The sequence below is a fragment of the Neolamprologus brichardi genome, chromosome 12 (genome assembly GCF_056152115.1).
Source record: "Neolamprologus brichardi isolate AB-2024 chromosome 12, ASM5615211v1, whole genome shotgun sequence".
NCBI lineage: Eukaryota > Metazoa > Chordata > Actinopteri > Cichliformes > Cichlidae > Neolamprologus > Neolamprologus brichardi.
Window position 1 is genome coordinate 10,800,182 of NC_142115.1, and position 144,179 is coordinate 10,944,360.

The window sequence follows — 144,179 nt, forward strand, 5'->3', positions numbered from 1 at the left end:
TATTAGAAAAGCTGTTAAAATCATAAAAGTTTGCAGAATTATAATAAATGATCGATATGAATTACTGGTCTGTGATAGTGTATTAATTCATAAGGAAAAAAACATGTTGACCAAGGTGGGGCTGAACCCACGACCTTTGGCTTGTAGACCTGTGTCACTACCAACTGCGCCACTGGGGAAGAGAGCGGGCGCCTGGAAAAAATGGTCATGAGCAGTCAGAATTAGATCGCGGTGAGAGGCAAAAGTCGCCGTTTTTTGGAGTTACAAAACGTTATGTAACTCAAAAACTAGGTGGACTAGAAGCATAATTCTTGTACTGGGTGAATCAGCGGACTTTGGTGTACTTTGACTGCGATTTTCATTGCTCTTTGTACATCCGTCGCTGAGATATGACAAGAGAAGAAACGGCAGACCTCAGATATGATTGCTTGGCTTACAAGCCGTGAAGGCCCCAATATGCAAATTTGAATGCCTGAGCCCTCAGATATGATTGGCCGGCTGGGAAGCCGTGCAGGCTCTGATTTGTAAATTTGAATGTCACAGTCCAAACAGAGGATTGGCTGCCTGGGGACCTGGCAGTAATATATTGAAATAGTATGATTAAGCATAAATACTACATTTAGTAGAAATACTATGTTTTAGCACAAATACTATAAAAAGCAGAAATACTATAATTTAGCAGAAATACTATATTAAGCACAAATACTATATTAAGCACAAATACTATATTAAGCAGAAATATTATATTAAGCAGAAATACTATATTAAGCAGAAATACTATATTAAGCACAAATCCTATAAAAAGAAGAAATACTATAATCTAGCAGAAATACTATATTAAGCACAAATACTATAAAAAGCAGAAATACTATAATTTAGCAGAAATCCTATGTTAAGCAGAAATAGTACAAAAAGCAGAAATAGTACAAAAAGCAGAAATACTATAAAAAGCAGAAATACTATAATTTAGCAGAAATACTATATTAAGCACAAATACTATAAAAAGCAGAAATACTATAAAAAGCAGAAATACTGGAATTTAGCAGAAATACTATATTAAGCACAAATCCTATAAAAAGCAGAAATACTATATTAAGCACAAATACTATAAAAAGCAGAAATACTGTACTATGATTTGGTAGAAAAACTATAATTAAAAAGAAATGCTATATTTTGCAGAAATACTATATTAAGCACAAATCCTATAAAAAGCAGAAATACTATATTAAGCAGAAATCCTATAAAAAGCAGAAATACTATATTAAGCACAAATCCTATAAAAAGTAGAAACACTATATTAAGCACAAGTCCTATTAAAAGCAGAAATACTATATTAAGCTCAAATACTATATTAAGCACAAATACTATATTAAGCACAAATCCTATAAAAAGCAGAAATACTATAAAAAGCAGAAATACTATAAAAAGCAGAAATACTATTATTTAGAAATACTATAACACACACAGAAAGAGAGAGAAGCAAGTTTGTAGGTCAGTCAAGCAGCCTGGGAGCTGCTAAATTTGAATCCACCAATCAGAGAGGCTGTGTACTTTTTCCCGCCAAAACAGGTGCAGCCGTTTTTACACACACGCAGCAGAGAGGCAGGATTTTTGCAGTCTATTTCTCATAGTGAGGACTAAACTCAAACAAATGACCATAATTTTCTAACCGTAGGGGCTAGAACGGTCATTCTTACACCGTTTTGTTCAGCAGAGATGGGGGAATCTTCAAGTGTTGACAATTTATCATTAAACTATGAATTATTAAAGATATTTGACTTGTAATGCACCATAACTGAGTAGAGGCTAAGGGAAAACTGCCTTGACTTGCCCTCAAACAACGCTTTCTAACTCTAAATCTATTTGGAGTATCGATATCATTCTTTCACCGTAAGAGACAGCAGGCTTTGGTGAACAACCATGGAAATTTTCAGGTCTCTGGGGAAATCCAAAAAAAAGATATGACGAGAGAAAAAAGTGGTTCATTTCCAGAGTTTGAAAGCTGAAGAAATCTGAGCGAAGGACGAATTTCCTACCCTCAAACAAGTCTAACTCATCTCAGAACGGTAATAGGTGAGAAAATAATTCTTGAATTGTGAGCATCAGGAATGTCTGAAGATATACTGGGACAAGCCTCATGTTTTAACTTCGCTTCGTTGGGGAGATATGACAATTCGAATATGCCTCTCATTACAGAAATCAAGCGGTGATTTTGAACAAACTCTCCATTGACTTTCTATGGAGAGTTTTGAGACTTTGTGTTGGTCTGAGGAGATTTGGCAAAATTCTATAAATCCCACAACAATGATAGTGACATTTTCTGAAAGCCAGCAAAAATACCTGCGTTTTGATGTATAATTTGTGGAAGTTGAGTGAAAATTGAGCAAGTAGCAAGAAGTTGTTCGGACATGAAGAGAAGACTGCGAAACCTACAGTGTCTCACTTAGAACCAAGTGCATAGCAACCATAACAATGCATGTATTTTGTGAAAAATCACAATTTTGCAACTCAATACTTTAAGAGGGATAAAGATAAAATGGTAAAAGATTTGAAAAAGCTGATTTATACCTGAATAGCCCAAGAATTTGAGAACATTTTAAAGTTTGAATGGTTGTTCTACGTGAAAATATGAGGAAGTAGTTAAGTTTCAAAAACAAGCAAATTTTAGCAGAATTGCGGAAGTTTCCCATTCATTTCAATGGGACAAATTAAAGGAAAAAAGCTTAATATTTTAAAAAGTATAATAGCAAAAAATACCAAAAGATATAGCCGGAAAGAGCAAAAATAGCAGAATAGTTTAAAATTTGAATGGTGAAAATAGCACAAAAATTGTGGAAGTAGTTAAGTGCCAAAAAGTGTACGGAAGCAACTAGAACTAGAAAAATTTGCATTTCCTGCGAAAATGCAGTGTGGATGCTTTAAAGCTGAAGCTGTCTGCAAAAACTAGCTGAAAAAGCTGAAAAGTTGCAGAAATTGTAAAAGGAACTTTGCTAAAATGTAATAACTTGGCAGAACTGCAATATCTTAGAGGAAACATAATACTTGGCAGAAATACAATAGCAAAGCAGAACTTGGCAGAAATACTGTAACTTACCAGAAATATGATAACTTCTCAAAAATACAAAAATTTAGGAGAAATAGTATAAGATAACAGAAAGAATATATTTAGCCGAAAATACTTAAACATTACAGAAACACTATGATTTAGAAAAATAGTACAACATAGCAGAAATACTGTGTTTTACCAGAGACACTGTGATGAACTATGAATATTGTAATTTTAAATTAATACTATGTTTTAGCACAAATACTATAAAAAGCGGAAATACTATAAAAAGCAGAAATACTATAATTTAGCAGAAATACTATATTAAGCACAAATACTATATTAAGCACAAATCCTATAAAAAGCAGAAATACTATAAAAAGCGGAAATACTATAAAAAGCAGAAATACTATAATTTAGCAGAAATACTATATTAAGCAGAAATACTATATTAAGCAGAAATCCTATAAAAAGTAGAAATAGTATAAAAAGCAGAAATACTATAAAAAGCACAAATATTATAACATAGCAGAAATACAATTATATAGCAGAAATGCTATATTTAGAAAGAAAAATATAATATAGTAGAAATAATATGATTTAGTAGAAATACTGTAATTAGCACATATACTGTAACATGACAGAAATTCCTCCACTTAGTAGTAATACTATAACATAACACAAATGTTATGATTTGGCACAAAAACCATGATTTGGCAAAAATACTATGATTGAGCAGAAGTACTAAGATGTAGTAAAAGTACTTTGATTTAACAGAAATACAATTATGGAGGAGTAGTACTTTAAAATGGGAGAAATATTGATACACACACACATACACAGAGCCTAAAGGGAACAGTATTTGTGCCATGGAGTGTTAACAAGAATCTGAGGTCCATATTAGGAAAGCTGGTAAAATGATAAAAGTTTGCAGAATTGTAATAAATAAACAATATGAATTACTGGTCTGTGATAGTGTATTAATTTGTAGGGAGAAAAACTTGTCGATCAAGGTGGAATCGAACCCACGACCTTTTGGTTGCAGACCCCTGTCATTACCAACTGCGCCACTGGGAAAGAGAACAGGTGCCTGGAAAACAGGGTCATGAGCAGTTAGAATTAGATCGCGGTGAGAGGCGAAAAACAGCGTTTTTTGGAGTTACAAAAAGTCGCGTAACCCAAAAACTAGGTGGACTAGAAGTATAATTATTGTACTGGGTGAATCAGCGGACTTTGGTGTACCTTGACTGTGATTTTCATTGCTCTTTGTACAACCGTCGCGGAGATATGATGAGAGAAGAAACGGAACACCTCAGATATGATTGGCTGGCTGGGAAGCCGTGCAGGCCCTGATTTGTAAATTTGAATGTCTGAGTCGTCACAGAGGATTGGCTGCTTGGGGACTTGGCAGTAATATATAGAAATAGTATGATTAAGCATAAATACTACATTTAGTAGAAATACTATGTTTTAGCACGAATACTATAAAAAGCAGAAATACTATATTAAGCAGAAATACTATAATTTAGCACAAATACTATAAAAAGCAGAAATACTATAATTTAGCAGAAATACTATATTAAGCAGAAATACTATAAAAAGCAGAAATACTATAATTTAGCAGAAATACTATATTAAGCAGAAATACTATAAAAAGCAGAAATACTATAATTTAGCAGAAATACTATATTAAGCAGAAATACTATAAAAAGCAGAAATACTATAATTTAGCAGAAATACCATAATTTAGTAGAAATACTATATTAAGCAGAAATACTATAAAAAGCAGAAATACTATAATTTAGCAGAAATACTATATTAAGCAGAAATACTATAAAAAGCAGAAATACTATATTAAGCACAAATATTATAATAAGCACACAACCTATAAAAAGCAGAAATACTATAATTTAGCAGAAATACTATATTAAGCAGAAATACTATAAAAAGCAGAAATACTATAATTTAGCAGAAATACTATATTAAGCAGAAATACTATAAAAAGCAGAAATACTATAATTTAGCAGAAATACCATAATTTAGTAGAAATACTATATTAAGCAGAAATACTATAAAAAGCAGAAATACTATAATTGAGCAGAAATACTATAATTGAGCAGAAATCCTATATCAAGCAGAAACACTATATTAAGCAGAAATCCTATATTAAGCACAAATCCTATAAAAAGCAGAAATACTATATTAAGCAGAAATCCTATAAAAAAGTAGAAATACTATAAAAAGCAGAAATACTATAAAAAGCAGAAATAATATAAAAAGCAGAAATAGTATAATTTAGCAGAAATACTATATTGTCACGGGGGTGTGGGGAAGGAGGACCCAGGCGCAGTGCTCTGTGTATAAACAGTGCGTTTATTTACAGTGTGTGGAAATAACAACAAATTCCCGTGCTTTCCCCAGACTCCCGTGTTGTGTCTTCTCCCACTGTTTGTGCTCTCCGCTCCCGTGTCTCAGCACTCCCCGTGCTGGCTGCTGTCTGGCACTCCACCCCTCTCCTCTGGACACAATAGAAGCAGCTGTCAGGACACATACAATCGCGGGCATACACACACACTAACCAAGCACAACTGGATGATGACGTGGAGTCTCACGCAATGATCCCGCGTCGGTGGGAGCTCCAAGACTCTCTTAAGTAGCCAGAACCAAAACAAGCAAAAACAACAAACAACAAACCCTCCCAGGTCACAGTCCCAAAGTCAGACCGCGCATCCCGCAGCGGCGCATCCCGCTCGGCGATCTCCCCCGGCTGCGGCGCGGGCTCCTCCCGCTCGCCGAGGTCCCCCGGCTGCGGCGCGGGCTCCACTCGTTCGCCGAGCTCCGGCGCGGGCTCCACCTGCTCGCCGAGCTCCGGCGCGGGCTCCACCTGCTCGCCGAGCTCCGGCGCGGGCTCCTTTGGCAGCGGCGCTGGCTTCTCCTGCTCGCCGGGCAGCGGCGCTGGCTCCACCGGCTCGCCGAGCTCCTGCTCGGGCAGTGCGAGCTCCACCGGCTCGCCGAGCTCCTGCTCGGGCAATGCGAGCTCCACCGGCTCGCCGAGCTCCTGCTCGGGCAGGGCAGGTCCGGGTGGCGACATAGCAGCCGGTGAAGAAGATGGCAGAAGGGTGACTGCAGGCGGATGAGATGACGGCGGTGCCACAGCACTGCTGAAAAGAGTTCAATGAGCCGTATTTCTGCTGAAAAGAGTTAAAAGAAGTTTAACTGTTAACTGAAAGAAATGTTGCCATAAGCGGGATTTGAACCTGGGCCTCCCAGTCTGAGAATGGATGCTCATCTCACTGAGCTAAAACTCAGCTCAACCCGGCAAGGAAAATCAGTGACGCCACTGATGAGATGGCAGAAATGGGCAAAAAATATTGCAAAAAAAAATTCAATATCTCAAAAAGTATAGAAGTTATGAGCACCAAAAGTCATAGCCGGCATTAGCAGAAAGAGCAGAATTTTTTAAGATTTGAACGGTGCAAATAGCACAAAAACTGAGGGAGGGCTCAAAGGAGTTTTCTCTGAAAACAGCTGAGATTTGTGCTGAAAAGAAGTGAAAATTCTGCTGAAAAGAGTTCAATCAGCAGAATTTCTGCTGAAAAAAGCTGAATGAGCAGAATTTTGCTAAACAGAGGTTTTTGCTTAAAACAGCTGAAAAAGCTGGGATTTGTGCTGATAAGAGGTGAAAAGTCTGAAAACTTGGCAGAAAAGAGGTGAATCAGAAGAATTTCTGCTCAAAAGAGATGAATCAGCAGAATTTGTGCTCAAAAGAGTTTTTTCTGAAAACAGCTGAGATTTGTGCTGATAAGAGGTGAAAAGGTTGAAAATTTTGCTGAAAAGAGTTGAATGAGCAGAATTCCTGCAGAAAGGATGGAAAGAAGCAGAAAGTTGCGCTGAAAAGAGATGAATCAGCAGAATTTCTGCTCAAAAGAGTTTTTTCTGAAAACAGCTGAGATTTGTGCTGATAGGAGGTGAAAATGCTGAACCAATCAGAGGTACTGCTTCTGTCTGCTTCATCAGGCTGTGTACTTGTATGTATTTCTGCCATGGAGTGTTAACAAGAATCTGAGGTCAATATTAGAAAAGCTGCTAAAATCATAAAAGTTTGCAGAATTGTAATAAATTATCAATATGAATTACTGGTCTGTGATAGTGTATTAATTTGTAGGGAAAAAAACATGTTGACCAAGGTGGAATCGAACCAACGACCTTTGGCTTGCCGACCCATGTCACTACCACCTGCGCCACTTTGAAAGAGACCGGGAGTCTGGAAAACAGGTTGATGAGCAGTCAGAATTAGATTGTGGTGAGAGGCGAAAAACGCCGTTTTTTGGAGTTACAAAACGTCGTGTAACTCAAAAACTAGGTGGACTAGAAACATAATTCTTGTACTGGGTGAATCAGCGGACTTTGGTGTACTTTGACTGCGATTTTCATTGCTCTTTGTACAACCGTTGCTGAGATATGACGAGAGAAGAAACGGCACACCTCAGATATAATTGGCTGGCTGGGAAGCCATGCAGGCCCTGATATGTAAATTTCAGGGCTAAATGTCTCAGTCCACAGAGGATTGGCTGCCTGGGGACCTGGCAGTAATATATAGAAATAGTATGATTAAGCATAAATACTACATTTAGTAGAAATACTATAATTTAGCAGAAATACTATATTAAGCACAAATACTAAATGAAGCACAAATACTATAAAAAGCAGAAATACTACAATTTAGCAGAAATACTATATTAAGCAGAAATAGTACAAAAAGCAGTAATACTATAAAAATAGAATAGAATAGAATAGAATTCAACTTTATTGTCATTGCCCATGCACAGGTACAGGGCAACGAAATGCAGTTTGCATCCATCCAGAAGTGCTTTAGTGATATAGATATATTACAATATATATTAGCAATAATATAGATATGTAAGTATGTTACAGAAATGGGTCTATTATGGTATGTTATAATGTACACGGTATGAAGTATGTTATGAATATTCTATAACTATAAGTATGTACAGGCTGTAGTGAGCACAAGCTATGTACAGGCTATGAACAGGATATAAATATGAAATAAAAAAAACTATACAGAAATCTGAGATATACAGTTATACAGAAATGTGAACTATGCAAGTTATAAACAGTTGTAGGATTAAAAATATCGTATGATTATTTACACAGAACTATATAGTAGTGCAGTTAAGATAAGTGAGATATGTGGATAATTTCTACAGAGGTATATAAAGTGCTAGTGATTGTGAATGGTGGTTCAGTCCATGTTATTATTGTGTGTTTGAGGGTACGGTTGTCCATTGTGTGTGTGTGTAGGTGGTTGTGGGTGTGTGTATGTCCAGTCCATGAGTTTAACGTGGGTCAGATGTCAGGAGGCAGAGTTCAGGAGTCTGACAGCTGTGGGGAAGAAGCTGTTCCGGTACCTGGTGGTCTTAGTCCGGAGGCTCCTGTAGCGCCTCCTAGAGGGCAGGAGGGTGAAGAGTCTATGTGATGGGTGACTGGGGTCTTTGATGATTTTCCCAGCCCTTTTCAGACACTGCTTCCTGTATATGTCTTTTATGGCAGGAAGTGGTGCTCCGGCGATGCGCTGGGCAGTTTTCACGACCCTCTGCAACGCCTTCCGGTCCGAGGCAGAGCAGTTCCCATACCAGACTGTTATACAGTTAGTCAGGATGCTCTCGATGGTACAGCGATAGAAGTTCACCAGGATGTCTGAGGACAGGTGGTTTTTCCTCAGAGTCCTCAAGAAGAAGAGGCGCTGGTGAGCCTTCTTGACCAGCTTGGAGCAGTTGGTCGTCCAGATGAGATCCTCGGAGATGTGGACTCCCAGGAACTTGAAGCTGCTCACACACTCCACAGCCGTCCCCTTAATGTGGATGGGTGGATGTGGGTCAGCATTCCTCCTGTAGTCCACGATGAGCTCCTTGGTCTTCTCTGTGTTAAGCAGCAGGTTGTTTCTGTCGCACCACTCAGCCAGACGATCCACCTCCTCCCTGTAGGCAGCCTCATCGTTGTCACTGATGAGGCCAATCACCGTGGTGTCATCTGCAAACTTAATGATGGTGTTGGAACCATCAGCAGGTCTGCAGTCGTGGGTGAAGAGGGAGTAGAGGAAAGGGCTCATCACACAGCCTTGTGGTACACCGGTGTTCATTGTGATTGTAGATGAGCAGTGGTTATCCAGCCGGACATGTTGGGGGCGGTTGGTCAGGAAGTCCAGTAACCATTTGCAGATGAGGGAACTGATGCCCAGGTCTGTTAGTTTTCTGATGAGTTGTGAGGGGTGGATTGTATTGAATGCTGAACTGAAGTCTATAAACAGCATTCTGGCGTATGTGTTGTTGTTGTCCAGGTGTGAGAGGACAGAGTGCAGTGCGATGGAGACTGCATCCTCTGTGCTCCTGTTCTGGCGGTATGCGAATTGGTGGGGGTCCAGGGTGGGGGGTAGACAGGATTTGAAGTGTGCTAGGACCAGATGCTCTAAGCACTTAGTGATGATGGGGGTGAGTGCTACTGGGCGGTAGTCGCAGAAATACTATAATTTAGCAGAAATACTATAAAAAGCAGAAATACTATAATTTAGCAGAAATACTATATTAAGCAGAAATAGTACAAAAAGCAGTAATACTATAAAAAGCAGAAATACTATAATTTAGCAGAAATACTACAAAAAGCAGAAATACTATAATTTAGCAGAAATACTATATTAAGCAGAAATAGTACAAAAAGCAGTAATACTATAAAAAGCAGAAATACTATAATTTAGCAGAAACACTATATTAAGCACAAATACTATAAAAAGCAGAAATACTATAATGTAGCAGAAATACTATAAAAAGCAAAAATACTATATTAAGCACAAATCCTATAAAAAGCAGAAATACTATATTGAGCACAAATCTTATAAAAAGCAGAACTACTATATTAAGCACAAATACTATAAAAAGCAGAAATACTATATTAAGCACAAATCCTATTAAAAGCAGAAATACTATAATTTAGCAGGAATGCTATAAAAAGCAGAAATACTATAATTTAGAAATACTATAACACACACAGAAAGAGAGAGAAGCAACTTTGTAGATCAGTCAAGCAGCCTGGGAGCTGCTGGATTTGAATCAACCAATCAGAGATGCTGTGTACTTTTTCCCGCCAAAACAGGTGCAGCCGTTTTTACACAGACAGCAGAGAGACAGGATTTTTGCAGTCTATTTCTCATAGTGAGGACTACCCTCCAAACAAATGGCCATAATTTCCTAACCGTAGGGGCTAGAACGGTCATTCTTACACCGTTTTGTTCAGAAGAGATGGGGGAATCTTCAAGTGTTGACAATTTATCATTAAAATATGAATTATTAAAGATATTTGACTTGTAATGCACCTTAACTGAGTAGAGGCGAAGCGAAAACTGCCTTGACTTGCCCTCAAACAACGCTTTCTAACTCTAAATCTATTTGGAGTATCGATATCATTCTTTCACCGTAAGAGACAGCAGGCTTTGGTGAACAGGCATGGAAATTTTCAGGTCTCTGTGGAAATCTATCAAAAAGATATGACGAGAGAAAAAAGTGGTTCATTTCCAGAGTTTGAAAGCTGAAGAAATCTGAGCGAAGGACGAATTTCCTACCCTCAAACAAGTCTAACTCATCTCAGAACGGTAATAGGTGAGAAAAAAATTCTTAAATTGTGAGCATCAGGAATGTCTGAAGATATACTGGGACAAGCCTCATGTTTTAACTTCGCTTCATTGGGGAGATATGACGATTCGAATATGCCTCTCATTACAGAAATCAAGCGGTGATTTTGAACAAACTCTCCATTGACTTTCTATGGAGAGTTTTGAGACTTTGTGTTGGTCTGAGGAGATTTGCCAAAATTCCATAAATCTCACAACAATGATGGTGACATTTTCTGAAAGCCAGCAAAAATACCTACGTTTTGATGTATAATTTGTGGAGGTTGAGTGAAAATTGAGCAAGTAGCAAGAAGTTGTTCGGACATGAAGAGAAGACTGCGAAACTTACAGTGCCTCACTTAGAACCAACTGCATAGCAACCATAACAACCCATGTATTTTGTGAAAAATCACAAAGATGAAACTCAAAACTTAAAGAGGGATAAGATGAAAACGGTAACAGATATGAAAAATCTGAATCATAAATCAATAGCCCAATAATTTGTGAACATTTTAAAGTTTGAATGGAGTTTCTATGTGAAAGTATGAGGAAGTAGTTAAGTTTGAAAAACGAGCAAGTTTTAGCAGAATTGCAGAAGTTTCCCATTCATTTCAATGGGACAAATTAAAGGAAAAAAGCTTAATATTTTAAAAAGTATAATAGTTATAAATAGCAAAAATCATAGCAGGAATTAGCAAAAATAGCAGAATAGTTTAAAGTTTGAATGGTGAAAAATTGAAAAAGAAAATTGTGGAAGTAGTTAAACGGCGAAAAACGTACGGAACGCAACTAGAATAATAACTAGAAAAATTTGCATTTCCTGCGAAAATGCAGTGTGGATGCTTTAAAGCTGAAGCTGTCTGCAAAAACTAGCTGAAAAAGCTGAAAAGTTGCAGAAATGGTAAAAACTTTGCAGAAGCAAAGGAACTTTGCTAAAAAGTAATAACTTAGCAGAACTGCAATATCTTAGAGGAAACATAATACTTGGCAGAAATACAATAGCATAGCAGAACTTGGCAGAAATATTGTAACTTAGCAGAAACATGATAACTTCTCAAATATACAAGAATTTAGGAGAAATAATTTAAGATAACAGAAAGAATATATTTAGACAAAAATACTTAAACATTACAGAAACACTATGATTTACAAAAATAGTACAACATAGCAGAAATACTGTGATTTACCAGAGACACTGTGATGAACTATGAATATTGTAATTTTAAATTAATACTATGTTTTAGCACAAATACTATAATTTGACAGAAATACTATCATTTGGCACAAATACTCTGGTTTAGCACAAATATTATAACATAGCAGGAATACAATTATATAGCAGAAATGCTATATTTAGAAAGAGAAATATAATATAGTAGAAATAATATGATTTAGCAGAAATACTGTAATCAGCATATATACTGTAACATGGCAGAAATTCCTCCACTTAGTAGTAATACTATAACATAACACAAATGTTATGATTTGGCACAAAAACCATGATTTGGCAAAAATACTATGATTTAGCAGAAATACTATGATTGAGCAGAAGTACTAAGATGTAGTAAAAGTACTTTGATTTAACAGAAATACAATTATGGAGGAGTAATACTTTAAAATGGGAGAAATATTGATATACACACACATACACAGAGCCTAAAGGGAACAGTATTTGTGCCATGGAGTGTTAACAAGAATGTGAGGTCCATATTAGAAAAGCTGGTAAAATGATAAAAGTTTGCAGAATTATAATAAATGATCAATATGAATTACTGGTCTGTTATAGTGTATTAATTTATAAGGAAAAAAACATGTTGACCAAGGTGGGATTGAACCCACGACCTTTGGGTTACAGACCCGTGTCACTACCAACTGCACCACTGGAGAAGAGAGCAAGCGCGTGGAAAACAGGGTCATGAGCAGTCAGAATTAGATCGCGGTGAGAGGCAAAAATCGCCGTTTTTTGGAGTTACAAAACGTCATGTAACTCAAAAGCTAGGTGGACTAGAAGCAGAATTCTTCTACTGGGTGAATCAGTGGACTTTGGTGTACTTTGACTGCGATTTTCATTGCTCTTTGTACATCAGTCGCTGAGATATGACGAGAGAAGAAATGGCAGACCTCAGATATGATTGGCGGGCTTACAAGCCGTGAAGGCCCCAATATGCAAATTTGAATGCCTGAGCCCTTAGATATGATTGGCTGGCTGGGAAGCCGTGCAGGCTCTGATTTATAAATTTGAATGAGTCAGTCCTCACAGACGATTGGCTGCCTTGGGACCTGGCAGTAATATATAGAAATAGTATGATTAAGCATAAATAATTCAATTCAATTCAATTCAATTTTATTTATATAGCGCCAAATCACAACAAATGTCGCCTCAAGGCGCTTCATAGATACAGAGAAAAGCCCAACAATCATATGACCCCCTATGAGCAAGCACTTTGGCGACAGTGGGAAGGAAAAACTCCCTTTTAACAGGAAGAAACCTCCGGCAGAACCAGGCTCAGGGAGGGGCGGCCATCTGCTGCGACCGGTTGGGGTGAGAGAAGGAAGACAGGATAAAAGACATGCTGTGGAAGAGAGACAGAGGTTAATAACAGATAAGATTCAATACAGAGAGGTCTATTAACACAGAGTGAGTGAGAAAGGTGACTGGAAAGGAAAAACTCAATGCATCATGGGAATCCCCCGGCAGCCTACATCTATTGCAGCATAACTAAGGGAGGATTTTAAGCCTAATCTTAAAAGTAGAGATAGTGTCTGTCTCCCGAATCCAAACTGGAAGCTGGTTCCACAGAAGAGGGGCCTGAAAACTGAAGGCTCTCCCTCCCATTCTACTTTTAAATACTCTAGGAACAACAAGTAGGCCTGCAGAGTGGGAGCGAAGTGCTCTAATAGGGTAATATGGTACTACAAGGTCATTAAGATAAGATGGGGCCTGATTATTTAAGACCTTGTATGTGAGGAGCAGGATTTTGAATTCAATTCTGGATTGAACAGGAAGCCAATGAAGGGAAGCCAAAACAGGAGAAATATGCTCTCTCTTTCTAGTCCCTGTCAGTACTCTTGCTGCAGCATTTTGGATTAACTGAAGGCTTTTCAGTGAGTTTTTTGGACATCCTGATAATAATGAATTGCAGTAGTCCAGCCTGGAAGTAATAAATGCATGAACTAGTCATCAGTCAGAATTAGATCGCGGTAAGAGACGAAAAACGCAGTTTTTTGGAGTTACAAAACGTCGTGTAACTAAAAAACTGGGTGGACTAGAAGCACAATTCTTGTACTGGGTGAATCAGCGGACTTTGGTGTACTTTGACTGCGATTTTCATTGCTCTTTGTACAACCGTCGCTGAGATATGACGAGAGAAGAAACGGCAGACCTCAGATATGATTGGATGGCTTACAAGCCGTGAAGGCCCCAACATGCAAATTTGAATGCCTGAGCCCTCAGATATGATTGGCCGGCTGGGAAGCCGTGCAGGCTCTGATTTGTAAATTTGAATGTCACAGTCCTCACAGAGGATTGGCTGCATGGGGACCTGGCAGTAATATATAGAAATAGTATGATTAAGCATAAATACTACATTTAGAAGAAATACTATGTTTTAGCACAAATACTATAAAAAGCAGAAATACTATAAAAAGCAGAAATACTGTAATTAAGCAGAAATACTATAAAAAGAAGAAATACTATAAAAAGCAGAAATACTATAATTTAGCAGAAATACTATATTAAGCACAAATACTATAAAAAGCAAAAATACTATAAAAAGCAAAAATACTGTAATTAAGCAGAAATACTATAAAAAGAAGAAATACTATAAAAAGCAGAAATCCTACAAAAAGCAGAAATACTATAATATAGCAGAAATACTATATTAAGCACAAATCCTATAAAAAGCAGAAATACTAAAAAAGCAGAAATACTATAAAAAGCAGAAATACTATAATTTAGCAGAAATACTATGATTGAGCAGAAGTACTAAGATGTAGTAAAAGTACTTTGATTTAACAGAAATACAATTATGGAGGAGTAATACTTTAAAATGGGAGAAATATTGATACACACACACATACACAGAGCCTAAAGGGAACAGTATTTGTCAAAAATATTATATTAAGCACAAATCCTATAAAAAGCAGAAATACTATATTAAGCTCAAATACTATAAAAAGCACAAATCCTATAAAAAGCAGAAATCCTATAAAAAGCAGAAATACTATAAAAAGCAGAAATACTATCATTAAGAAATACTATAATTTAGCAGAAATACTATAAAAAGCAGAAATACTACAATTTAGCAGAAATACTATATTAAGCACAAATCCTATAAAAAGCACAAATCCTATAAAAAGCACAAATCCTATAAAAAGCAGAAATACTATAAAAAGCAGAAATACTATCATTAAGAAATACTATAACACACACACACAGAAAGAGAGAGAAGCAAGTTTTTAGGTCAGTCAAGCAGCCTGGGAGCTGCTAAATTTGAATCCACCAATCAGAGAGGCGGTGTACTTTTTCCCGCCAAAACAGGTGCAGCCGTTTTTACACACGCAGCAGAGAGACAGGATTTTTGCAGTCTATTTCTCATAGTGAGGACTAAGCTCAAACAAATGACCATAATTTCCTAACCGTAGGGGCTAGAACGGTCATTCTTACACCGTTTTGTTCAGAAGAGATGGGGGAATCTTCAAGTGTTGACAATTTATCATTAAAATATGAATTATTAAAGATATTTGACTTGTAATGCACCATAACTGAGTAGAGGCAAGCGAAAACTGCCTTGACCTGCGCTCAAACAACGCTTTGTAACTCTAAATCTATTTGGAGTATCGATATCATTCTTTCACCGTAAGAGACAGCAGGCTTTAGTGAACAGTCATGGAAATTTTCAGGTCTCTGTGGAAATCCAAAAAAAAGATATGACGAGAGAAAAAATTGCCTCATTTCCAGAGTTTGAAATCTGAAGAAATCTGAGCGAAGGACGAATTTCCTACCCTCAAACAAGTCTAACTCATCTCAGAACGGTAATAGGTGAGAAAATAATTCTTGAATTGTGAGCGTCAGGAGTGTCTGAAGATATACTGGGACAAGCCTCATGTTTTAACTTTGCTTCGTTGGGGAGATATGACGATTCGAAAATGCCTCTCATTAGAGAAATCCAGCGGTGATTTTGAACAAATTCTCCATTGACTTTCTATGGAGAGTTTTTAGACTTTGTGTTGGTCTGAGGAGATTTGCCAAAATTCTATAAATCCCACAACAATGATAGTGACATTTTCTGAAAGCCAGCAAAAATACCTACGTTTTGATGTATAATTTGTGGAAGTTGAGTGAAAATTGAGCAAGTAGCAAGAAGTTGTTCGGACATGAAGAGAAGACTGCGAAACCTACAGTGTCTCACTTAGAACCAAGTGCATAGCAACCATAACAACGCATGTATTTTCTGAAAAATCCAAATTTTGCAACTCAAAACTTTAAGAGGGATAAAAATAAAATGGTAAAAGATTTGAAAAAGCTGATTTATAGCTTAATAGCCCAATAATTGGAGAACATTTTAAAGTTTGAATGGTTGTTCTAAGTGAAAATATGAGGAAGTAGTTAAGTTTCAAAAACAAGCAAATTTTTGCAGAATTGCGGAAGTTTCCCATTCATTTCAATGGGACAAATTAAAGGAAAAAAGTGTAATATTTTAAAAAGTATAATAGCAAAAAATACCAAAAGATATAGCATAAAAGAGCAAAAATAGCAGAATAGTTTAAAATTTGAACGGTGAAAATAGCACAAAAATTGTGGAAGTAGTTCAACGGCGAAAAGCGTACGGAAGTCCCAAGAATAATAATAATAATAACTAGAAAAATTTGCATTTCCTGCGAAAATGCAGTGTGGATGCTTTAAAGCTGAAGCTGTCTGCAAAAACTAGCTGAAAAAGCTGAAAAGTTGCAGAAATTGTAAAAACTTTGCAGAAGCAAAGGAACTTTGCTAAAAAGTAATAACTTAGCAGAACTGCAATATCTTAGAGGAAACATAATACTTGGCAGAAATACAATAGCATAGCAGAACTTGGCAGAAATATTGTAACTTACCAGAAACATGATAACTTCTCAAATATACAAGAATTTAGGAGAAATAGTATAAGATAACAGAAAGAATATATTTACCCCAAAATACTTTAACATTACAGAAACACTATGTTTTACAAAAATAGTACAACATAGCAGGAATACTGTGATTTACCAGAGACACTGTGATTAACTATGAATATTGTAATTTTAAATTAATACTATGTTTTAGCACAAATACTATAATTTGACAGAAATACTATCATTTGGCAGAAATACTATGTTTCAGCACAAATACTCTGGTTTAGCACAAATATTATAACATAGCAGAAATACAATTATATAGCAGAAATGCTATATTTAGAAAGAAAAATATAATATAGTAGAACTACTATGATTTAGCAGAAATACTGTAATCAGCACATATACTGTAACATGACAGAAATTCCTCCACTTAGTAGTAATACTATAACATAACACAAATGTTATGATTTGGCACAAAAACCATGATTTGGCAAAAATACTATGATTTAGCAGAAATACTATGATTGAGCAGAAGTACTAAGATGTAGTAAAAGTACTTTGATTTAACAGAAATACAATTATGGAGGAGTAATACTTTAAAATGGGAGAAATATTGATACACACACATACACAGAGCCTAAAGGGAACAGTATTTGTGCCATGGAGTGTTAACAAGAATGTGAGGTCCATATTAGAAAAGCTGGTAAAATGATAAAAGTTTGCAGAATTGTAATAAATGATGAATATGAATTACTGGTCTGTGATAGTGTATTAATTTGTAGGGAAAAAAAACATGTTGACCAAGGTAGGATTGAACCCACAACCTTTGGCTTGTAGACCCGTGTCACTACCAACTGCACCACTGGGGCAGAGAGCAGGTGACTGGAAAACAGGGTCATGAGCAGTCAGAACTAGATCGCGGTGAAAGGCAAAAAAACGCCGTTTTTTGGAGTTACAAAACGTCGTGTAACTCAAAAACTAGGTGGACTAGAAGCATAATTCTTTTACTGGGTCAATCAGCGGACTTTGGTGTACTTTGACTGCGATTTTCATTGCTCTTTGTACATCCGTTGCTGAGATATGACGAGAGAAGAAACGGCAGACCTCAGATATGATTGGCTGGCTTACAAGCCGTGAAGGCCCCAATATGCAAATTTGAATGCCTGAGCCCTCAGATATGATTGGCTGGCTGAGAAGCCGTTTAGGCTCTGATTTGTAAATTTGAATGTCTGTCCTCACAGAGGATTGGCTGCCTGGGGACCTGGCAGTAATATATAGAAATAGTATGATTAAGCATAAATACTACATTTAGTAGAAATACTATGTTATAGCACAAATACTATAAAAAGCAGAAATACTATAATTTAGAAGAAATACTATATTAAGCACAAATACTATAAAAAGCAGAAATACTATAAAAAGCAGAAATACAATATTAAGCACAAATCCTATAAAAAGCAGAAATACTATATTAAGCACAAATCCTATAAAAAGCAGAAATACTATAATTTAGCAGAAATACTATAAAAAGCAGAAATACTATAATTTAGCAGAAATACTATATTAAGCAGAAATCCTATAAAAAGCAGAAATCCTATAAAAAGCAGAAATACTATAAAAAGCAGAAATACTATATTAACCACAAATACTATAAAAAGCAGAAATACTATATTAAGCAGAAATACTATAAAAAGCAGAAATATTATAAAAAGCAGAAATACTATAACTTAGCAGAAATAATATAAAAAGCAGAAATACTATAATTTAGCAGAAATATTTTATTAAGCACAAATCCTATAAAAAGCAGAAATACTACAAAAAGCAGAAATACTATAATTTAGAAATACTATAACACAACACAGAAAGAGAGAGAAGCAAGTTTTTAGGCCATTCAAGCAGCCTGGGAGCTGCTAAATTTGAATCCACCAATCAGAGAGGCTGTGTACTTTTTCCCGCCAAAACAGGTGCAGCCGTTTTTACACATGCAGCAGAGAGACAGGATTTTTGCAGTCTATTTCTCATAGTGAGGACTAAACTCAAACAAATGGCCATAGTTTCCTAACCGTAGGGGCTAGAACGGTCATTCTTACACCGTTTTGTTCAGAAGAGATGGGGGAATCTTCAAGTGTTGACAATTTATCATTAAAATATGAATTATTAAAGATATTTGACTTGTAATGCACCATAACTGAGTAGAGGCTAAGCGAAAACTGCCTAAACTTGCCCTCAAACAACACTTTCTAACTCTAAATCTATTTGGAGTATCGATATCATTCTTTCACCGTAAGAGACAGCAGGCTTTGGTGAACAGGCATGGAAATTTTCAGGTCTCTGTGGAAATCTATCAAAAAGATATGACGAGAGAAAAAAGTGGTTCATTTCCAGAGTTTGAAATCTGAAGAAATCTGAGCGAAGGACGAATTTCCTACCCTCAAACAAACGTAATTCATGCCCAAATGGTAATAGGTGAGAAAAAAATTCTTGATTTGTGAGCGTCAGGAGTGTCTGAAGATATACTGGGACAAGCCTCATGTCTTAACAACGCTTCGTTAAGGAGATATGACGATTCGAATATGCCTCTCATTACAGAAATCAAGCGGTGATTTTGAACAAACTCTCCATTGACTTTCTATGGAGAGTTTTCCGACTTTGTGTTGGTCTGAGGAGATTTGCCAAAATTCTATAAATCCCACAACAATGATAGTAACATTTTCTGAAAGCCAGCAAAAATACCTACGTTTTGATGTATAATTTGTGGAAGTTGAGTGAAAATTGAGCAAGTAGCAAGAAGTTGTTCGGACATGAAGAGAAGACTGCGAAACTTACAGTGCCTCACTTAGAACCAAGTGCATAGCAACCATAACAACGCATGTATTTTGTGAAAAATCACAATTTTGCAACTCAAAACTTTAAGAGGGATAAAAATAAAACGGTAAAAGATTTGAAAAAGCTGATTTATAGCTGAATAGCCCAATAATTTGAGAACATTTTAAAGTTTGAATGGTTGTTCTAAGTGAAAATATGAAGAAGTAGTTAAGTTTCAAAAACGAGCAAATTTTAGCAGAATTGCGGAAGTTTCCCATTCATTTCAATGGGACAAATTAAAGGAAAAAAGCTTAATATTTTAAAAAGTATAATAGCAAAAAATACCAAAAGATATAGCATAAAAGAGCAAAAATAGCAGAATAGTTTAAAATTTGAACGGTGAAAATAGCACAAAAATTGTGGAAGTAGTTCAACGGCGAAAAATGTACGGAAGTCCCAAGAATAATAATAATAATAATAATAAAGAATAAAGAGAAACAGGAAAACAATAGTGTGGATGCCTTAAAGCATCCACACAACTAGAAAAATTTGCATTTCCTGCGAAAATGCAGTGTGGATGCTTTAAAGCTGAAGCTGTCTGCAAAAACTAGCTGAAAAAGCTGAAAAGTAGCAGAAATTGTAAAAACTTTGCAGAAGCAAAGGAACTTTGCTAAAATATAATAACTTAGCAGAACTGCAATATCTTAGAGGAAACATAATACTTGGCAGAAATACAATAGCATAGCAGAACTTGGCAGAAATATTGTAACTTAGCAGAAACATGATAACTTCTCAAATATACAAGAATTTAGGAGAAATAGTATAAGATAACAGAAAGAATATATTTAGCCAAAAATACTTAAACATTACAGAAACACTATGATTTAGAAAAATATATGATTTGGCGCAAAAACCATGATTTGGCAAAAATACTATGATTTAGCAGAAATACTATGATTGAGCAGAAGTACTAAGATGTAGTAAAAGTACTTTGATTTAACAGAAATACAATTATGGAGGACTAATACTTTAAAATGGGAGAAATATTGATACACACACACATACACAGAGCCTAAAGGGAACAGTATTTGTGCCATGGAGTGTTAACAAGAATGTGAGGTCCATATTAGAAAAGCTGGTAAAATGATAAAAGTTTGCAGAATCGTAATAAATGATGAATATGAATTACTGGTCTGTGATAGTGTATTAATTTGTAGGGGAAAAAAACATGTTGACCAAGGTGGAATCGAACCCACGATCTTTGGCTTGAAGACCCATGTCACTACCAACTGCGCCACTGGGAAAGAGAGCGGGCACCTGGAAAACAGGGTGATGAGCAGTCAGAATTAGATCGCGGTGAGAGGCGAAAAACGCAGTTTTTTGAGTTACAAAACGTCGTGTAACTCAAAAACTAGGTGGACTAGAAGCATAAATCTTGTACTGAATGAATCAGCGGACTTTGGTGTACTTTGACTGCGATTGTCATTGCTCTTTGTACAACCGTGGCTGAGATATGACGAGAGAAGAAACGGAAGACCTCAGATATGATTGGCTGGCGTTCAAGCCGTGAAGGCCCCAATATGCAAATTTGAATGCCTGAGCCCTCAGATATGATTGGCTGGCTGGGAAGCCGTGCAGGCTCTTATTTGTGAATTTGAATGTCTCAGTCGTCACAGAGGATTGGCTGCCTGGGGACCTGGCAGTAATATATAGAAATAGTATGATTAAGCATAAATACTACATTTAGTAGAAATACTATGTTTTAGCACAAATACTATAAAAAGCAGAAATACTATAAAAAGCAGAAATACTATAAGAAGCAGAAATACTATAATTTAGCAGAAATAGTATAAAAGGCAGAAATACTATATTAAGCACAAATACTATGAAAAGCAGAAATACTATAATTTAGCAGAAATACTATATTAAGCAGAAATACTATAAAAAGCAGAAATAATATAATTTAGCAGAAATAGTATAATTAAGCAGAAATACTATAATTAAGCACAAATACTATATTAAGCACAAATCCTATAAAAAGCAGAAATACTATAATTCAGCAGAAATACTATAATTTAGCAGAAATACTATAAAAAGCAGAAATACTATAAAAAGCAGAAATACACACACACACACACACACAGAGGGAGAGAGAAGCAACTTTGTTGGTCAATCAAGCAGCCTGGGAGCTGCTGAATTTGAATCCACCAATCAGAGAGGCTGTGTACTTTTTCCCGCCAAAACAGGTGCAGCCGTTTTTACACACACAGCAGAGAGACAGGATTTTTGCAGTCTATTTCTCATAGTGAGGACTACCCTCCAAACAAATGGCCATAATTTCCTAACCGTAGGGGCTAGAACGGTCATTCTTACACCGTTTTGTTCAGAAGAGATGGGGGAATCTTCAAGTGTTGACAATTTATCATTAAAATATGAATTATTAAAGATATTTGACTTGTAATGCACCATAACTGAGTAGAGTCAAGCGAAAACTGCCTTGACTTGCCATCAAACAACGCTTTCTAACTCTAAATCTATTTGGAGTATCGATATCATTCTTTCACCGTAAGAGACAGCAGGCTTTGGTGAACAGTCATGGAAATTTTCAGGTCTTTGTGGAAATCCATTAAAAAGATATGACGAGAGAAAAAAGTGGTTCATTTCCAGAGTTTGAAAGCTGAAGAAATCTGAGCCAAGGACGAATTTCCTACCCTCAAACAAACGTAATTCATGGCCAAATGGTAATACGTGACAAAAAGATTCTTGAATTGTGAGCGTCAGGAGTGTCTGAAGATATATCGGGACAAGCCTCATGTCTTAACTTTGCTTCGTTAAGGAGATATGACGATTCGAATATGCCTCTCATTAGAGAAATGCAGCTGTGATTTTGAACAAACTCTCCATTGACTTTCTATGGAGAGTTTTCCGACTTTGTGTTGGTCTGAGGAGATTTGCCAAAATTCTATAAATCCCACAACAATGACAGTGACATTTTCTGAAGGCCAGCAAAAATACCTACGTTTTGATGTATAATTTGTGGAAGTTGAGTGAAAATTGAGCAAGTAGCAAGAAGTTGTTCGGACATGAAGAGAAGACTGCGAAACCTACAGTGTCTCACTTAGAACCAAGTGCATAGCAACCATAACAACGCATGTATTTTCTGAAAAATCACAATTTTCCAACTCAAAACTTTAAGAGGGATAAAAGTAAAACGGTAAAAGATTTGAAAAAGCTGAATCATACATTAATAGCCCAATAATTTGTGAACATTTTAAAGTTTGAATGGTTGTTCTAGGCAAAAGTATGAGGAAGTAGTTAAGTTTCAAAAAAGAGCAAGTTTTAGCAGAATTTTTTAAATTTCCCATTCATTTCAATGGGACAAATTAAAGGAAAAAAGCTTAATATTTTAAAAAGTATAATAGCAAAAAATACCAAAAGATATAGCATAAAAGAGCAAAAATAGCAGAATAGTTTAAAATTTGAATGGTGAAAATAGCACAAAAATTGTGGAAGTAGTTCAACGGCGAAAAACGTACGGAAGTCCCAAGAATAATAATAATAATAAAGAATAAAGAGAAACAGGAAAACAATAGTGTGGATGCCTTAAAGCATCCACACAACTAGAAAAATTTGCATTTCCTGCGAAAATGCAGTGTGGATGCTTTAAAGCTGAAGCTGTCTGCAAAAACTAGCTGAAAAAGCTGAAAAGTTGCAGAAATTGTAAAAACTTTGCAGAAGCAAAGGAACTTTGCTAAAAAGTAATAACTTAGCAGAACTGCAATATCTTAGAGGAAACATAATACTTGGCAGAAATACAATAGCATAGCAGAACTTGGCAGAAATATTGTAACTTAGCAGAAACATGATAACTTCTCAAATATACAAGAATTTAGGAGAAATAGTATAAGATAACAGAAAGAATATATTTAGCCAAAAATACTTAAACATTACAGAAACATGTTTTAGAAAAGTAGTACAACATAGCAGAAATACTGTGATTTACCAGAGACACTGTGATGAACTATGAATATTGTAATTTTAAATTAATACTTTGTTTTAGCACACATACTATCATTTGGCAGAAATACTAGGTTTCAGCACAAATACTCTGGTTTAGCACAAATATTATAAGATAGCAGAAATACAATTATATAGCAGAAATGCTATGTTTAGAAAGAAAAATATGATATAGTAGAAATAATATGATTTAGCAAAAATACTGTAATCAGCACATATACTGTAACATGACAGAAATTCCTCCACTTAGTAGTAATACTATAACATAACACAAATGTTATGATTTGGCACAAAAACCATGATTTTGCAAAAATACTATGATTTAGTAGAAATACTATGATTGAGCAGAAGTACTAAGATGTAGTAAAAGTACTTTGATTTAACAGAAATACAATTATGGAGGAGTAATACTTTAAAATGGGAGAAATATTGATACACACACACACATACACAGAGCCTAAAGGGAACAGTATTTGTGCCATGGAGTGTTAACAAGAATGTGAGGTCCATATTAGAAAAGCTGGTAAAATGATAAAAGTTTGCAGAATTGTAATAAATGATGAATATGAATCACTGGTCTGTGATAGTGAATTAATTTGTAGGGAGAAAAACAACGACCTTTGGCTTGCAGACCCGTGTCACTACCAACTGTGCCACTGGGAAAGAGAGCAAACGCCTGGAAAAACAGGGTGATGAGCAGTCAGAATTAGATCGCGGTGAGAGGCAAAAAACGCCGTTTTTTGGAGTTACAAAACATCGTGTAACTCAAAAACTAGGTGGACTAGAAGCATAATTCTTGTACTGGGTGAATCAGCGGACTTTGGTGTACTTTGACTGCGATTTTCATTGCTCTTTGTACATCCGTCGCTGAGATATGACGAGAGAAGAAACAGCAGACCTCAGATATGATTGCTGGCTGGGAAGCCGTGCAGGCCCCAATATGCAAATTTGAATGCCTGAGCCCTCAGATATGATTGGCTGGCTTACAAGCCGTGAAGGCCCCAATATGCAAATTAGAATGCCTGAGCCCTCAGATATGATTGGCTGGCTGGGAAGCCGTGCAGGCTCTGATTTGTAAATTTGAATGTCACAGTCCTCACAGAGGATTGGCTGCATGGGGACCTGGCAGTAATATATAGAAATAGTATGATTAAGCATAAATACTACATTTAGAAGAAATACTATGTTTTAGCACAAATACTATAAAAAGCAGAAATACTATGATTTAGCAGAAATACTATATTAAGCACAAATACTATATTAAGCACAAATACTATAAAAAGCAGAAATACTATAAAAAGCAGAAATACTATAAAAAGCAGAAATACTATAAAAAGCAGAAATACTGTATTTAGCACAAGTACCGAAAAGTAGCAGAAATAATATGATTGAACAGAAGTACTAAGATGTAGTAAAAGTACTTTGATTTAACAGAAATACAATTATGGAGGAGTAATATTTTAAAATGGGAGAAATATTGATATACACACACATACACAGAGCCTAAAGGGAACAGTATTTGTGCCATGGAGTGTTAACAAGAATGTGAGGTCCATATTAGAAAAGCTGGTAAAATGATAAAAGTTTGTAGAATTGTAATAAATGATGAATATGAATTACTGGTCTGTGATAGTGAATTAATTTGTAGGGAAAAAAACATGTTGACCAAGGTTGAATCGAACCAACAACCTTTGGGTTGCAGACCCGTGTCACTACCAACTGCGCCACTGGCAAAGAGAGTGGGCGCCTGGAAAACAGGGTGGTGAGCAGTCAGAATTAGATCGCGGTAAGAGGCGAAAAACGCCGTTTTTTGGAGTTACAAAACGTCGTGTAACTCGAAAACTAGGTGGACTAGAAGCATAATTCTTGTACTGGGTGAATCAGCGGACTTTGGTGTACTTTGACTGCGATTTGCATTGCTCTTTGTACATCCGTCGCTGAGATATGACGAGAGAAGAAGCAGCAGACCTCAGATATGATTGGCTGGCTGGGAAGCCGTGCAGGCCCCAATATGCAAATTTGAATGCCTGAGCCCTCAGATATGATTGGCTGGCTTACAAGCCGTGAAGGCCCCAATATGCAAATTTGAATGCCTGAGCCCTCAGATATGATTGGCTGGCTGGGAAGCCGTGCAGGCTCTGATTTGTAAATTTGAATGTCACAGTCCTCACAGAGGATTGGCTGCATGGGGACCTGGCAGTAATATATAGAAATAGTATGATTAAGCATAAATACTACATTTAGAAGAAATACTATGTTTTAGCACAAATACTATAAAAAGCAGAAATACTATGATTTAGCAGAAATACTATATTAAGCACAAATACTATATTAAGCACAAATACTATAAAAAGCAGAAATACTATAAAAAGCAGAAATACTATATTAAGCAGAAATACTGTATTTAGCACAAGTACCGAAAAGTAGCAGAAATAATATGATTGAACAGAAGTACTAAGATGTAGTAAAAGTACTTTGATTTAACAGAAATACAATTATGGAGGAGTAATACTTTAAAATGGGAGAAATATTGATATACACACACATACACAGAGCCTAAAGGGAACAGTATTTGTGCCATGGAGTGTTAACAAGAATGTGAGGTCCATATTAGAAAAGCTGGTAAAATGATAAAAGTTTGCAGAATTGTAATAAATGATGAATATGAATCACTGGTCTGTGATAGTGAATTAATTTGTAGGGAGAAAAACAACGACCTTTGGCTTGCAGACCCGTGTCACTACCAACTGTGCCACTGGGAAAGAGAGCAAACGCCTGGAAAAACAGGGTGATGAGCAGTCAGAATTAGATCGCGGTGAGAGGCAAAAAACGCCGTTTTTTGGAGTTACAAAACATCGTGTAACTCAAAAACTAGGTGGACTAGAAGCATAATTCTTGTACTGGGTGAATCAGCGGACTTTGGTGTACTTTGACTGCGATTTTCATTGCTCTTTGTACATCCGTCGCTGAGATATGACGAGAGAAGAAACAGCAGACCTCAGATATGATTGCTGGCTGGGAAGCCGTGCAGGCCCCAATATGCAAATTTGAATGCCTGAGCCCTCAGATATGATTGGCTGGCTTACAAGCCGTGAAGGCCCCAATATGCAAATTAGAATGCCTGAGCCCTCAGATATGATTGGCTGGCTGGGAAGCCGTGCAGGCTCTGATTTGTAAATTTGAATGTCACAGTCCTCACAGAGGATTGGCTGCATGGGGACCTGGCAGTAATATATAGAAATAGTATGATTAAGCATAAATACTACATTTAGAAGAAATACTATGTTTTAGCACAAATACTATAAAAAGCAGAAATACTATGATTTAGCAGAAATACTATATTAAGCACAAATACTATATTAAGCACAAATACTATAAAAAGCAGAAATACTATAAAAAGCAGAAATACTATAAAAAGCAGAAATACTATAAAAAGCAGAAATACTGTATTTAGCACAAGTACCGAAAAGTAGCAGAAATAATATGATTGAACAGAAGTACTAAGATGTAGTAAAAGTACTTTGATTTAACAGAAATACAATTATGGAGGAGTAATATTTTAAAATGGGAGAAATATTGATATACACACACATACACAGAGCCTAAAGGGAACAGTATTTGTGCCATGGAGTGTTAACAAGAATGTGAGGTCCATATTAGAAAAGCTGGTAAAATGATAAAAGTTTGTAGAATTGTAATAAATGATGAATATGAATTACTGGTCTGTGATAGTGAATTAATTTGTAGGGAAAAAAACATGTTGACCAAGGTTGAATCGAACCAACAACCTTTGGGTTGCAGACCCGTGTCACTACCAACTGCGCCACTGGCAAAGAGAGTGGGCGCCTGGAAAACAGGGTGGTGAGCAGTCAGAATTAGATCGCGGTAAGAGGCGAAAAACGCCGTATTTTGGAGTTACAAAACGTCGTGTAACTCGAAAACTAGGTGGACTAGAAGCATAATTCTTGTACTGGGTGAATCAGCGGACTTTGGTGTACTTTGACTGCGATTTGCATTGCTCTTTGTACATCCGTCGCTGAGATATGACGAGAGAAGAAGCAGCAGACCTCAGATATGATTGGCTGGCTGGGAAGCCGTGCAGGCCCCAATATGCAAATTTGAATGCCTGAGCCCTCAGATATGATTGGCTGGCTTACAAGCCGTGAAGGCCCCAATATGCAAATTTGAATGCCTGAGCCCTCAGATATGATTGGCTGGCTGGGAAGCCGTGCAGGCTCTGATTTGTAAATTTGAATGTCACAGTCCTCACAGAGGATTGGCTGCATGGGGACCTGGCAGTAATATATAGAAATAGTATGATTAAGCATAAATACTACATTTAGAAGAAATACTATGTTTTAGCACAAATACTATAAAAAGCAGAAATACTATGATTTAGCAGAAATACTATATTAAGCACAAATACTATATTAAGCACAAATACTATAAAAAGCAGAAATACTATAAAAAGCAGAAATACTATATTAAGCAGAAATACTGTATTTAGCACAAGTACCGAAAAGTAGCAGAAATAATATGATTGAACAGAAGTACTAAGATGTAGTAAAAGTACTTTGATTTAACAGAAATACAATTATGGAGGAGTAATACTTTAAAATGGGAGAAATATTGATATACACACACATACACAGAGCCTAAAGGGAACAGTATTTGTGCCATGGAGTGTTAACAAGAATGTGAGGTCCATATTAGAAAAGCTGGTAAAATGATAAAAGTTTGTAGAATTGTGATAAATGATGAATATGAATTACTGGTCTGTGATAGTGAATTAATTTGTAGGGAAAAAAACATGTTGACCAAGGTTGAATCGAACCAACGACCTTTGGGTTGTAGACCCATGTCACTACCAACTGCGCCACTGGGAAAGAGAGCGGGCGCCTGGAAAACAGGGTGATGAGCAGTCAGAATTAGATCGCGGTAAGAGGCGAAAAACGCCGTTTTTTGGAGTTACAAAACGTTGTGTAACTCAAAAACTAGGTGGACTAGAAGCATAATTCTTGTACTGGGTGAATCAGCGGACTTTGGTGTACTTTGACTGCGATTTTCATTGCTCTTTGTACATCCGTCGCCGAGATATGACGAGAGAAGAAACGGCAGACCTCAGATATGATTGGCTGGCCTACAAGCCGTGAAGGCCCCAATATGCAAATTTGAATGCCTGAGCCCTCAGATATGATTGGCTGGCTGGGAAGCCGTGCAGGCTCTGATTTGTAAATTTGAATGTCTCAGTCGTCACAGAGGATTGGCTGCCTGGGGACCTGGCAGTAATATATAGAAATAGTATGATTAAGCATAAATACTACATTTAGTAGAAATACTATTTTTTAGCACAAATACTATAAAAAGTAGAAATACTATAATTTAGCAGAAATACTATAATTTAGCAGAAATACTATGATTTAGCAGAAATACTATAATTTAGCACAAATACTATATTAAGCACAAATCTTATAAAAAGCAGAAATACTATAAAAAGCAGAAATACTATATTAAGCACAAATACTATAAAAAGCAGAAATACTATAAAAAGCAGAAATACTATAAAAAGCAGAAATACTATAATTTAGCAGAAATACTATATTAAGCAGAAATACTGTATTTAGCACAAGTACCGAAAAGTAGCAGAAATAATATGATTGAACAGAAGTACTAAGATGTAGTAAAAGTACTTTGATTTAACAGAAATACAATTATGGAGGAGTAATACTTTAAAATGGGAGAAATATTGATATACACACACATACACAGAGCCTAAAGGGAACAGTATTTGTGCCATGGAGTGTTAACAAGAATGTGAGGTCCATATTAGAAAAGCTGGTAAAATGATAAAAGTTTGTAGAATTGTAATAAATGATGAATATGAATTACTGGTCTGTGATACTGTATTAATTTGTAGGGAAAAAAACATGTTGACCAAGGTTGACTTTGGTGTACTTTGACTGCGATTTTCATTGCTCTTTGTACATCCGTCGCTGAGATATGACGAGAGAAGAAGCAGCAGACCTCAGATATGATTGGCTGGCTGAGAAGCCGCGCAGGCTCTGATTTGTAAATTTGAATGTCTCAGGCCTCACAGAGGATTGGCTGCCTGGGGACCTGGCAGTAATATATAGAAATAGTATGATTAAGCATAAATACTACATTTAGTAGAAATACTATGTTTTAGCACAAATACTATAAAAAGCAGAAATACTATAATTCAGCAGAAATACTATATTAAGCAGAAATAGTACAAAAAGCAGTAATACTATAAAAAGCAGAAATACTATAATTTAGCAGAAATACTATATTAAACAGAAATAGTATAAAAAGCAGAAATATTATATTAAGCAGATATACTATAATTTAGCAGAAATACTGTAATTTTGCAGAAATAATATAAAGAGCAGAAATATTATAATTTAGCAGAAATACTATGAAAAGCAGAAATACTATATTAAGCACAAATACTATAAAAAGCAGAAGTACTATGAAAAGCAGAAATACTATATTAAGCACAAATCCTATTAAAAGCAGAAATACACACACACACACACACACACACAGAGGGAGAGAGAAGCAACTTTGCAGGTCAGTCAAGCAGCCTGGGAGCTGCTGAATTTGAATCCACCAATCAGAGATGCTGTGTACATTTTCCCGCCAAAACAGGTGCAGCCGTTTTTACACACACAGCAGAGAAACAGGATTTTTGCAGTCTATTTCTCATAGTGAGGACTACCCTCCAAACAAATGGCCATAATTTCCTAACCGTAGGGGCTAGAACGGTCATTCTTACACCGTTTTGTTCAGAAGAGATGGGGGAATCTTCAAGTGTTGACAATTTATCATTAAAATATGAATTATTAAAGATATTTGACTTGTAATGCACCATAACTGAGTAGAGGCAAGCGAAAACTGCCTTGACTTGCCATCAAACAACGCTTTCTAACTCTAAATCTATTTGGAGTATCGATATCATTCTTTCACCGTAAGAGACAGCAGGCTTTGGCGAACAACCATGGAAATTTTCAGGTCTCTGTGGAAATCCAAAAAAAAGATATGACGAGAGAAAAAAGTGGTTCATTTCCAGAGTTTGAAATCTGAAGAAATCTGAGCGAAGGACGAATTTCCTACCCTCAAACAAGTCTAACTCATCTCAGAACGGTAATAGGTGAGAAAATAATTCTTGAATTGTGAGCGTCAGGAGTGTCTGAAGATATACTGGGACAAGCCTCATGTTTTAACTTTGCTTCGTTGGGGAGATATGACGATTCGAAAATGCCTCTCATTAGAGAAATCCAGCGGTGATTTTGAACAAATTCTCCATTGACTTTCTATGGAGAGTTTTTAGACTTTGTGTTGGTCTGAGGAGATTTGCCAAAATTCTATAAATCCCACAACAATGATAGTGACATTTTCTGAAAGCCAGCAAAAATACCTACGTTTTGATGTATAATTTGTGGAAGTTGAGTGAAAATTGAGCAAGTAGCAAGAAGTTGTTCGGACATGAAGAGAAGACTGCGAAACCTACAGTGTCTCACTTAGAACCAAGTGCATAGCAACCATAACAACGCATGTATTTTGTGAAAAATCACAATTTTGCAACTCAAAACTTTAAGAGGGATAAAAATAAAACGGTAAAAGATTTGAAAAAGCTGATTTATACCTGAATAGCCCAATAATTTGAGAACATTTTAAAGTTTGAATGGTTGTTCTAAGTGAAAATATGAGGAAGTAGTTAAGTTTCAAAAACAAGCAAATTTTAGCAGAATTGCGGAAGTTTCCCATTCATTTCAATGGGACAAATTAAAGGAAAAAAGCTTAATATTTTAAAAAGTATAATAGCAAAAAATACCAAAAGATATAGCCTAAAAGAGCAAAAATAGCAGAATAGTTTAAAATTTGAACGGTGAAAATAGCACAAAAATTGTGGAAGTAGTTCAACGGCGAAAAGTGTACGGAAGTCCCAAGAATAATAATAATAATAATAAAGAATAAAGAGAAACAGGAAAACAATAGTGTGGATGCCTTAAAGCATCCACACAATAACTAGAAAAATTTGCATTTCCTGCGAAAATGCAGTGTGGATGCTTTAAAGCTGAAGCTGTCTGCAAAAACTAGCTGAAAAAGCTGAAAAGTTGCAGAAATTGTAAAAGGAACTTTGCTAAAATGTAATAACTTGGCAGAACTGCAATATCTTAGAGGAAACATAATACTTGGCAGAAATACAATAGCAAAGCAGAACTTGGCAGAAATACTGTAACTTACCAGAAACATGATAACTTCTCAAAAATACAAGAATTTAGGAGAAATAGTATAAGATAACAGAAAGAATATATTTAGCCGAAAATACTTAAACATTACAGAAACACTATGATTTAGAAAAATAGTACAACATAGCAGAAATACTGTGTTTTACCAGAGACACTATGATAAACTATGAGTATTGTAATTTTAAATTAATACTATGTTTTAGCACAAATACTATAAAAAGCAGAAATACTATAAAAAGCAGAAATACTATATTAAGCACAAATACTATATTAAGCACAAATCCTATAAAAGGCAGAAATACTATAAAAAGCAGAAATACTATAAAAAGCAGAAATACTATAATTTAGCAGAAATACTATAAAAAGCAGAAATACTATAATTTAGCAGAAATACTATATTAAGCACAAATACTATATTAAGCACAAATCGTATAAAAAGCAGAAATACTATAAAAAGCACAAATACTATAATTAAGCAGAAATACTATCATTTGGCAGAAATACTATGTTTCAGCACAAATACTCTGGTTTAGCACAAATATCATAACATAGCAGAAATACAATTATATAGCAGAAATGCTATATTTAGAAAGAAAAATATAATATAGTAGAAATAATATGATTTAGTAGAAATACTGTAATCAGCACATATACTGTAACATGACAGAAATTCCTCCACTTAGTAGTAATACTATAACATAACACAAATGTTATGATTTGGCACAAAAACCATGATTTGGCAAAAATACTATGATTGAGCAGAAGTACTAAGATGTAGTAAAAGTACTTTGATTTAACAGAAATACAATTATGGAGGAGTAGTACTTTAAAATGGGAGAAATATTGATACACACACACATACACAGAGCCTAAAGGGAACAGTATTTGTGCCATGGAGTGTTAACAAGAATATGAGGTCCATATTAGAAAAGCTGGTAAAATGATAAAAGTTTGCAGAATTCTAATAAATAAACAATATGAATTACTGGTCTGTGATAGTGTATTAATTTGTAGGGAGAAAAACATGTTGATCAAGGTGGAATCGAACCCACGACCTTTTGGTTGCAGACCCCTGTCATTACCAACTGCGCCACTGGGAAAGAGAACAGGTGCCTGGAAAACAGGGTCATGAGCAGTCAGAATTAGATCGCGGTGAGAGGCGAAAAACGGCGTTTTTTGGAGTTACAAAATGTTGCGTAACTCAAAAACTAGGTGGACTAGAAGTATAATTATTGTACTGGGTGAATCAGCGGACTTTGGTGTACCTTGACTGCGATTTCCATTGCTCTTTGTACAACCGTCGCGGAGATATGATGAGAGAAGAAACGGAACACCTCAGATATGATTGGCTGGCTGGGAAGCCGTGCAGGCCCTGATTTGTAAATTTGAATGTCTCAGTCGTCACAGAGGATTGGCTGCTTGGGGACGTGGCAGTAATATATAGAAATAGTATGATTAAGCATAAATACTACATTTAGTAGAAATACTATGTTTTAGCACGAATAGTATAAAAAGCAGAAATACTATAATTTAGCAGAAATACTATATTAAGCAGAAATACTATAAAAAGCAGAAATACTATATTAAGCAGAAATACTATAATTTAGCAGAAGTACTATAAAAAGCAGAAATACTATAATTTAGCAGAAATACTATATTAAGCAGAAATACTATAAAAAGCAGAAATACAATAATTTAGCAGAAATACTATAATTAAGCAGAGATACTATATTAAGCACAAATACTATAATAAGCACAAAACCTATAAAAAGCAGAAATAGTATATTTTAGAAGAAATCCTATATTAAGCAGACTTATTATATTAAGCAGAAATCCTAAATTAAGCACAAATCCTATAAAAAGTAGAAATACTATAATTTAGCTGAAATACTATATTAAGCAGAAATACTATAAAAAGCAGAAATACTATAATTTAGCAGAAATACTATATTAAGCAGAAATACTATAAAAAGCAGGAATACTATAATTGAGCAGAAATACTATAATTCAGCAGAAATCCTATATTAAGCAGACATACTATATTAAGCAGAAATCCTATTTTAAGCACAAATCCTATAAAAAGCAGAAATAGTATAATTTAGCAGAAATCCTATATTAAGCAGACTTATTATATTAAGCAGAAATCCTATATTAAGCACAAATCCTATAAAAAGCAGAAATACTATAATTTAGCAGAAATACTATATTAAGCAGAAATACTATAAAAAGCAGAAATACTATAATTAGCAGAAATACTATAATTGAGCAGAAATCCTATATTAAGCACAAATCCTATAAAAAGCAGAAATAGTATAATTTAGCAGAAATCCTATATTAAACAGACTTATTATATTAAGCAGAAATCCTATAAAAAGCAGAAATACTATAATTTAGCAGAAATACTATATTAAGCAGAAATACTATAAAAAGCAGAAATACTATAATTTAGCAGAAATACTATATTAAGCAGAAATACTATAAAAAGCAGAAATACTATAATTTAGCAGAAATACTATAATTTAGTAGAAATACTATATTAAGCAGAAATACTATAAAAAGCAGAAATACTATAATTGAGCAGAAATACTATAATTGAGCAGAAATACTATATTAAGCAGAAATCCTATAAAAAGTAGAAATACTATAAAAAGCAGAAATACTATAAAAAGCAGAAATACTATAATTTAGCAGAAATACTATAAAAAGCAGAAATACACACACAAACACACACACAGAGGGAGAGAGAAGCAACTTTGTAGGTCAGTCAAGCAGCCTGGGAGCTGCTGAATTTGAATCTACCAATCAGAGAGGCTGTGTACTTTTTCCCGCCAAAACAGGTGCAGCCGTTTTTACACACACACAGCAGAGAGGCAGGAATTTTGCAGTCTATTTCTCATAGTGAGGACTAAACTCAAACAAATGACCATAATTTCCTAACCGTAGGGGCTAGAACGGCCATTCTTACACCGTTTTGTTCAGCAGAGATGGGGGAATCTTCAAGTGTTGACAATTTATCATTAAAATATGAATTATTAAAGATATTTGACTTGTAATGCACCATAACTGAATAGAGGCGAAGCGAAAACTGCCTTGACTTGCCCTCAAACAACGCTTTCTAACTCTAAATCTATTTGGAGTATTGATATCATTCTTTCACCGTAAGAGACAGCAGGCTTTGGTGAACAGGCATGGAAATTTTCAGGTCTCTGTGGAAATCTATCAAAAAGATATGACGAGAGAAAAAAGTGGTTCATTTCAAGAGTTTGAAAGCTGAAGAAATCTGAGCGAAGGACGGATTTCCTACCCTCAAACAAACGTAATTCATGGCCAAATGGTAATAGGTAAGAAAAAAATTCTTGATTTGTGAGCGTCAGGAGTGTCTGAAGATATATCGGGACAAGCCTCATGTCTTAACGTCGCTTCGTTAAGGAGATATGACGATTCGAATATGCCTCTCATTACAGAAATCAAGCGGTGATTTTGAACAAACTCTCCATTGACTTTCTATGGAGAGTTTTCCGACTTTGTGTTGGTCTGAGGAGATTTGCCAAAATTCTATAAAGTCCACAACAATGATAATGACATTTTCTGAAAGCCAGCAAAAATACCTACGTTTTGATGTATAATTTGTGGAAGTTGAGTGAAAATTGAGCAAGTAGCAAGAAGTTGTTCGGACATGAAGAGAAGACTGCGAAACTTACAGTGCCTCACTTAGAACCAACTGCATAGCAACCATAACAACCCATGTATTTTGTGGAAAATCACAAAGATGAAACTCAAAACTTTAAGTGGGATAAAAGTAAAACGGTAAAAGATTTGAAAAAGCTGATTTATAGCTGAATAGCCTAATAATTTGACAACATTTTAAAGTTTGAATGGTTGTTCTAAGTGAAAATATGAGGAAGTAGTTAAGTTTCAAAAACAAGCAAGTTTTAGCAGAATTGCGGAAGGTTCCCATTCATTTCAATGGGACAAATTAAAGGAAAAAAGCTTAATATTTTAAAAAGTATAATAGCAAAAAATACCAAAAGATATAGCACAAAAGAGCAAAAATAGCAGAATAGTTTAAAATTTGAACGGTGAAAATAGCACAAAAATTGTGGAAGTAGTTCAACGGCGAAAAGCGTACGGAAGTCCCAAGAATAATAATAATAACTAGAAAAATTTGCATTTCCTGCGAAAATGCTGTGTGGATGCCTTAACGCTGAAGATGTCTGGTGAAAAAAGCTGAAAAAGTTGAAAAGTTGCAAAAAGTTGCATGGCGGTGAAGAAATGTAAAATTCTGCTGAAAATAGGTGAAGAAGCAGAAAATTTTGTTGAAAAGTGGTGAAAAGCAAAAAATTCTACTGAAAGGGGTAAAGACGGAGAAATTTTTGCTGAAAAGTGGTGAAAAAAAAAAAAAAGGCTGCCGTGAGCAGGATTTGAACCTGGCCCTCCTGGTCTCAAAGCGGCTATTCATCTCACTGAGCCAAAGTCATTCTCGCAAAGAAGAGGTGGAGAAACTGTCACTTTTGCTGAAATGAGCAGAATGGCTGAGAATTGTGCTGATAAGAGGTGAAAAGGATGATTTTTTTTCAGAAAAGAGATGAATCAGCATAATTTCTGCTCAAAAGAGGTTTTTGCTGAAGACAGCTGAAAAAGCTGGGATTTGTGCTGAAAAGTGTTGAAAAAATTTAAAATTCTGCTGAAAAGAGGTGAATAACCAGAATTTCTGCTGAAAAGAGGTAAAGAAGCAGAAAGTTGCGCTGAAAAGAGATGAATCAGCAGAATTTCTGCTCAAAAGAGTTTTTTGTGAAAACAGCTGAGATTTGTGCTGAAAAGAGGTGAAAAGGCTGAAAATTTTGCAGAAGAGGTGAATAAGCAGAATTTGGGCTGAAAAGAGGTGAAAATTCTGCTGAAAAGAGGTGAATGAGCAGAATTCTGCTGAAATGAGGTTTTTGCTGAAAACAGCTGAAAGAGCTGGGATTTGTGCTGAAAAGTGGTGAAAAAATTTAAAATTCTGCTGAAAAGAGGTGAATCAGCAGAATTTCTGCTGAAAAGAAGTAAAGAAGCAGAAAGTTGCACTGAAAAGAGATGAATTAGCAGAATTTCTGCTCAAAAGAGTTTTTTGTGAAAACAACTGAGATTTGTGCTGATAAGAGGTGAAAAGGCTGAATGATGGCAATGAGGTGAATGCGCAGAATTTCTGCTCAAAAGAGATGAATCAGCAGAATTTGTGCTCAAAAGAGTTTTTTCTGAAAACAGCTGAGATTTGTGCTGATAAGAGGTGAAAAGGCTGAAAATTTTGCTGAAAAGAGTTGAATGAGCAGAATTTCTGCAGAAAGGATGGAAAGAAGCAGAAATTCTGCACTGAAAAGAGATGAATCAGCAGAATTTCTGCTCAAAAGAGTTTTTTCTGAAAACAGCTGAGATTTGTGCTGATAGGAGGTGAAAATGCTGAACCAATCAGAGGTATTTCTTCTGTCTGCTTTATCAGGCTGTGTACTTGTATGTATTTCTGCCATGGAGCGTTAACAAGAATCTGAGGTCCATATTAGGAAAGCTGCCAAAATCATAAAACTTTGCAGAATTGTAACAAATGATCAATATGAATTACTGGTCTGTGATAGTGTATTAATTTGTAGTGAAAAAAAAATGTGGATAAGGTGGAATTGAACACACGACCTTTGGGCTTCAAACCCGTGTCATTACCAACTGCGCCACTGGCAAAGAGAGCGGGAGCCTGGAAAACAGGTTGATGAGCAGTCAGAATTAGATCGCGGTAAGAGGCGAAAAACGCCGTTTTTTGGAGTTACAAAACGTCGTGTAACTCAAGAACTAGGTGGACTAGAAACATAATTCTTGCACTGGGTGAATCAGCGGACTTTGGTGAACTTTGACTGCGATTTACATAGCTCTTTGTACTTCCGTCGCGGAGATATGACGAGAGAAGAAACGGCTTCATTTTCGGAGTTTGAAAACTGAGAGGAGGACAGATTTCCACTCCTCAAACAAACGTAATTCATGGCTCAACGGTAAGATGACTGTAAAAACTGCTTCGACCGTGAGTGTCAGCAGTGTCTGAAGATGAATTGGCACAAGCCTCATGTCTTAACTTTGCTTCGTTAAGGAGATATGACGATTTGAAAATGCCTTCAGTTTCAGTATTTCAGCTCTGAGTTTCACAACCTCCCCATAGACTTTGAATGGGGAGTTTTTAGACTTCGTGTCACTTCGAGGCAAATTGTGAAAAAAACGTAACTCGCAGGATAATTATAGTAACATTGTCTTAAAGCCAGCAAAAATACCTACGTTTTGATGTATAATTTGTGGGGGATGAGTGGAAATTGAGCGAGTAGCAAGAAGTTGTTCAGACATGAAGAGAAAATTCAGAACGCACCAGTGCTCACTCTGAGTTAATTGCATAGCAACCATAGCAACGCATGTATTTTCTGAAAAATCACAAAGCTGCAACTGAAAACTTAAAGAGGCATTAAATGAAAACGGTAACAGATATGAAAAAGCTGAATCACACAGGAATAGCCCAATCATTTGAGAACGTTTTAAAGTTTGAATGGAGTTTCTACGTGAAAGTATGAGGAAGTAGTTAAGTTTTAAAAACACGCAAGTTTTAGCAGAATTGTAGAAGTTTTCCATTCATTTCAATGGGACAAATTAAAGGAAAAAAGTGTAATATTTTAAAAAGTATAATAGTAATAAACACCAAAAGATATAGCACACATTAGCAGAAAGAGCAGAACAGTTTAGAGTTTGAACTGAGAAAATCGGTTGAAAACTGAGGGAGTAGTTAAGCGCCAAAAAACGTACGGAAGCAACTAGAATAAAGTAGAATAAAGAAGAAAGAGAAACAGGATCTCAATAGTGTGGATGCCCTTTCAGGCATCCACACAACTAGAAAAATTTGCATTTCCTGCGAAAATGCAGTGTGGATGCTGTAAAGCTGAAGCTGTCTGCTGAAAATAGTTGAAAATAGCTGAAGAAGCTGAAGAAATCAAAGTCAGTGTTTAAAAAGTTGTTGAAATTTTTATAACTTTGCAGAACAACATCAAGTTAACAAAAATGTAATAACTTAGCAGAAATGCAATAACTTAGAAGAAACATAACAATTCAGCAGAAATATTGTAGTTTACCAGAAGCTACAACTTAGCAGAAATGTATTAATTTAGAATAACATAACTTTGCAGAAATTATATAATATAGTAGAAAATTAATAACTTGGCAGAAATATTACAACTTACCAGAACTGCTATAATTTTGCAGAAATGTAATAATTAGGCAAAACTGTCAACAGATAACAGCTGAAAACGCTGAAGTAACCTAAAAGTTACTTGTTTAACTGTGAAAAATTACCAGAAACATTAGAAAAGGAAGAAAACCAATTCAATTCAATTCAATTCAATTTTATTTATATAGTGCCAAATCACAACAAAAGTCGCCTTAAGGCACTTCATAGATACAGAGAAAAACCCAACAATCATATGACCCCCTATGAGCAAGCACTTTGGCGACAGTGGGAAGGAAAAACTCCCTTTTAACAGGAAGAAACCTCCAACAGAACCAGGCTCAGGGAGGGGCGGCCATCTGCTGCGACCGGTTGGGGTGAGAGAAGGAAGACAGGAATACCAGGCAGTAGATAAAATGATGTGGAACAAAACCAAGGTAAAATTGCAGAGTTTACACAGCTGGTGAAATGTAAAAATTGCAAAACAAACAAACAAACAAACAAACAAAAAAACCCACAAACAACATTTAGGTAATAAATGCACAAGATGATTTGATGATAAATATGGTACCAATCTACAAAATACTGTCGAAATGAAGCCCACATTGTGATATATTTCAGGTGTGGAGAGTCACACAGCTGAACAATCGATATGCATATTTAAAGAATCAAATAAAGAACATTGTTGTGGAATAAATTACAGTGAAAAATAATCACTACCCTGCGTTAGAGAGTGACTTATGATGAGGTATTAATTGGCTTAACTTTACCTCTAACAGCTTTTCACATAGTGCTGTGACCAGGGTGAAATCCATCATAAAGTAATTGTAAACAGTAGAACCATTAGCATGAATGTTATGGTTCTACTCTGATCAAAACTCAAGTCAGCAGTGTGACCTGATATAAAATGATAAAGAGGAACATATGTGACCTTTATGAACTTTTCAAAATGACTTTATATTTCTGACCCATTATCTATATATATTAGAGCAGATGTGGAAAACCACTGTTAGACCTACTCTATACTAACACAAACACAGTCAAAAATTCATTGCTAGTGTGACATGTGGTCCTTTTTGCCTTTGACCAATGATATGCTGGTTACTTGGACCAGTTTAGTATTTGCTGTCACAGAGGAATGTTAACCATAAATAAATAACATGGAAACTGTCACCTTAAAGCCTCATTGTAAATATCATCACAAACAGATGTTTTCCACACAGTTAACAAAGCTCCACCACATCCAATCACTGCATATAAATCTAAAAGAAAACAACAACAAATAAAATGTAATTAACACAAGGGAAGTCTAATGAGCTTGGAAAGAAAAGCGTCTGGACTTCTTTGAGTTGCTTGAAGATGTTTCACCTTCATCCGAGAAGCTTCTTCAGTTCTAAGGGTCAATGGTGGAGAGTCCCAGATTTAAACCCAGTGAGAGTTTCCCTCCAAAAAGGGACAAAGGACCCCCTGATGATCCTCTACCTAATCACATGAGCCAAGGTGTGAAAGTGGGTATGGGTCCCAATCAGCCAGGGTTTCGGGTGACCTTATTGTGAAACCTGGCCCCACCCTATCATGTGATTTCCTGAGGTCACATGGCCCAGGATGTGAGTGGGCGTTAAGGTGTCTGGGAAGGGATCTCAAAACTGGATTATAGATGGTAGACAGTTGGTGTCGTAAACCACCGCCTCTGTTCAAAGATGGTCGCTCACAGTGGACGTAAATGGCTTCTTTCACTCCTCTTTCAAACCATCTGTCCTCTCTGTCCAAAATGTGAACACTGGCATCCTCGAAAGAGTGACCTTTGACCTTTAGATGCAGATGGACAGCTGAGTCTTGTCCTGTGGAGGTGGCTCTTCTATGTTGTGCCATGCGCTTGTGAAGTGGCTGTTTGGTCTCTCCAATGTAGAGGTCTGGGCATTCCTCGCTGCACTGTACAGCGTACACCACATTGTTAAGTTTGTGTTTAGGAGTTTTGTCTTTCGGGTGAACCAGTTTCTGTCTGAGTGTGTTACTGGGTCTGAAGTACACTGGGATGTCGTATTTGGAGAGAACTCTTCTGAGTTTCTCTGATACACCGGCTACATAGGGGATGACAATGTTGTTGCGTCTGTCTTTCTTATCCTCCCTCGCTGGTGTCTGATGTTCTTTTCTGTGCATCTTTGCTGACTTTATAAACGCCCAATTAGGATAGCCACATGTTTTAAGTGCTTCCTTTACATGTGTGTGTTCCTTCTTTTTCCCTTCAGGCTTAGAGGGAACATGTTCTGCCCGGGGGGGTAGGGTCCTAATTACTCCAAGTTTGTGTTCCAGAGGGTGATGGGAGTCAAAGAGGAGGTACTGGTCCGTGTGTGTGGGCTTCCGGTAAACTTCGATGTTGAGGTTGCCATTCTCTTCAATGTGCACAGCGCAGTCCAGGAAAGGCAAACAGTCGTCCTTTGTGTTTTCCCTGGTGAACTTGATGTTTTTATCCATGGCGTTAATGTGCGCAGTGAAGGATTCCACTTCTTGTGTTTTGATTTTGACTCAGGTGTCGTCTACATATCTGTACCAGTGGCTGGGTACTCTTCCTTTAAAAGAGCCGAGAGCCTTCCTTTCCACTTCCTCCATGTAAAGGTTGGCTACAATAGGTGACACGGGGGAGCCCATGGCGCAGCCATGTTTTTGTCTGTAGAAACCCTCATTGTATTTGAAATATGTAGTGGTGAGGCAGAGGTCTAACAGTGTGCAGACCTGATCAGGTGTGAAGTTGGTCCTGTCTTCCAAGGAGCTGTCTTCTTGTAGTCATTTTCTGACAGTCTCCACTGCCTCTGTAGTGGGTATGCAAGTGAAGAGAGAGACTACATCAAAGGACACCATGAGAACCTTCACAGACATAACACAAGGGAAGACTTTTGATTTAATAACTAAGCTTAAAACAAGTGTTACCTTTGAATATTTGTGGGAAAAATCTGATGCTACCCCAAGAATACAAAGCCACACTGGAAATGATGACAGGCTTGCAGCCCTCTGTCTTCCTGGAGTGAGGTGCCTGATCAGTAGAAGTGAGTTGACAGAAGTCGGTGTCTAAGAGTGGCCAAACACTTATACTCTGTCCACTTTTGTAGAGTCTAAGAAGCTGGAATGCAGGCACACTGGACGAGCTTGTTCTAAAAAATACAGAAAAAGGAACATTTTATTTGTGTTAAGGCCTAAAAACTACAAATAAGTTATACAATGAACAATATTGAAATACCTTATAGGTGCTGCAGGCCACATAACCAGAATCCAGAGCAATCTCACACTCACATGATGGTGAGGAAAGACATGAGCTCTGCAATGAGGTTTGAATGTCTCAGTTGGGACACTGAAGAACTCAGAAGACAGCAATACCTGCACAGAGAGACAGAGTAGAAAAAGCATAGATTTGTAATCCATAATGTGAATTAAAACTCAAAAAGTGTCAACAAGTATAATCATTTGAGTGTGGAATTATTTATGCAATAAACAGGATTTAAATAAATTAATTGAATTAAAAGCACTGACATTTTTTTTATCAAAGATAAAGAATCATACCTCTCTCTGCTCTGAGGATCACTGAGCATCTCTGACAGGAAATACAGTTTCCTCAGTATCAGTCATAATTGATGGTCTCAGAGGTGTGTAGTGTGGCAGCATGATGATGGTCTCCAGATCAGGCAGGAGGTCAGGTGATGGGTGTGTCATCTTCTCCATTGAAGACACACTGGTATGGCAGTTCATAAAACAGCAGACTCTGTGTGGCATGTAGTTATCTGTGCAGTCCAGCACTGATGGATCAGGTTTGGCTCAGCAGTTCATGAAGATGGTGTTAAGATTTTGTTGTTTCAGCTGAGGATGGTGAAGTTTGAAGGTTTTGCCACAAAGGAGACTGTGCCCTGTCTGAAAAAATACATCTACAAAACAAGTGCTTATAACACCACCCACCCAGCTCAGCCCCCAAGTTTCTATGTAATGCTGTTATGGGGTTTCGGTTACTAAGTCTAATTAGTGCATCAGAAAGCGTGGGCTACACCTAAAGCCCACACTTTCTGATGTCTTTGTTTATTTGCAGCTTTTTCCAGCTGCTCAGAGAATTCTGACTTGGCCTTTATCCACCCAAACCCAAACCCACCCGGATAAAGGCCAAGTCAAACTCACACACCATACCAGCATTACATAGACACTTGGGGGCTGAGCTGGGTGGGTGGTGTTAAACTGTAGTCGGGAACATTCAGAAAACTATCCATGTACTTCTAAATCAGTTTTTATACACATGCTGTAAGCTGTACAAATGTTTTTCTCTACATAATGTATCATCATAGACATCTCTGGTAGCCTAAAGATAGTTTAAAACCTTTACATTTTTTTACCTGTAAAACATGATAAGCAAAACCTCATTCATCACAAAAACTTTTGATTCTACAAAATCTACTATAATCAAGAAAATATAATTGTCTGTATTTATTCATCTGACTCATAATAAATACCTGCATTTATAAAAAGATTTAGTCATTTAAAACATGAGAATAAAAAAAATGATGTTGGTTTAATAAATGTTGCAGCACATTTCAGATCAGAGGTGCATGATAGCAGATGTTCCCTGCTCTGCATGAAGTTCAGCCAATGATTTGGTGAAATGATTAATAACATTGCAATAAGAAAGGGTCTTCTGACAGACAGAGTAGGGAAGACACTTTTTTCAATGAAAAATCTTTTTCAGGCTCTACAATCAGTAAACTCTGTAACAAACATGATCTGTAATTGTTTCAAAACTCACCAGACGACTTCATGATTGGCTCAAGGACAGGACACAAAACACAGGGTTGTGGTAACTGTAATATGATCTCAGGACACCTGAATTGAGACGCTGCTGTGGCTGAGAAATGAAAATGAGGTCAAGCAGGGTGTTCTTGTCTGTAGTGGCAGAAGTGATCAGCTGTGAATACCCTCTCGACTGAAACTGCTCCAGAATCTGTTTTCTTCCACTCTGTAACTGGTTCTCATTAAAATCTCCACACACAATTATTGGGTGACAGTCCATTATTTCAAGTGAATCTAAAAGACTTACCAGGTTTTGCATGAATGGTGTCAAACTGTAGTCTGGAGGTCTGTACACAACAGCAATGAGCGCAGGGAATGGAGCCTGAACCTTCAACACTAAAAACTCAAGATCAGTGACATTATGCAGATACTGTTTTACCTGAACCTGAAAATGATTCCTCAAATACACAACAACTCCACCACCACTTCTGCTGGCCATGTGAGGAAAGTTTGTGTAGGACACATGTCTGTTGCGTTTGAACATGGTGTAGCCGTCCAAATGAAGACTATCTGCAACAAAGGAGCCTTGGAGGTGAGACTCAGTGAGACACAAAACATCTGCTAAACACATTTCATGATGACTCTTTATGTCACTGATGTGAGATGGCAAACCCTCCGTATTGTGATGGATCAGTGTAAGAGTGTCAGGTCTGCTGGCTGTTTCTCTGACCTGAAGAAGAGGCATCATTTCCTCAACACTGGCTTGTCTCATGGTTTGGAGCGCTGCAGTTACCTCGGGATTGGCGTAAATCTTGTTCTCATCCAAGTCCTGTAAATACAATCCACTGAGAGACGTCACCCTGCTGAGAGCAACATAAGCCATACCTGGTTCAAAAATGTTCTTCATTGAAACTACAGCTGTCTGTGTTGTAAGACCCTGAGTTTTGTGAATTGTGCAGGCGAATGCTAGCTTTACAGGAAACTGTCTGCGTACCGCTCCTTTAAACTTCAGACTCTCCTCTGCTCTCTCAATGTAAACCAGATCATCAGATGCTGCATTAGCACTGCGGTTGCTTCTTACAGGCTGCCGGTTGTCCATTCTGAGGCCCAGTTTAATTATTTGTCCATCATTTTCAGATCTCACCACCTTTACCAGTATACCAAAAGCACCATTGACTAAACCGTTTAGTGTGTCCAAGTTTCTGGTCAGCATGACTCGAGCTCCTTCAGCGACGTTCAGAGTGTCGGGTAAATTATTTCGCCCACCTGTAAATGGTTTGTCTCTTCGTGCCATTCTGCCTGTACGTTTATCCTTCTGGAAATCGTCTGCAGTGATGATTATGATGTTTGAATGAAGCTTCTTCAGGGTATCTGTGTTATGGGATTCCACATTCTTGTTGGTGGCATAAATGTGTAAGACCTCAGTTGGACATTCTTCTGGTGCAGTCACAGCCTGTGACAACAAATCTCTGTCGCACTGAGAAAGCTGGTCTGTCTTTTCTTTCACTCTAATCCTGTTCAACATCTCTGCAAAGGCAACATCATCTTTCTGACGCATGATCTCGGTTAGAGTGATCATCTGAAAATGTTCCTGCCATAGGTCAATCTGTTCTGGATCATAAACACAGAGAGGTTTAGACTGTCGCACTGGTGGCAGCTGGTAAAAATCTCCAACAGCTAAAACTGACATTCCACCAAAAGGTCTCTGAGTGCCTTTGATTTGTTTCAGTCTTGCATCCACATAAGCAAAAAGGGGTTTTGAAACCATTGAAATCTCATCAATAACAATAATTTCAGCATTCATCAGCTCAGATCTGACTTCATCCAGTTGGTTACCAAGTCCTTGAATGGGTGGTTTCAGACTCCTGGGTAGTTTCAGTAGAGAATGTAATGTAGAGCCATTGATAGAAAAAGCTGCTGTACCGGTAAATGACGCCAGTAAAACAGTTGGATTTGATATGTCAGCTTCTTCTGCATTAGCAGGCAGTCTGCTCAGGATCTTTGATGCTTCAGAGTGAATACATTTAATCAGATGTGACTTTCCAGTTCCTGCACCACCGTTGATATAGAAGAAAAATGGATCTGGGTTCAAACCACAAACTCGCTGAATACACCAGTCTCTTATGGCATAGAACACGCAGGCCTGCTTCTGGTTCAGATTCTGATACATTACACGTACCACAGCTGGATCTACTGCAGGTTGTTCTCTGATGGCTCTGATCTCTGTTACAGCATCAGACTGACGACTGTAGTCGGGAACGTTCTCCTGTTCGTTCTCATCATCATCATGTCTCTCAGGAAGATTCTCATCACATTGCAGCCTCACAACTTCAGATTCAGGAGCAAGATTACACCATTCATCGATCACAACGTCCCTATTTTGTTCAAACTCTTCCAGTGCACTCTCAATATCCTCAGAGTTCTTCTCATACTTGTCTTTATTTCTCTTTACTATCCTTTTCACAGACTCACTGTGGTCTGAACATGGAAGTCGTACACAACCTGAGTTGTAGAAGGACTGATAGGTTTGGAACCCTTGTGGTTTCAGTTCCTGCTCTGATCTGTGTGGAAGGTAAAGTCTCAACAGTCGACCATAATATTGCTCAGGATCTTTTTCCTGTGAACAGTGGTAATACCTGATTATAGCTGGTTTATCATTCTTTCGCCTTTGTACAAATCCAAGCTGGTTTAGAAGAGGAAGCACATCTTTTCCTTCATTTGGACCACTCACCAACCTGCACAGGGCAGCAAAATCAGCCAGTGACATTTCCTCATATTCTGGTGTCTCAGGTCTGCATTTGTATTTATCACTCAAACTTGTCATCCAAATATTACAACTGTCGTGTGTTGTGCTTTCCAGGTAGCTCATCGGGCGACTCATTTTTACTGGGTTATCATCTGTTGGTACAAATACAACACTGCGGGAACATTTTTTCATTTTTAGGCCACAGACTCGAGTCACACACTCCTGTGCGCTGATTTCTCTCTTTTTTGAGTAAGCCTGCATCACAGCTCTCATTTCATCACATTCATTGACCGTGTTCTTTGCAGAGTTATCAAGAACTGTCTTCAGGTATTCAGAGAGGCCAGATTCTTTCTTCGTTATATATTTACAGAGGTATTCTATACATGAATAGGCATTCAAAATTAATGAGACATCTAAATTAGAGTTCCAGGCTTCAAGCAGGTTAGGGTTGTAATTGTTGATCCAACAGTCCTTTGGGTCACGTTTCAGAATAAGAGCTGTTTTCTTGTTTATGTCTTGGAGGCATTGTTCATACTCATTCATTGTCAAGTTGCATCGTGACAGAATCTGCTCTATGGTGAGGGAAGCAGCTTCAGGTTCCTTCAGCAGGTTCATCAAAGGTCTGAGTTTGGCTTTTGCAGCTTCAGTGTCTGAATCCTCATCCTGTCTCACAATCATTGTTCTTGTGGCTGGTGGTTTTGGAAACCCAAATCTACAACCAGAGTTCACACTCTTAAAGCATGTTTTTGTGTGGTTTTTGCTGTGCTTTTGTAGTTCACTGACTTTTTTGTGCAGTTCAGGTTGTTTCTCTGGATCAGGGAGTTGAGCTGAGATGTATCTGTCCACAAAGTCACAGACAGTTTGGTCATCATCCACATCTACTTCTACCTTTTCTCGAATCCACAGCAACATGTGTATATGTGGACTACCTCTGTGCTGGAACTCAACTCTGTAAAAGTAATCAATGATTTCACCAAGGGGCTGTGCAGGAGAAAAAAGCAAATCTCTGAACAAAGCCTCAACACGCTTATCAAACATTCGCATGGTGGTTACTGGATTTGATCTTAGGATTTCACACTTTTCTGACCAGTCCAGGGCTTCAAAATCAACCTCTTCACCTTGCTGTCTCTTTATTGCTTGAATCACTTCAGGCCATCTCATCTCAGCAGCAGAGAAAGTGACAAAGAACTGAGGTGTTCCTATTTGACGAACCATACTGAATAAATCTCTGGTAGTTTTCTGCCAGTAAGCTGGAGTTCCTCTGAGTGGCTGCATAAATCTGATTGCATCTTTATTTCTTACCAGCTTCTCTACTTCTGTCTTACTTTGTAACATTCCTGATGTGATTTTGCGTCCATCTTTGGTCATAGTTTTACCTTTCCTTAGCTGTATTGTCATGCTGGAATTAGCCAAGTGTATTTCAGTGACAAACTGTGAGAAAAACAGGTAATTTGTATCTTTAGCAAATCTTGCATCAATGTTGAAAAGCCTTGACTTGAAGTAAGCACTCGGTGTGAGCTTGAGACGTCTCTTTTCATCCAGTGTACTCTGACCAGTAGGAAACTGCACAGGAAATGCCATGGCTTCCAAATGAGGAGTTCTGAAGAAGCTAACAGGATTGTTTCTTTCTGCAGGAGCCACACAATATGTGTTATCACTGAAACAGAGAATCTCTTCCGAAATGTCTACAGGCTGCAGACAACTTTCTAGAGCAAAACCTCCATTGTTTAAATCACTTTCTGGTTCATCTGGATTGATTTCCTCTGGTTGTTCATCACAGGATTGCATATTAATATCTTGGTCACTTTCAGACTCGGTTTCACACAAAAGGGCATCTTTTTCATACTTGTCGATTTCCATTAAATCAGCTTCATCATAATCATCACTTCCCATGCTGGCTTCATCACTGCTGTCATCATCAGGTAATGTTGGATCACAAAGCAATGCATCATCTCTGATAACAATATCTGTGTACTGTGGGTGAATCTGTTTGAGTTTACACAAGGCTTGAATGAGTTTAGACCAGGTGACAGTCTGGAACAGCTGATGGCCTTTGTAGCACAGTCGTCTTTTCAATTTCACCCTCATTATCTGTGATTGGCTTCTGAGTCTGGGTAAACATTCAACTGTTTGTTGGACCTCAGATGGTACACACACCACATTACCACGTATGAGTCTTTGTCTGCCCTTTGGAAGTGGAATAATCTTAGCAAATGGTATGCATTTGGCAATCAGATGTCTCTCCAGAATGTTGAGATCACACAGTTCAGCTGGAATATCCTGCAGTTCTAAACCATTGACAGCAGCAAGTCTTGGCATGCATCCACTTTTGAGGGAACTGTGACACGTGTGACAGATATACTCCTTTTTTCTCTCAACAGGAAAGCTGCAGCGATCATTACATGCTTCATCACACACATGAACAAATTTACCAGTTAGACACTGCTGAGCTACAGTTTGGTGTTTTGAGTAATTTTCTCTTTTGCAGATTTTCACCTGATTAGGAAAAGAAGCTTTTAGACAAACAGTACAAACATAAGATGGTGCTGACTTAATATTTGATCTGAAACGAGATATGGCCTCATTCATTAAAGTGTTATCTGGATGACACTGTAAACTTTCAGCTGGTCGATGCATCTGGCGATATTTTCGTTTTATGTTCATTGCACATCTGACATTATGCATCTGTCTGAAAGAAAAAACGTTCCAATATTTTACTCTCATTCGTTCTCTCATATTGTCCTTGTGTTGTTGCTGAAATTGTTTCTCTTCTCCATAACGCTTGGTCATGTAAGATAGTTTTTTCTGTTTAAATTCTTCGCTTTCTTTATATAGGTTATATACATATGTCCTCATGTAAGCTTTATGTTTCTCTCTGAATCCAGCACAAGTTCTGTATGTTCTTCTTATACGCTCTTTCTGCTTATCTCTGAATATGGGAGACTCTCTATACGTTCTTGTTATACGTTCCTTCTGCTTATCTCTGAATATGGGAGACTCTCTATATGTTCTTGTTATACGTTCCTTCTGCTTTTCTCTGAATAGGGGATTGTCTTTATATGTCCTTATGACACGTTCTCTTTTTCTCTCTCTAATTTTAGCACTTTCTCTATACATCTTTCTCAAATGTTCTCTGTGTTTCTCCTTATAGGTAGCATTTAATTTATACAGTTCATTTTTGTACAGACTCCTTTTCTGTCTGTGATCAGGATCATTAGACTTCCTAGTTGAGTTTTTTTTCTTTGTCTTGAAGCTTTCATCAAACCTGTACATCTGCCTTTCTTTCGTCTTCTGATTTTCCTTTCGTTGTGGTACTTTTTGTTGGGTCAATAATCTTCTCCTCATTTTTTGCCTTTGCTGTTTACTATATTTCAGCAGTTTATCTGAGAGTTCCTCTGTTATCTTAGTTGAACAGGAGGCAGTGCTTGAATCATTCTGAGGAACAGAATCTGGTGTTACCGGAGTTTCTCTCACAGAAGATGCAGAGGTTTCCTTTTCAAAATAATCAGAAGGATGATGGTTTTTTCCAGGAGCAGCTGTCTCATTTGAAGAATCAGCTCTGGGTGACATTACTTCACTGGTTAAATTCTTAATCACAGGTTTCCGTGTCTGCTCAGTGTATATTTCGGACTTTAATTCATGAACACGTTCATTTAAAGCTGGTCCTGGAGCACTTGTAGCTGTTTGTCTGTTTTCGGTGGTTTGATTAGCATCTCTTTTGTCAGCAGCGTTTTCACTGTGAAACTCGATGGGCTGTAGCTCATAAGTGCAGGTTGGTGCGATGCTAAACATTCGATACAAACGTTTGATCCTGTCAATCATGTCGTTAAGACGTGTGAATTTCAACATAACTGCAGTTCCACCACTTACACTTAGCGACAATGGCATTCCTGTAGACTTACGTGGGTGAGGGTCAAAATATGCATATTCACCAGAAGTCAGCCTGCAAACTGCGATGACTGTTCCTCCCATGACTAGCAAAGCGTAACGAATGTCTGAAACCAAACACTGTAGTCCCTGTTCAAGGCTCGGAAGATGATCTGTACCATCGAATGTGCCATAATGAGCAAACTGAGACATGTCCACTTGATACTCTTGTCTGCGGCTGGTGACCACTGAGGGAAGCTCATCACAGGCTAGAAACACGCTGTTCACAAACCTCTTTCTGGCATCTGAGTACACTGCATGGCCTTTGTCCAACACACGGTTAAGATCTGCTCTGGTAATGAATTCATCCTCGTGTAAGAATGACAGGAAAATCAAACTGTTAGCCATGCATTGCTGATTCCGGTACTTTCCATACTTAGGAGAGGCCTGGCTTCGGGATGCACAGATACTACTCACTCGTGGATGACTTTCAGTGTTTGTAACTTCTACATGAGACGGTCCTGGACCATCATGCTGTGTTTGTACAGTTACCTGGGGTTCAATATGGATTACCTGCATAACTTCAGGCTCTGGGACAGACACTGAGGGAACACCTCTCTTTACCACATCTGCATAAGACACTGTGGCTGTCTGAACACTGCTCTGCACTTCTGTGCTGGGAAAAGTTGAAACACACACCTTTACCTGCTCACTGCTCTGAGAAACATTCACCTGTTCTTTCTCCTTCTGACGTCTAAGCTTCTGGGACTGCGACCTTTGACCTTTTCTTGGCATTTTGCTGAAGTACAACCTGGAGCTTATATGTGGTTATACACAAATATAAACAAAACTCAACCTTGAAACACAGAAAAACGTATAACTCCTGAAGTTACTGTTAAATCTGAGAAATGTACTATTATACTACTTTAAAATGTTTTTTATGAATATATAAACAGATGTTAAAAAGCTGATTTGTACTCCAAACTCAAAATAAAGGAAATTCAATGTTCTCTGGAAACAATTTGGTCCGTTTTATTGTAGCTCTTTTAGAAACGGTATAATTTTACTTCTTATATATTTTTAACCAGACTGGTAAATAAATACAACTTCTGTAAAATGATATGCAGAATAAATCTCAAAAATCAACAGGCTATAATAAAAGTCTTAGCTCTTAGGGAGTTTATGTAAATCTTTCAGATATCTAAAATTTAAATCAAATATATGGAGCTTTGGTGGTGTGGTGATAAGATGACTGGCGATGAGGATTCTTCAGCTGGATGTTCTGCAGCAGTCAGGAAACAGGAAGTCTGGGTCCTCAGGCGCTTCTCGATGACAATACTAACTGAATACTTACACTGAGTGACAAAATGGGTTTGTCCTTAAATAATAATACTATAAACTTGCAGTCAAATGTTATAGCCAATGAGACAGACTAGAAAAATGTATTTGGATCTAATTTATTATTTATCTGAATGTATGTATTACAAAATAACCAGATTGTCTTATTACAAATAAACTTTTAAAAAGGTGATATTTTATATAATTGATCAAAGTAAGCCAAACTAGCAGTGTTAATTCCAAAGTCTAATGCAAAATTAAAATGACAAATGTAGGGCTGTGTAAGTAGTTTCTACTATAAGTTCTACTGTACTGTAATTCTACTACTGTAGCAAAATGACTGAATGTGAGAGTTTAATGACAGGAAAGAAGGAGCAGTAAGAGCAGAGATCTCTCAGAATTCTGTAACAGATAGATCAAGTACTGGTAACTTGGATTTCTGAAAACTTGGATTCTCAAAACTGGGATTCTCAAATTAGATAGAGCAGTAGAGATAGAGGGATACAAGATGGAATGGCTGTCAAATTAGATAGAGCAGTAGGGATAGAGGGATACAAGATAGAATGGCTGTCAAATTAGATAGAGCAGTAGAGATAGAGGGATACAAGATAGAATGGCTGTCAAATTAGATAGAGTCGGGAGAGTGATAGGATGGACAGAATTGCTTATAATGATAGAGAGAGAGGATCTTCTGCAGCAGGTCACCTGTAAGACACAAAAGGCCTGGAATTAGTCGTATTTCCAATATGCTTGGATTTACCATATTCTTCAGACTATATGGCACACCTAAAATCCTGTCATTTTCTCAAAAATATACAATGTGCCTAGTGTATTGATTCTGGTTATGCTTACTGACCTCGAACGGGGTTTCTGTGGTACACAGCGCTCAAAATTCTGTCAAATATTTTAGTAAGACTTCTGTAAGCTACAAAGCTGCGCTGCTTGATGTATTGTCAGAGCATTATGGCTACCATAGTCAGGACCCTCGCAGAGTAATTTCTACGGTGCTTCAACATAACATTATGGTGTGTGTACAAGGACCTGGCACGTGCTAAGAGACATGCTTATGAAGCAGATTTCAAACTGATCAACCCATGAAGAGTTGATGGATTTGTGGATGAGGAGTGAACTGAAAAAGTGAGTGTATTGTTCTGTATTTTACAACAATAAACAATAAACTAACAACAATAAACTAAGTCTATAAACTTACACCAAGATGTGCTGCTACAATCACTTACTGTAAATATTATATGGTCCAACAAAACCAACACACTGAGGTTAGAGCAGACAGTTTCAGGCCACCTGCTTTAAACACTTCAGATCCACTCAACTTACATTTATCCCACATAAAACGTGCCTTAATCCCCAAAATTCTCAAATCCCTGTGTCTGTGTGTACTTGCTTGGGACAACAGTATATCATAATATCTGGGGTTCCATTAACATAAAAGTAAACCATTTACTCTGTATGAATTTTGGCAAAATGAGAAATTTGGAGACAGCTAGTTTCTACGCAGCAGTTTCTACATATTTCAGTCACATTTGGGGCATGTTTGACACACAGCAATAAGCACTCCCCTAAATCTATGATAAACTTATCATAGCTGATATTAAGGCCTAATTAGCAAAATTTAGTATGATGATAATTTCTTTGTAGATCATTTCATGATAAAAAGAACAGAAATGAGTGCTGTATCTGAGCTGTTGCATGTAAGATCTTTGCTGGAGATTCCCACATTTCTTAAACAAACAAAGAAACAAACAAACATGACTTTCAGACACAGTTCATCTTTTGTAAATTAGGCCAGGATTATTTTCAAAAAACAGCCTTGATAAAAATATCAGGCCACTATAAAATTTCTTATGTTTATGTTTTCATCCCACCTATATTTTGCAAGTCATTATGACAAATTACAAAAAGCAGTTTTCAGGCAGTGATTTAAGGGAAGAAGCTTTTGAAATCCACAATGCCCTACCACCAGTGGTCTCAAACTCTGGTCCTTAAGGCCTGGTGTCCAGAAACATTTCTGTGTCCCTGTTGCAACACACCTGAATAACATTAGTAGGTCATTAGCAAACCTCTACAGAACTTGACTACATGCTGAGGTGGTAATTCAGCCATTTGATTCATTTTATAGCAGCTCATGAGTGAATGAACATGATGTAATGAAAGTACTTTTAGAAGTACATTTTTCCAAACACTTAAATTACTTAAATTTTAGTAGTCTTAGGGGATGCCACTTCAGCATACAGTCAAATTCTATACTCTTACTAATGACCTACAAATGTTATTCAGGTGTTTTGTAACAGGGACACGTGGAAAAGCTTCAGGACACTGGCCCTTGAAGAGTGGAGTTTGAGACCCCTGCCCTATGTGAATACAGAAATTGTCTCTAAACTGCTAGTCGTGAGCTGCTCTAATGTGAAACAGATATAGTTCTGTAAAGGTTTACTAAGAGATTTCTAAGGATTTGGAGACCCCAGAAACAAAAACCCTCACAGATGTTGTAGCTGAACAGGCAAAAACAAGTTGCCTAATAATATCTCGATGATAACCAAGAGCTGTGCTGACTAACTGCACTAAACTGAATCATCTATAGTGAGAGAAAAACACCAGCATTAAAGTCAAACATGGTGCTGTTACTGTGATGTCCCAGAGTTCCTTTACTACTTCAGGACCTTCAGGACCATCAACTCATCAGGTCCTGAGCTTAAGTTTAATCACACTTAGGATTTGCAGCAGGAAATTGATCTGAAGCACACAAGCAAGTCCAATTGAATGAATGAAACAAAACTCTTGGTGTAAACTAATCAGTCTGGACTTTAATGAAATTAAGATACTTGGTATGACTTGAAAACCCTATATTGGGCCTTAATTACGACTTTTTCCTTTTCTTTTTTTGCCTGTCCTGTTTGGATCTAATTAAGACAATTCTGAAATTATAGTGGACCAAAATCCCCCAGTGATGTAAACCAGTCATTACCAGTTACTGTAAATGCTTGATGGTAATTGTTGCTATCAGGGCATCCACAGCTGGGTATTAGAGACCAACATGTTTTTACATTAGACCAGGTTGTTCTGGTTCAAAAATGAAATCATCACTTTAAAACTGCTTTTTGTATTTATCCAGGTCATCCTTGTTAGATGATTTGAAACATGTGAAAAAAGCATAAACAAAATAAATCTGCAAGGAAGAAAGACCTTTCTCAGCACTGTACCGCAGACAAAACCTTTACTTACCAGACTTGAGACGATCAGATCAGTATCCTAGAGAAAGGAAACAACACATCAGATCACTGTTTAATGACTTACACTGTTGAACCTCTTCACACACAATCCAATTTACTGTGACGTGAAATAACTAGTGAAATCCTCAATTTCTTCAAGCCTTTATGAACTCACTGTAGTCTAAAGAGGACAAACTTTAGTTACAGAGTCTCACATGGCAATAACATGTGTAATAAAGGCATGCATACTACAGAAGTGCAAAGAAGAGGCAGCAATATTTGTTGGTACAGATTATGGCTTTTTAGCTCCATCATTTTCTATCACAAGTCAGTGCTTAATAAAGTGTGAAAAAAACCACAACTGTTAACCTCATTTCAGATGAAAAATGTTGAATACCATTTAAAAACAAACAAACAAACAAAAAAAATTATAATCAACGGAAAACCTCATCAGGTTTTAGTTCTGATCTGAATATTGAAATCCTAAAATACATGTAAATTTTGACATGTCATAGTAACAACAGTGGCACACCATTTTTGCAATTAAAATTTCTTAAAAATTATAATAAAAAGTCCTTCCATTGTACCTGTTGGCAGGAATCTTTTTGTATTTTGCAATATTTCCCTTTTATATATAATTTTCAAACACATTGTATCAAGCAAATTATTAAGAAACTAATTTAAACTTAGTGTATATAAATTACACACAGGCTTTAACATACACAACATTGCCTACTCACAACTCTGGTTCTCTTAGTTTTTTTTATTATTGCTTAAATGTTTAACCTACCACTTCTATTCACTCAGGCAAAAATACTTCTATAGTGGTCTGACTTTAATGTAATACATAAGCAGAATATGAGTGAAGATATAAATCAACAACTGTGGTGCTCTTAAGTGTTTAAGCTACCACTTACACTAACTCACCTAAAATGCGTTCATAGTTGTGTCTGCTACGTAAATCCACAAACAAACGGAGAACACGAACAACTGTATAAAAACAGTTGTTCGTGTTCTGTATAAATATACTGTATAACAACTGTATAAAAACAGTTGTTTGTGTTCAAACATAAAAATCAGACATAAATGGCCTGTTAAACTTCAGGGACAGTCAGAGGTCATGTGTGGGGCCTTTGCTGCTACAAGGTATAAATTCTGACCATTTGTTTTTTCCCATCAGTAAATGGTAATGTCACAAAAACCAAACTACGTTAGGTAAGCTGCTAAACATGTTACACAGTGACAATGTCATATTACTGCAGTTACAATTGCTGCTTACTTACCAGCAAAGGCAAAACCGAAGTTCTGTTTCACTCTGTGTAACAAAAGAACAAAAATACAGAATCAGGCAACTGAAATCAGCATCAGAGTCAATACTGCATCACAATCTGTAGTGAAAAAGAATCTGTTAAATTCTTTGTTTACAACAGCTTTACTATAAACACCCCATCTTCTCTTTCTGCACCTTATTAAAGATTTCTGTCTTTACTAAAGTGATGTGTCGTTTTATCCATCTGCAGTAAGCCACAAAAATTCCTCATTAACGTAAAGCTCTAATACTTTGGTGCTATTACATAACACAGCAGATACCACAAGCAATGATTTGCTCGCACTGCACACTTGATCAAATGATAACATCATAGTTTCAAAGCATGCAACAATCACAAATGATACTTGATACTATAAATGCTTGATGGTAGTTCTTCGTATCAGGGCTTCCACAGCTGGGTATTAGAGACCAGCATGTTCTCACATTAGAACAGATAGCTCTGGTTTGGTTTTCTCTGCTTCATACGTGAAATCATCACTTTAAAAATGCTTTTTTGTATTTATTCATATCATCCCTGTTAGATGATTTGAAACATGTGACAAAAAAGCATGAACAAAATAAATCTGCAAGGAAGAAAGACTTTTCCCAGCACTGTACCTCAGACAAAATGAACTCATTTTAGTCTAAAGAGGGCAAAATTTAATTGCAGAGTCTCAAATGGCCTTAACATGTGTAATAAAAACATTAATTACTACAGAAATGCTTTGATAAGCCTTTAAAATTAAAATTAGACATAAATGGCCTATTAAACTTCAGGGACATTTTTAGGGACACTCAGAGGTCTAGTGGGGGGGCTTTACTGCTTATAAATCCTAAATGTGTTTTTGTCACTGAGCAAATGGCAAGATATCACAAAAAGCCAAACTATTGTATGTAAATTTCTAAACATGTTACACAATCCCAATTTCATATTGCTTCAGTTACAATCACTGTTTACTTACCAGCACAGGCAAAACCAAGCTTCTATTTCACTCTGTGTAACAAAAGACAACGAGCAAAAATACAGGATCAGAAAACTCAAATTAGCATCAATACTGCATCACTCTCTGTTGTCAAAAAGATTCACTAAACTTCTTTGTTTACTACAGCTGGAATACAAACAACAACTCTCCTCTGTTTTCTTTGGTCTACATCTCATTTAAGATTGCAATAACACTCATACATGAAAAACTGCACGATATATTTTTAAGGCTTTAATGTTTAAGGTGGTCTGCATTCAAATTCAACTTCCTAAAATATTATCAACTGCACATAGTATCATTAAATATGCTGTAGTTTTAAAATAAATATCTATGTACCATACTAATAATAATATACTGCCATATTTTATTTATGTGAAGGTGGGCTGATGTTTATTTCATTAATTTTCCACAAAGTGAGAATTTAAACTGTGCTGCAGATTTAGGTTGGCACAAACAAGCCTTTGTTAAACAGTTCTTACAAATTAAAGTCTCCTGTTTAGGTGTTCCTATTATTCTTGGGCTATGTCCACATGTACACGGGTACTTTTGAAAACGGAGATTTTTCTATGCGTTTGCACCTTTCGTCCACACTTAAACGGCGTTTTCGGTGACTGAAAACAGAGATTTCTAAAAACGCTTGCCAGAATATTTTTGAAAACTCCATTTTTGCATTTATGTGTGGACAGGAAAACGGAGAAAACGCAGCAGCGCCTTTTTTTGACGTCACACTGTGCGCCACGTTATTATTTCGGTGAAATGCATTTCTACAATACTGTTAATTGTACTCGCTGCAGTGTTTAAATGCTTACATATACACACAGTTACTGTCCCCCCACACATATGACTCGGTTCTGCTTTTATGCCCCATCTTTGTTTGCCATTTCCCACCGAGGCTTCTAGACTTCTGATTGGCCAACATTTCTACAGGTTAGGAATATATCGCCATCTGTTGCTTTGGCATGTTGCCAGCAGCGTTTTCCTTCATTTCTGCATTTACGTGTGGACGGGATTGTTTTTTAAAACGAAAACGGAAAATCTCAGTTTTCAAAAATACCCCTGTATGTGGGGACATAGCCTATGTTTAATCGTCAGTTTCTCCCTCCCTCCTTTCTCTTAATTAACCCACAAGACCTGGACAAAGGTGACTCTTTTTCTCCCGTGTTCGGTCAAAGGCGGTAAAATGGCTCCTTTGATCTTGCCGACAGCCGAAACTGAATCTATAGGGTTCGTTAAAAACGTTACAGCCTAAAGAATGAGGCTGTTTTAACCAACTGATTTGTGAAGAGAGCTAACTGCACCTTATTTAACAGACTGAAAAACAGGAACACACCAAATGTAATTAATAAAACAACACAATAACCGTGGTTTACAGTCAAATGAATTATCTTCATTTCACACTGGGCTCATAAGAGCGCTAGGGGTTAGCATTGGGTTGTTAGCGTTAGCTCATCAAACACTGCTTTTACATACAAAAATGACAATTCTCCACTAAAAAGCAACCATTGTGTTACTTTAATATGAGTTATACCTCGGCTGGCTTTATAAATCACCAACAAGAACTCGTTAAATCGCGCAAACAGAGTATAGACATTTAGGAGAGGAGAGGAGAAGCAGAACAGCAGCACTTACCGAGAGCGGACTCAACAAAGTGTGCAGAGAGGCGGATGTCAGCCAGTCAGGTAAAAGATGAGGCGTTCACGGGTAGTAGGAAATTACAGTATTACACACAATGGGCATTGTAAACATTAAAAATGTTAAATATTTTATACAATATTTATTTGCTACAGAAAAAAACTAGCAGAACTTTAATTCTATAAGTTGAATAAATATTATTAGAAGGCTCTTCTCCTGAACACCAACACCAAAGAGCTGGTGATAGAGTTCACCAGACAGAATACTATAAAAAGCAGAAATACTATAAAACGCACAAATACTATATTAAGCACAAATAATATAAAAGGCAGAAATACTATAAAACGCACAAACAGTGGCGGTCCTAGCCTGTTTGGCGCCCCGGGCGAACACTCCCTCTGGCGCCCTCCTTCCACCCCCCCACCCCCCACCCCCCCCCCCCCACACACACACACACACATATAAAACATATTAAGGATTATACATTAACATAAAACTGTTGTCGGAACCATACCATACATAACCCCAGGGCAGCTGTGGCTACAACCGTAGCTTGCCTCCACCAGTGTGTTAATGCGAGAGTGAATGAATAGTGCCATTGTAAAGCGCTTTGGGTGCCTTGATAAGCGCTATATAAATCCAATCCATTATTATTATTATTATTCATTATTAATAAAGTATTCTGATTCTGATCCTGATTGTTTCAGGATGACCTGCCATTATCCAATGACACATCTGCTTACCTGCATCTTTTGCTTGTTTCTCCTCCTCTTCTTTTCTATTTTTTCTAAACTGAGGACCTGATGGCTTTGAACTTTTCTTGTCCATCTTACATTGGTTTTAATTTTGCACTCCAGTATGAACACAAATCCCCCAACTCGAGGATCGCCACAACATAACCTAATAGACCTACACCTTAGTTCACAGATTCACTTTGTCTAGGGTTTATTTCTGGGATTTCACACAACCCAGGATTCAAATCATGAATACATAATGGGCTTGGATTTACAACATTATGAATGAAATGTGTTCTATTTGGAAGCAGCAGGCCCCCCTCCCCTTTCGATGGGTTGTGTGTAAGACTTTAAATAATCAAACTGTAAATTATAAATTTTCAATTGTTATTGATGTTATTGATTTTCTTACTCTTCTTATATTTATTGTTTGTTTACTTGCACTGCTGTAACTGGTCATCTCGTCTCTCTATATACTGGACTGTATGTGGCGGAGATGACAATAAAGTTTACTTTGACTTCAGCAGCGAGCAGGCATACCGAGGGCTCTCGCGCTCACTTTTCGCGTATAGAATTTCGAAAAAACATTGGCGCAAATTATAAGTCTGTATCATAATGTCTGGTATTTTCGTGTTTGTTGTTTTGTTTTTATTATTATTATTTTGCGAGTTGGTTATTAGATGCCGCTCCAGCCAGCCAGAGAATCCCCCGCTGCCCCGCCCTCTCCTCCCTGTGCCGCAAGCAGCAGGCGCACCTCACAAACGGAGGGCGTCCTTACTCCCAGCAAATGAGCGATAGAAAACCGATCGGTGCCTATGACATTCCCAATATGCGCTGGCTGATGTGGGGTAGCATGAGTACGAGCAATTTTTTATTTTTTTTTGCCGATGCCCGTTATGCCGCCCCGGGCAACAGCCCGTGTCGCCCGTATCAAAAACCGCTACTGCGCACAAATACTATATTAAGCACAAATACTTTATTAAGCACAAATCCTATAAAAAGCAGAAATACAATAAAAAGCAGAAATACTATAATTTGACAGAAATACTATGTTTCAGCACAAATACTCTGGTTTAGCACAAATATTATAACATAGCAGAAATACAATTATATAGCAGAAATGCTATATTTAGAAAGAAAAATATAATATAGTAGAAATACTATAATTTAGCAGAAATACTATATTAAGCACAAATACTATATTAAGCACAAATACTATATTGTCACGGTATGGCATGGCAAACCGTGGGGGGTGTGGGGAAGGAGGACCCAGGCGCGGTGCTCTGTGTATAAACAGTGCGTTTATTTACAGTGTGTGGAAATAACAACAATAAATTCCCGTGCTTTCCCCAGACTCCCGTGTCGTGTCTTCTCCCAGTGTTTGTGCTCTCCGCTCCCGTGTCTCAGCACTCCCCGTGCTGGCTGCTGTCTGGCACTCCACCCCTCTCCTGGGGACACAATAGAAGCAGCCGTCAGGACACATACAATCGCGGGCATACACACACACTAACCAAGCTCAGACCCAGAACCCTGACAGTACCCCCTCTCTAAGGGTCGGCACCCGACGACCCCAAAACAAAAACAAAACCACAACCAACCCAGGGCGGTTGGCGGGGGGTCCAAGACGGAGGGCCAGAACCAAAACAAGCAAAAACAACAAACAACAAACCCTCCCAGGTCACAGTCCCAAAGTCAGACCACGCATCCCGCAGCGGCGAAAAAAAAAGAAAAACGCCACAAAACAGTCTCAGGCGGCCTACCTCGGGTCCCGTGATGGCAGTAGGACGCTTCAGGCGGCCGACCTCGAGTCCTGTGGGGGCAGCGTTGCAGCTCCGGCGGGCGGCCATGTGTCCGGCAGCAGCGGCAAAACAGTCCCGAGGGCCTGCCACTGATAAAGTGGCGGCGAAACTGCAGCTCCGGTGGCTTGCCACGCGTCCAGAGGTGGCGGCGCCGTACATCCGGCGGCCTGCCAGAGGTCCGGCAGTAGCGGCAAAGCGGTTCCGGTGGCCTGCCCCGGATCCAGTGGCGGCGGCGCTGCTCCCCAGGCGGCCCGCCCCGGGTCCAGTGGCGGCGGCGCTGCTCCGGTGAGCAACAGCGAGGAGTGGCACATGGCCTATGAAGCGCTGGTCGCTGACGTGGATGCGCTGGACATGGATGGCGTGGAGGTCCCTCCGGCACACTGACCTCCAGTTCTGGCTGAGCGGGTCTCTCCGGACCTCCGAGCTCCTTCGGTGGCAGCGCGGGGTCTCCTGCTCGTCGCTCTCCTGCTCGCTGAGCTCCCCCGACTGCGGCTCCTCCCGCTCGCCGAGCTCCGGCGCGGGCTGCACCTGCTCGCCGAGCAGCGGCGCTGGCTTCTCCTGCTCGCCGAGCAGCGGCGCTGGCTTCTCCTGCTCGCCGAGCAGCGGCGCTGGCTCCACCGGCTCGCCGAGCTCCTCCGGCAGCGGCGCTGGCTCCACCTGCTCGCCGAGCTCCTGCTCGCCAAACTCCTCCGGCTCGCCGAGCTCCTGCTCGGGCAGGGCGAGCTCCTCCGGCTCGCCGAGCTCCTGCTCGGGCAGTGCGAGCTCCTCCGGCTCGCCGAGCTCCTGCTCGGGCAGGGCAGGTCCGGGTGGCGACGTAGCAGCCGGTGAAGAAGATGGCAGAAGGGTGACTGCAGGCGGATGAGATGACGGCGGTGCCACAGCTGCAGATGTTGAAGCAGCGAGTGGTGTGGAGACCTCTGACCGAGGTGATGTTACCTGCGCTGTCGGCTCGTCCACTGCAGACACAAACACAGATGGTGAGGGAAATGGAAAATTGTCCGTACTACTCACCACAGCCGACTCTTGAGAAGTTCGTGGATTAGGCTGCGGTGAGGAAAGCCGGCGGCGCGAACGTCGTTTCCGTGTAGACGTCGGGGCCGGCATCTCAGGCTGTGAATCCACCAGCGGTCCGGGCCGGTGAGCACCCTGAGGAGGAGAGTGGAGGTGGAGGGTGGAAAGCAGGAAGTCCAGGACAACTGGATTGAGGGAGTCCACCAACCAGGGGAATTTAACAAGCGTCTCCACATATGTACAAGCATAGAGCAAAAGGGGAAGTAACACCAAAAATACATAAGATATAACTAGTCCATAACTGCTCAGGGATCCTGGGTTGCTCAGACCCAGAACCCTGACATATATTAAGCACAAATCCTATAAAAAGCAGAAATACTATAATTTAGCAGAAATACTATATTAAGCACAAATACTATATTAAGCAGAAATACTATAAAAAGCACAAATACTATAAAAAGCAGAAATACTATAAAAAGCAGAAATCCTATAAAAAGCAGAAATACTATAATTTAGCAGAAATACTATAATTTAGCAGAAATACTATATTAAGCAGAAATACTATATTAAGCACAAATCCTATAAAATGCAGAAATACTATAAAAAGCAGAAATACTATAATTTAGCAGAAATACTATATTAAGCAGAAATACTATAATTTAGCAGAAATACTATATTAAGCACAAATCCTATAAAATGCAGAAATACTATAAAAAGCAGAAATACTATAATTTAGCAGAAATACTATATTAAGCAGAAATACTATATTAAGCACAAATCCTATAAAATGCAGAAATACTATAAAATGCAGAAATACTATAATTTAGCAGAAATACTATAAAAAGCAGAAATACTATCATTTAGCACAAATACTATAAAAAGCAGAAATACTATAATTTAGCAGAAATACTATATTAAGCACAAATACTATATTAAGCACAAATACTATAAAAAGCACAAGCACTATTAAAAGCAGAAATACTATAAAAAGCAGAAATACTATAAAAAGCAGAAATCCTATAAAAAGCAGAAATACTATAATTTAGAAGAAATACTATAATTTAGCAGAAATACTATATTAAGCACAAATCCTATAAAAAGCAGAAATACTATAATTTAGCAGAAATACTATATTAAGCCCAAATACTATATTAAGCACAAATACTATAATTTAGCAGAAATACTATAAAAAGCAGAAATACTATAAAAAGCAGAAATACTATAATTTAGCAGAAATACTATATTAAGCACAAATACTATATTAAAAGGCTTTCTCTCTCTCTCTCTCTTTCTCTCTCTCTCTCTCTCTCTCTGTCACACACACACACACACACACACACAAACACACACACAGAAAGAGAGAGAAGCAAGTTTGTAGGTCAGTCAAGCAGCCTGGGAGCTGCTAAATTTGAATCCACCAATCAGAGAGGCTGTCTACTTTTTCCCGCCAAAACAGGTGCAGCCATTTTTACACACGTAGCAGAGAGGCAGGATTTTTGCAGTCTATTTCTCATAGTGAGGACTAAACTCAAACAAATGACCATAATTTCCTAACCGTAGGGGCTAGAACGGTCATTCTTACACCGTTTTGTTCAGAAGAGATGGGGGAATCTTCAAGTGTTGACAATTTATCATTAAAATATGAATTATTAAAGATATTTGACTTCTAATGCACCATAACTGAGTAGAGGCGAAGCGAAAACTGCCTTGACTTGCCCTCAAACAACGCTTTCTAACTCTAAATCTATTTGGAGTATCGATATCATTCTTTCACCGTAAGAGACAGCAGGCTTTGGTGAACAGTCATGGAAATCTTCAGGTCTCTGTGGAAATCCAAAAAAAAGATATGACGAGAGAAAAAATTGCCTCATTTCCAGAGTTTGAAAGCTGAAGAAATCTGAGCAAAGGACGAATTTCCTACCCTCAAACAAACGTAATTCATGGCCAAATGGTAATAGGTGAGAAAAAAATTCTTGAATTGTGAGCGTCAGGAGTGTCTGAAGATATACTGGGACAAGCCTCATGTTTTAACTTTGCTTCGTTAAGGAGATATGACGATTCGAAAATGCCTCTCATTACAGAAATCAAGCGGTGATTTTGAACAAACTCTCCATTGACTTTCTATGGAGAGTTTTCCGACTTTGTGTTGGTCTGAGGAGATTTGCCAAAATTCTATAAATCTCACAAAAATGATGGTGACATTTTCTGAAAGCCAGCAAAAATACCTACGTTTTGATGTATAATTTGTGGAAGTTGAGTGAAAATTGAGCAAGTAGCAAGAAGTTGTTCGGACATGAAGAGAAGACTGCGAAACCTACAGTGGAACGCTGAAAGCCAAGTGCATAGCAACCATAACAACGCATGTATTTTGTGAAAAATCACAATTTTGCAACTCAAAACTTTAAGAGGGATAAAAATAAAACGGTAAAAGATTTGAAAAAGCTGATTTATAGCTGAATAGCCCAATAATTTGAGAACATTTTAAAGTTTGAATGGTTGTTCTAAGTGAAAATATGAGGAAGTAGTTAAGTTTCAAAAACAAGCAAATTTTAGCAGAATTGCAGAAGTTTCCCATTCATTTCAATGGGACAAATTAAAGGAAAAAAGCTTAATATTTTAAAAAGTATAATAGTGAAAAATACCAAAAGATATAGCACACATTAGCAGAAATAGCAGAATAGTTTAAAATTTGAATGGTGAAAATAGCACAAAAATTGTGGAAGTAGTTAAACGGCGAAAAACGTACGGAAGTCCTAAGAATAATAATAATAAAGAATAAAGAGAAACAGGAAAACAATAGTGTGGATGCCTTAAAGCATCCACACAACTAGAAAAATTTGCATTTCCTGCGAAAATGCAGTGTGGATGCTTTAAAGCTGAAGCTGTCTGCAAAAACTAGCTGAAAAAGCTGAAAAGTTGCAGAAATTGTAAAAACTTTGCAGAAGCAAAGGAACTTTGCTAAAAAGTAATAACTTAGCAGAACTGCAATATCTTAGAGGAAACATAATACTTGGCAGAAATACAATAGCATAGCAGAACTTGGCAGAAATATTGTAACTTACCAGAAACATGATAACTTCTCAAATATACAAGAATTTAGGAGAAATAGTATAAGATAACAGAAAGAATATATTTACCCCAAAATACTTTAACATTACAGAAACACTATGTTTTACAAAAATAGTACAACATAGCAGGAATACTGTGATTTACCAGAGACACTGTGATTAACTATGAATATTGTAATTTTAAATTAATACTATGTTTTAGCACAAATACTATAATTTGACAGAAATACTATCATTTGGCAGAAATACTATGTTTCAGCACAAATACTCTGGTTTAGCACAAATATTATAACATAGCAGAAATACAATTATATAGCAGAAATGCTATATTTAGAAAGAAAAATATAATATAGTAGAACTACTATGATTTAGCAGAAATACTGTAATCAGCACATATACTGTAACATGACAGAAATTCCTCCACTTAGTAGTAATACTATAACATAACACAAATGTTATGATTTGGCACAAAAACCATGATTTGGCAAAAATACTATGATTTAGCAGAAATACTATGATTGAGCAGAAGTACTAAGATGTAGTAAAAGTACTTTGATTTAACAGAAATACAATTATGGAGGAGTAATACTTTAAAATGGGAGAAATATTGATACACACACATACACAGAGCCTAAAGGGAACAGTATTTGTGCCATGGAGTGTTAACAAGAATGTGAGGTCCATATTAGAAAAGCTGGTAAAATGATAAAAGTTTGCAGAATTGTAATAAATGATGAATATGAATTACTTGTCTGTGATAGTGTATTAATTTGTAGGGAAAAAAAACATGTTGACCAAGGTAGGATTGAACCCACAACCTTTGGCTTGTAGACCCGTGTCACTACCAACTGCACCACTGGGGCAGAGAGCAGGTGACTGGAAAACAGGGTCATGAGCAGTCAGAACTAGATCGCGGTGAAAGGCAAAAAAACGCCGTTTTTTGGAGTTACAAAACGTCGTGTAACTCAAAAACTAGGTGGACTAGAAGCATAATTCTTTTACTGGGTCAATCAGCGGACTTTGGTGTACTTTGACTGCGATTTTCATTGCTCTTTGTACATCCGTTGCTGAGATATGACGAGAGAAGAAACGGCAGACCTCAGATATGATTGGCTGGCTTACAAGCCGTGAAGGCCCCAATATGCAAATTTGAATGCCTGAGCCCTCAGATATGATTGGCTGGCTGAGAAGCCGTTTAGGCTCTGATTTGTAAATTTGAATGTCTGTCCTCACAGAGGATTGGCTGCCTGGGGACCTGGCAGTAATATATAGAAATAGTATGATTAAGCATAAATACTACATTTAGTAGAAATACTATGTTATAGCACAAATACTATAAAAAGCAGAAATACTATAATTTAGCAGAAATACTATATTAAGCACAAATACTATAAAAAGCAGAAATACTATAAAAAGCAGAAATACAATATTAAGCACAAATCCTATAAAAAGCAGAAATACTATATTAAGCACAAATCCTATAAAAAGCAGAAATACTATAATTTAGCAGAAATACTATAAAAAGCAGAAATACTATAATTTAGCAGAAATACTATATTAAGCAGAAATCCTATAAAAAGCAGAAATCATATAAAAAGCAGAAATACTATAAAAAGCAGAAATACTATATTAAGCACAAATACTATAAAAAGCAGAAATACTATATTAAGCAGAAATACTATAAAAAGCAGAAATACTATAAAAAGCAGAAATACTATAACTTAGCAGAAATAATATAAAAAGCAGAAATACTATAATTTAGCAGAAATATTATATTAAGCACAAATCCTATAAAAAGCAGAAAAACTACAAAAAGCAGAAATACTATAATTTAGAAATACTATAACACAACACAGAAAGAGAGAGAAGCAAGTTTTTAGGCCATTCAAGCAGCCTGGGAGCTGCTAAATTTGAATCCACCAATCAGAGAGGCTGTGTACTTTTTCCCGCCAAAACAGGTGCAGCCGTTTTTACACATGCAGCAGAGAGACAGGATTTTTGCAGTCTATTTCTCATAGTGAGGACTAAACTCAAACAAATGGCCATAGTTTCCTAACCGTAGGGGCTAGAACGGTCATTCTTACACCGTTTTGTTCAGAAGAGATGGGGGAATCTTCAAGTGTTGACAATTTATCATTAAAATATGAATTATTAAAGATATTTGACTTGTAATGCACCATAACTGAGTAGAGGCTAAGCGAAAACTGCCTTGACTTGCCCTCAAACAACACTTTCTAACTCTAAATCTATTTGGAGTATCGATATCATTCTTTCACCGTAAGAGACAGCAGGCTTTGGTGAACAGGCATGGAAATTTTCAGGTCTCTGTGGAAATCTATCAAAAAGATATGACGAGAGAAAAAAGTGGTTCATTTCCAGAGTTTGAAATCTGAAGAAATCTGAGCGAAGGACGAATTTCCTACCCTCAAACAAACGTAATTCATGCCCAAATGGTAATAGGTGAGAAAAAAATTCTTGATTTGTGAGCGTCAGGAGTGTCTGAAGATATACTGGGACAAGCCTCATGTCTTAACAACGCTTCGTTAAGGAGATATGACGATTCGAATATGCCTCTCATTACAGAAATCAAGCGGTGATTTTGAACAAACTCTCCATTGACTTTCTATGGAGAGTTTTCCGACTTTGTGTTGGTCTGAGGAGATTTGCCAAAATTCTATAAATCCCACAACAATGATAGTAACAGTTTCTGAAAGCCAGCAAAAATACCTACGTTTTGATGTATAATTTGTGGAAGTTGAGTGAAAATTGAGCAAGTAGCAAGAAGTTGTTCGGACATGAAGAGAAGACTGCGAAACTTACAGTGTCTCACTTAGAACCAAGTGCATAGCAACCATAACAACGCATGTATTTTGTGAAAAATCACAATTTTGCAACTCAAAACTTTAAGAGGGATAAAAATAAAACGGTAAAAGATTTGAAAAAGCTGATTTATACCTGAATAGCCCAATAATTTGAGAACATTTTAAAGTTTGAATGGTTGTTCTAAGTGAAAATATGAGGAAGTAGTTAAGTTTCAAAAACGAGCAAATTTTAGCAGAATTGCGGAAGTTTCCCATTCATTTCAATGGGACAAATTAAAGGAAAAAAGCTTAATATTTTAAAAAGTATAATAGCAAAAAATACCAAAAGATATAGCATAAAAGAGCAAAAATAGCAGAATAGTTTAAAATTTGAACGGTGAAAATAGCACAAAAATTGTGGAAGTAGTTCAACGGCGAAAAACGTACGGAAGTCCCAAGAATAATAATAATAATAACTAGAAAAATTTGCATTTCCTGCGAAAATGCAGTGTGGATGCTTTAAAGCTGAAGCTGTCTGCAAAAACTAGCTGAAAAAGCTGAAAAGTTGCAGAAATTGTAAAAACTTTGCAGAAGCAAAGGAACTTTGCTAAAAAGTAATAACTTAACAGAACTGCAGTATCTTAGAGGAAACATAATACTTGGCAGAAATACAATAGCATAGCAGAACGTGTCAGAAATATTGTAACTTACCAGAAACATGATAACTTCTCAAATATACAAGAATTTAGGAGAAATAGTATAAGAAAACAGAAAGAATATATTTAGTCAAAAATACTTAAACATTACAGAAAGACTATGATTTAGAAAAATAGTACAACATAGCAGAAATACTGTGATTTACCAGAGACACTGTGATGAACTATGAATATTGTAATTTTAAATTAATACTATGTTTTAGCACAAATACTATCATTTGGCAGAAATACTATCATTTGGCAGAAATACTGTGTTTCAGCACAAATACTCTGGTTTAGCACAAATATTAGAACATAGCAGAGATAAAATTATATAGCAGAAATGCTATATTTAGAAAGAAAAATATAATATAATAGAAATAATATGATTTAGCAGAAATACTATAATGTAGCAGAAATACTATAATTTAGCAGAAATACTATATTAAGCAGAAATACTATATTAAGCAGAAATACTGTATTAAGCAGAAATACTATAAAAAGCAGAAATACTATATTAAGCACAAATCCTATAAAAAGCAGAAATACTATGAAGTAGCAGAAACACTATAATTTAGCAGAAATACTATATTAAGCAGAAATACTATAAAAATCAGAAATACTACAATTTAGCAGAAATACTATATTAAGCAGAAATACTATAAAAAGCAGAAATACTATATTAAGCACAAATACTATATTAAGCAGAAATTCTATAAAAAGCAGAAATACTATAATTTAGCAGAAATACTATGATTTAGTAGAAATACTATATGAAGCACAAATACTATAAAAAACAGAAATACTATAATGTAGCAGAAATACTATAAAAAGCAGAAATACTATAATTTAGCAGAAATGCTATATTAAGCACAAATACTATATTAAACAGAAATAGTATAAAAAGCAGAAATACTATATTAAGCAGATATACTATAATTTAGCAGAAATACTATAAAAAGCAGAAATAGTATAAAAAGCAGAAGTACTATAATTTAGCAGAAATACTGTAATTTTGCAGAAATAATATAAAGAGCAGAAATACTATAATTTAGCAGAAATACTATGAAAAGCAGAAATACTATATTAAGCACAAATACTATAAAAAGCAGAAGTACTATAAAAAGCAGAAATACTATAATTAAGCAAAAAATACTATATTAAATACTATATTAAGCACAAATCCTATAAAAAGCAGAAATACACACACACACACACACACAGAGGGAGAGAGAAGCAACTTTGCAGGTCAGTCAAGCAGCCTGGGAGCTGCTGAATTTGAATCCACCAATCAGAGATGCTGTGTACATTTTCCCGCCAAAACAGGTGCAGCCGTTTTTACACACACAGCAGAGAAACAGGATTTTTGCAGTCTATTTCTCATAGTGAGGACTACCCTCCAAACAAATGGCCATAATTTCCTAACCGTAGGGGCTAGAACGGTCATTCTTACACCGTTTTGTTCAGAAGAGATGGGGGAATCTTCAAGTGTTGACAATTTATCATTAAAATATGAATTATTAAAGATATTTGACTTGTAATGCACCATAACTGAGTAGAGGCAAGCGAAAACTGCCTTGACCTGCGCTCAAACAACGCTTTCTAACTCTAAATCTATTTGGAGTATCGATATCATTCTTTCACCGTAAGAGACAGCAGGCTTTGGTGAACAGTCATGGAAATTTTCAGGTCTCTGTGGAAATCCAAAAAAAAGATATGACGAGAGAAAAAAGTGGTTCATTTCCATAGTTTGAAATCTGAAGAAATCTGAGCGAAGGACGAATTTCCTACCCTCAAACAAGTCTAACTCATCTCAGAACGGTAATAGGTGAGAAAATAATTCTTGAATTGTGAGCGTCAGGAGTGTCTGAAGATATACTGGGACAAGCCTCATGTTTTAACTTTGCTTCGTTGGGGAGATATGACGATTCGAAAATGCCTCTCATTAGAGAAATCCAGCGGTGATTTTGAACAAATTCTCCATTGACTTTCTATGGAGAGTTTTTCGACTTTGTGTTGGTCTGAGGAGATTTGCCAAAATTCTATAAATCCCACAACAATGATAGTGACATTTTCTGAAAGCCAGCAAAAATACCTACGTTTTGATGTATAATTTGTGGAAGTTGAGTGAAAATTGAGCAAGTAGCAAGAAGTTGTTCGGACATGAAGAGAAGACTGCGAAACCTTCAGTGTCTCACTTAGAACCAAGTGCATAGCAACCATAACAACGCATGTATTTTCTGAAAAATCACAATTTTGCAACTCAAAACTTTAAGAGGGATAAAAATAAAACGGTAAAAGATTTGAAAAAGCTGATTTATACCTGAATAGCCCAATAATTGGAGAACATTTTAAAGTTTGAATGGTTGTTCTAAGTGAAAATATGAGGAAGTAGTTAAGTTTCAAAAACAAGCAAATTTTAGCAGAATTGCGGAAGTTTCCCATTCATTTCAATGGGACAAATTAAAGGAAAAAAGCTTAATATTTTAAAAAGTATAATAGCAAAAAATACCAAAAGATATAGCATAAAAGAGCAAAAGTAGCAGAATAGTTTAAAATTTGAATGGTGAAAATAGCACAAAAATTGTGGAAGTAGTTCAACGGCGAAAAACGTACGGAAGTCCCAAGAATAATAATAATAATAATAAAGAATAAAGAGAAACAGGAAAACAGTAGTGTGGATGCCTTAAAGCATCCACACAACTAGAAAAATTTGCATTTCCTGCGAAAATGCAGTGTGGATGCTTTAAAGCTGAAGCTGTCTGCAAAAACTAGCTGAAAAAGCTGAAAAGTTGCAGAAATTGTAAAAGGAACTTTGCTAAAATGTAATAACTTGGCAGAACTGCAATATCTTAGAGGAAACATAATACTTGGCAGAAATACAATAGCAAAGCAGAACTTGGCAGAAATACTGTAACTTACCAGAAACATGATAACTTCTCAAAAATACAAGAATTTAGGAGAAATAGTATAAGATAACAGAAAGAATATATTTAGCCGAAAATACTTAAACATTACAGAAACACTATGATTTAGAAAAATAGTACAACATAGCAGAAATACTGTGTTTTACCAGAGACACTATGATGAACTATGAGTATTGTAATTTTAAATTAATACTATGTTTTAGCACAAATACTATAAAAAGCAGAAATACTATAAAAAGCAGAAATACTATATTAAGCACAAATACTATATTAAGCACAAATCCTATAAAAGGCAGAAATACTATAAAAAGCAGAAATACTATAAAAAGCAGAAATACTATAATTTAGCAGAAATACTATAAAAAGCAGAAATACTATAATTTAGCAGAAATACTATATTAAGCACAAATACTATATTAAGCACAAATCGTATAAAAAGCAGAAATACTATAAAAAGCACAAATACTATAATTAAGCAGAAATACTATCATTTGGCAGAAATACTATGTTTCAGCACAAATACTCTGGTTTAGCACAAATATCATAACATAGCAGAAATACAATTATATAGCAGAAATGCTATATTTAGAAAGAAAAATATAATATAGTAGAAATAATATGATTTAGTAGAAATACTGTAATCAGCACATATACTGTAACATGACAGAAATTCCTCCACTTAGTAGTAATACTATAACATAACACAAATGTTATGATTTGGCACAAAAACCATGATTTGGCAAAAATACTATGATTGAGCAGAAGTACTAAGATGTAGTAAAAGTACTTTGATTTAACAGAAATACAATTATGGAGGAGTAGTACTTTAAAATGGGAGAAATATTGATACACACACACATACACAGAGCCTAAAGGGAACAGTATTTGTGCCATGGAGTGTTAACAAGAATATGAGGTCCATATTAGAAAAGCTGGTAAAATGATAAAAGTTTGCAGAATTCTAATAAATAAACAATATGAATTACTGGTCTGTGATAGTGTATTAATTTGTAGGGAGAAAAACATGTTGATCAAGGTGGAATCGAACCCACGACCTTTTGGTTGCAGACCCCCTGTCATTACCAACTGCGCCACTGGGAAAGAGAACAGGTGCCTGGAAAACAGGGTCATGAGTAGTCAGAATTAGATCGCGGTGAGAGGCGAAAAACGGCGTTTTTTGGAGTTACAAAATGTTGCGTAACTCAAAAACTAGGTGGACTAGAAGTATAATTATTGTACTGGGTGAATCAGCGGACTTTGGTGTACCTTGACTGCGATTTCCATTGCTCTTTGTACAACCGTCGCGGAGATATGATGAGAGAAGAAACGGAACACCTCAGATATGATTGGCTGGCTGGGAAGCCGTGCAGGCCCTGATTTGTAAATTTGAATGTCTCAGTCGTCACAGAGGATTGGCTGCTTGGGGACGTGGCAGTAATATATAGAAATAGTATGATTAAGCATAAATACTACATTTAGTAGAAATACTATGTTTTAGCACGAATACTATAAAAAGCAGAAATACTATAATTTAGCAGAAATACTATATTAAGCAGAAATACTATAAAAAGCAGAAATACTATATTAAGCAGAAATACTATAATTTAGCAGAAGTACTATAAAAAGCAGAAATACTATAATTTAGCAGAAATACTATAATTCAGCAGAAATCCTATATTAAGCAGACATACTATATTAAGCAGAAATCCTATTTTAAGCACAAATCCTATAAAAAGCAGAAATAGTATAATTTAGCAGAAATCCTATATTAAGCAGACTTATTATATTAAGCAGAAATCCTATATTAAGCACAAATCCTATAAAAAGCAGAAATACTATAATTTAGCAGAAATACTATATTAAGCAGAAATACTATAAAAAGCAGAAATACTATAATTGAGCAGAAATACTATAATTGAGCAGAAATCCTATATTAAGCACAAATCCTATAAAAAGCAGAAATAGTATAATTTAGCAGAAATCCTATATTAAACAGACTTATTATATTAAGCAGAAATCCTATAAAAAGCAGAAATACTATAATTTAGCAGAAATACTATATTAAGCAGAAATACTATAAAAAGCAGAAATACTATAATTTAGCAGAAATACTATATTAAGCAGAAATACTATAAAAAGCAGAAATACTATAATTTAGCAGAAATACTATAATTTAGTAGAAATACTATATTAAGCAGAAATACTATAATTGAGCAGAAATACTATAATTGAGCAGAAATACTATATTAAGCAGAAATCCTATAAAAAGTAGAAATACTATAAAAAGCAGAAATACTATAAAAAGCAGAAATACTATAATTTAGCAGAAATACTATAAAAAGCAGAAATACACACACAAACACACACACAGAGGGAGAGAGAAGCAACTTTGTAGGTCAGTCAAGCAGCCTGGGAGCTGCTAAATTTGAATCTACCAATCAGAGAGGCTGTGTGCTTTTTCCCGCCAAAACAGGTGCAGCCGTTTTTACACACACACAGCAGAGAGGCAGGAATTTTGCAGTCTATTTCTCATAGTGAGGACTAAACTCAAACAAATGACCATAATTTCCTAACCGTAGGGGCTAGAACGGCCATTCTTACACCGTTTTGTTCAGCAGAGATGGGGGAATCTTCAAGTGTTGACAATTTATCATTAAAATATGAATTATTAAAGATATTTGACTTGTAATGCACCATAACTGAATAGAGGCGAAGCGAAAACTGCCTTGACTTGCCCTCAAACAACGCTTTCTAACTCTAAATCTATTTGGAGTATTGATATCATTCTTTCACCGTAAGAGACAGCAGGCTTTGGTGAACAGGCATGGAAATTTTCAGGTCTCTGTGGAAATCTATCAAACAGATATGACGAGAGAAAAAAGTGGTTCATTTCCAGAGTTTGAAAGCTGAAGAAATCTGAGCGAAGGACGGATTTCCTACCCTCAAACAAACGTAATTCATGGCCAAATGGTAATAGGTAAGAAAAAAATTCTTGATTTGTGAGCGTCAGGAGTGTCTGAAGATATATCGGGACAAGCCTCATGTCTTAACGTCGCTTCATTAAGGAGATATGACGATTCGAATATGCCTCTCATTACAGAAATCAAGCGGTGATTTTGAACAAACTCTCCATTGACTTTCTATGGAGAGTTTTCCGACTTTGTGTTGGTCTGAGGAGATTTGCCAAAATGCTATAAAGTCCACAACAATGATAATGACATTTTCTGAAAGCCAGCAAAAATACCTACGTTTTGATGTATAATTTGTGGAAGTTGAGTGAAAATTGAGCAAGTAGCAAGAAGTTGTTCGGACATGAAGAGAAGACTGCGAAACTTACAGTGCCTCACTTAGAACCAACTGCATAGCAACCATAACAACCCATGTATTTTGTGGAAAATCACAAAGATGAAACTCAAAACTTTAAGTGGGATAAAAGTAAAACGGTAAAAGATTTGAAAAAGCTGATTTATAGCTGAATAGCCCAATAATTTGACAACATTTTAAAGTTTGAATGGTTGTTCTAAGTGAAAATATGAGGAAGTAGTTAAGTTTCAAAAACAAGCAAGTTTTAGCAGAATTGCGGAAGGTTCCCATTCATTTCAATGGGACAAATTAAAGGAAAAAAGCTTAATATTTTAAAAAGTATAATAGCAAAAAATACCAAAAGATATAGCACAAAAGAGCAAAAATAGCAGAATAGTTTAAAATTTGAACGGTGAAAATAGCACAAAAATTGTGGAAGTAGTTCAACGGCGAAAAGTGTACGGAAGTCCCAAGAATAATAATAATAATAATAAAGAATAAAGAGAAACAGGAAAACAATAGTGTGGATGCCTTAAAGCATCCACACAATAATAAAGAATAAAGAGAAACAGGAAAACAATAGTGTGGATGCCTTAAAGCATCCACACAACTAGAAAAATTTGCATTTCCTGCGAAAATGCAGTGTGGATGCTTTAAAGCTGAAGCTGTCTGCAAAAACTAGCTGAAAAAGCTGAAAAGTTGCAGAAATTGTAAAAGGAACTTTGCTAAAATGTAATAACTTGGCAGAACTGCAATATCTTAGAGGAAACATAATACTTGGCAGAAATACAATAGCAAAGCAGAACTTGGCAGAAATACTATAACTTACCAGAAACATGATAACTTCTCAAAAATACAAGAATTTAGGAGAAATAGTATAAGATAACAGAAAGAATATATTTAGCCGAAAATACTTAAACATTACAGAAACACTATGATTTAGAAAAATAGTACAACATAGCAGAAATACTGTATTTTACCAGAGACACTGTGATGAACTATGAATATTGTAATTTTAAATTAATACTATGTTTTAGCACAAATACTATAAAAAGCAGAAATACTATAAAAAGCAGAAATACTATAAAAAGCAGAAATACTATAATTTAGCAGAAATACTATATTAAGCAGAAATACTATAAAAAGCAGAAATACTATAATTTAGCAGAAATACTATATTAAGCAGAAATACTATAATTTAGCAGAAATACTATAATTTAGTAGAAATACTATATTAAGCAGAAATACTATAAAAAGCAGAAATACTATAATTGAGCAGAAATATTATAATTGAGCAGAAATCCTATATTAAGCACAAATCCTATAAAAAGCAGAAATAGTATAATTTAGCAGAAATCCTATATTAAGCAGACTTATTATATTAAGCAGAAATCCTATAAAAAGCAGAAATACTATAATTTAGCAGAAATAATATATTAAGCAGAAATAATATAAAAAGCAGAAATACTATATTAAGCAGAAATACTATATTAAGCAGAAATCCTATAAAAAGTAGAAATACTATAAAAAGCAGAAATACTGTAAAAAGCAGAAATAATATAAAAAGCACAAATATTGTAACATAGCAGAAATACAATTATATAGCAGAAATGCTATATTTAGAAAGAAAAATATAATATAGTAGCAATAATATGATTTAGTAGAAATACTGTAATCAGCACATATACTGTAACATGACAGAAATTCCTCCACTTAGTAGTAATACTATAACATAACACAAATGTTATGATTTGGCACAAAAACCATGATTTGGCAAAAATACTATGATTGAGCAGAAGTACTAAGATGTAGTAAAAGTACTTTGATTTAACAGAAATACAATTATGGTGGAGTAGTACTTTAAAATGGGAGAAATATTGATACACACACACATACACAGAGCCTAAAGGGAACAGTATTTGTGCCATGGAGTGTTAACAAGAATATGAGGTCCATATTAGAAAAGCTGGTAAAATGATAAAAGTTTGCAGAATTGTAATAAATAAACAATATGAATTACTGGTCTGTGATAGTGTATTAATTTGTAGGGAGAAAAACATGTTGATCAAGGTGGAATCGAACCCACGACCTTTTGGTTGCAGACCCCTGTCATTACCAACTGCGCCACTGGGAAAGAGAACAGACCCCTGGAAAACAGGGTCATGAGCAGTCAGAATTAGATCGCGGTGAGAGGCAAAAAACGCCATTTTTTGGAGTTACAAAACGTCGCGTAACTCAAAAACTAGGTGGACTAGAAGTATAATTATTGTACTGGGTGAATCAGCGGACTTTGGTGTACCTTGACTGCGATTTTCATTGCTCTTTGTACAACCGTCGCGGAGATATGATGAGAGAAGAAACGGAACACCTCAGATATGATTGGCTGGCTGGGAAGCCGTGCAGGCCCTGATTTGTAAATTTGAATGTCTCAGTCCTCACAGAGGATTGGCTGCTTGGGGACGTGGCAGTAATATATAGAAATAGTATGATTAAGCATAAATACTAAATTTAGTAGAAATATTATGTTTTAGCACGAATACTATGAAAAGCAGAAATACTATAATTTAGCAGAAATACTATAATTAAGCAGAAATACTATATTAAGCGCAAATATTATAATAAGCACAAAACCTATAAAAAGCAGAAATAGTATAATTTAGCAGAAATCCTATATTAAGCAGACTTATTATATTAAGCAGAAATCCTATATTAAGCAGAAATCCTATAAAAAGCAGAAATCCTATAATTTAGCAGAAATACTATATTAAGCAGAAATACTATAAAAAGCAGAAATACTATAATTTAGCAGAAATACTATATTAAGCAGAAATACTATAAAAAGCAGAAATACTATAATTGAGCAGAAATCCTATATCAAGCAGAAATCCTATATTAAGCACAAATCCTATAAAAAGCAGAAATACTATAAAAAGCAGAAATAATACAAAAAGCAGAAATACTATAATTTAGCAGAAATACTATAAAAAGCAGAAATACACACACACACACACACACACACACACACACACACAGAGGGAGAGAGAAGCAACTTTGTAGGTCAGTCAAGCAGCCTGGGAGCTGCTAAATTTGAATCCACCAATCAGAGAGGCTGTGTACTATTTCCCGCCAAAAAAGGTGCAGCCGTTTTTACACACACAGCAGAGAGATAGGATTTTTGCAGTCTATTTCTCATAGTGAGGACTACCCTCCAAACAAATGGCCATAATTTCCTAACCGTAGGGGCTAGAACGGTCATTCTTACACCGTTTTGTTCAGAAGAGATGGGGGAATCTTCAAGTGTTGACAATTTATCATTAAAATATGAATTATTAAAGATATTTGACTTGTAATGCACTATAACTGAGTAGAGGCGAAACAAAAACTGCCTTGACTTGCCCTCAAACAACGCTTTGTAACTCTAAATCTATTTGGAGTATCGATGAAATTCTTTCACCGTAAGAGACAGCAGGCTTTAGTGAACAGTCATAGAAATTTTCAGGTCTCTATAGAAATCCATTAAAAAGATATGACGAGAGAAAAAAGTGGTTCATTTCCAGAGTTTGAAATCTGAAGAAATCTGAGCGAAGGACGGATTTCCTACCCTCAAACAAACGTAATTCATGGCCAAATGGTAATAGGTGAGAAAAAAATTCTTGAATTGTGAGCGTCAGGAGTGTCTGAAGATATACTGGGACAAGCCTCATGTTTTAACTTCGCTTTGTTAAGGAGATATGACGATTCGAAAATGCCTCTCATTAGAGAAATCCAGCGGTGATTTTGAACAAACTCTCCATTGACTTTCTATGGAGAGTTTTCAGACTTTGGGTTGGTCTGAGGAGATTTGCCAAAATTCTATCAATACCACAACAATGATAGTGACATTTTCTGAAAGCCAGCAAAAATACCTACGTTTTGATGTATAATTTGTGGGGGTTGAGTGAAAATTGAGCAAGTAGCAAGAAGTTGTTCGGACATGAAGAGAAGACTGCGAAACTTACAGTGTCTCACTTAGAACCAACTGCATAGCAACAATAACAACCCATGTATTTTGTGAAAAATCCCAATTTTGCAACTCAAAACTTTAAGAGGGATAAAAATAAAACGATAAAAGATTTGAAAAAGATGATTTATACCTGAATAGCCCAATAATTTGAGAACATTTTAAAGTTTGAATGGTTGTTCTAAGTGAAAATATGAGGAAGTAGTTAAGTTTCAAAAACAAGCAAATTTTAGCAGAATTGCGGAAGTTTCCCATTCATTTCAATGGGACAAATTAAAGGAAAAAAGCTTAATATTTTAAAAAGTATAATAGCAAAAAATACCACAAGATATAGCATAAAAGAGCAAAAATAGCAGAATAGTTTAAAATTTGAATGGTGAAAATAGCACAAAAATTGTGGAAGTAGTTCAATGGCGAAAAGTGTACGGAAGTCCCAAGAATAATAATAATAATAAAGAATAAAGAGAAACAGGAAAACAATAGTGTGGATGCCTTAAAGCATCCACACAACTAGAAAAATTTGCATTTCCTGCGAAAATGCAGTGTGGATGCTTTAAAGCTGAAGCTGTCTGCAAAAACTAGCTGAAAAAGCTGAAAAGTTGCAGAAATGGTAAAAACTTTGCAGAAGCAAAGGAACTTTGCTAAAAAGTAATAACTTAGCAGAACTGCAATATCTTAGAGGAAACATAATACTTGGCAGAAATACAATAGCATAGCAGAACTTGGCAGAAATATTGTAACTTAGCAGAAACATGATAACTTCTCAAATATACAAGAATTTAGGAGAAATAATTTAAGATAACAGAAAGAATATATTTAGACAAAAATACTTAAACATTACAGAAACACTATGATTTACAAAAATAGTACAACATAGCAGAAATACTGTGATTTACCAGAGACACTGTGATGAACTATGAATATTGTAATTTTAAATTAATACTATGTTTTAGCACAAATACTATAATTTGACAGAAATACTATCATTTGGCACAAATACTCTGGTTTAGCACAAATATTATAACATAGCAGGAATACAATTATATAGCAGAAATGCTATATTTAGAAAGAGAAATATAATATAGTAGAAATAATATGATTTAGCAGAAATACTGTAATCAGCATATATACTGTAACATGGCAGAAATTCCTCCACTTAGTAGTAATACTATAACATAACACAAATGTTATGATTTGGCACAAAAACCATGATTTGGCAAAAATACTATGATTTAGCAGAAATACTATGATTGAGCAGAAGTACTAAGATGTAGTAAAAGTACTTTGATTTAACAGAAATACAATTATGGAGGAGTAATACTTTAAAATGGGAGAAATATTGATATACACACACATACACAGAGCCTAAAGGGAACAGTATTTGTGCCATGGAGTGTTAACAAGAATGTGAGGTCCATATTAGAAAAGCTGGTAAAATCATAAAAGTTTGCAGAATTATAATAAATGATCAATATGAATTACTGGTCTGTTATAGTGTATTAATTTATAAGGAAAAAAACATGTTGACCAAGGTGGGATTGAACCCACGACCTTTGGGTTACAGACCCGTGTCACTACCAACTGCACCACTGGGGAAGAGAGCAAGCGCGTGGAAAACAGGGTCATGAGCAGTCAGAATTAGATCGCGGTGAGAGGCAAAAATCGCCGTTTTTTGGAGTTACAAAACGTCATGTAACTCAAAAGCTAGGTGGACTAGAAGCAGAATTCTTCTACTGGGTGAATCAGTGGACTTTGGTGTACTTTGACTGCGATTTTCATTGCTCTTTGTACATCAGTCGCTGAGATATGACGAGAGAAGAAATGGCAGACCTCAGATATGATTGGCGGGCTTACAAGCCGTGAAGGCCCCAATATGCAAATTTGAATGCCTGAGCCCTTAGATATGATTGGCTGGCTGGGAAGCCGTGCAGGCTCTGATTTATAAATTTGAATGAGTCAGTCCTCACAGACGATTGGCTGCCTTGGGACCTGGCAGTAATATATAGAAATAGTATGATTAAGCATAAATAATTCAATTCAATTCAATTCAATTTTATTTATATAGCGCCAAATCACAACAAATGTCGCCTCAAGGCGCTTCATAGATACAGAGAAAAGCCCAACAATCATATGACCCCCTATGAGCAAGCACTTTGGCGACAGTGGGAAGGAAAAACTCCCTTTTAACAGGAAGAAACCTCCGGCAGAACCAGGCTCAGGGAGGGGCGGCCATCTGCTGCGACCGGTTGGGGTGAGAGAAGGAAGACAGGATAAAAGACATGCTGTGGAAGAGAGACAGAGGTTAATAACAGATAAGATTCAATACAGAGAGGTCTATTAACACAGAGTGAGTGAGAAAGGTGACTGGAAAGGAAAAACTCAATGCATCATGGGAATCCCCCGGCAGCCTACATCTATTGCAGCATAACTAAGGGAGGATTTTAAGCCTAATCTTAAAAGTAGAGATAGTGTCTGTCTCCCGAATCCAAACTGGAAGCTGGTTCCACAGAAGAGGGGCCTGAAAACTGAAGGCTCTCCCTCCCATTCTACTTTTAAATACTCTAGGAACAACAAGTAGGCCTGCAGAGTGGGAGCGAAGTGCTCTAATAGGGTAATATGGTACTACAAGGTCATTAAGATAAGATGGGGCCTGATTATTTAAGACCTTGTATGTGAGGAGCAGGATTTTGAATTCAATTCTGGATTGAACAGGAAGCCAATGAAGGGAAGCCAAAACAGGAGAAATATGCTCTCTCTTTCTAGTCCCTGTCAGTACTCTTGCTGCAGCATTTTGGATTAACTGAAGGCTTTTCAGTGAGTTTTTTGGACATCCTGATAATAATGAATTGCAGTAGTCCAGCCTGGAAGTAATAAATGCATGAACTAGTCATCAGTCAGAATTAGATCGCGGTAAGAGACGAAAAACGCAGTTTTTTGGAGTTACAAAACGTCGTGTAACTAAAAAACTGGGTGGAATAGAAGCACAATTCTTGTACTGGGTGAATCAGCGGACTTTGGTGTACTTTGACTGCGATTTTCATTGCTCTTTGTACAACCGTCGCTGAGATATGACGAGAGAAGAAACGGCAGACCTCAGATATGATTGGATGGCTTACAAGCCGTGAAGGCCCCAACATGCAAATTTGAATGCCTGAGCCCTCAGATATGATTGGCCGGCTGGGAAGCCGTGCAGGCTCTGATTTGTAAATTTGAATGTCACAGTCCTCACAGAGGATTGGCTGCATGGGGACCTGGCAGTAATATATAGAAATAGTATGATTAAGCATAAATACTACATTTAGAAGAAATACTATGTTTTAGCACAAATACTATAAAAAGCAGAAATACTATAAAAAGCAGAAATACTGTAATTAAGCAGAAATACTATAAAAAGAAGAAATACTATAAAAAGCAGAAATACTATAATTTAGCAGAAATACTATATTAAGCACAAATACTATAAAAAGCAAAAATACTATAAAAAGCAAAAATACTGTAATTAAGCAGAAATACTATAAAAAGAAGAAATACTATAAAAAGCAGAAATCCTACAAAAAGCAGAAATACTATAATATAGCAGAAATACTATATTAAGCACAAATCCTATAAAAAGCAGAAATACTAAAAAAGCAGAAATACTATAAAAAGCAGAAATACTATAATTTAGCAGAAATACTATGATTGAGCAGAAGTACTAAGATGTAGTAAAAGTACTTTGATTTAACAGAAATACAATTATGGAGGAGTAATACTTTAAAATGGGAGAAATATTGATACACACACACATACACAGAGCCTAAAGGGAACAGTATTTGTCACAAATATTATATTAAGCACAAATCCTATAAAAAGCAGAAATACTATATTAAGCTCAAATACTATAAAAAGCACAAATCCTATAAAAAGCAGAAATCCTATAAAAAGCAGAAATACTATAAAAAGCAGAAATACTATCATTAAGAAATACTATAATTTAGCAGAAATACTATAAAAAGCAGAAATACTACAATTTAGCAGAAATACTATATTAAGCACAAATCCTATAAAAAGCACAAATCCTATAAAAAGCACAAATCCTATAAAAAGCAGAAATACTATAAAAAGCAGAAATACTATCATTAAGAAATACTATAACACACACACACAGAAAGAGAGAGAAGCAAGTTTTTAGGTCAGTCAAGCAGCCTGGGAGCTGCTAAATTTGAATCCACCAATCAGAGAGGCGGTGTACTTTTTCCCGCCAAAACAGGTGCAGCCGTTTTTACACACGCAGCAGAGAGACAGGATTTTTGCAGTCTATTTCTCATAGTGAGGACTAAGCTCAAACAAATGACCATAATTTCCTAACCGTAGGGGCTAGAACGGTCATTCTTACACCGTTTTGTTCAGAAGAGATGGGGGAATCTTCAAGTGTTGACAATTTATCATTAAAATATGAATTATTAAAGATATTTGACTTGTAATGCACCATAACTGAGTAGAGGCAAGCGAAAACTGCCTTGACCTGCGCTCAAACAACGCTTTGTAACTCTAAATCTATTTGGAGTATCGATATCATTCTTTCACCGTAAGAGACAGCAGGCTTTAGTGAACAGTCATGGAAATTTTCAGGTCTCTGTGGAAATCCAAAAAAAAGATATGACGAGAGAAAAAATTGCCTCATTTCCAGAGTTTGAAATCTGAAGAAATCTGAGCGAAGGACGAATTTCCTACCCTCAAACAAGTCTAACTCATCTCAGAACGGTAATAGGTGAGAAAATAATTCTTGAATTGTGAGCGTCAGGAGTGTCTGAAGATATACTGGGACAAGCCTCATGTTTTAACTTTGCTTCGTTGGGGAGATATGACGATTCGAAAATGCCTCTCATTAGAGAAATCCAGCGGTGATTTTGAACAAATTCTCCATTGACTTTCTATGGAGAGTTTTTAGACTTTGTGTTGGTCTGAGGAGATTTGCCAAAATTCTATAAATCCCACAACAATGATAGTGACATTTTCTGAAAGCCAGCAAAAATACCTACGTTTTGATGTATAATTTGTGGAAGTTGAGTGAAAATTGAGCAAGTAGCAAGAAGTTGTTCGGACATGAAGAGAAGACTGCGAAACCTACAGTGTCTCACTTAGAACCAAGTGCATAGCAACCATAACAACGCATGTATTTTCTGAAAAATCCAAATTTTGCAACTCAAAACTTTAAGAGGGATAAAAATAAAATGGTAAAAGATTTGAAAAAGCTGATTTATAGCTTAATAGCCCAATAATTGGAGAACATTTTAAAGTTTGAATGGTTGTTCTAAGTGAAAATATGAGGAAGTAGTTAAGTTTCAAAAACAAGCAAATTTTTGCAGAATTGCGGAAGTTTCCCATTCATTTCAATGGGACAAATTAAAGGAAAAAAGTGTAATATTTTAAAAAGTATAATAGCAAAAAATACCAAAAGATATAGCATAAAAGAGCAAAAATAGCAGAATAGTTTAAAATTTGAACGGTGAAAATAGCACAAAAATTGTGGAAGTAGTTCAACGGCGAAAAGCGTACGGAAGTCCCAAGAATAATAATAATAATAACTAGAAAAATTTGCATTTCCTGCGAAAATGCAGTGTGGATGCTTTAAAGCTGAAGCTGTCTGCAAAAACTAGCTGAAAAAGCTGAAAAGTTGCAGAAATTGTAAAAACTTTGCAGAAGCAAAGGAACTTTGCTAAAAAGTAATAACTTAGCAGAACTGCAATATCTTAGAGGAAACATAATACTTGGCAGAAATACAATAGCATAGCAGAACTTGGCAGAAATATTGTAACTTACCAGAAACATGATAACTTCTCAAATATACAAGAATTTAGGAGAAATAGTATAAGATAACAGAAAGAATATATTTACCCCAAAATACTTTAACATTACAGAAACACTATGTTTTACAAAAATAGTACAACATAGCAGGAATACTGTGATTTACCAGAGACACTGTGATTAACTATGAATATTGTAATTTTAAATTAATACTATGTTTTAGCACAAATACTATAATTTGACAGAAATACTATCATTTGGCAGAAATACTATGTTTCAGCACAAATACTCTGGTTTAGCACAAATATTATAACATAGCAGAAATACAATTATATAGCAGAAATGCTATATTTAGAAAGAAAAATATAATATAGTAGAACTACTATGATTTAGCAGAAATACTGTAATCAGCACATATACTGTAACATGACAGAAATTCCTCCACTTAGTAGTAATACTATAACATAACACAAATGTTATGATTTGGCACAAAAACCATGATTTGGCAAAAATACTATGATTTAGCAGAAATACTATGATTGAGCAGAAGTACTAAGATGTAGTAAAAGTACTTTGATTTAACAGAAATACAATTATGGAGGAGTAATACTTTAAAATGGGAGAAATATTGATACACACACATACACAGAGCCTAAAGGGAACAGTATTTGTGCCATGGAGTGTTAACAAGAATGTGAGGTCCATATTAGAAAAGCTGGTAAAATGATAAAAGTTTGCAGAATTGTAATAAATGATGAATATGAATTACTGGTCTGTGATAGTGTATTAATTTGTAGGGAAAAAAAACATGTTGACCAAGGTAGGATTGAACCCACAACCTTTGGCTTGTAGACCCGTGTCACTACCAACTGCACCACTGGGGCAGAGAGCAGGTGACTGGAAAACAGGGTCATGAGCAGTCAGAACTAGATCGCGGTGAAAGGCAAAAAAACGCCGTTTTTTGGAGTTACAAAACGTCGTGTAACTCAAAAACTAGGTGGACTAGAAGCATAATTCTTTTACTGGGTCAATCAGCGGACTTTGGTGTACTTTGACTGCGATTTTCATTGCTCTTTGTACATCCGTTGCTGAGATATGACGAGAGAAGAAACGGCAGACCTCAGATATGATTGGCTGGCTTACAAGCCGTGAAGGCCCCAATATGCAAATTTGAATGCCTGAGCCCTCAGATATGATTGGCTGGCTGAGAAGCCGTTTAGGCTCTGATTTGTAAATTTGAATGTCTGTCCTCACAGAGGATTGGCTGCCTGGGGACCTGGCAGTAATATATAGAAATAGTATGATTAAGCATAAATACTACATTTAGTAGAAATACTATGTTATAGCACAAATACTATAAAAAGCAGAAATACTATAATTTAGAAGAAATACTATATTAAGCACAAATACTATAAAAAGCAGAAATACTATAAAAAGCAGAAATACAATATTAAGCACAAATCCTATAAAAAGCAGAAATACTATATTAAGCACAAATCCTATAAAAAGCAGAAATACTATAATTTAGCAGAAATACTATAAAAAGCAGAAATACTATAATTTAGCAGAAATACTATATTAAGCAGAAATCCTATAAAAAGCAGAAATCCTATAAAAAGCAGAAATACTATAAAAAGCAGAAATACTATATTAAGCACAAATACTATAAAAAGCAGAAATACTATATTAAGCAGAAATACTATAAAAAGCAGAAATATTATAAAAAGCAGAAATACTATAACTTAGCAGAAATAATATAAAAAGCAGAAATACTATAATTTAGCAGAAATATTTTATTAAGCACAAATCCTATAAAAAGCAGAAATACTACAAAAAGCAGAAATACTATAATTTAGAAATACTATAACACAACACAGAAAGAGAGAGAAGCAAGTTTTTAGGCCATTCAAGCAGCCTGGGAGCTGCTAAATTTGAATCCACCAATCAGAGAGGCTGTGTACTTTTTCCCGCCAAAACAGGTGCAGCCGTTTTTACACATGCAGCAGAGAGACAGGATTTTTGCAGTCTATTTCTCATAGTGAGGACTAAACTCAAACAAATGGCCATAGTTTCCTAACCGTAGGGGCTAGAACGGTCATTCTTACACCGTTTTGTTCAGAAGAGATGGGGGAATCTTCAAGTGTTGACAATTTATCATTAAAATATGAATTATTAAAGATATTTGACTTGTAATGCACCATAACTGAGTAGAGGCTAAGCGAAAACTGCCTTGACTTGCCCTCAAACAACACTTTCTAACTCTAAATCTATTTGGAGTATCGATATCATTCTTTCACCGTAAGAGACAGCAGGCTTTGGTGAACAGGCATGGAAATTTTCAGGTCTCTGTGGAAATCTATCAAAAAGATATGACGAGAGAAAAAAGTGGTTCATTTCCAGAGTTTGAAATCTGAAGAAATCTGAGCGAAGGACGAATTTCCTACCCTCAAACAAACGTAATTCATGCCCAAATGGTAATAGGTGAGAAAAAAATTCTTGATTTGTGAGCGTCAGGAGTGTCTGAAGATATACTGGGACAAGCCTCATGTCTTAACAACGCTTCGTTAAGGAGATATGACGATTCGAATATGCCTCTCATTACAGAAATCAAGCGGTGATTTTGAACAAACTCTCCATTGACTTTCTATGGAGAGTTTTCCGACTTTGTGTTGGTCTGAGGAGATTTGCCAAAATTCTATAAATCCCACAACAATGATAGTAACATTTTCTGAAAGCCAGCAAAAATACCTACGTTTTGATGTATAATTTGTGGAAGTTGAGTGAAAATTGAGCAAGTAGCAAGAAGTTGTTCGGACATGAAGAGAAGACTGCGAAACTTACAGTGCCTCACTTAGAACCAAGTGCATAGCAACCATAACAACGCATGTATTTTGTGAAAAATCACAATTTTGCAACTCAAAACTTTAAGAGGGATAAAAATAAAACGGTAAAAGATTTGAAAAAGCTGATTTATAGCTGAATAGCCCAATAATTTGAGAACATTTTAAAGTTTGAATGGTTGTTCTAAGTGAAAATATGAGGAAGTAGTTAAGTTTCAAAAACGAGCAAATTTTAGCAGAATTGCGGAAGTTTCCCATTCATTTCAATGGGACAAATTAAAGGAAAAAAGCTTAATATTTTAAAAAGTATAATAGCAAAAAATACCAAAAGATATAGCATAAAAGAGCAAAAATAGCAGAATAGTTTAAAATTTGAACGGTGAAAATAGCACAAAAATTGTGGAAGTAGTTCAACGGCGAAAAACGTACGGAAGTCCCAAGAATAATAATAATAATAATAATAAAGAATAAAGAGAAACAGGAAAACAATAGTGTGGATGCCTTAAAGCATCCACACAACTAGAAAAATTTGCATTTCCTGCGAAAATGCAGTGTGGATGCTTTAAAGCTGAAGCTGTCTGCAAAAACTAGCTGAAAAAGCTGAAAAGTAGCAGAAATTGTAAAAACTTTGCAGAAGCAAAGGAACTTTGCTAAAATATAATAACTTAGCAGAACTGCAATATCTTAGAGGAAACATAATACTTGGCAGAAATACAATAGCATAGCAGAACTTGGCAGAAATATTGTAACTTAGCAGAAACATGATAACTTCTCAAATATACAAGAATTTAGGAGAAATAGTATAAGATAACAGAAAGAATATATTTAGCCAAAAATACTTAAACATTACAGAAACACTATGATTTAGAAAAATATATGATTTGGCGCAAAAACCATGATTTGGCAAAAATACTATGATTTAGCAGAAATACTATGATTGAGCAGAAGTACTAAGATGTAGTAAAAGTACTTTGATTTAACAGAAATACAATTATGGAGGACTAATACTTTAAAATGGGAGAAATATTGATACACACACACATACACAGAGCCTAAAGGGAACAGTATTTGTGCCATGGAGTGTTAACAAGAATGTGAGGTCCATATTAGAAAAGCTGGTAAAATGATAAAAGTTTGCAGAATCGTAATAAATGATGAATATGAATTACTGGTCTGTGATAGTGTATTAATTTGTAGGGGAAAAAAACATGTTGACCAAGGTGGAATCGAACCCACGATCTTTGGCTTGAAGACCCATGTCACTACCAACTGCGCCACTGGGAAAGAGAGCGGGCACCTGGAAAACAGGGTGATGAGCAGTCAGAATTAGATCGCGGTGAGAGGCGAAAAACGCAGTTTTTTGAGTTACAAAACGTCGTGTAACTCAAAAACTAGGTGGACTAGAAGCATAAATCTTGTACTGAATGAATCAGCGGACTTTGGTGTACTTTGACTGCGATTGTCATTGCTCTTTGTACAACCGTGGCTGAGATATGACGAGAGAAGAAACGGAAGACCTCAGATATGATTGGCTGGCGTTCAAGCCGTGAAGGCCCCAATATGCAAATTTGAATGCCTGAGCCCTCAGATATGATTGGCTGGCTGGGAAGCCGTGCAGGCTCTTATTTGTGAATTTGAATGTCTCAGTCGTCACAGAGGATTGGCTGCCTGGGGACCTGGCAGTAATATATAGAAATAGTATGATTAAGCATAAATACTACATTTAGTAGAAATACTATGTTTTAGCACAAATACTATAAAAAGCAGAAATACTATAAAAAGCAGAAATACTATAAGAAGCAGAAATACTATAATTTAGCAGAAATAGTATAAAAGGCAGAAATACTATATTAAGCACAAATACTATGAAAAGCAGAAATACTATAATTTAGCAGAAATACTATATTAAGCAGAAATACTATAAAAAGCAGAAATAATATAATTTAGCAGAAATAGTATAATTAAGCAGAAATACTATAATTAAGCACAAATACTATATTAAGCACAAATCCTATAAAAAGCAGAAATACTATAATTCAGCAGAAATACTATAATTTAGCAGAAATACTATAAAAAGCAGAAATACTATAAAAAGCAGAAATACACACACACACACACACACAGAGGGAGAGAGAAGCAACTTTGTTGGTCAATCAAGCAGCCTGGGAGCTGCTGAATTTGAATCCACCAATCAGAGAGGCTGTGTACTTTTTCCCGCCAAAACAGGTGCAGCCGTTTTTACACACACAGCAGAGAGACAGGATTTTTGCAGTCTATTTCTCATAGTGAGGACTACCCTCCAAACAAATGGCCATAATTTCCTAACCGTAGGGGCTAGAACGGTCATTCTTACACCGTTTTGTTCAGAAGAGATGGGGGAATCTTCAAGTGTTGACAATTTATCATTAAAATATGAATTATTAAAGATATTTGACTTGTAATGCACCATAACTGAGTAGAGTCAAGCGAAAACTGCCTTGACTTGCCATCAAACAACGCTTTCTAACTCTAAATCTATTTGGAGTATCGATATCATTCTTTCACCGTAAGAGACAGCAGGCTTTGGTGAACAGTCATGGAAATTTTCAGGTCTTTGTGGAAATCCATTAAAAAGATATGACGAGAGAAAAAAGTGGTTCATTTCCAGAGTTTGAAAGCTGAAGAAATCTGAGCCAAGGACGAATTTCCTACCCTCAAACAAACGTAATTCATGGCCAAATGGTAATACGTGACAAAAAGATTCTTGAATTGTGAGCGTCAGGAGTGTCTGAAGATATATCGGGACAAGCCTCATGTCTTAACTTTGCTTCGTTAAGGAGATATGACGATTCGAATATGCCTCTCATTAGACAAATGCAGCTGTGATTTTGAACAAACTCTCCATTGACTTTCTATGGAGAGTTTTCCGACTTTGTGTTGGTCTGAGGAGATTTGCCAAAATTCTATAAATCCCACAACAATGACAGTGACATTTTCTGAAGGCCAGCAAAAATACCTACGTTTTGATGTATAATTTGTGGAAGTTGAGTGAAAATTGAGCAAGTAGCAAGAAGTTGTTCGGACATGAAGAGAAGACTGCGAAACCTACAGTGTCTCACTTAGAACCAAGTGCATAGCAACCATAACAACGCATGTATTTTCTGAAAAATCACAATTTTCCAACTCAAAACTTTAAGAGGGATAAAAGTAAAACGGTAAAAGATTTGAAAAAGCTGAATCATACATTAATAGCCCAATAATTTGTGAACATTTTAAAGTTTGAATGGTTGTTCTAGGCAAAAGTATGAGGAAGTAGTTAAGTTTCAAAAAAGAGCAAGTTTTAGCAGAATTTTTTAAATTTCCCATTCATTTCAATGGGACAAATTAAAGGAAAAAAGCTTAATATTTTAAAAAGTATAATAGCAAAAAATACCAAAAGATATAGCATAAAAGAGCAAAAATAGCAGAATAGTTTAAAATTTGAATGGTGAAAATAGCACAAAAATTGTGGAAGTAGTTCAACGGCGAAAAACGTACGGAAGTCCCAAGAATAATAATAATAATAAAGAATAAAGAGAAACAGGAAAACAATAGTGTGGATGCCTTAAAGCATCCACACAACTAGAAAAATTTGCATTTCCTGCGAAAATGCAGTGTGGATGCTTTAAAGCTGAAGCTGTCTGCAAAAACTAGCTGAAAAAGCTGAAAAGTTGCAGAAATTGTAAAAACTTTGCAGAAGCAAAGGAACTTTGCTAAAAAGTAATAACTTAGCAGAACTGCAATATCTTAGAGGAAACATAATACTTGGCAGAAATACAATAGCATAGCAGAACTTGGCAGAAATATTGTAACTTAGCAGAAACATGATAACTTCTCAAATATACAAGAATTTAGGAGAAATAGTATAAGATAACAGAAAGAATATATTTAGCCAAAAATACTTAAACATTACAGAAACATGTTTTAGAAAAGTAGTACAACATAGCAGAAATACTGTGATTTACCAGAGACACTGTGATGAACTATGAATATTGTAATTTTAAATTAATACTTTGTTTTAGCACACATACTATCATTTGGCAGAAATACTAGGTTTCAGCACAAATACTCTGGTTTAGCACAAATATTATAAGATAGCAGAAATACAATTATATAGCAGAAATGCTATGTTTAGAAAGAAAAATATGATATAGTAGAAATAATATGATTTAGCAAAAATACTGTAATCAGCACATATACTGTAACATGACAGAAATTCCTCCACTTAGTAGTAATACTATAACATAACACAAATGTTATGATTTGGCACAAAAACCATGATTTTGCAAAAATACTATGATTTAGTAGAAATACTATGATTGAGCAGAAGTACTAAGATGTAGTAAAAGTACTTTGATTTAACAGAAATACAATTATGGAGGAGTAATACTTTAAAATGGGAGAAATATTGATACACACACACACATACACAGAGCCTAAAGGGAACAGTATTTGTGCCATGGAGTGTTAACAAGAATGTGAGGTCCATATTAGAAAAGCTGGTAAAATGATAAAAGTTTGCAGAATTGTAATAAATGATGAATATGAATCACTGGTCTGTGATAGTGAATTAATTTGTAGGGAGAAAAACAACGACCTTTGGCTTGCAGACCCGTGTCACTACCAACTGTGCCACTGGGAAAGAGAGCAAACGCCTGGAAAAACAGGGTGATGAGCAGTCAGAATTAGATCGCGGTGAGAGGCAAAAAACGCCGTTTTTTGGAGTTACAAAACATCGTGTAACTCAAAAACTAGGTGGACTAGAAGCATAATTCTTGTACTGGGTGAATCAGCGGACTTTGGTGTACTTTGACTGCGATTTTCATTGCTCTTTGTACATCCGTCGCTGAGATATGACGAGAGAAGAAACAGCAGACCTCAGATATGATTGCTGGCTGGGAAGCCGTGCAGGCCCCAATATGCAAATTTGAATGCCTGAGCCCTCAGATATGATTGGCTGGCTTACAAGCCGTGAAGGCCCCAATATGCAAATTAGAATGCCTGAGCCCTCAGATATGATTGGCTGGCTGGGAAGCCGTGCAGGCTCTGATTTGTAAATTTGAATGTCACAGTCCTCACAGAGGATTGGCTGCATGGGGACCTGGCAGTAATATATAGAAATAGTATGATTAAGCATAAATACTACATTTAGAAGAAATACTATGTTTTAGCACAAATACTATAAAAAGCAGAAATACTATGATTTAGCAGAAATACTATATTAAGCACAAATACTATATTAAGCACAAATACTATAAAAAGCAGAAATACTATAAAAAGCAGAAATACTATAAAAAGCAGAAATACTATAAAAAGCAGAAATACTGTATTTAGCACAAGTACCGAAAAGTAGCAGAAATAATATGATTGAACAGAAGTACTAAGATGTAGTAAAAGTACTTTGATTTAACAGAAATACAATTATGGAGGAGTAATATTTTAAAATGGGAGAAATATTGATATACACACACATACACAGAGCCTAAAGGGAACAGTATTTGTGCCATGGAGTGTTAACAAGAATGTGAGGTCCATATTAGAAAAGCTGGTAAAATGATAAAAGTTTGTAGAATTGTAATAAATGATGAATATGAATTACTGGTCTGTGATAGTGAATTAATTTGTAGGGAAAAAAACATGTTGACCAAGGTTGAATCGAACCAACAACCTTTGGGTTGCAGACCCGTGTCACTACCAACTGCGCCACTGGCAAAGAGAGTGGGCGCCTGGAAAACAGGGTGGTGAGCAGTCAGAATTAGATCGCGGTAAGAGGCGAAAAACGCCGTTTTTTGGAGTTACAAAACGTCGTGTAACTCGAAAACTAGGTGGACTAGAAGCATAATTCTTGTACTGGGTGAATCAGCGGACTTTGGTGTACTTTGACTGCGATTTGCATTGCTCTTTGTACATCCGTCGCTGAGATATGACGAGAGAAGAAGCAGCAGACCTCAGATATGATTGGCTGGCTGGGAAGCCGTGCAGGCCCCAATATGCAAATTTGAATGCCTGAGCCCTCAGATATGATTGGCTGGCTTACAAGCCGTGAAGGCCCCAATATGCAAATTTGAATGCCTGAGCCCTCAGATATGATTGGCTGGCTGGGAAGCCGTGCAGGCTCTGATTTGTAAATTTGAATGTCACAGTCCTCACAGAGGATTGGCTGCATGGGGACCTGGCAGTAATATATAGAAATAGTATGATTAAGCATAAATACTACATTTAGAAGAAATACTATGTTTTAGCACAAATACTATAAAAAGCAGAAATACTATGATTTAGCAGAAATACTATATTAAGCACAAATACTATATTAAGCACAAATACTATAAAAAGCAGAAATACTATAAAAAGCAGAAATACTATATTAAGCAGAAATACTGTATTTAGCACAAGTACCGAAAAGTAGCAGAAATAATATGATTGAACAGAAGTACTAAGATGTAGTAAAAGTACTTTGATTTAACAGAAATACAATTATGGAGGAGTAATACTTTAAAATGGGAGAAATATTGATATACACACACATACACAGAGCCTAAAGGGAACAGTATTTGTGCCATGGAGTGTTAACAAGAATGTGAGGTCCATATTAGAAAAGCTGGTAAAATGATAAAAGTTTGTAGAATTGTGATAAATGATGAATATGAATTACTGGTCTGTGATAGTGAATTAATTTGTAGGGAAAAAAACATGTTGACCAAGGTTGAATCGAACCAACGACCTTTGGGTTGTAGACCCATGTCACTACCAACTGCGCCACTGGGAAAGAGAGCGGGCGCCTGGAAAACAGGGTGATGAGCAGTCAGAATTAGATCGCGGTAAGAGGCGAAAAACGCCGTTTTTTGGAGTTACAAAACGTTGTGTAACTCAAAAACTAGGTGGACTAGAAGCATAATTCTTGTACTGGGTGAATCAGCGGACTTTGGTGTACTTTGACTGCGATTTTCATTGCTCTTTGTACATCCGTCGCCGAGATATGACGAGAGAAGAAACGGCAGACCTCAGATATGATTGGCTGGCCTACAAGCCGTGAAGGCCCCAATATGCAAATTTGAATGCCTGAGCCCTCAGATATGATTGGCTGGCTGGGAAGCCGTGCAGGCTCTGATTTGTAAATTTGAATGTCTCAGTCGTCACAGAGGATTGGCTGCCTGGGGACCTGGCAGTAATATATAGAAATAGTATGATTAAGCATAAATACTACATTTAGTAGAAATACTATTTTTTAGCACAAATACTATAAAAAGTAGAAATACTATAATTTAGCAGAAATACTATAATTTAGCAGAAATACTATGATTTAGCAGAAATACTATAATTTAGCACAAATACTATATTAAGCACAAATCTTATAAAAAGCAGAAATACTATAAAAAGCAGAAATACTATATTAAGCACAAATACTATAAAAAGCAGAAATACTATAAAAAGCAGAAATACTATAAAAAGCAGAAATACTATAATTTAGCAGAAATACTATATTAAGCAGAAATACTGTATTTAGCACAAGTACCGAAAAGTAGCAGAAATAATATGATTGAACAGAAGTACTAAGATGTAGTAAAAGTACTTTGATTTAACAGAAATACAATTATGGAGGAGTAATACTTTAAAATGGGAGAAATATTGATATACACACACATACACAGAGCCTAAAGGGAACAGTATTTGTGCCATGGAGTGTTAACAAGAATGTGAGGTCCATATTAGAAAAGCTGGTAAAATGATAAAAGTTTGTAGAATTGTAATAAATGATGAATATGAATTACTGGTCTGTGATACTGTATTAATTTGTAGGGAAAAAAACATGTTGACCAAGGTTGACTTTGGTGTACTTTGACTGCGATTTTCATTGCTCTTTGTACATCCGTCGCTGAGATATGACGAGAGAAGAAGCAGCAGACCTCAGATATGATTGGCTGGCTGAGAAGCCGCGCAGGCTCTGATTTGTAAATTTGAATGTCTCAGGCCTCACAGAGGATTGGCTGCCTGGGGACCTGGCAGTAATATATAGAAATAGTATGATTAAGCATAAATACTACATTTAGTAGAAATACTATGTTTTAGCACAAATACTATAAAAAGCAGAAATACTATAATTCAGCAGAAATACTATATTAAGCAGAAATAGTACAAAAAGCAGTAATACTATAAAAAGCAGAAATACTATAATTTAGCAGAGATACTATATTAAACAGAAATAGTATAAAAAGCAGAAATATTATATTAAGCAGATATACTATAATTTAGCAGAAATACTGTAATTTTGCAGAAATAATATAAAGAGCAGAAATATTATAATTTAGCAGAAATACTATGAAAAGCAGAAATACTATATTAAGCACAAATACTATAAAAAGCAGAAGTACTATGAAAAGCAGAAATACTATATTAAGCACAAATCCTATTAAAAGCAGAAATACACACACACACACACACACACACACAGAGGGAGAGAGAAGCAACTTTGCAGGTCAGTCAAGCAGCCTGGGAGCTGCTGAATTTGAATCCACCAATCAGAGATGCTGTGTACATTTTCCCGCCAAAACAGGTGCAGCCGTTTTTACACACACAGCAGAGAAACAGGATTTTTGCAGTCTATTTCTCATAGTGAGGACTACCCTCCAAACAAATGGCCATAATTTCCTAACCGTAGGGGCTAGAACGGTCATTCTTACACCGTTTTGTTCAGAAGAGATGGGGGAATCTTCAAGTGTTGACAATTTATCATTAAAATATGAATTATTAAAGATATTTGACTTGTAATGCACCATAACTGAGTAGAGGCAAGCGAAAACTGCCTTGACTTGCCATCAAACAACGCTTTCTAACTCTAAATCTATTTGGAGTATCGATATCATTCTTTCACCGTAAGAGACAGCAGGCTTTGGCGAACAACCATGGAAATTTTCAGGTCTCTGTGGAAATCCAAAAAAAAGATATGACGAGAGAAAAAAGTGGTTCATTTCCAGAGTTTGAAATCTGAAGAAATCTGAGCGAAGGACGAATTTCCTACCCTCAAACAAGTCTAACTCATCTCAGAACGGTAATAGGTGAGAAAATAATTCTTGAATTGTGAGCGTCAGGAGTGTCTGAAGATATACTGGGACAAGCCTCATGTTTTAACTTTGCTTCGTTGGGGAGATATGACGATTCGAAAATGCCTCTCATTAGAGAAATCCAGCGGTGATTTTGAACAAATTCTCCATTGACTTTCTATGGAGAGTTTTTAGACTTTGTGTTGGTCTGAGGAGATTTGCCAAAATTCTATAAATCCCACAACAATGATAGTGACATTTTCTGAAAGCCAGCAAAAATACCTACGTTTTGATGTATAATTTGTGGAAGTTGAGTGAAAATTGAGCAAGTAGCAAGAAGTTGTTCGGACATGAAGAGAAGACTGCGAAACCTACAGTGTCTCACTTAGAACCAAGTGCATAGCAACCATAACAACGCATGTATTTTGTGAAAAATCACAATTTTGCAACTCAAAACTTTAAGAGGGATAAAAATAAAACGGTAAAAGATTTGAAAAAGCTGATTTATACCTGAATAGCCCAATAATTTGAGAACATTTTAAAGTTTGAATGGTTGTTCTAAGTGAAAATATGAGGAAGTAGTTAAGTTTCAAAAACAAGCAAATTTTAGCAGAATTGCGGAAGTTTCCCATTCATTTCAATGGGACAAATTAAAGGAAAAAAGCTTAATATTTTAAAAAGTATAATAGCAAAAAATACCAAAAGATATAGCATAAAAGAGCAAAAATAGCAGAATAGTTTAAAATTTGAACGGTGAAAATAGCACAAAAATTGTGGAAGTAGTTCAACGGCGAAAAGCGTACGGAAGTCCCAAGAATAATAATAATAATAATAAAGAATAAAGAGAAACAGGAAAACAATAGTGTGGATGCCTTAAAGCATCCACACAATAATAAAGAATAAAGAGAAACAGGAAAACAATAGTGTGGATGCCTTAAAGCATCCACACAATAACTAGAAAAATTTGCATTTCCTGCGAAAATGCAGTGTGGATGCTTTAAAGCTGAAGCTGTCTACAAAAACTAGCTGAAAAAGCTGAAAAGTTGCAGAAATTGTAAAAGGAACTTTGCTAAAATGTAATAACTTGGCAGAACTGCAATATCTTAGAGGAAACATAATACTTGGCAGAAATACAATAGCAAAGCAGAACTTGGCAGAAATACTGTAACTTACCAGAAACATGATAACTTCTCAAAAATACAAGAATTTAGGAGAAATAGTATAAGATAACAGAAAGAATATATTTAGCCGAAAATACTTAAACATTACAGAAACACTATGATTTAGAAAAATAGTACAACATAGCAGAAATACTGTGTTTTACCAGAGACACTATGATAAACTATGAGTATTGTAATTTTAAATTAATACTATGTTTTAGCACAAATACTATAAAAAGCAGAAATACTATAAAAAGCAGAAATACTATATTAAGCACAAATACTATATTAAGCACAAATCCTATAAAAGGCAGAAATACTATAAAAAGCAGAAATACTATAAAAAGCAGAAATACTATAATTTAGCAGAAATACTATAAAAAGCAGAAATACTATAATTTAGCAGAAATACTATATTAAGCACAAATACTATATTAAGCACAAATCGTATAAAAAGCAGAAATACTATAAAAAGCACAAATACTATAATTAAGCAGAAATACTATCATTTGGCAGAAATACTATGTTTCAGCACAAATACTCTGGTTTAGCACAAATATCATAACATAGCAGAAATACAATTATATAGCAGAAATGCTATATTTAGAAAGAAAAATATAATATAGTAGAAATAATATGATTTAGTAGAAATACTGTAATCAGCACATATACTGTAACATGACAGAAATTCCTCCACTTAGTAGTAATACTATAACATAACACAAATGTTATGATTTGGCACAAAAACCATGATTTGGCAAAAATACTATGATTGAGCAGAAGTACTAAGATGTAGTAAAAGTACTTTGATTTAACAGAAATACAATTATGGAGGAGTAGTACTTTAAAATGGGAGAAATATTGATACACACACACATACACAGAGCCTAAAGGGAACAGTATTTGTGCCATGGAGTGTTAACAAGAATATGAGGTCCATATTAGAAAAGCTGGTAAAATGATAAAAGTTTGCAGAATTCTAATAAATAAACAATATGAATTACTGGTCTGTGATAGTGTATTAATTTGTAGGGAGAAAAACATGTTGATCAAGGTGGAATCGAACCCACGACCTTTTGGTTGCAGACCCCTGTCATTACCAACTGCGCCACTGGGAAAGAGAACAGGTGCCTGGAAAACAGGGTCATGAGCAGTCAGAATTAGATCGCGGTGAGAGGCGAAAAACGGCGTTTTTTGGAGTTACAAAATGTTGCGTAACTCAAAAACTAGGTGGACTAGAAGTATAATTATTGTACTGGGTGAATCAGCGGACTTTGGTGTACCTTGACTGCGATTTCCATTGCTCTTTGTACAACCGTCGCGGAGATATGATGAGAGAAGAAACGGAACACCTCAGATATGATTGGCTGGCTGGGAAGCCGTGCAGGCCCTGATTTGTAAATTTGAATGTCTCAGTCGTCACAGAGGATTGGCTGCTTGGGGACGTGGCAGTAATATATAGAAATAGTATGATTAAGCATAAATACTACATTTAGTAGAAATACTATGTTTTAGCACGAATAGTATAAAAAGCAGAAATACTATAATTTAGCAGAAATACTATATTAAGCAGAAATACTATAAAAAGCAGAAATACTATATTAAGCAGAAATACTATAATTTAGCAGAAGTACTATAAAAAGCAGAAATACTATAATTTAGCAGAAATACTATATTAAGCAGAAATACTATAAAAAGCAGAAATACAATAATTTAGCAGAAATACTATAATTAAGCAGAGATACTATATTAAGCACAAATACTATAATAAGCACAAAACCTATAAAAAGCAGAAATAGTATATTTTAGAAGAAATCCTATATTAAGCAGACTTATTATATTAAGCAGAAATCCTAAATTAAGCACAAATCCTATAAAAAGCAGAAATACTATAATTTAGCTGAAATACTATATTAAGCAGAAATACTATAAAAAGCAGAAATACTATAATTTAGCAGAAATACTATATTAAGCAGAAATACTATAAAAAGCAGAAATACTATAATTGAGCAGAAATACTATAATTCAGCAGAAATCCTATATTAAGCAGACATACTATATTAAGCAGAAATCCTATTTTAAGCACAAATCCTATAAAAAGCAGAAATAGTATAATTTAGCAGAAATCCTATATTAAGCAGACTTATTATATTAAGCAGAAATCCTATATTAAGCACAAATCCTATAAAAAGCAGAAATACTATAATTTAGCAGAAATACTATATTAAGCAGAAATACTATAAAAAGCAGAAATACTATAATTAGCAGAAATACTATAATTGAGCAGAAATCCTATATTAAGCACAAATCCTATAAAAAGCAGAAATAGTATAATTTAGCAGAAATCCTATATTAAACAGACTTATTATATTAAGCAGAAATCCTATAAAAAGCAGAAATACTATAATTTAGCAGAAATACTATATTAAGCAGAAATACTATAAAAAGCAGAAATACTATAATTTAGCAGAAATACTATATTAAGCAGAAATACTATAAAAAGCAGAAATACTATAATTTAGCAGAAATACTATAATTTAGTAGAAATACTATATTAAGCAGAAATACTATAAAAAGCAGAAATACTATAATTGAGCAGAAATACTATAATTGAGCAGAAATACTATATTAAGCAGAAATCCTATAAAAAGTAGAAATACTATAAAAAGCAGAAATACTATAAAAAGCAGAAATACTATAATTTAGCAGAAATACTATAAAAAGCAGAAATACACACACAAACACACACACAGAGGGAGAGAGAAGCAACTTTGTAGGTCAGTCAAGCAGCCTGGGAGCTGCTAAATTTGAATCTACCAATCAGAGAGGCTGTGTGCTTTTTCCCGCCAAAACAGGTGCAGCCGTTTTTACACACACACAGCAGAGAGGCAGGAATTTTGCAGTCTATTTCTCATAGTGAGGACTAAACTCAAACAAATGACCATAATTTCCTAACCGTAGGGGCTAGAACGGCCATTCTTACACCGTTTTGTTCAGCAGAGATGGGGGAATCTTCAAGTGTTGACAATTTATCATTAAAATATGAATTATTAAAGATATTTGACTTGTAATGCACCATAACTGAATAGAGGCGAAGCGAAAACTGCCTTGACTTGCCCTCAAACAACGCTTTCTAACTCTAAATCTATTTGGAGTATTGATATCATTCTTTCACCGTAAGAGACAGCAGGCTTTGGTGAACAGGCATGGAAATTTTCAGGTCTCTGTGGAAATCTATCAAAAAGATATGACGAGAGAAAAAAGTGGTTCATTTCAAGAGTTTGAAAGCTGAAGAAATCTGAGCGAAGGACGGATTTCCTACCCTCAAACAAACGTAATTCATGGCCAAATGGTAATAGGTAAGAAAAAAATTCTTGATTTGTGAGCGTCAGGAGTGTCTGAAGATATATCGGGACAAGCCTCATGTCTTAACGTCGCTTCGTTAAGGAGATATGACGATTCGAATATGCCTCTCATTACAGAAATCAAGCGGTGATTTTGAACAAACTCTCCATTGACTTTCTATGGAGAGTTTTCCGACTTTGTGTTGGTCTGAGGAGATTTGCCAAAATTCTATAAAGTCCACAACAATGATAATGACATTTTCTGAAAGCCAGCAAAAATACCTACGTTTTGATGTATAATTTGTGGAAGTTGAGTGAAAATTGAGCAAGTAGCAAGAAGTTGTTCGGACATGAAGAGAAGACTGCGAAACTTACAGTGCCTCACTTAGAACCAACTGCATAGCAACCATAACAACCCATGTATTTTGTGGAAAATCACAAAGATGAAACTCAAAACTTTAAGTGGGATAAAAGTAAAACGGTAAAAGATTTGAAAAAGCTGATTTATAGCTGAATAGCCTAATAATTTGACAACATTTTAAAGTTTGAATGGTTGTTCTAAGTGAAAATATGAGGAAGTAGTTAAGTTTCAAAAACAAGCAAGTTTTAGCAGAATTGCGGAAGGTTCCCATTCATTTCAATGGGACAAATTAAAGGAAAAAAGCTTAATATTTTAAAAAGTATAATAGCAAAAAATACCAAAAGATATAGCACAAAAGAGCAAAAATAGCAGAATAGTTTAAAATTTGAACGGTGAAAATAGCACAAAAATTGTGGAAGTAGTTCAACGGCGAAAAACGTACGGAAGTCCCAAGAATAATAATAATAACTAGAAAAATTTGCATTTCCTGCGAAAATGCAGTGTGGATGCTGTAAAGCTGAAGCTGTCTGCTGAAAATAGTTGAAAATAGCTGAAGAAGCTGAAGAAATCAAAGTCAGTGTTTAAAAAGTTGTTGAAATTTTTATAACTTTGCAGAACAACATCAAGTTAACAAAAATGTAATAACTTAGCAGAAATGCAATAACTTAGAAGAAACATAACAATTCAGCAGAAATATTGTAGTTTACCAGAAGCTACAACTTAGCAGAAATGTATTAATTTAGAATAACATAACTTTGCAGAAATTATATAATATAGTAGAAAATTAATAACTTGGCAGAAATATTACAACTTACCAGAACTGCTATAATTTTGCAGAAATGTATTAGGCAAAACTGTCAACAGATAACAGCTGAAAACGCTGAAGTAACCTAAAAGTTACTTGTTTAACTGTGAAAAATTACCAGAAACATTAGAAAAGGAAGAAAACCAATTCAATTCAATTCAATTCAATTTTATTTATATAGTGCCAAATCACAACAAAAGTCGCCTTAAGGCACTTCATAGATACAGAGAAAAACCCAACAATCATATGACCCCCTATGAGCAAGCACTTTGGCGACAGTGGGAAGGAAAAACTCCCTTTTAACAGGAAGAAACCTCCAACAGAACCAGGCTCAGGGAGGGGCGGCCATCTGCTGCGACCGGTTGGGGTGAGAGAAGGAAGACAGGAATACCAGGCAGTAGATAAAATGATGTGGAACAAAACCAAGGTAAAATTGCAGAGTTTACACAGCTGGTGAAATGTAAAAATTGCAAAACAAACAAACAAACAAACAAACAAAAAAACCCACAAACAACATTTAGGTAATAAATGCACAAGATGATTTGATGATAAATATGGTACCAATCTACAAAATACTGTCGAAATGAAGCCCACATTGTGATATATTTCAGGTGTGGAGAGTCACACAGCTGAACAATCGATATGCATATTTAAAGAATCAAATAAAGAACATTGTTGTGGAATAAATTACAGTGAAAAATAATCACTACCCTGCGTTAGAGAGTGACTTATGATGAGGTATTAATTGGCTTAACTTTACCTCTAACAGCTTTTCACATAGTGCTGTGACCAGGGTGAAATCCATCATAAAGTAATTGTAAACAGTAGAACCATTAGCATGAATGTTATGGTTCTACTCTGATCAAAACTCAAGTCAGCAGTGTGACCTGATATAAAATGATAAAGAGGAACATATGTGACCTTTATGAACTTTTCAAAATGACTTTATATTTCTGACCCATTATCTATATATATTAGAGCAGATGTGGAAAACCACTGTTAGACCTACTCTATACTAACACAAACACAGTCAAAAATTCATTGCTAGTGTGACATGTGGTCCTTTTTGCCTTTGACCAATGATATGCTGGTTACTTGGACCAGTTTAGTATTTGCTGTCACAGAGGAATGTTAACCATAAATAAATAACATGGAAACTGTCACCTTAAAGCCTCATTGTAAATATCATCACAAACAGATGTTTTCCACACAGTTAACAAAGCTCCACCACATCCAATCACTGCATATAAATCTAAAAGAAAACAACAACAAATAAAATGTAATTAACACAAGGGAAGTCTAATGAGCTTGGAAAGAAAAGCGTCTGGACTTCTTTGAGTTGCTTGAAGATGTTTCACCTTCATCCGAGAAGCTTCTTCAGTTCTAAGGGTCAATGGTGGAGAGTCCCAGATTTAAACCCAGTGAGAGTTTCCCTCCAAAAAGGGACAAAGGACCCCCTGATGATCCTCTACCTAATCACATGAGCCAAGGTGTGAAAGTGGGTATGGGTCCCAATCAGCCAGGGTTTCGGGTGACCTTATTGTGAAACCTGGCCCCACCCTATCATGTGATTTCCTGAGGTCACATGGCCCAGGATGTGAGTGGGCGTTAAGGTGTCTGGGAAGGGATCTCAAAACTGGATTATAGATGGTAGACAGTTGGTGTCGTAAACCACCGCCTCTGTTCAAAGATGGTCGCTCACAGTGGACGTAAATGGCTTCTTTCACTCCTCTTTCAAACCATCTGTCCTCTCTGTCCAAAATGTGAACACTGGCATCCTCGAAAGAGTGACCTTTGACCTTTAGATGCAGATGGACAGCTGAGTCTTGTCCTGTGGAGGTGGCTCTTCTATGTTGTGCCATGCGCTTGTGAAGTGGCTGTTTGGTCTCTCCAATGTAGAGGTCTGGGCATTCCTCGCTGCACTGTACAGCGTACACCACATTGTTAAGTTTGTGTTTAGGAGTTTTGTCTTTCGGGTGAACCAGTTTCTGTCTGAGTGTGTTACTGGGTCTGAAGTACACTGGGATGTCGTATTTGGAGAGAACTCTTCTGAGTTTCTCTGATACACCGGCTACATAGGGGATGACAATGTTGTTGCGTCTGTCTTTCTTATCCTCCCTCGCTGGTGTCTGATGTTCTTTTCTGTGCATCTTTGCTGACTTTATAAACGCCCAATTAGGATAGCCACATGTTTTAAGTGCTTCCTTTACATGTGTGTGTTCCTTCTTTTTCCCTTCAGGCTTAGAGGGAACATGTTCTGCCCGGGGGGGTAGGGTCCTAATTACTCCAAGTTTGTGTTCCAGAGGGTGATGGGAGTCAAAGAGGAGGTACTGGTCCGTGTGTGTGGGCTTCCGGTAAACTTCGATGTTGAGGTTGCCATTCTCTTCAATGTGCACAGCGCAGTCCAGGAAAGGCAAACAGTCGTCCTTTGTGTTTTCCCTGGTGAACTTGATGTTTTTATCCATGGCGTTAATGTGCGCAGTGAAGGATTCCACTTCTTGTGTTTTGATTTTGACTCAGGTGTCGTCTACATATCTGTACCAGTGGCTGGGTACTCTTCCTTTAAAAGAGCCGAGAGCCTTCCTTTCCACTTCCTCCATGTAAAGGTTGGCTACAATAGGTGACACGGGGGAGCCCATGGCGCAGCCATGTTTTTGTCTGTAGAAACCCTCATTGTATTTGAAATATGTAGTGGTGAGGCAGAGGTCTAACAGTGTGCAGACCTGATCAGGTGTGAAGTTGGTCCTGTCTTCCAAGGAGCTGTCTTCTTGTAGTCATTTTCTGACAGTCTCCACTGCCTCTGTAGTGGGTATGCAAGTGAAGAGAGAGACTACATCAAAGGACACCATGAGAACCTTCACAGACATAACACAAGGGAAGACTTTTGATTTAATAACTAAGCTTAAAACAAGTGTTACCTTTGAATATTTGTGGGAAAAATCTGATGCTACCCCAAGAATACAAAGCCACACTGGAAATGATGACAGGCTTGCAGCCCTCTGTCTTCCTGGAGTGAGGTGCCTGATCAGTAGAAGTGAGTTGACAGAAGTCGGTGTCTAAGAGTGGCCAAACACTTATACTCTGTCCACTTTTGTAGAGTCTAAGAAGCTGGAATGCAGGCACACTGGACGAGCTTGTTCTAAAAAATACAGAAAAAGGAACATTTTATTTGTGTTAAGGCCTAAAAACTACAAATAAGTTATACAATGAACAATATTGAAATACCTTATAGGTGCTGCAGGCCACATAACCAGAATCCAGAGCAATCTCACACTCACATGATGGTGAGGAAAGACATGAGCTCTGCAATGAGGTTTGAATGTCTCAGTTGGGACACTGAAGAACTCAGAAGACAGCAATACCTGCACAGAGAGACAGAGTAGAAAAAGCATAGATTTGTAATCCATAATGTGAATTAAAACTCAAAAAGTGTCAACAAGTATAATCATTTGAGTGTGGAATTATTTATGCAATAAACAGGATTTAAATAAATTAATTGAATTAAAAGCACTGACATTTTTTTTATCAAAGATAAAGAATCATACCTCTCTCTGCTCTGAGGATCACTGAGCATCTCTGACAGGAAATACAGTTTCCTCAGTATCAGTCATAATTGATGGTCTCAGAGGTGTGTAGTGTGGCAGCATGATGATGGTCTCCAGATCAGGCAGGAGGTCAGGTGATGGGTGTGTCATCTTCTCCATTGAAGACACACTGGTATGGCAGTTCATAAAACAGCAGACTCTGTGTGGCATGTAGTTATCTGTGCAGTCCAGCACTGATGGATCAGGTTTGGCTCAGCAGTTCATGAAGATGGTGTTAAGATTTTGTTGTTTCAGCTGAGGATGGTGAAGTTTGAAGGTTTTGCCACAAAGGAGACTGTGCCCTGTCTGAAAAAATACATCTACAAAACAAGTGCTTATAACACCACCCACCCAGCTCAGCCCCCAAGTTTCTATGTAATGCTGTTATGGGGTTTCGGTTACTAAGTCTAATTAGTGCATCAGAAAGCGTGGGCTACACCTAAAGCCCACACTTTCTGATGTCTTTGTTTATTTGCAGCTTTTTCCAGCTGCTCAGAGAATTCTGACTTGGCCTTTATCCACCCAAACCCAAACCCACCCGGATAAAGGCCAAGTCAAACTCACACACCATACCAGCATTACATAGACACTTGGGGGCTGAGCTGGGTGGGTGGTGTTAAACTGTAGTCGGGAACATTCAGAAAACTATCCATGTACTTCTAAATCAGTTTTTATACACATGCTGTAAGCTGTACAAATGTTTTTCTCTACATAATGTATCATCATAGACATCTCTGGTAGCCTAAAGATAGTTTAAAACCTTTACATTTTTTTACCTGTAAAACATGATAAGCAAAACCTCATTCATCACAAAAACTTTTGATTCTACAAAATCTACTATAATCAAGAAAATATAATTGTCTGTATTTATTCATCTGACTCATAATAAATACCTGCATTTATAAAAAGATTTAGTCATTTAAAACATGAGAATAAAAAAAATGATGTTGGTTTAATAAATGTTGCAGCACATTTCAGATCAGAGGTGCATGATAGCAGATGTTCCCTGCTCTGCATGAAGTTCAGCCAATGATTTGGTGAAATGATTAATAACATTGCAATAAGAAAGGGTCTTCTGACAGACAGAGTAGGGAAGACACTTTTTTCAATGAAAAATCTTTTTCAGGCTCTACAATCAGTAAACTCTGTAACAAACATGATCTGTAATTGTTTCAAAACTCACCAGACGACTTCATGATTGGCTCAAGGACAGGACACAAAACACAGGGTTGTGGTAACTGTAATATGATCTCAGGACACCTGAATTGAGACGCTGCTGTGGCTGAGAAATGAAAATGAGGTCAAGCAGGGTGTTCTTGTCTGTAGTGGCAGAAGTGATCAGCTGTGAATACCCTCTCGACTGAAACTGCTCCAGAATCTGTTTTCTTCCACTCTGTAACTGGTTCTCATTAAAATCTCCACACACAATTATTGGGTGACAGTCCATTATTTCAAGTGAATCTAAAAGACTTACCAGGTTTTGCATGAATGGTGTCAAACTGTAGTCTGGAGGTCTGTACACAACAGCAATGAGCGCAGGGAATGGAGCCTGAACCTTCAACACTAAAAACTCAAGATCAGTGACATTATGCAGATACTGTTTTACCTGAACCTGAAAATGATTCCTCAAATACACAACAACTCCACCACCACTTCTGCTGGCCATGTGAGGAAAGTTTGTGTAGGACACATGTCTGTTGCGTTTGAACATGGTGTAGCCGTCCAAATGAAGACTATCTGCAACAAAGGAGCCTTGGAGGTGAGACTCAGTGAGACACAAAACATCTGCTAAACACATTTCATGATGACTCTTTATGTCACTGATGTGAGATGGCAAACCCTCCGTATTGTGATGGATCAGTGTAAGAGTGTCAGGTCTGCTGGCTGTTTCTCTGACCTGAAGAAGAGGCATCATTTCCTCAACACTGGCTTGTCTCATGGTTTGGAGCGCTGCAGTTACCTCGGGATTGGCGTAAATCTTGTTCTCATCCAAGTCCTGTAAATACAATCCACTGAGAGACGTCACCCTGCTGAGAGCAACATAAGCCATACCTGGTTCAAAAATGTTCTTCATTGAAACTACAGCTGTCTGTGTTGTAAGACCCTGAGTTTTGTGAATTGTGCAGGCGAATGCTAGCTTTACAGGAAACTGTCTGCGTACCGCTCCTTTAAACTTCAGACTCTCCTCTGCTCTCTCAATGTAAACCAGATCATCAGATGCTGCATTAGCACTGCGGTTGCTTCTTACAGGCTGCCGGTTGTCCATTCTGAGGCCCAGTTTAATTATTTGTCCATCATTTTCAGATCTCACCACCTTTACCAGTATACCAAAAGCACCATTGACTAAACCGTTTAGTGTGTCCAAGTTTCTGGTCAGCATGACTCGAGCTCCTTCAGCGACGTTCAGAGTGTCGGGTAAATTATTTCGCCCACCTGTAAATGGTTTGTCTCTTCGTGCCATTCTGCCTGTACGTTTATCCTTCTGGAAATCGTCTGCAGTGATGATTATGATGTTTGAATGAAGCTTCTTCAGGGTATCTGTGTTATGGGATTCCACATTCTTGTTGGTGGCATAAATGTGTAAGACCTCAGTTGGACATTCTTCTGGTGCAGTCACAGCCTGTGACAACAAATCTCTGTCGCACTGAGAAAGCTGGTCTGTCTTTTCTTTCACTCTAATCCTGTTCAACATCTCTGCAAAGGCAACATCATCTTTCTGACGCATGATCTCGGTTAGAGTGATCATCTGAAAATGTTCCTGCCATAGGTCAATCTGTTCTGGATCATAAACACAGAGAGGTTTAGACTGTCGCACTGGTGGCAGCTGGTAAAAATCTCCAACAGCTAAAACTGACATTCCACCAAAAGGTCTCTGAGTGCCTTTGATTTGTTTCAGTCTTGCATCCACATAAGCAAAAAGGGGTTTTGAAACCATTGAAATCTCATCAATAACAATAATTTCAGCATTCATCAGCTCAGATCTGACTTCATCCAGTTGGTTACCAAGTCCTTGAATGGGTGGTTTCAGACTCCTGGGTAGTTTCAGTAGAGAATGTAATGTAGAGCCATTGATAGAAAAAGCTGCTGTACCGGTAAATGACGCCAGTAAAACAGTTGGATTTGATATGTCAGCTTCTTCTGCATTAGCAGGCAGTCTGCTCAGGATCTTTGATGCTTCAGAGTGAATACATTTAATCAGATGTGACTTTCCAGTTCCTGCACCACCGTTGATATAGAAGAAAAATGGATCTGGGTTCAAACCACAAACTCGCTGAATACACCAGTCTCTTATGGCATAGAACACGCAGGCCTGCTTCTGGTTCAGATTCTGATACATTACACGTACCACAGCTGGATCTACTGCAGGTTGTTCTCTGATGGCTCTGATCTCTGTTACAGCATCAGACTGACGACTGTAGTCGGGAACGTTCTCCTGTTCGTTCTCATCATCATCATGTCTCTCAGGAAGATTCTCATCACATTGCAGCCTCACAACTTCAGATTCAGGAGCAAGATTACACCATTCATCGATCACAACGTCCCTATTTTGTTCAAACTCTTCCAGTGCACTCTCAATATCCTCAGAGTTCTTCTCATACTTGTCTTTATTTCTCTTTACTATCCTTTTCACAGACTCACTGTGGTCTGAACATGGAAGTCGTACACAACCTGAGTTGTAGAAGGACTGATAGGTTTGGAACCCTTGTGGTTTCAGTTCCTGCTCTGATCTGTGTGGAAGGTAAAGTCTCAACAGTCGACCATAATATTGCTCAGGATCTTTTTCCTGTGAACAGTGGTAATACCTGATTATAGCTGGTTTATCATTCTTTCGCCTTTGTACAAATCCAAGCTGGTTTAGAAGAGGAAGCACATCTTTTCCTTCATTTGGACCACTCACCAACCTGCACAGGGCAGCAAAATCAGCCAGTGACATTTCCTCATATTCTGGTGTCTCAGGTCTGCATTTGTATTTATCACTCAAACTTGTCATCCAAATATTACAACTGTCGTGTGTTGTGCTTTCCAGGTAGCTCATCGGGCGACTCATTTTTACTGGGTTATCATCTGTTGGTACAAATACAACACTGCGGGAACATTTTTTCATTTTTAGGCCACAGACTCGAGTCACACACTCCTGTGCGCTGATTTCTCTCTTTTTTGAGTAAGCCTGCATCACAGCTCTCATTTCATCACATTCATTGACTGTGTTCTTTGCAGAGTTATCAAGAACTGTCTTCAGGTATTCAGAGAGGCCAGATTCTTTCTTCGTTATATATTTACAGAGGTATTCTATACATGAATAGGCATTCAAAATTAATGAGACATCTAAATTAGAGTTCCAGGCTTCAAGCAGGTTAGGGTTGTAATTGTTGATCCAACAGTCCTTTGGGTCACGTTTCAGAATAAGAGCTGTTTTCTTGTTTATGTCTTGGAGGCATTGTTCATACTCATTCATTGTCAAGTTGCATCGTGACAGAATCTGCTCTATGGTGAGGGAAGCAGCTTCAGGTTCCTTCAGCAGGTTCATCAAAGGTCTGAGTTTGGCTTTTGCAGCTTCAGTGTCTGAATCCTCATCCTGTCTCACAATCATTGTTCTTGTGGCTGGTGGTTTTGGAAACCCAAATCTACAACCAGAGTTCACACTCTTAAAGCATGTTTTTGTGTGGTTTTTGCTGTGCTTTTGTAGTTCACTGACTTTTTTGTGCAGTTCAGGTTGTTTCTCTGGATCAGGGAGTTGAGCTGAGATGTATCTGTCCACAAAGTCACAGACAGTTTGGTCATCATCCACATCTACTTCTACCTTTTCTCGAATCCACAGCAACATGTGTATATGTGGACTACCTCTGTGCTGGAACTCAACTCTGTAAAAGTAATCAATGATTTCACCAAGGGGCTGTGCAGGAGAAAAAAGCAAATCTCTGAACAAAGCCTCAACACGCTTATCAAACATTCGCATGGTGGTTACTGGATTTGATCTTAGGATTTCACACTTTTCTGACCAGTCCAGGGCTTCAAAATCAACCTCTTCACCTTGCTGTCTCTTTATTGCTTGAATCACTTCAGGCCATCTCATCTCAGCAGCAGAGAAAGTGACAAAGAACTGAGGTGTTCCTATTTGACGAACCATACTGAATAAATCTCTGGTAGTTTTCTGCCAGTAAGCTGGAGTTCCTCTGAGTGGCTGCATAAATCTGATTGCATCTTTATTTCTTACCAGCTTCTCTACTTCTGTCTTACTTTGTAACATTCCTGATGTGATTTTGCGTCCATCTTTGGTCATAGTTTTACCTTTCCTTAGCTGTATTGTCATGCTGGAATTAGCCAAGTGTATTTCAGTGACAAACTGTGAGAAAAACAGGTAATTTGTATCTTTAGCAAATCTTGCATCAATGTTGAAAAGCCTTGACTTGAAGTAAGCACTCGGTGTGAGCTTGAGACGTCTCTTTTCATCCAGTGTACTCTGACCAGTAGGAAACTGCACAGGAAATGCCATGGCTTCCAAATGAGGAGTTCTGAAGAAGCTAACAGGATTGTTTCTTTCTGCAGGAGCCACACAATATGTGTTATCACTGAAACAGAGAATCTCTTCCGAAATGTCTACAGGCTGCAGACAACTTTCTAGAGCAAAACCTCCATTGTTTAAATCACTTTCTGGTTCATCTGGATTGATTTCCTCTGGTTGTTCATCACAGGATTGCATATTAATATCTTGGTCACTTTCAGACTCGGTTTCACACAAAAGGGCATCTTTTTCATACTTGTCGATTTCCATTAAATCAGCTTCATCATAATCATCACTTCCCATGCTGGCTTCATCACTGCTGTCATCATCAGGTAATGTTGGATCACAAAGCAATGCATCATCTCTGATAACAATATCTGTGTACTGTGGGTGAATCTGTTTGAGTTTACACAAGGCTTGAATGAGTTTAGACCAGGTGACAGTCTGGAACAGCTGATGGCCTTTGTAGCACAGTCGTCTTTTCAATTTCACCCTCATTATCTGTGATTGGCTTCTGAGTCTGGGTAAACATTCAACTGTTTGTTGGACCTCAGATGGTACACACACCACATTACCACGTATGAGTCTTTGTCTGCCCTTTGGAAGTGGAATAATCTTAGCAAATGGTATGCATTTGGCAATCAGATGTCTCTCCAGAATGTTGAGATCACACAGTTCAGCTGGAATATCCTGCAGTTCTAAACCATTGACAGCAGCAAGTCTTGGCATGCATCCACTTTTGAGGGAACTGTGACACGTGTGACAGATATACTCCTTTTTTCTCTCAACAGGAAAGCTGCAGCGATCATTACATGCTTCATCACACACATGAACAAATTTACCAGTTAGACACTGCTGAGCTACAGTTTGGTGTTTTGAGTAATTTTCTCTTTTGCAGATTTTCACCTGATTAGGAAAAGAAGCTTTTAGACAAACAGTACAAACATAAGATGGTGCTGACTTAATATTTGATCTGAAACGAGATATGGCCTCATTCATTAAAGTGTTATCTGGATGACACTGTAAACTTTCAGCTGGTCGATGCATCTGGCGATATTTTCGTTTTATGTTCATTGCACATCTGACATTATGCATCTGTCTGAAAGAAAAAACGTTCCAATATTTTACTCTCATTCGTTCTCTCATATTGTCCTTGTGTTGTTGCTGAAATTGTTTCTCTTCTCCATAACGCTTGGTCATGTAAGATAGTTTTTTCTGTTTAAATTCTTCGCTTTCTTTATATAGGTTATATACATATGTCCTCATGTAAGCTTTATGTTTCTCTCTGAATCCAGCACAAGTTCTGTATGTTCTTCTTATACGCTCTTTCTGCTTATCTCTGAATATGGGAGACTCTCTATACGTTCTTGTTATACGTTCCTTCTGCTTATCTCTGAATATGGGAGACTCTCTATATGTTCTTGTTATACGTTCCTTCTGCTTTTCTCTGAATAGGGGATTGTCTTTATATGTCCTTATGACACGTTCTCTTTTTCTCTCTCTAATTTTAGCACTTTCTCTATACATCTTTCTCAAATGTTCTCTGTGTTTCTCCTTATAGGTAGCATTTAATTTATACAGTTCATTTTTGTACAGACTCCTTTTCTGTCTGTGATCAGGATCATTAGACTTCCTAGTTGAGTTTTTTTTCTTTGTCTTGAAGCTTTCATCAAACCTGTACATCTGCCTTTCTTTCGTCTTCTGATTTTCCTTTCGTTGTGGTACTTTTTGTTGGGTCAATAATCTTCTCCTCATTTTTTGCCTTTGCTGTTTACTATATTTCAGCAGTTTATCTGAGAGTTCCTCTGTTATCTTAGTTGAACAGGAGGCAGTGCTTGAATCATTCTGAGGAACAGAATCTGGTGTTACCGGAGTTTCTCTCACAGAAGATGCAGAGGTTTCCTTTTCAAAATAATCAGAAGGATGATGGTTTTTTCCAGGAGCAGCTGTCTCATTTGAAGAATCAGCTCTGGGTGACATTACTTCACTGGTTAAATTCTTAATCACAGGTTTCCGTGTCTGCTCAGTGTATATTTCGGACTTTAATTCATGAACACGTTCATTTAAAGCTGGTCCTGGAGCACTTGTAGCTGTTTGTCTGTTTTCGGTGGTTTGATTAGCATCTCTTTTGTCAGCAGCGTTTTCACTGTGAAACTCGATGGGCTGTAGCTCATAAGTGCAGGTTGGTGCGATGCTAAACATTCGATACAAACGTTTGATCCTGTCAATCATGTCGTTAAGACGTGTGAATTTCAACATAACTGCAGTTCCACCACTTACACTTAGCGACAATGGCATTCCTGTAGACTTACGTGGGTGAGGGTCAAAATATGCATATTCACCAGAAGTCAGCCTGCAAACTGCGATGACTGTTCCTCCCATGACTAGCAAAGCGTAACGAATGTCTGAAACCAAACACTGTAGTCCCTGTTCAAGGCTCGGAAGATGATCTGTACCATCGAATGTGCCATAATGAGCAAACTGAGACATGTCCACTTGATACTCTTGTCTGCGGCTGGTGACCACTGAGGGAAGCTCATCACAGGCTAGAAACACGCTGTTCACAAACCTCTTTCTGGCATCTGAGTACACTGCATGGCCTTTGTCCAACACACGGTTAAGATCTGCTCTGGTAATGAATTCATCCTCGTGTAAGAATGACAGGAAAATCAAACTGTTAGCCATGCATTGCTGATTCCGGTACTTTCCATACTTAGGAGAGGCCTGGCTTCGGGATGCACAGATACTACTCACTCGTGGATGACTTTCAGTGTTTGTAACTTCTACATGAGACGGTCCTGGACCATCATGCTGTGTTTGTACAGTTACCTGGGGTTCAATATGGATTACCTGCATAACTTCAGGCTCTGGGACAGACACTGAGGGAACACCTCTCTTTACCACATCTGCATAAGACACTGTGGCTGTCTGAACACTGCTCTGCACTTCTGTGCTGGGAAAAGTTGAAACACACACCTTTACCTGCTCACTGCTCTGAGAAACATTCACCTGTTCTTTCTCCTTCTGACGTCTAAGCTTCTGGGACTGCGACCTTTGACCTTTTCTTGGCATTTTGCTGAAGTACAACCTGGAGCTTATATGTGGTTATACACAAATATAAACAAAACTCAACCTTGAAACACAGAAAAACGTATAACTCCTGAAGTTACTGTTAAATCTGAGAAATGTACTATTATACTACTTTAAAATGTTTTTTATGAATATATAAACAGATGTTAAAAAGCTGATTTGTACTCCAAACTCAAAATAAAGGAAATTCAATGTTCTCTGGAAACAATTTGGTCCGTTTTATTGTAGCTCTTTTAGAAACGGTATAATTTTACTTCTTATATATTTTTAACCAGACTGGTAAATAAATACAACTTCTGTAAAATGATATGCAGAATAAATCTCAAAAATCAACAGGCTATAATAAAAGTCTTAGCTCTTAGGGAGTTTATGTAAATCTTTCAGATATCTAAAATTTAAATCAAATATATGGAGCTTTGGTGGTGTGGTGATAAGATGACTGGCGATGAGGATTCTTCAGCTGGATGTTCTGCAGCAGTCAGGAAACAGGAAGTCTGGGTCCTCAGGCGCTTCTCGATGACAATACTAACTGAATACTTACACTGAGTGACAAAATGGGTTTGTCCTTAAATAATAATACTATAAACTTGCAGTCAAATGTTATAGCCAATGAGACAGACTAGAAAAATGTATTTGGATCTAATTTATTATTTATCTGAATGTATGTATTACAAAATAACCAGATTGTCTTATTACAAATAAACTTTTAAAAAGGTGATATTTTATATAATTGATCAAAGTAAGCCAAACTAGCAGTGTTAATTCCAAAGTCTAATGCAAAATTAAAATGACAAATGTAGGGCTGTGTAAGTAGTTTCTACTATAAGTTCTACTGTACTGTAATTCTACTACTGTAGCAAAATGACTGAATGTGAGAGTTTAATGACAGGAAAGAAGGAGCAGTAAGAGCAGAGATCTCTCAGAATTCTGTAACAGATAGATCAAGTACTGGTAACTTGGATTTCTGAAAACTTGGATTCTCAAAACTGGGATTCTCAAATTAGATAGAGCAGTAGAGATAGAGGGATACAAGATGGAATGGCTGTCAAATTAGATAGAGCAGTAGGGATAGAGGGATACAAGATAGAATGGCTGTCAAATTAGATAGAGCAGTAGAGATAGAGGGATACAAGATAGAATGGCTGTCAAATTAGATAGAGTCGGGAGAGTGATAGGATGGACAGAATTGCTTATAATGATAGAGAGAGAGGATCTTCTGCAGCAGGTCACCTGTAAGACACAAAAGGCCTGGAATTAGTCGTATTTCCAATATGCTTGGATTTACCATATTCTTCAGACTATATGGCACACCTAAAATCCTGTCATTTTCTCAAAAATATACAATGTGCCTAGTGTATTGATTCTGGTTATGCTTACTGACCTCGAACGGGGTTTCTGTGGTACACAGCGCTCAAAATTCTGTCAAATATTTTAGTAAGACTTCTGTAAGCTACAAAGCTGCGCTGCTTGATGTATTGTCAGAGCATTATGGCTACCATAGTCAGGACCCTCGCAGAGTAATTTCTACGGTGCTTCAACATAACATTATGGTGTGTGTACAAGGACCTGGCACGTGCTAAGAGACATGCTTATGAAGCAGATTTCAAACTGATCAACCCATGAAGAGTTGATGGATTTGTGGATGAGGAGTGAACTGAAAAAGTGAGTGTATTGTTCTGTATTTTACAACAATAAACAATAAACTAACAACAATAAACTAAGTCTATAAACTTACACCAAGATGTGCTGCTACAATCACTTACTGTAAATATTATATGGTCCAACAAAACCAACACACTGAGGTTAGAGCAGACAGTTTCAGGCCACCTGCTTTAAACACTTCAGATCCACTCAACTTACATTTATCCCACATAAAACGTGCCTTAATCCCCAAAATTCTCAAATCCCTGTGTCTGTGTGTACTTGCTTGGGACAACAGTATATCATAATATCTGGGGTTCCATTAACATAAAAGTAAACCATTTACTCTGTATGAATTTTGGCAAAATGAGAAATTTGGAGACAGCTAGTTTCTACGCAGCAGTTTCTACATATTTCAGTCACATTTGGGGCATGTTTGACACACAGCAATAAGCACTCCCCTAAATCTATGATAAACTTATCATAGCTGATATTAAGGCCTAATTAGCAAAATTTAGTATGATGATAATTTCTTTGTAGATCATTTCATGATAAAAAGAACAGAAATGAGTGCTGTATCTGAGCTGTTGCATGTAAGATCTTTGCTGGAGATTCCCACATTTCTTAAACAAACAAAGAAACAAACAAACATGACTTTCAGACACAGTTCATCTTTTGTAAATTAGGCCAGGATTATTTTCAAAAAACAGCCTTGATAAAAATATCAGGCCACTATAAAATTTCTTATGTTTATGTTTTCATCCCACCTATATTTTGCAAGTCATTATGACAAATTACAAAAAGCAGTTTTCAGGCAGTGATTTAAGGGAAGAAGCTTTTGAAATCCACAATGCCCTACCACCAGTGGTCTCAAACTCTGGTCCTTAAGGCCTGGTGTCCAGAAACATTTCTGTGTCCCTGTTGCAACACACCTGAATAACATTAGTAGGTCATTAGCAAACCTCTACAGAACTTGACTACATGCTGAGGTGGTAATTCAGCCATTTGATTCATTTTATAGCAGCTCATGAGTGAATGAACATGATGTAATGAAAGTACTTTTAGAAGTACATTTTTCCAAACACTTAAATTACTTAAATTTTAGTAGTCTTAGGGGATGCCACTTCAGCATACAGTCAAATTCTATACTCTTACTAATGACCTACAAATGTTATTCAGGTGTTTTGTAACAGGGACACGTGGAAAAGCTTCAGGACACTGGCCCTTGAAGAGTGGAGTTTGAGACCCCTGCCCTATGTGAATACAGAAATTGTCTCTAAACTGCTAGTCGTGAGCTGCTCTAATGTGAAACAGATATAGTTCTGTAAAGGTTTACTAAGAGATTTCTAAGGATTTGGAGACCCCAGAAACAAAAACCCTCACAGATGTTGTAGCTGAACAGGCAAAAACAAGTTGCCTAATAATATCTCGATGATAACCAAGAGCTGTGCTGACTAACTGCACTAAACTGAATCATCTATAGTGAGAGAAAAACACCAGCATTAAAGTCAAACATGGTGCTGTTACTGTGATGTCCCAGAGTTCCTTTACTACTTCAGGACCTTCAGGACCATCAACTCATCAGGTCCTGAGCTTAAGTTTAATCACACTTAGGATTTGCAGCAGGAAATTGATCTGAAGCACACAAGCAAGTCCAATTGAATGAATGAAACAAAACTCTTGGTGTAAACTAATCAGTCTGGACTTTAATGAAATTAAGATACTTGGTATGACTTGAAAACCCTATATTGGGCCTTAATTACGACTTTTTCCTTTTCTTTTTTTGCCTGTCCTGTTTGGATCTAATTAAGACAATTCTGAAATTATAGTGGACCAAAATCCCCCAGTGATGTAAACCAGTCATTACCAGTTACTGTAAATGCTTGATGGTAATTGTTGCTATCAGGGCATCCACAGCTGGGTATTAGAGACCAACATGTTTTTACATTAGACCAGGTTGTTCTGGTTCAAAAATGAAATCATCACTTTAAAACTGCTTTTTGTATTTATCCAGGTCATCCTTGTTAGATGATTTGAAACATGTGAAAAAAGCATAAACAAAATAAATCTGCAAGGAAGAAAGACCTTTCTCAGCACTGTACCGCAGACAAAACCTTTACTTACCAGACTTGAGACGATCAGATCAGTATCCTAGAGAAAGGAAACAACACATCAGATCACTGTTTAATGACTTACACTGTTGAACCTCTTCACACACAATCCAATTTACTGTGACGTGAAATAACTAGTGAAATCCTCAATTTCTTCAAGCCTTTATGAACTCACTGTAGTCTAAAGAGGACAAACTTTAGTTACAGAGTCTCACATGGCAATAACATGTGTAATAAAGGCATGCATACTACAGAAGTGCAAAGAAGAGGCAGCAATATTTGTTGGTACAGATTATGGCTTTTTAGCTCCATCATTTTCTATCACAAGTCAGTGCTTAATAAAGTGTGAAAAAAACCACAACTGTTAACCTCATTTCAGATGAAAAATGTTGAATACCATTTAAAAACAAACAAACAAACAAAAAAAATTATAATCAACGGAAAACCTCATCAGGTTTTAGTTCTGATCTGAATATTGAAATCCTAAAATACATGTAAATTTTGACATGTCATAGTAACAACAGTGGCACACCATTTTTGCAATTAAAATTTCTTAAAAATTATAATAAAAAGTCCTTCCATTGTACCTGTTGGCAGGAATCTTTTTGTATTTTGCAATATTTCCCTTTTATATATAATTTTCAAACACATTGTATCAAGCAAATTATTAAGAAACTAATTTAAACTTAGTGTATATAAATTACACACAGGCTTTAACATACACAACATTGCCTACTCACAACTCTGGTTCTCTTAGTTTTTTTTATTATTGCTTAAATGTTTAACCTACCACTTCTATTCACTCAGGCAAAAATACTTCTATAGTGGTCTGACTTTAATGTAATACATAAGCAGAATATGAGTGAAGATATAAATCAACAACTGTGGTGCTCTTAAGTGTTTAAGCTACCACTTACACTAACTCACCTAAAATGCGTTCATAGTTGTGTCTGCTACGTAAATCCACAAACAAACGGAGAACACGAACAACTGTATAAAAACAGTTGTTCGTGTTCTGTATAAATATACTGTATAACAACTGTATAAAAACAGTTGTTTGTGTTCAAACATAAAAATCAGACATAAATGGCCTGTTAAACTTCAGGGACAGTCAGAGGTCATGTGTGGGGCCTTTGCTGCTACAAGGTATAAATTCTGACCATTTGTTTTTTCCCATCAGTAAATGGTAATGTCACAAAAACCAAACTACGTTAGGTAAGCTGCTAAACATGTTACACAGTGACAATGTCATATTACTGCAGTTACAATTGCTGCTTACTTACCAGCAAAGGCAAAACCGAAGTTCTGTTTCACTCTGTGTAACAAAAGAACAAAAATACAGAATCAGGCAACTGAAATCAGCATCAGAGTCAATACTGCATCACAATCTGTAGTGAAAAAGAATCTGTTAAATTCTTTGTTTACAACAGCTTTACTATAAACACCCCATCTTCTCTTTCTGCACCTTATTAAAGATTTCTGTCTTTACTAAAGTGATGTGTCGTTTTATCCATCTGCAGTAAGCCACAAAAATTCCTCATTAACGTAAAGCTCTAATACTTTGGTGCTATTACATAACACAGCAGATACCACAAGCAATGATTTGCTCGCACTGCACACTTGATCAAATGATAACATCATAGTTTCAAAGCATGCAACAATCACAAATGATACTTGATACTATAAATGCTTGATGGTAGTTCTTCGTATCAGGGCTTCCACAGCTGGGTATTAGAGACCAGCATGTTCTCACATTAGAACAGATAGCTCTGGTTTGGTTTTCTCTGCTTCATACGTGAAATCATCACTTTAAAAATGCTTTTTTGTATTTATTCATATCATCCCTGTTAGATGATTTGAAACATGTGACAAAAAAGCATGAACAAAATAAATCTGCAAGGAAGAAAGACTTTTCCCAGCACTGTACCTCAGACAAAATGAACTCATTTTAGTCTAAAGAGGGCAAAATTTAATTGCAGAGTCTCAAATGGCCTTAACATGTGTAATAAAAACATTAATTACTACAGAAATGCTTTGATAAGCCTTTAAAATTAAAATTAGACATAAATGGCCTATTAAACTTCAGGGACATTTTTAGGGACACTCAGAGGTCTAGTGGGGGGGCTTTACTGCTTATAAATCCTAAATGTGTTTTTGTCACTGAGCAAATGGCAAGATATCACAAAAAGCCAAACTATTGTATGTAAATTTCTAAACATGTTACACAATCCCAATTTCATATTGCTTCAGTTACAATCACTGTTTACTTACCAGCACAGGCAAAACCAAGCTTCTATTTCACTCTGTGTAACAAAAGACAACGAGCAAAAATACAGGATCAGAAAACTCAAATTAGCATCAATACTGCATCACTCTCTGTTGTCAAAAAGATTCACTAAACTTCTTTGTTTACTACAGCTGGAATACAAACAACAACTCTCCTCTGTTTTCTTTGGTCTACATCTCATTTAAGATTGCAATAACACTCATACATGAAAAACTGCACGATATATTTTTAAGGCTTTAATGTTTAAGGTGGTCTGCATTCAAATTCAACTTCCTAAAATATTATCAACTGCACATAGTATCATTAAATATGCTGTAGTTTTAAAATAAATATCTATGTACCATACTAATAATAATATACTGCCATATTTTATTTATGTGAAGGTGGGCTGATGTTTATTTCATTAATTTTCCACAAAGTGAGAATTTAAACTGTGCTGCAGATTTAGGTTGGCACAAACAAGCCTTTGTTAAACAGTTCTTACAAATTAAAGTCTCCTGTTTAGGTGTTCCTATTATTCTTGGGCTATGTCCACATGTACACGGGTACTTTTGAAAACGGAGATTTTTCTATGCGTTTGCACCTTTCGTCCACACTTAAACGGCGTTTTCGGTGACTGAAAACAGAGATTTCTAAAAACGCTTGCCAGAATATTTTTGAAAACTCCATTTTTGCATTTATGTGTGGACAGGAAAACGGAGAAAACGCAGCAGCGCCTTTTTTTGACGTCACACTGTGCGCCACGTTATTATTTCGGTGAAATGCATTTCTACAATACTGTTAATTGTACTCGCTGCAGTGTTTAAATGCTTACATATACACACAGTTACTGTCCCCCCACACATATGACTCGGTTCTGCTTTTATGCCCCATCTTTGTTTGCCATTTCCCACCGAGGCTTCTAGACTTCTGATTGGCCAACATTTCTACAGGTTAGGAATATATCGCCATCTGTTGCTTTGGCATGTTGCCAGCAGCGTTTTCCTTCATTTCTGCATTTACGTGTGGACGGGATTGTTTTTTAAAACGAAAACGGAAAATCTCAGTTTTCAAAAATACCCCTGTATGTGGGGACATAGCCTATGTTTAATCGTCAGTTTCTCCCTCCCTCCTTTCTCTTAATTAACCCACAAGACCTGGACAAAGGTGACTCTTTTTCTCCCGTGTTCGGTCAAAGGCGGTAAAATGGCTCCTTTGATCTTGCCGACAGCCGAAACTGAATCTATAGGGTTCGTTAAAAACGTTACAGCCTAAAGAATGAGGCTGTTTTAACCAACTGATTTGTGAAGAGAGCTAACTGCACCTTATTTAACAGACTGAAAAACAGGAACACACCAAATGTAATTAATAAAACAACACAATAACCGTGGTTTACAGTCAAATGAATTATCTTCATTTCACACTGGGCTCATAAGAGCGCTAGGGGTTAGCATTGGGTTGTTAGCGTTAGCTCATCAAACACTGCTTTTACATACAAAAATGACAATTCTCCACTAAAAAGCAACCATTGTGTTACTTTAATATGAGTTATACCTCGGCTGGCTTTATAAATCACCAACAAGAACTCGTTAAATCGCGCAAACAGAGTATAGACATTTAGGAGAGGAGAGGAGAAGCAGAACAGCAGCACTTACCGAGAGCGGACTCAACAAAGTGTGCAGAGAGGCGGATGTCAGCCAGTCAGGTAAAAGATGAGGCGTTCACGGGTAGTAGGAAATTACAGTATTACACACAATGGGCATTGTAAACATTAAAAATGTTAAATATTTTATACAATATTTATTTGCTACAGAAAAAAACTAGCAGAACTTTAATTCTATAAGTTGAATAAATATTATTAGAAGGCTCTTCTCCTGAACACCAACACCAAAGAGCTGGTGATAGAGTTCACCAGACAGAATACTATAAAAAGCAGAAATACTATAAAACGCACAAATACTATATTAAGCACAAATAATATAAAAGGCAGAAATACTATAAAACGCACAAACAGTGGCGGTCCTAGCCTGTTTGGCGCCCCGGGCGAACACTCCCTCTGGCGCCCTCCTTCCACCCCCCCACCCCCCACCCCCCCCCCCACACACACACACACACACATATAAAACATATTAAGGATTATACATTAACATAAAACTGTTGTCGGAACCATACCATACATAACCCCAGGGCAGCTGTGGCTACAACCGTAGCTTGCCTCCACCAGTGTGTTAATGCGAGAGTGAATGAATAGTGCCATTGTAAAGCGCTTTGGGTGCCTTGATAAGCGCTATATAAATCCAATCCATTATTATTATTATTATTCATTATTAATAAAGTATTCTGATTCTGATCCTGATTGTTTCAGGATGACCTGCCATTATCCAATGACACATCTGCTTACCTGCATCTTTTGCTTGTTTCTCCTCCTCTTCTTTTCTATTTTTTCTAAACTGAGGACCTGATGGCTTTGAACTTTTCTTGTCCATCTTACATTGGTTTTAATTTTGCACTCCAGTATGAACACAAATCCCCCAACTCGAGGATCGCCACAACATAACCTAATAGACCTACACCTTAGTTCACAGATTCACTTTGTCTAGGGTTTATTTCTGGGATTTCACACAACCCAGGATTCAAATCATGAATACATAATGGGCTTGGATTTACAACATTATGAATGAAATGTGTTCTATTTGGAAGCAGCAGGCCCCCCTCCCCTTTCGATGGGTTGTGTGTAAGACTTTAAATAATCAAACTGTAAATTATAAATTTTCAATTGTTATTGATGTTATTGATTTTCTTACTCTTCTTATATTTATTGTTTGTTTACTTGCACTGCTGTAACTGGTCATCTCGTCTCTCTATATACTGGACTGTATGTGGCGGAGATGACAATAAAGTTTACTTTGACTTCAGCAGCGAGCAGGCATACCGAGGGCTCTCGCGCTCACTTTTCGCGTATAGAATTTCGAAAAAACATTGGCGCAAATTATAAGTCTGTATCATAATGTCTGGTATTTTCGTGTTTGTTGTTTTGTTTTTATTATTATTATTTTGCGAGTTGGTTATTAGATGCCGCTCCAGCCAGCCAGAGAATCCCCCGCTGCCCCGCCCTCTCCTCCCTGTGCCGCAAGCAGCAGGCGCACCTCACAAACGGAGGGCGTCCTTACTCCCAGCAAATGAGCGATAGAAAACCGATCGGTGCCTATGACATTCCCAATATGCGCTGGCTGATGTGGGGTAGCATGAGTACGAGCAATTTTTTATTTTTTTTTGCCGATGCCCGTTATGCCGCCCCGGGCAACAGCCCGTGTCGCCCGTATCAAAAACCGCTACTGCGCACAAATACTATATTAAGCACAAATACTTTATTAAGCACAAATCCTATAAAAAGCAGAAATACAATAAAAAGCAGAAATACTATAATTTGACAGAAATACTATGTTTCAGCACAAATACTCTGGTTTAGCACAAATATTATAACATAGCAGAAATACAATTATATAGCAGAAATGCTATATTTAGAAAGAAAAATATAATATAGTAGAAATACTATAATTTAGCAGAAATACTATATTAAGCACAAATACTATATTAAGCACAAATACTATATTGTCACGGTATGGCATGGCAAACCGTGGGGGGTGTGGGGAAGGAGGACCCAGGCGCGGTGCTCTGTGTATAAACAGTGCGTTTATTTACAGTGTGTGGAAATAACAACAATAAATTCCCGTGCTTTCCCCAGACTCCCGTGTCGTGTCTTCTCCCAGTGTTTGTGCTCTCCGCTCCCGTGTCTCAGCACTCCCCGTGCTGGCTGCTGTCTGGCACTCCACCCCTCTCCTGGGGACACAATAGAAGCAGCCGTCAGGACACATACAATCGCGGGCATACACACACACTAACCAAGCTCAGACCCAGAACCCTGACAGTACCCCCTCTCTAAGGGTCGGCACCCGACGACCCCAAAACAAAAACAAAACCACAACCAACCCAGGGCGGTTGGCGGGGGGTCCAAGACGGAGGGCCAGAACCAAAACAAGCAAAAACAACAAACAACAAACCCTCCCAGGTCACAGTCCCAAAGTCAGACCACGCATCCCGCAGCGGCGAAAAAAAAAGAAAAACGCCACAAAACAGTCTCAGGCGGCCTACCTCGGGTCCCGTGATGGCAGTAGGACGCTTCAGGCGGCCGACCTCGAGTCCTGTGGGGGCAGCGTTGCAGCTCCGGCGGGCGGCCATGTGTCCGGCAGCAGCGGCAAAACAGTCCCGAGGGCCTGCCACTGATAAAGTGGCGGCGAAACTGCAGCTCCGGTGGCTTGCCACGCGTCCAGAGGTGGCGGCGCCGTACATCCGGCGGCCTGCCAGAGGTCCGGCAGTAGCGGCAAAGCGGTTCCGGTGGCCTGCCCCGGATCCAGTGGCGGCGGCGCTGCTCCCCAGGCGGCCCGCCCCGGGTCCAGTGGCGGCGGCGCTGCTCCGGTGAGCAACAGCGAGGAGTGGCACATGGCCTATGAAGCGCTGGTCGCTGACGTGGATGCGCTGGACATGGATGGCGTGGAGGTCCCTCCGGCACACTGACCTCCAGTTCTGGCTGAGCGGGTCTCTCCGGACCTCCGAGCTCCTTCGGTGGCAGCGCGGGGTCTCCTGCTCGTCGCTCTCCTGCTCGCTGAGCTCCCCCGACTGCGGCTCCTCCCGCTCGCCGAGCTCCGGCGCGGGCTGCACCTGCTCGCCGAGCAGCGGCGCTGGCTTCTCCTGCTCGCCGAGCAGCGGCGCTGGCTTCTCCTGCTCGCCGAGCAGCGGCGCTGGCTCCACCGGCTCGCCGAGCTCCTCCGGCAGCGGCGCTGGCTCCACCTGCTCGCCGAGCTCCTGCTCGCCAAACTCCTCCGGCTCGCCGAGCTCCTGCTCGGGCAGGGCGAGCTCCTCCGGCTCGCCGAGCTCCTGCTCGGGCAGTGCGAGCTCCTCCGGCTCGCCGAGCTCCTGCTCGGGCAGGGCAGGTCCGGGTGGCGACGTAGCAGCCGGTGAAGAAGATGGCAGAAGGGTGACTGCAGGCGGATGAGATGACGGCGGTGCCACAGCTGCAGATGTTGAAGCAGCGAGTGGTGTGGAGACCTCTGACCGAGGTGATGTTACCTGCGCTGTCGGCTCGTCCACTGCAGACACAAACACAGATGGTGAGGGAAATGGAAAATTGTCCGTACTACTCACCACAGCCGACTCTTGAGAAGTTCGTGGATTAGGCTGCGGTGAGGAAAGCCGGCGGCGCGAACGTCGTTTCCGTGTAGACGTCGGGGCCGGCATCTCAGGCTGTGAATCCACCAGCGGTCCGGGCCGGTGAGCACCCTGAGGAGGAGAGTGGAGGTGGAGGGTGGAAAGCAGGAAGTCCAGGACAACTGGATTGAGGGAGTCCACCAACCAGGGGAATTTAACAAGCGTCTCCACATATGTACAAGCATAGAGCAAAAGGGGAAGTAACACCAAAAATACATAAGATATAACTAGTCCATAACTGCTCAGGGATCCTGGGTTGCTCAGACCCAGAACCCTGACATATATTAAGCACAAATCCTATAAAAAGCAGAAATACTATAATTTAGCAGAAATACTATATTAAGCACAAATACTATATTAAGCAGAAATACTATAAAAAGCACAAATACTATAAAAAGCAGAAATACTATAAAAAGCAGAAATCCTATAAAAAGCAGAAATACTATAATTTAGCAGAAATACTATAATTTAGCAGAAATACTATATTAAGCAGAAATACTATATTAAGCACAAATCCTATAAAATGCAGAAATACTATAAAAAGCAGAAATACTATAATTTAGCAGAAATACTATATTAAGCAGAAATACTATAATTTAGCAGAAATACTATATTAAGCACAAATCCTATAAAATGCAGAAATACTATAAAAAGCAGAAATACTATAATTTAGCAGAAATACTATATTAAGCAGAAATACTATATTAAGCACAAATCCTATAAAATGCAGAAATACTATAAAATGCAGAAATACTATAATTTAGCAGAAATACTATAAAAAGCAGAAATACTATCATTTAGCACAAATACTATAAAAAGCAGAAATACTATAATTTAGCAGAAATACTATATTAAGCACAAATACTATATTAAGCACAAATACTATAAAAAGCACAAGCACTATTAAAAGCAGAAATACTATAAAAAGCAGAAATACTATAAAAAGCAGAAATCCTATAAAAAGCAGAAATACTATAATTTAGAAGAAATACTATAATTTAGCAGAAATACTATATTAAGCACAAATCCTATAAAAAGCAGAAATACTATAATTTAGCAGAAATACTATATTAAGCCCAAATACTATATTAAGCACAAATACTATAATTTAGCAGAAATACTATAAAAAGCAGAAATACTATAAAAAGCAGAAATACTATAATTTAGCAGAAATACTATATTAAGCACAAATACTATATTAAAAGGCTTTCTCTCTCTCTCTCTCTTTCTCTCTCTCTCTCTCTCTCTCTGTCACACACACACACACACACACACACAAACACACACACAGAAAGAGAGAGAAGCAAGTTTGTAGGTCAGTCAAGCAGCCTGGGAGCTGCTAAATTTGAATCCACCAATCAGAGAGGCTGTCTACTTTTTCCCGCCAAAACAGGTGCAGCCATTTTTACACACGTAGCAGAGAGGCAGGATTTTTGCAGTCTATTTCTCATAGTGAGGACTAAACTCAAACAAATGACCATAATTTCCTAACCGTAGGGGCTAGAACGGTCATTCTTACACCGTTTTGTTCAGAAGAGATGGGGGAATCTTCAAGTGTTGACAATTTATCATTAAAATATGAATTATTAAAGATATTTGACTTCTAATGCACCATAACTGAGTAGAGGCGAAGCGAAAACTGCCTTGACTTGCCCTCAAACAACGCTTTCTAACTCTAAATCTATTTGGAGTATCGATATCATTCTTTCACCGTAAGAGACAGCAGGCTTTGGTGAACAGTCATGGAAATCTTCAGGTCTCTGTGGAAATCCAAAAAAAAGATATGACGAGAGAAAAAATTGCCTCATTTCCAGAGTTTGAAAGCTGAAGAAATCTGAGCAAAGGACGAATTTCCTACCCTCAAACAAACGTAATTCATGGCCAAATGGTAATAGGTGAGAAAAAAATTCTTGAATTGTGAGCGTCAGGAGTGTCTGAAGATATACTGGGACAAGCCTCATGTTTTAACTTTGCTTCGTTAAGGAGATATGACGATTCGAAAATGCCTCTCATTACAGAAATCAAGCGGTGATTTTGAACAAACTCTCCATTGACTTTCTATGGAGAGTTTTCCGACTTTGTGTTGGTCTGAGGAGATTTGCCAAAATTCTATAAATCTCACAAAAATGATGGTGACATTTTCTGAAAGCCAGCAAAAATACCTACGTTTTGATGTATAATTTGTGGAAGTTGAGTGAAAATTGAGCAAGTAGCAAGAAGTTGTTCGGACATGAAGAGAAGACTGCGAAACCTACAGTGGAACGCTGAAAGCCAAGTGCATAGCAACCATAACAACGCATGTATTTTGTGAAAAATCACAATTTTGCAACTCAAAACTTTAAGAGGGATAAAAATAAAACGGTAAAAGATTTGAAAAAGCTGATTTATAGCTGAATAGCCCAATAATTTGAGAACATTTTAAAGTTTGAATGGTTGTTCTAAGTGAAAATATGAGGAAGTAGTTAAGTTTCAAAAACAAGCAAATTTTAGCAGAATTGCAGAAGTTTCCCATTCATTTCAATGGGACAAATTAAAGGAAAAAAGCTTAATATTTTAAAAAGTATAATAGTGAAAAATACCAAAAGATATAGCACACATTAGCAGAAATAGCAGAATAGTTTAAAATTTGAATGGTGAAAATAGCACAAAAATTGTGGAAGTAGTTAAACGGCGAAAAACGTACGGAAGTCCTAAGAATAATAATAATAAAGAATAAAGAGAAACAGGAAAACAATAGTGTGGATGCCTTAAAGCATCCACACAACTAGAAAAATTTGCATTTCCTGCGAAAATGCAGTGTGGATGCTTTAAAGCTGAAGCTGTCTGCAAAAACTAGCTGAAAAAGCTGAAAAGTTGCAGAAATTGTAAAAACTTTGCAGAAGCAAAGGAACTTTGCTAAAAAGTAATAACTTAGCAGAACTGCAATATCTTAGAGGAAACATAATACTTGGCAGAAATACAATAGCATAGCAGAACTTGGCAGAAATATTGTAACTTACCAGAAACATGATAACTTCTCAAATATACAAGAATTTAGGAGAAATAGTATAAGATAACAGAAAGAATATATTTACCCCAAAATACTTTAACATTACAGAAACACTATGTTTTACAAAAATAGTACAACATAGCAGGAATACTGTGATTTACCAGAGACACTGTGATTAACTATGAATATTGTAATTTTAAATTAATACTATGTTTTAGCACAAATACTATAATTTGACAGAAATACTATCATTTGGCAGAAATACTATGTTTCAGCACAAATACTCTGGTTTAGCACAAATATTATAACATAGCAGAAATACAATTATATAGCAGAAATGCTATATTTAGAAAGAAAAATATAATATAGTAGAACTACTATGATTTAGCAGAAATACTGTAATCAGCACATATACTGTAACATGACAGAAATTCCTCCACTTAGTAGTAATACTATAACATAACACAAATGTTATGATTTGGCACAAAAACCATGATTTGGCAAAAATACTATGATTTAGCAGAAATACTATGATTGAGCAGAAGTACTAAGATGTAGTAAAAGTACTTTGATTTAACAGAAATACAATTATGGAGGAGTAATACTTTAAAATGGGAGAAATATTGATACACACACATACACAGAGCCTAAAGGGAACAGTATTTGTGCCATGGAGTGTTAACAAGAATGTGAGGTCCATATTAGAAAAGCTGGTAAAATGATAAAAGTTTGCAGAATTGTAATAAATGATGAATATGAATTACTTGTCTGTGATAGTGTATTAATTTGTAGGGAAAAAAAACATGTTGACCAAGGTAGGATTGAACCCACAACCTTTGGCTTGTAGACCCGTGTCACTACCAACTGCACCACTGGGGCAGAGAGCAGGTGACTGGAAAACAGGGTCATGAGCAGTCAGAACTAGATCGCGGTGAAAGGCAAAAAAACGCCGTTTTTTGGAGTTACAAAACGTCGTGTAACTCAAAAACTAGGTGGACTAGAAGCATAATTCTTTTACTGGGTCAATCAGCGGACTTTGGTGTACTTTGACTGCGATTTTCATTGCTCTTTGTACATCCGTTGCTGAGATATGACGAGAGAAGAAACGGCAGACCTCAGATATGATTGGCTGGCTTACAAGCCGTGAAGGCCCCAATATGCAAATTTGAATGCCTGAGCCCTCAGATATGATTGGCTGGCTGAGAAGCCGTTTAGGCTCTGATTTGTAAATTTGAATGTCTGTCCTCACAGAGGATTGGCTGCCTGGGGACCTGGCAGTAATATATAGAAATAGTATGATTAAGCATAAATACTACATTTAGTAGAAATACTATGTTATAGCACAAATACTATAAAAAGCAGAAATACTATAATTTAGCAGAAATACTATATTAAGCACAAATACTATAAAAAGCAGAAATACTATAAAAAGCAGAAATACAATATTAAGCACAAATCCTATAAAAAGCAGAAATACTATATTAAGCACAAATCCTATAAAAAGCAGAAATACTATAATTTAGCAGAAATACTATAAAAAGCAGAAATACTATAATTTAGCAGAAATACTATATTAAGCAGAAATCCTATAAAAAGCAGAAATCATATAAAAAGCAGAAATACTATAAAAAGCAGAAATACTATATTAAGCACAAATACTATAAAAAGCAGAAATACTATATTAAGCAGAAATACTATAAAAAGCAGAAATACTATAAAAAGCAGAAATACTATAACTTAGCAGAAATAATATAAAAAGCAGAAATACTATAATTTAGCAGAAATATTATATTAAGCACAAATCCTATAAAAAGCAGAAAAACTACAAAAAGCAGAAATACTATAATTTAGAAATACTATAACACAACACAGAAAGAGAGAGAAGCAAGTTTTTAGGCCATTCAAGCAGCCTGGGAGCTGCTAAATTTGAATCCACCAATCAGAGAGGCTGTGTACTTTTTCCCGCCAAAACAGGTGCAGCCGTTTTTACACATGCAGCAGAGAGACAGGATTTTTGCAGTCTATTTCTCATAGTGAGGACTAAACTCAAACAAATGGCCATAGTTTCCTAACCGTAGGGGCTAGAACGGTCATTCTTACACCGTTTTGTTCAGAAGAGATGGGGGAATCTTCAAGTGTTGACAATTTATCATTAAAATATGAATTATTAAAGATATTTGACTTGTAATGCACCATAACTGAGTAGAGGCTAAGCGAAAACTGCCTTGACTTGCCCTCAAACAACACTTTCTAACTCTAAATCTATTTGGAGTATCGATATCATTCTTTCACCGTAAGAGACAGCAGGCTTTGGTGAACAGGCATGGAAATTTTCAGGTCTCTGTGGAAATCTATCAAAAAGATATGACGAGAGAAAAAAGTGGTTCATTTCCAGAGTTTGAAATCTGAAGAAATCTGAGCGAAGGACGAATTTCCTACCCTCAAACAAACGTAATTCATGCCCAAATGGTAATAGGTGAGAAAAAAATTCTTGATTTGTGAGCGTCAGGAGTGTCTGAAGATATACTGGGACAAGCCTCATGTCTTAACAACGCTTCGTTAAGGAGATATGACGATTCGAATATGCCTCTCATTACAGAAATCAAGCGGTGATTTTGAACAAACTCTCCATTGACTTTCTATGGAGAGTTTTCCGACTTTGTGTTGGTCTGAGGAGATTTGCCAAAATTCTATAAATCCCACAACAATGATAGTAACAGTTTCTGAAAGCCAGCAAAAATACCTACGTTTTGATGTATAATTTGTGGAAGTTGAGTGAAAATTGAGCAAGTAGCAAGAAGTTGTTCGGACATGAAGAGAAGACTGCGAAACTTACAGTGTCTCACTTAGAACCAAGTGCATAGCAACCATAACAACGCATGTATTTTGTGAAAAATCACAATTTTGCAACTCAAAACTTTAAGAGGGATAAAAATAAAACGGTAAAAGATTTGAAAAAGCTGATTTATACCTGAATAGCCCAATAATTTGAGAACATTTTAAAGTTTGAATGGTTGTTCTAAGTGAAAATATGAGGAAGTAGTTAAGTTTCAAAAACGAGCAAATTTTAGCAGAATTGCGGAAGTTTCCCATTCATTTCAATGGGACAAATTAAAGGAAAAAAGCTTAATATTTTAAAAAGTATAATAGCAAAAAATACCAAAAGATATAGCATAAAAGAGCAAAAATAGCAGAATAGTTTAAAATTTGAACGGTGAAAATAGCACAAAAATTGTGGAAGTAGTTCAACGGCGAAAAGCGTACGGAAGTCCCAAGAATAATAATAATAATAACTAGAAAAATTTGCATTTCCTGCGAAAATGCAGTGTGGATGCTTTAAAGCTGAAGCTGTCTGCAAAAACTAGCTGAAAAAGCTGAAAAGTTGCAGAAATTGTAAAAACTTTGCAGAAGCAAAGGAACTTTGCTAAAAAGTAATAACTTAACAGAACTGCAGTATCTTAGAGGAAACATAATACTTGGCAGAAATACAATAGCATAGCAGAACGTGTCAGAAATATTGTAACTTACCAGAAACATGATAACTTCTCAAATATACAAGAATTTAGGAGAAATAGTATAAGAAAACAGAAAGAATATATTTAGTCAAAAATACTTAAACATTACAGAAAGACTATGATTTAGAAAAATAGTACAACATAGCAGAAATACTGTGATTTACCAGAGACACTGTGATGAACTATGAATATTGTAATTTTAAATTAATACTATGTTTTAGCACAAATACTATCATTTGGCAGAAATACTATCATTTGGCAGAAATACTATCATTTGGCAGAAATACTGTGTTTTAGCACAAATACTCTGGTTTAGCACAAATATTAGAACATAGCAGAAATACAATTATATAGCAGAAATGCTATATTTAGAAAGAAAAATATAATATAATAGAAATAATATGATTTAGCAGAAATACTATAATGTAGCAGAAATACTATAATTTAGCAGAAATACTATATTAAGCAGAAATACTATATTAAGCAGAAATACTGTATTAAGCAGAAATACTATAAAAAGCAGAAATACTATATTAAGCACAAATCCTATAAAAAGCAGAAATACTATGAAGTAGCAGAAACACTATAATTTAGCAGAAATACTATAATTTAGCAGAAATACTATATTAAGCACAAATCCTATAAAAAGCAGAAATACTATAAAAAGCAGAAATACTATAATTTAGCAGAAATACTATGATTTAGTAGAAATACTATATGAAGCACAAATACTATAAAAAACAGAAATACTATAATGTAGCAGAAATACTATAAAAAGCAGAAATACTATAATTTAGCAGAAATGCTATATTAAGCACAAATACTATATTAAACAGAAATAGTATAAAAAGCAGAAATACTATATTAAGCAGATATACTATAATTTAGCAGAAATACTATAAAAAGCAGAAATAGTATAAAAAGCAGAAGTACTATAATTTAGCAGAAATACTGTAATTTTGCAGAAATAATATAAAGAGCAGAAATACTATAATTTAGCAGAAATACTATGAAAAGCAGAAATACTATATTAAGCACAAATACTATAAAAAGCAGAAGTACTATAAAAAGCAGAAATACTATAATTAAGCAAAAAATACTATATTAAATACTATATTAAGCACAAATCCTATAAAAAGCAGAAATACACACACACACACACACACACACAGAGGGAGAGAGAAGCAACTTTGCAGGTCAGTCAAGCAGCCTGGGAGCTGCTGAATTTGAATCCACCAATCAGAGATGCTGTGTACATTTTCCCGCCAAAACAGGTGCAGCCGTTTTTACACACACAGCAGAGAAACAGGATTTTTGCAGTCTATTTCTCATAGTGAGGACTACCCTCCAAACAAATGGCCATAATTTCCTAACCGTAGGGGCTAGAACGGTCATTCTTACACCGTTTTGTTCAGAAGAGATGGGGGAATCTTCAAGTGTTGACAATTTATCATTAAAATATGAATTATTAAAGATATTTGACTTGTAATGCACCATAACTGAGTAGAGGCAAGCGAAAACTGCCTTGACCTGCGCTCAAACAACGCTTTCTAACTCTAAATCTATTTGGAGTATCGATATCATTCTTTCACCGTAAGAGACAGCAGGCTTTGGTGAACAGTCATGGAAATTTTCAGGTCTCTGTGGAAATCCAAAAAAAAGATATGACGAGAGAAAAAAGTGGTTCATTTCCATAGTTTGAAATCTGAAGAAATCTGAGCGAAGGACGAATTTCCTACCCTCAAACAAGTCTAACTCATCTCAGAACGGTAATAGGTGAGAAAATAATTCTTGAATTGTGAGCGTCAGGAGTGTCTGAAGATATACTGGGACAAGCCTCATGTTTTAACTTTGCTTCGTTGGGGAGATATGACGATTCGAAAATGCCTCTCATTAGAGAAATCCAGCGGTGATTTTGAACAAATTCTCCATTGACTTTCTATGGAGAGTTTTTCGACTTTGTGTTGGTCTGAGGAGATTTGCCAAAATTCTATAAATCCCACAACAATGATAGTGACATTTTCTGAAAGCCAGCAAAAATACCTACGTTTTGATGTATAATTTGTGGAAGTTGAGTGAAAATTGAGCAAGTAGCAAGAAGTTGTTCGGACATGAAGAGAAGACTGCGAAACCTTCAGTGTCTCACTTAGAACCAAGTGCATAGCAACCATAACAACGCATGTATTTTCTGAAAAATCACAATTTTGCAACTCAAAACTTTAAGAGGGATAAAAATAAAACGGTAAAAGATTTGAAAAAGCTGATTTATACCTGAATAGCCCAATAATTGGAGAACATTTTAAAGTTTGAATGGTTGTTCTAAGTGAAAATATGAGGAAGTAGTTAAGTTTCAAAAACAAGCAAATTTTAGCAGAATTGCGGAAGTTTCCCATTCATTTCAATGGGACAAATTAAAGGAAAAAAGCTTAATATTTTAAAAAGTATAATAGCAAAAAATACCAAAAGATATAGCATAAAAGAGCAAAAGTAGCAGAATAGTTTAAAATTTGAACGGTGAAAATAGCACAAAAATTGTGGAAGTAGTTCAACGGCGAAAAATGTACGGAAGTCCCAAGAATAATAATAATAATAACTAGAAAAATTTGCATTTCCTGCGAAAATGCAGTGTGGATGCTTTAAAGCTGAAGCTGTCTGCAAAAACTAGCTGAAAAAGCTGAAAAGTAGTAGAAATTGTAAAAACTTTGCAGAAGCAAAAGAACTTTGCTAAAATGCAATAACTTAGCAGAACTGCAATATTTAAGAGGAAACATAATACTTGGCAGAAATACAATAGCAAAGCAGAACTTGGCAGAAATATTGTAACTTACCAGAAACATGATAACTTCTCAAAAATACAAGAATTTAGGAGAAATAGTATAAGATAACAGAAAGAATATATTTAGCCAAAAATACTTAAACATTACGGAAACACTATGATTTAGAAAAATAGTACAAAATAGCAGAAATACTGTGAATTACCAGAGACACGGTGATGAACTATGAATATTGTAATTTTAAATTAATACTATGTTTTAGCACAAATACTATCATTTGGCAGAAATACTATCATTTGGCAGAAATACTATGTTTTAGCACAAATACTCTGGTTTAGCACAAATATTATAACATAGCAGAAATACAATTATATAGCAGAAATGCTATATTTAGAAAGAAAAATATAATATAGTAGAAATAATATGATTTAACAGAAATACTGTAATCAGCACATATACTGTAACATGACAGAAATTCCTCCACTTAGTAGTAATACTATAACATAACACAAATGTTATGATTTGGCACAAGAACCATGATTTGCCAAAAATACTATGATTTAGCAGAAATACTATGATTGAGCAGAAGTACTAAGATGTAGTAAAAGTACTTTGATTTAACAGAAATACAATTATGGTGGAGTAATACTTTAAAATGGGAGAAATATTGATACACACACACACATACACAGAGCCTAAAGGGAACAGTATTTGTGCCATGGAGTGTTAACAAGAATCTGAGGTCAATATTAGAAAAGCTGGTAAAATGATAAAAGTTTGCAGAATTGTAATAAATGGTGAATATGAATTACTGGTCTGTGATAGTGTATTAATTTGTAGGGAAAAAAACATGTTGACCAAGGTGGAATCAAACCAACGATCTTTGGCTTGAAGACCCATGTCACTACCAACTGCGCCACTGGGAAAGAGAAAGGGCGCCTGGAAAACAGGGTGATGAGCAGTCAGAATTAGATCGCGGTGAGAGGCGAAAAACGCAGTTTTTTGGAGTTACAAAACGTCGTGTAACTCAAAAATTAGGTGGACTAGAAGCATAATTCTTGTACTGGGTGAATCAGCGGACTTTGGTGTACTTTGACTGCGATTTTCATTGCTCTTTGTACAACCGTCGCTGAGATATGACGAGAGAAGAAACGGAAGACCTCAGATATGATTGGCTGGCTGGGAAGCCATGAAGGCCCTGATTTGTAAATTTGAATGAGTCAGTCCTCACAGAGGATTGGCTGCCTGGGGACCTGGCAGTAATATATAGAAATAGTATGATTAAGCATAAATACTACATTTAGTAGAAATACTATGTTTTAGCACAAATACTATATTAAGCAGAAATACTATAATTTAGCAGAAATACTATAAAAAGTGGAAATACTATAATTTAGCAGAAATAGTATAAAAAGCAGAAATTCTATGAGTTAGCAGAAATACTATATTAAGCAGAAATACTATAAAAAGCAGAAATACTATAAAAAGCAGAAATACTATAATTTAGCAGAAATACTATATTAAGCACAAATACTGTAATTTAGCACAAATACTATAAAAAGCAGAAATACTATAATTTAGCAGAAATACTATAATTTAGCAGAAATAGTATAAAAAGCAAAAATACTATAATTAAGCAGAAATACTATATTAAGCAGAAATACTATTATTTAGCAGAAATACTATAAAAATCAGAAATACTATGATTTATCAGAAATACTATATTAAGCAGAAAAACTATAAAAATCAGAAATACTGTAAAAAGCAGAAATACTATAATTTAGCAGAAATACTATATTAAGCACAAGTACTATAAAAAGCAGAAATACTATAAAAAGCAGAAATACTATAAAAAGCAGAAATACTATAATTTAGCAGAAATACTATATTAAGCACAAATCCTATAAAAAGCAGAAATACTATGATTTATCAGAAATACTATATTAAGCAGAAAAACTATAAAAAGCAGAAATACTATAAAAAGCAGAAATACTATAATTTAGCAGAAATACTATAAAAAGCAGAAATACTATAAAAAGCAGAAATACTATAATTTAGCAGAAATACTATATTAAGCACAAATCCTATAAAAAGCAGAAATACTATAATTTTGCAGAAATACTATAATTTAGCAGAAATACTATAATTTAGCAGAAATAACATAAAAAGCAGAAATACTATGATTTAGCAGAAATACTATATTAAGCACAAATACTATACAAAGCAGAAATACTATGAAAAGCAGAAATACACACACACACACACACACACACACACACACACACAGAGGGAGAGAGAAGCAACTTTGTAGGTCAGTCAAGCAGCCTGGGAGCTGCTAAATTTGAATCCACCAATCAGAGAGGCTGTGTACATTTTCCCGCCAAAACAGGTGCAGCCGTTTTTACACACACAGCAGAGAGACAGGATTTTTGCAGTCTATTTCTCATAGTGAGGACTACCCTCCAAACAAATGGCCATAATTTCCTAACCGTAGGGGCTAGAACGGTCATTCTTACACCGTTTTGTTCACAAGAGATGGGGGAATCTTCCAGTGTTGACAATTTATCATTAAAATATGAATTATTAAAGATATTTGACTTGTAATGCACCATAACTGAGTAGAGGCGAACCAAAAACTGCCTTGACTTGCCCTCAAACAACGCTTTGTAACTCTAAATCTATATGGAGTATCGATGAAATTCTTTCACCGTAAGAGACAGCAGGCTTTGGTGAACAGTCATGGAAATTTCCAGGTCTCTATACAAATCCATCAAAAAGATATGACGAGAGAAAAAAGTGGTTCATTTCCAGAGTTTGAAATCTGAAGAAATCTGAGAGAAGGACGGATTTCCTACCCTCAAACAAACGTAATTCATGGCCAAATGGTAATAGGTGAGAAAAAAATCCTTGATTTGTGAGCGTCAGGAGTGTCTGAAGATATATCGGGACAAGCCTCATGTCTTAACGTCGCTTCGTTAAGGAGATATGACGATTCGAATATGCCTCTCATTACAGAAATCAAGCGGTGATTTTGAACAAACTCTCCATTGACTTTCTATGGAGAGTTTTCAGACTTTGTGTTGGTCTGAGGAGATTTGCCAAAATTCTATAAATCCCACAACAATGATAGTGACATTTTCTGAAAGCCAGCAAAAATACCTACGTTTTGATGTATAATTTGTGGAAGTTGAGTGAAAATTGAGCAAGTAGCAAGAAGTTGTTCGGACATGAAGAGAAGACTGCAAAACTTACAGTGCCTCACTTAGAACCAAGTGCATAGCAACCATAACAACGCATGTATTTTGTGAAAAATCACAATTTTGCAACTCAAAACTTTAAGAGGGATAAAAATAAAACGGTAAAAGATTTGAAAAAGCTGATTTATACCTGAATAGCCCAATAATTTGAGAACATTTTAAATTTTGAATGGTTGTTCTACGTGAAAATATGAGGAAGTAGTTAAGTTTCAAAAACAAGCAAGTTTTAGCAGAATTGCGGAAGTTTCCCATTCATTTCAATGGGACAAATTAAAGGAAAAAAGCTTAATATTTTAAAAAGTATAATAGCAAAAAATACCAAAAGATATAGCCTAAAAGAGCAAAAATAGCAGAATAGTTTAAAATTTGAACGGTGAAAATAGCACAAAAATTGTGGAAGTAGTTCAACGGCGAAAAGTGTACGGAAGTCCCAAGAATAATAATAATAATAATAATAAAGAATAAAGAGAAACAGGAAAACAATAGTGTGGATGCCTTAAAGCATCCACACAACTAGAAAAATTTGCATTTCCTGCGAAAATGCAGTGTGGATGCTTTAAAGCTGAAGCTGTCTGCAAAAACTAGCTGAAAAAGCTGAAAAGTTGCAGAAATTGTAAAAACTTTGCAGAAGCAAAGGAACTTTGCTAAAAAGTAATAACTTAACAGAACTGCAGTATCTTAGAGGAAACATAATACTTGGCAGAAATACAATAGCATAGCAGAACGTGTCAGAAATATTGTAACTTACCAGAAACATGATAACTTCTCAAATATACAAGAATTTAGGAGAAATAGTATAAGAAAACAGAAAGAATATATTTAGTCAAAAATACTTAAACATTACAGAAAGACTATGATTTAGAAAAATAGTACAACATAGCAGAAATACTGTGATTTACCAGAGACACTGTGATGAACTATGAATATTGTAATTTTAAATTAATACTATGTTTTAGCACAAATACTATCATTTGGCAGAAATACTATCATTTGGCAGAAATACTGTGTTTCAGCACAAATACTCTGGTTTAGCACAAATATTAGAACATAGCAGAGATAAAATTATATAGCAGAAATGCTATATTTAGAAAGAAAAATATAATATAATAGAAATAATATGATTTAGCAGAAATACTATAATGTAGCAGAAATACTATAATTTAGCAGAAATACTATATTAAGCAGAAATACTATATTAAGCAGAAATACTGTATTAAGCAGAAATACTATAAAAAGCAGAAATACTATATTAAGCACAAATCCTATAAAAAGCAGAAATACTATGAAGTAGCAGAAACACTATAATTTAGCAGAAATACTATATTAAGCAGAAATACTATAAAAATCAGAAATACTACAATTTAGCAGAAATACTATATTAAGCAGAAATACTATAAAAAGCAGAAATACTATATTAAGCACAAATACTATATTAAGCAGAAATTCTATAAAAAGCAGAAATACTATAATTTAGCAGAAATACTATGATTTAGTAGAAATACTATATGAAGCACAAATACTATAAAAAACAGAAATACTATAATGTAGCAGAAATACTATAAAAAGCAGAAATACTATAATTTAGCAGAAATGCTATATTAAGCACAAATACTATATTAAACAGAAATAGTATAAAAAGCAGAAATACTATATTAAGCAGATATACTATAATTTAGCAGAAATACTATAAAAAGCAGAAATAGTATAAAAAGCAGAAGTACTATAATTTAGCAGAAATACTGTAATTTTGCAGAAATAATATAAAGAGCAGAAATACTATAATTTAGCAGAAATACTATGAAAAGCAGAAATACTATATTAAGCACAAATACTATAAAAAGCAGAAGTACTATAAAAAGCAGAAATACTATAATTAAGCAAAAAATACTATATTAAATACTATATTAAGCACAAATCCTATAAAAAGCAGAAATACACACACACACACACACACAGAGGGAGAGAGAAGCAACTTTGCAGGTCAGTCAAGCAGCCTGGGAGCTGCTGAATTTGAATCCACCAATCAGAGATGCTGTGTACATTTTCCCGCCAAAACAGGTGCAGCCGTTTTTACACACACAGCAGAGAAACAGGATTTTTGCAGTCTATTTCTCATAGTGAGGACTACCCTCCAAACAAATGGCCATAATTTCCTAACCGTAGGGGCTAGAACGGTCATTCTTACACCGTTTTGTTCAGAAGAGATGGGGGAATCTTCAAGTGTTGACAATTTATCATTAAAATATGAATTATTAAAGATATTTGACTTGTAATGCACCATAACTGAGTAGAGGCAAGCGAAAACTGCCTTGACCTGCGCTCAAACAACGCTTTCTAACTCTAAATCTATTTGGAGTATCGATATCATTCTTTCACCGTAAGAGACAGCAGGCTTTGGTGAACAGTCATGGAAATTTTCAGGTCTCTGTGGAAATCCAAAAAAAAGATATGACGAGAGAAAAAAGTGGTTCATTTCCATAGTTTGAAATCTGAAGAAATCTGAGCGAAGGACGAATTTCCTACCCTCAAACAAGTCTAACTCATCTCAGAACGGTAATAGGTGAGAAAATAATTCTTGAATTGTGAGCGTCAGGAGTGTCTGAAGATATACTGGGACAAGCCTCATGTTTTAACTTTGCTTCGTTGGGGAGATATGACGATTCGAAAATGCCTCTCATTAGAGAAATCCAGCGGTGATTTTGAACAAATTCTCCATTGACTTTCTATGGAGAGTTTTTCGACTTTGTGTTGGTCTGAGGAGATTTGCCAAAATTCTATAAATCCCACAACAATGATAGTGACATTTTCTGAAAGCCAGCAAAAATACCTACGTTTTGATGTATAATTTGTGGAAGTTGAGTGAAAATTGAGCAAGTAGCAAGAAGTTGTTCGGACATGAAGAGAAGACTGCGAAACCTTCAGTGTCTCACTTAGAACCAAGTGCATAGCAACCATAACAACGCATGTATTTTCTGAAAAATCACAATTTTGCAACTCAAAACTTTAAGAGGGATAAAAATAAAACGGTAAAAGATTTGAAAAAGCTGATTTATACCTGAATAGCCCAATAATTGGAGAACATTTTAAAGTTTGAATGGTTGTTCTAAGTGAAAATATGAGGAAGTAGTTAAGTTTCAAAAACAAGCAAATTTTAGCAGAATTGCGGAAGTTTCCCATTCATTTCAATGGGACAAATTAAAGGAAAAAAGCTTAATATTTTAAAAAGTATAATAGCAAAAAATACCAAAAGATATAGCATAAAAGAGCAAAAGTAGCAGAATAGTTTAAAATTTGAATGGTGAAAATAGCACAAAAATTGTGGAAGTAGTTCAACGGCGAAAAACGTACGGAAGTCCCAAGAATAATAATAATAATAATAAAGAATAAAGAGAAACAGGAAAACAGTAGTGTGGATGCCTTAAAGCATCCACACAACTAGAAAAATTTGCATTTCCTGCGAAAATGCAGTGTGGATGCTTTAAAGCTGAAGCTGTCTGCAAAAACTAGCTGAAAAAGCTGAAAAGTTGCAGAAATTGTAAAAGGAACTTTGCTAAAATGTAATAACTTGGCAGAACTGCAATATCTTAGAGGAAACATAATACTTGGCAGAAATACAATAGCAAAGCAGAACTTGGCAGAAATACTGTAACTTACCAGAAACATGATAACTTCTCAAAAATACAAGAATTTAGGAGAAATAGTATAAGATAACAGAAAGAATATATTTAGCCGAAAATACTTAAACATTACAGAAACACTATGATTTAGAAAAATAGTACAACATAGCAGAAATACTGTGTTTTACCAGAGACACTATGATGAACTATGAGTATTGTAATTTTAAATTAATACTATGTTTTAGCACAAATACTATAAAAAGCAGAAATACTATAAAAAGCAGAAATACTATATTAAGCACAAATACTATATTAAGCACAAATCCTATAAAAGGCAGAAATACTATAAAAAGCAGAAATACTATAAAAAGCAGAAATACTATAATTTAGCAGAAATACTATAAAAAGCAGAAATACTATAATTTAGCAGAAATACTATATTAAGCACAAATACTATATTAAGCACAAATCGTATAAAAAGCAGAAATACTATAAAAAGCACAAATACTATAATTAAGCAGAAATACTATCATTTGGCAGAAATACTATGTTTCAGCACAAATACTCTGGTTTAGCACAAATATCATAACATAGCAGAAATACAATTATATAGCAGAAATGCTATATTTAGAAAGAAAAATATAATATAGTAGAAATAATATGATTTAGTAGAAATACTGTAATCAGCACATATACTGTAACATGACAGAAATTCCTCCACTTAGTAGTAATACTATAACATAACACAAATGTTATGATTTGGCACAAAAACCATGATTTGGCAAAAATACTATGATTGAGCAGAAGTACTAAGATGTAGTAAAAGTACTTTGATTTAACAGAAATACAATTATGGAGGAGTAGTACTTTAAAATGGGAGAAATATTGATACACACACACATACACAGAGCCTAAAGGGAACAGTATTTGTGCCATGGAGTGTTAACAAGAATATGAGGTCCATATTAGAAAAGCTGGTAAAATGATAAAAGTTTGCAGAATTCTAATAAATAAACAATATGAATTACTGGTCTGTGATAGTGTATTAATTTGTAGGGAGAAAAACATGTTGATCAAGGTGGAATCGAACCCACGACCTTTTGGTTGCAGACCCCCTGTCATTACCAACTGCGCCACTGGGAAAGAGAACAGGTGCCTGGAAAACAGGGTCATGAGTAGTCAGAATTAGATCGCGGTGAGAGGCGAAAAACGGCGTTTTTTGGAGTTACAAAATGTTGCGTAACTCAAAAACTAGGTGGACTAGAAGTATAATTATTGTACTGGGTGAATCAGCGGACTTTGGTGTACCTTGACTGCGATTTCCATTGCTCTTTGTACAACCGTCGCGGAGATATGATGAGAGAAGAAACGGAACACCTCAGATATGATTGGCTGGCTGGGAAGCCGTGCAGGCCCTGATTTGTAAATTTGAATGTCTCAGTCGTCACAGAGGATTGGCTGCTTGGGGACGTGGCAGTAATATATAGAAATAGTATGATTAAGCATAAATACTACATTTAGTAGAAATACTATGTTTTAGCACGAATACTATAAAAAGCAGAAATACTATAATTTAGCAGAAATACTATATTAAGCAGAAATACTATAAAAAGCAGAAATACTATATTAAGCAGAAATACTATAATTTAGCAGAAGTACTATAAAAAGCAGAAATACTATAATTTAGCAGAAATACTATAATTCAGCAGAAATCCTATATTAAGCAGACATACTATATTAAGCAGAAATCCTATTTTAAGCACAAATCCTATAAAAAGCAGAAATAGTATAATTTAGCAGAAATCCTATATTAAGCAGACTTATTATATTAAGCAGAAATCCTATATTAAGCACAAATCCTATAAAAAGCAGAAAT

The 144,179-nt window shown here is 36.4% G+C and overlaps 4 long non-coding RNA genes and 2 pseudogenes across 4 annotated transcripts; all 6 read right to left on the reverse strand.

Moving 5' to 3' along the window:
* Positions 1–42,211: 42,211 nt before the first annotated feature.
* Positions 42,212–43,034, reverse strand: LOC148100163 (uncharacterized). Its single transcript, XR_015719805.1, has 3 exons — positions 42,693–43,034; positions 42,373–42,509; positions 42,212–42,286 (listed from the first exon to the last, which is right to left on the reverse strand). It is a non-coding gene; the product is annotated as an uncharacterized LOC148100163 (long non-coding RNA).
* Positions 43,035–51,498: 8,464 nt separating this feature from the next.
* Positions 51,499–59,041, reverse strand: LOC148100164 (uncharacterized). The gene is made up of 5 exons (XR_015719806.1): positions 58,998–59,041; positions 57,348–57,379; positions 56,360–56,391; positions 55,090–55,116; positions 51,499–52,554 (listed from the first exon to the last, which is right to left on the reverse strand). It is a non-coding gene; the product is annotated as an uncharacterized LOC148100164 (long non-coding RNA).
* A 2,371-nt stretch (positions 59,042–61,412) lies between these two features.
* LOC148100165 (uncharacterized) lies at positions 61,413–62,832 on the reverse strand (annotated as a pseudogene).
* Positions 62,833–105,755: 42,923 nt separating this feature from the next.
* Positions 105,756–106,578, reverse strand: LOC148100166 (uncharacterized). Its single transcript, XR_015719807.1, has 3 exons — positions 106,237–106,578; positions 105,917–106,053; positions 105,756–105,830 (listed from the first exon to the last, which is right to left on the reverse strand). It is a non-coding gene; the product is annotated as an uncharacterized LOC148100166 (long non-coding RNA).
* Positions 106,579–115,042: 8,464 nt separating this feature from the next.
* On the reverse strand, positions 115,043–122,585 carry LOC148100167 (uncharacterized). Its single transcript, XR_015719808.1, has 5 exons — positions 122,542–122,585; positions 120,892–120,923; positions 119,904–119,935; positions 118,634–118,660; positions 115,043–116,098 (listed from the first exon to the last, which is right to left on the reverse strand). It is a non-coding gene; the product is annotated as an uncharacterized LOC148100167 (long non-coding RNA).
* Positions 122,586–124,956: 2,371 nt separating this feature from the next.
* LOC148100168 (uncharacterized) lies at positions 124,957–126,376 on the reverse strand (annotated as a pseudogene).
* Positions 126,377–144,179: the final 17,803 nt, after the last annotated feature.